A 143,878-nucleotide genomic window follows, 5' to 3' on the forward strand; every position below is an offset into this window, starting at 1 on the left:
AAAAGTGTCAATACGTGTTTTTCAGCAGAAATAAATATGTTTCTGCAACTTTGGTCAACCCCATGTAACTTATGGGTCAGGAACAGCACATTTTTCAAAACGTGTTTTTCAGCCCGAAATAAACACGTTTTTTCAGACTGTTGAATCCCTATGTATCTGGCTGGCTCAGAAGAGCCCACTGAGTCAGCCTTTTACCCCAGTGTGCAAAAAGTGTCAAAACGTGTTTTTCAGCAGAAATAAACATGTTTCTGCAACTTTGGTAAACCCCATGTAACTTATAGGTCAGGAGCAGCACACTTTTCAAAACGTGTTTTTCAGCCCGAAATAAACGTCTTTTTTCAGACTGTTGAATCCCTATGTAACTGGCTGGCTCAGAAGAGCCCACTGAGTCAGCCTTTTATCCCAGTGTGCAAAAAGTGTCAAAACGTGTTTTTCAGCAGAAATAAACATGTTTCTGCAACTTTGGTCAACCCCATGTAACTTATATGTCAGGAACAGCACACTTTTCAAAACGTGTTTTTCAGCCCGAAATAAACGTCCTTTTTCAGACTGTTGAATCCCTATGTAACTGGCTGGCTCAGAAGAGCCCACTGAGTCAGCCTTTTACCCCAGTGTGCAAAAAGTGTCAAAACGTGTTTTTCAGCAGAAATAAACATGTTTCTGCAACTTTGGTCAACCCCATGTAACTTATAGGTCAGGAACAGCACACTTTTCAAAACGTGTTTTTCAGCCCGAAATAAACGTCTTTTTTCAGACTGTTGAATCCCTATGTAACTGGCTGGCTCAGAAGAGCCCACTGAGTCAGCCTTTTATCCCAGTGTGCAAAAAGTGTCAAAACGTGTTTTTCAGCAGAAATAAACATGTTTCTGCAACTTTGGTCAACCCCATGTAACTTATAGGTCAGGAACAGCACACTTTTCAAAACGTGTTTTTCAGCCCGAAATAAACGTCTTTTTTCAGACTGTTGAATCCCTATGTAACTGGCTGGCTCAGAAGAGCCCACTGAGTCAGCCTTTTACCCCAGTGTGCAAAAAGTGTCAAAACGTGTTTTTCAGCAGAAATAAATATGTTTCTGCAACTTTGGTCAACCCCATGTAACTTATGGGTCAGGAACAGCACATTTTTCAAAACGTGTTTTTCAGCCCGAAATAAACACGTTTTTTCAGACTGTGTGAATCCCTATGTAACTGGCTGGCTCAGAAGAGCCCACTGAGTCAGCCTTTTACCCCAGTGTGCAAAAAGTGTCAAAACGTGTTTTTCAGCAGAAATAAACATGTTTCTGCAACTTTGGTCAACCCCATGTAACTTATAGGTCAGGAACAGCACACTTTTCAAAACGTGTTTTTCAGCCCGAAATAAACGTCATTTTTCAGACTGTTGAATCCCTATGTAACTGGCTGGCTCAGAAGAGCCCACTGAGTCAGCCTTTTATCCCAGTGTGCAAAAAGTGTCAAAATGTGTTTTTCAGCAGAAATAAACATGTTTCTGCAACTTTGGTCAACCCCATGTAACTTATAGGTCAGGAACAGCACACTTTTCAAAACGTGTTTTTCAGCCCGAAATAAACGTCTTTTTTCAGACTGTTGAATCCCTATGTAACTGGCTGGCTCAGAAGAGCCCACTGAGTCAGCCTTTTACCCCAGTGTGCAAAAAGTGTCAGAACGTGTTTTTCAGCAGAAATAAACATGTTTCTGCAACTTTGGTCAACCCCATGTAACTTATAGGTCAGGAACAGCACACTTTTCAAAACGTGTTTTTCAGCCCGAAATAAACGTCCTTTTTCAGACTGTTGAATCCCTATGTAACTGGCTGGCTCAGAAGAGCCCACTGAGTCAGCCTTTTACCCCAGTGTGCAAAAAGTGTCAAAACGTGTTTTTCAGCAGAAATAAACATGTTTCTGCAACTTTGGTCAACCCCATGTAACTTATAGGTCAGGAACAGCACACTTTTCAAAACGTGTTTTTCAGCCCGAAATAAACGTCTTTTTTCAGACTGTTGAATCCCTATGTAACTGGCTGGCTCAGAAGAGCCCACTGAATCAGCCTTTTATCCCAGTGTGCAAAAAGTGTCAAAACGTGTTTTTCAGCAGAAATAAACATGTTTCTGCAACTTTGGTCAACCCCATGTAACTTATAGGTCAGGAACAGCACACTTTTCAAAACGTGTTTTTCAGCCCGAAATAAACACGTTTTTTTCAGACTGTTGAATCCCTATGTAACTGGCTGGCTCAGAAGAGCCCACTGAGTCAGCCGTTTACCCCAGTGTGCAAAAAGTGTCAAAACGTGTTTTTCAGCAGAAATAAACATGTTTCTGCAGCTTTGGTCAACCCCATGTAACTTATGGGTCAGGAATAGCACACTTTTCAAAACGTGTTTTTCAGCCCGAAATAAACACGTTTTTTCAGACTGTTGAATCCCTATGTAACTGGCTGGCTCAGAAGAGCCCACTGAGTCAGCCTTTTACCCGTGTGCAAAAAGTGTCAAAACGTGTTTTTCAGCAGAAATAAACATGTTTCTGCAGCTTTGGTAAACCCCATGTAACTTATGGGTCAGGAATAGCACACTTTTCAAAACATGTTTTTCAGCCCGAAATAAACACGTTTTTTCAGACTGTTGAATCCCTATGTAACTGGCTGGCTCAGAAGAGCCCACTGAGTCAGCCTTTTATCCCAGTGTGCAAAAAGTGTCAAAACGTGTTTTTCAGCAGAAATAAACATGTTTCTGCAACTTTGGTCAACCCCATGTAACTTATAGGTCAGGAACAGCACACTTTTCAAAACGTGTTTTTCAGCCCGAAATAAACGTCTTTTTTCAGACTGTTGAATCCCAATGTAACTGGCTGTCTCAGAAGAGCCCACTGAGTCAGCCTTTTACCCCAGTGTGCAAAAAGTGTCAAAACGTGTTTTTCAGCAGAAATAAACATGTTTCTGCAACTTTGGTCAACCCCATGTAACTTATAGGTCAGGAACAGCTCATTTTTCAAAACGTGTTTTTCAGCCCGAAATAAACGTCTTTTTTCAGACTGTTGAATCCCTATGTAACTGGCTGGCTCAGAAGAGCCCACTGAGTCAGCCTTTTACCCCAGTGTGCAAAAAGTGTCAAAACGTGTTTTTCAGCAGAAATAAACATGTTTCTGCAACTTTGGTAAACCCCATGTAACTTATAGGTCAGGAGCAGCACACTTTTCAAAACGTGTTTTTCAGCCCGAAATAAACGTCTTTTTTCAGACTGTTGAATCCCTATGTAACTGGCTGGCTCAGAAGAGCCCACTGAGTCAGCCTTTTACCCCAGTGTGCAAAAAGTGTCAAAACGTGTTTTTCAGCAGAAATAAACATGTTTCTGCAACTTTGGTAAACCCCATGTAACTTATAGGTCAGGAGCAGCACACTTTTCAAAACGTGTTTTTCAGCCCGAAATAAACGTCTTTTTTCAGACTGTTGAATCCCTATGTAACTGGCTGGCTCAGAAGAGCCCACTGAGTCAGCCTTTTATCCCAGTGTGCAAAAAGTGTCAAAACGTGTTTTTCAGCAGAAATAAACATGTTTCTGCAACTTTGGTAAACCCCATGTAACTTATAGGTCAGGAGCAGCACACTTTTCAAAACGTGTTTTTCAGCCCGAAATAAACACGTTTTTTCAGACTGTTGAATCCCTATGTAACTGGCTGGCTCAGAAGAGCCCACTGAGTCAGCCTTTTACCCCAGTGTGCAAAAAGTGTCAAAACGTGTTTTTCAGCAGAAATAAACATGTTTCTGCAGCTTTGGTCAACCCCATGTAACTTATGGGTCAGGAATAGCACACTTTTCAAAACGTGTTTTTCAGCCTGAAATAAATACGTTTTTTCAGACTGTTGAATCCCTATGTAACTGGCTGGCTCAGAAGAGCCCACTGAGTCAGCCTTTTACCCCAGTGTGCAAAAAGTGTCAAAACGTGTTTTTCAGCAGAAATAAACATGTTTCTGCAGCTTTGGTCAACCCCATGTAACTTATGGGTCAGGAATAGCACACTTTTCAAAACGTGTTTTTCAGCCCGAAATAAACGTGTTTTTTCAGACTGTTGAATCCCTATGTAACTGGCTTGCTCAGAAGAGCCCACTGAGTCAGCCTTTTACCCCAGTGTGCAAAAAGTGTCAAAACGTGTTTTTCAGCAGAAATAAACATGTTTCTGCAACTTTGGTCAACCCCATGTAACTTATAGGTCAGGAGCAGCACACTTTTCAAAACGTGTTTTTCAGCCCGAAATAAACGTCTTTTTTCAGACTGTTGAATCCCTATGTAACTGGCTGGCTCAGAAGAGCCCACTGAGTCAGCCTTTTATCCCAGTGTGCAAAAAGTGTCAAAACGTGTTTTTCAGCAGAAATAAACATGTTTCTGCAACTTTGGTCAACCCCATGTAACTTATAGGTCAGGAACAGCACACTTTTCAAAACGTGTTTTTCAGCAGGAAATAAACACGTTTTTTTCAGACTGTTGAATCCCTATGTAACTGGCTGGCTCAGAAGAGCCCACTGAGTCAGCCTTTTACCCGTGTGCAAAAAGTGTCAAAACGTGTTTTTCAGCAGAAATAAACATGTTTCTGCAGCTTTGGTAAACCCCATGTAACTTATGGGTCAGGAATAGCACACTTTTCAAAACGTGTTTTTCAGCCCGAAATAAACGTCTTTTTTTCAGACTGTTGAATCCCTTTGTAACTGGCTGGCTCAGAAGAGCCCACTGAGTCAGCCTTTTACCCCAGTGTGCAAAAAGTGTCAAAACGTGTTTTTCAGCAGAAATAAACGTTTCTGCAACTTTGGTAAACCCCATGTAACTTATAGGTCAGGAGCAGCTCACTTTTCAAAACGTGTTTTTCAGCCCGAAATAAACGTCTTTTTTCAGACTGTTGAATCAATATGTAACTGGCTGGCTCAGAAGAGCCCACTGAGTCAGCCTTTTACCCCAGTGTGCAAGAAGTGTCAAAACGTGTTTTTCAGCAGAAATAAACGTTTCTGCAACTTTGGTCAACCCCATGTAACTTATACGTCAGGAACAGCACACTTTTCAAAACGTGTTTTTCAGCCCGAAATAAACGTCTTTTTTCAGACTGTTGAATCCCTATGTAACTGGCTGGCTCAGAAGAGCCCACTGAGTCAGCCTTTTATCCCAGTGTGCAAAAAGTGTCAAAACGTGTTTTTCAGCAGAAATAAACATGTTTCTGCAACTTTGGTCAACCCCATGTAACTTATACGTCAGGAACAGCACACTTTTCAAAACGTGTTTTTCAGCCCGAAATAAACGTCTTTTTTCAGACTGTTGAATCCCTATGTAACTGGCTGGCTCAGAAGAGCCCACTGAGTCAGCCTTTTACCCCAGTGTGCAAAAAGTGTCAAAACGTGTTTTTCAGCAGAAATAAACATGTTTCTGCAACTTTGGTCAACCCCATGTAACTTATAGGTCAGGAGCAGCACACTTTTCAAAACGTGTTTTTCAGCCCGAAATAAACGTCTTTTTTCAGACTGTTGAATCCCTATGTAACTGGCTGGCTCAGAAGAGCCCACTGAGTCAGCCTTTTATCCCAGTGTGCAAAAAGTGTCAAAACGTGTTTTTCAGCAGAAATAAACATGTTTCTGCAACTTTGGTCAACCCCATGTAACTTATAGGTCAGGAACAGCACACTTTTCAAAACGTGTTTTTCAGCAGGAAATAAACACGTTTTTTTCAGACTGTTGAATCCCTATGTAACTGGCTGGCTCTGAAGAGCCCACTGAGTCAGCCTTTTACCCGTGTGCAAAAAGTGTCAAAACGTGTTTTTCAGCAGAAATAAACATGTTTCTGCAGCTTTGGTAAACCCCATGTAACTTATGGGTCAGGAATAGCACACTTTTCAAAACGTGTTTTTCAGCCCGAAATAAACGTCTTTTTTTCAGACTGTTGAATCCCTATGTAACTGGCTGGCTCAGAAGAGCCCACTGAGTCAGCCTTTTACCCCAGTGTGCAAAAAGTGTCAAAACGTGTTTTTCAGCAGAAATAAACGTTTCTGCAACTTTGGTAAACCCCATGTAACTTATAGGTCAGGAGCAGCTCACTTTTCAAAACGTGTTTTTCAGCCCGAAATAAACGTCTTTTTTCAGACTGTTGAATCAATATGTAACTGGCTGGCTCAGAAGAGCCCACTGAGTCAGCCTTTTACCCCAGTGTGCAAGAAGTGTCAAAACGTGTTTTTCAGCAGAAATAAACGTTTCTGCAACTTTGGTCAACCCCATGTAACTTATACGTCAGGAACAGCACACTTTTCAAAACGTGTTTTTCAGCCCGAAATAAACGTATTTTTTCAGACTGTTGAATCCCTATGTAACTGGCTGGCTCAGAAGAGCCCACTGAGTCAGCCTTTTATCCCAGTGTGCAAAAAGTGTCAAAACGTGTTTTTCAGCAGAAATAAACATGTTTCTGCAACTTTGGTCAACCCCATGTAACTTATACGTCAGGAACAGCACACTTTTCAAAACGTGTTTTTCAGCCCGAAATAAACGTCTTTTTTCAGACTGTTGAATCCCTATGTAACTGGCTGGCTCAGAAGAGCCCACTGAGTCAGCCTTTTACCCCAGTGTGCAAAAAGTGTCAATACGTGTTTTTCAGCAGAAATAAATATGTTTCTGCAACTTTGGTCAACCCCATGTAACTTATGGGTCAGGAACAGCACATTTTTCAAAACGTGTTTTTCAGCCCGAAATAAACACGTTTTTTCAGACTGTTGAATCCCTATGTATCTGGCTGGCTCAGAAGAGCCCACTGAGTCAGCCTTTTACCCCAGTGTGCAAAAAGTGTCAAAACGTGTTTTTCAGCAGAAATAAACATGTTTCTGCAACTTTGGTAAACCCCATGTAACTTATAGGTCAGGAGCAGCACACTTTTCAAAACGTGTTTTTCAGCCCGAAATAAACGTCTTTTTTCAGACTGTTGAATCCCTATGTAACTGGCTGGCTCAGAAGAGCCCACTGAGTCAGCCTTTTATCCCAGTGTGCAAAAAGTGTCAAAACGTGTTTTTCAGCAGAAATAAACATGTTTCTGCAACTTTGGTCAACCCCATGTAACTTATATGTCAGGAACAGCACACTTTTCAAAACGTGTTTTTCAGCCCGAAATAAACGTCCTTTTTCAGACTGTTGAATCCCTATGTAACTGGCTGGCTCAGAAGAGCCCACTGAGTCAGCCTTTTACCCCAGTGTGCAAAAAGTGTCAAAACGTGTTTTTCAGCAGAAATAAACATGTTTCTGCAACTTTGGTCAACCCCATGTAACTTATAGGTCAGGAACAGCACACTTTTCAAAACGTGTTTTTCAGCCCGAAATAAACGTCTTTTTTCAGACTGTTGAATCCCTATGTAACTGGCTGGCTCAGAAGAGCCCACTGAGTCAGCCTTTTATCCCAGTGTGCAAAAAGTGTCAAAACGTGTTTTTCAGCAGAAATAAACATGTTTCTGCAACTTTGGTCAACCCCATGTAACTTATAGGTCAGGAACAGCACACTTTTCAAAACGTGTTTTTCAGCCCGAAATAAACGTCTTTTTTCAGACTGTTGAATCCCTATGTAACTGGCTGGCTCAGAAGAGCCCACTGAGTCAGCCTTTTACCCCAGTGTGCAAAAAGTGTCAAAACGTGTTTTTCAGCAGAAATAAATATGTTTCTGCAACTTTGGTCAACCCCATGTAACTTATGGGTCAGGAACAGCACATTTTTCAAAACGTGTTTTTCAGCCCGAAATAAACACGTTTTTTCAGACTGTGTGAATCCCTATGTAACTGGCTGGCTCAGAAGAGCCCACTGAGTCAGCCTTTTACCCCAGTGTGCAAAAAGTGTCAAAACGTGTTTTTCAGCAGAAATAAACATGTTTCTGCAACTTTGGTCAACCCCATGTAACTTATAGGTCAGGAACAGCACACTTTTCAAAACGTGTTTTTCAGCCCGAAATAAACGTCATTTTTCAGACTGTTGAATCCCTATGTAACTGGCTGGCTCAGAAGAGCCCACTGAGTCAGCCTTTTATCCCAGTGTGCAAAAAGTGTCAAAATGTGTTTTTCAGCAGAAATAAACATGTTTCTGCAACTTTGGTCAACCCCATGTAACTTATAGGTCAGGAACAGCACACTTTTCAAAACGTGTTTTTCAGCCCGAAATAAACGTCTTTTTTCAGACTGTTGAATCCCTATGTAACTGGCTGGCTCAGAAGAGCCCACTGAGTCAGCCTTTTACCCCAGTGTGCAAAAAGTGTCAGAACGTGTTTTTCAGCAGAAATAAACATGTTTCTGCAACTTTGGTCAACCCCATGTAACTTATAGGTCAGGAACAGCACACTTTTCAAAACGTGTTTTTCAGCCCGAAATAAACGTCCTTTTTCAGACTGTTGAATCCCTATGTAACTGGCTGGCTCAGAAGAGCCCACTGAGTCAGCCTTTTACCCCAGTGTGCAAAAAGTGTCAAAACGTGTTTTTCAGCAGAAATAAACATGTTTCTGCAACTTTGGTCAACCCCATGTAACTTATAGGTCAGGAACAGCACACTTTTCAAAACGTGTTTTTCAGCCCGAAATAAACGTCTTTTTTCAGACTGTTGAATCCCTATGTAACTGGCTGGCTCAGAAGAGCCCACTGAATCAGCCTTTTATCCCAGTGTGCAAAAAGTGTCAAAACGTGTTTTTCAGCAGAAATAAACATGTTTCTGCAACTTTGGTCAACCCCATGTAACTTATAGGTCAGGAACAGCACACTTTTCAAAACGTGTTTTTCAGCCCGAAATAAACACGTTTTTTTCAGACTGTTGAATCCCTATGTAACTGGCTGGCTCAGAAGAGCCCACTGAGTCAGCCGTTTACCCCAGTGTGCAAAAAGTGTCAAAACGTGTTTTTCAGCAGAAATAAACATGTTTCTGCAGCTTTGGTCAACCCCATGTAACTTATGGGTCAGGAATAGCACACTTTTCAAAACGTGTTTTTCAGCCCGAAATAAACACGTTTTTTCAGACTGTTGAATCCCTATGTAACTGGCTGGCTCAGAAGAGCCCACTGAGTCAGCCTTTTACCCGTGTGCAAAAAGTGTCAAAACGTGTTTTTCAGCAGAAATAAACATGTTTCTGCAGCTTTGGTAAACCCCATGTAACTTATGGGTCAGGAACAGCACACTTTTCAAAACGTGTTTTTCAGCCCGAAATAAACGTATTTTTTCAGACTGTTGAATCCCTATGTAACTGGCTGGCTCAGAAGAGCCCACTGAGTCAGCCTTTTATCCCAGTGTGCAAAAAGTGTCAAAACGTGTTTTTCAGCAGAAATAAAGATGTTTCTGCAACTTTGGTCAACCCCATGTAACTTATACGTCAGGAACAGCACACTTTTCAAAACGTGTTTTTCAGCCCGAAATAAACGTCTTTTTTCAGACTGTTGAATCCCTATGTAACTGGCTGGCTCAGAAGAGCCCACTGAGTCAGCCTTTTACCCCAGTGTGCAAAAAGTGTCAATACGTGTTTTTCAGCAGAAATAAATATGTTTCTGCAACTTTGGTCAACCCCATGTAACTTATGGGTCAGGAACAGCACATTTTTCAAAACGTGTTTTTCAGCCCGAAATAAACACGTTTTTTCAGACTGTTGAATCCCTATGTATCTGGCTGGCTCAGAAGAGCCCACTGAGTCAGCCTTTTACCCCAGTGTGCAAAAAGTGTCAAAACGTGTTTTTCAGCAGAAATAAACATGTTTCTGCAACTTTGGTAAACCCCATGTAACTTATAGGTCAGGAGCAGCACACTTTTCAAAACGTGTTTTTCAGCCCGAAATAAACGTCTTTTTTCAGACTGTTGAATCCCTATGTAACTGGCTGGCTCAGAAGAGCCCACTGAGTCAGCCTTTTATCCCAGTGTGCAAAAAGTGTCAAAACGTGTTTTTCAGCAGAAATAAACATGTTTCTGCAACTTTGGTCAACCCCATGTAACTTATATGTCAGGAACAGCACACTTTTCAAAACGTGTTTTTCAGCCCGAAATAAACGTCCTTTTTCAGACTGTTGAATCCCTATGTAACTGGCTGGCTCAGAAGAGCCCACTGAGTCAGCCTTTTACCCCAGTGTGCAAAAAGTGTCAAAACGTGTTTTTCAGCAGAAATAAACATGTTTCTGCAACTTTGGTCAACCCCATGTAACTTATAGGTCAGGAACAGCACACTTTTCAAAACGTGTTTTTCAGCCCGAAATAAACGTCTTTTTTTAGACTGTTGAATCCCTATGTAACTGGCTGGCTCAGAAGAGCCCACTGAGTCAGCCTTTTATCCCAGTGTGCAAAAAGTGTCAAAACGTGTTTTTCAGCAGAAATAAACATGTTTCTGCAACTTTGGTCAACCCCATGTAACTTATAGGTCAGGAACAGCACACTTTTCAAAACGTGTTTTTCAGCCCGAAATAAACGTCTTTTTTCAGACTGTTGAATCCCTATGTAACTGGCTGGCTCAGAAGAGCCCACTGAGTCAGCCTTTTACCCCAGTGTGCAAAAAGTGTCAAAACGTGTTTTTCAGCAGAAATAAATATGTTTCTGCAACTTTGGTCAACCCCATGTAACTTATGGGTCAGGAACAGCACATTTTTCAAAACGTGTTTTTCAGCCCGAAATAAACACGTTTTTTCAGACTGTGTGAATCCCTATGTAACTGGCTGGCTCAGAAGAGCCCACTGAGTCAGCCTTTTACCCCAGTGTGCAAAAAGTGTCAAAACGTGTTTTTCAGCAGAAATAAACATGTTTCTGCAACTTTGGTCAACCCCATGTAACTTATAGGTCAGGAACAGCACACTTTTCAAAACGTGTTTTTCAGCCCGAAATAAACGTCATTTTTCAGACTGTTGAATCCCTATGTAACTGGCTGGCTCAGAAGAGCCCACTGAGTCAGCCTTTTATCCCAGTGTGCAAAAAGTGTCAAAATGTGTTTTTCAGCAGAAATAAACATGTTTCTGCAACTTTGGTCAACCCCATGTAACTTATAGGTCAGGAACAGCACACTTTTCAAAACGTGTTTTTCAGCCCGAAATAAACGTCTTTTTTCAGACTGTTGAATCCCTATGTAACTGGCTGGCTCAGAAGAGCCCACTGAGTCAGCCTTTTACCCCAGTGTGCAAAAAGTGTCAGAACGTGTTTTTCAGCAGAAATAAACATGTTTCTGCAACTTTGGTCAACCCCATGTAACTTATAGGTCAGGAACAGCACACTTTTCAAAACGTGTTTTTCAGCCCGAAATAAACGTCCTTTTTCAGACTGTTGAATCCCTATGTAACTGGCTGGCTCAGAAGAGCCCACTGAGTCAGCCTTTTACCCCAGTGTGCAAAAAGTGTCAAAACGTGTTTTTCAGCAGAAATAAACATGTTTCTGCAACTTTGGTCAACCCCATGTAACTTATAGGTCAGGAACAGCACACTTTTCAAAACGTGTTTTTCAGCCCGAAATAAACGTCTTTTTTCAGACTGTTGAATCCCTATGTAACTGGCTGGCTCAGAAGAGCCCACTGAATCAGCCTTTTATCCCAGTGTGCAAAAAGTGTCAAAACGTGTTTTTCAGCAGAAATAAACATGTTTCTGCAACTTTGGTCAACCCCATGTAACTTATAGGTCAGGAACAGCACACTTTTCAAAACGTGTTTTTCAGCCCGAAATAAACACGTTTTTTTCAGACTGTTGAATCCCTATGTAACTGGCTGGCTCAGAAGAGCCCACTGAGTCAGCCGTTTACCCCAGTGTGCAAAAAGTGTCAAAACGTGTTTTTCAGCAGAAATAAACATGTTTCTGCAGCTTTGGTCAACCCCATGTAACTTATGGGTCAGGAATAGCACACTTTTCAAAACGTGTTTTTCAGCCCGAAATAAACACGTTTTTTCAGACTGTTGAATCCCTATGTAACTGGCTGGCTCAGAAGAGCCCACTGAGTCAGCCTTTTACCCGTGTGCAAAAAGTGTCAAAACGTGTTTTTCAGCAGAAATAAACATGTTTCTGCAGCTTTGGTAAACCCCATGTAACTTATGGGTCAGGAATAGCACACTTTTCAAAACATGTTTTTCAGCCCGAAATAAACACGTTTTTTCAGACTGTTGAATCCCTATGTAACTGGCTGGCTCAGAAGAGCCCACTGAGTCAGCCTTTTATCCCACTGTGCAAAAAGTGTCAAAACGTGTTTTTCAGCAGAAATAAACATGTTTCTGCAACTTTGGTCAACCCCATGTAACTTATAGGTCAGGAACAGCACACTTTTCAAAACGTGTTTTTCAGCCCGAAATAAACGTCTTTTTTCAGACTGTTGAATCCCAATGTAACTGGCTGTCTCAGAAGAGCCCACTGAGTCAGCCTTTTACCCCAGTGTGCAAAAAGTGTCAAAACGTGTTTTTCAGCAGAAATAAACATGTTTCTGCAACTTTGGTCAACCCCATGTAACTTATAGGTCAGGAACAGCTCATTTTTCAAAACGTGTTTTTCAGCCCGAAATAAACGTCTTTTTTCAGACTGTTGAATCCCTATGTAACTGGCTGGCTCAGAAGAGCCCACTGAGTCAGCCTTTTACCCCAGTGTGCAAAAAGTGTCAAAACGTGTTTTTCAGCAGAAATAAATATGTTTCTGCAACTTTGGTCAACCCCATGTAACTTATGGGTCAGGAACAGCACATTTTTCAAAACGTGTTTTTCAGCCCGAAATAAACACGTTTTTTCAGACTGTGTGAATCCCTATGTAACTGGCTGGCTCAGAAGAGCCCACTGAGTCAGCCTTTTACCCCAGTGTGCAAAAAGTGTCAAAACGTGTTTTTCAGCAGAAATAAACATGTTTCTGCAACTTTGGTCAACCCCATGTAACTTATAGGTCAGGAACAGCACACTTTTCAAAACGTGTTTTTCAGCCCGAAATAAACGTCCTTTTTCAGACTGTTGAATCCCTATGTAACTGGCTGGCTCAGAAGAGCCCACTGAGTCAGCCTTTTATCCCAGTGTGCAAAAAGTGTCAAAACGTGTTTTTCAGCAGAAATAAACATGTTTCTGCAACTTTGGTCAACCCCATGTAACTTATAGGTCAGGAACAGCACACTTTTCAAAACGTGTTTTTCAGCCCGAAATAAACGTCTTTTTTCAGACTGTTGAATCCCTATGTAACTGGCTGGCTCAGAAGAGCCCACTGAGTCAGCCTTTTATCCCAGTGTGCAAAAAGTGTCAAAACGTGTTTTTCAGCAGAAATAAACATGTTTCTGCAACTTTGGTCAACCCCATGTAACTTATAGGTCAGGAACAGCACACTTTTCAAAACGTGTTTTTCAGCCCGAAATAAACGTCTTTTTTCAGACTGTTGAATCCCTATGTAACTGGCTGGCTCAGAAGAGCCCACTGAGTCAGCCTTTTACCCCAGTGTGCAAAAAGTGTCAAAACGTGTTTTTCAGCAGAAATAAATATGTTTCTGCAACTTTGGTCAACCCCATGTAACTTATGGGTCAGGAACAGCACATTTTTCAAAACGTGTTTTTCAGCCCGAAATAAACACGTTTTTTCAGACTGTGTGAATCCCTATGTAACTGGCTGGCTCAGAAGAGCCCACTGAGTCAGCCTTTTACCCCAGTGTGCAAAAAGTGTCAAAACGTGTTTTTCAGCAGAAATAAACATGTTTCTGCAACTTTGGTCAACCCCATGTAACTTATAGGTCAGGAACAGCACACTTTTCAAAACGTGTTTTTCAGCCCGAAATAAACGTCATTTTTCAGACTGTTGAATCCCTATGTAACTGGCTGGCTCAGAAGAGCCCACTGAGTCAGCCTTTTATCCCAGTGTGCAAAAAGTGTCAAAATGTGTTTTTCAGCAGAAATAAACATGTTTCTGCAACTTTGGTCAACCCCATGTAACTTATAGGTCAGGAACAGCACACTTTTCAAAACGTGTTTTTCAGCCCGAAATAAACGTCTTTTTTCAGACTGTTGAATCCCTATGTAACTGGCTGGCTCAGAAGAGCCCACTGAGTCAGCCTTTTACCCCAGTGTGCAAAAAGTGTCAGAACGTGTTTTTCAGCAGAAATAAACATGTTTCTGCAACTTTGGTCAACCCCATGTAACTTATAGGTCAGGAACAGCACACTTTTCAAAACGTGTTTTTCAGCCCGAAATAAACGTCCTTTTTCAGACTGTTGAATCCCTATGTAACTGGCTGGCTCAGAAGAGCCCACTGAGTCAGCCTTTTATCCCAGTGTGCAAAAAGTGTCAAAACGTGTTTTTCAGCAGAAATAAACATGTTTCTGCAACTTTGGTCAACCCCATGTAACTTATAGGTCAGGAACAGCACACTTTTCAAAACGTGTTTTTCAGCCCGAAATAAACGTCTTTTTTCAGACTGTTGAATCCCTATGTAACTGGCTGGCTCAGAAGAGCCCACTGAGTCAGCCTTTTATCCCAGTGTGCAAAAAGTGTCAAAACGTGTTTTTCAGCAGAAATAAACATGTTTCTGCAACTTTGGTCAACCCCATGTAACTTATAGGTCAGGAACAGCACACTTTTCAAAACGTGTTTTTCAGCCCGAAATAAACGTCTTTTTTCAGACTGTTGAATCCCTATGTAACTGGCTGGCTCAGAAGAGCCCACTGAGTCAGCCTTTTACCCCAGTGTGCAAAAAGTGTCAAAACGTGTTTTTCAGCAGAAATAAATATGTTTCTGCAACTTTGGTCAACCCCATGTAACTTATGGGTCAGGAACAGCACATTTTTCAAAACGTGTTTTTCAGCCCGAAATAAACACGTTTTTTCAGACTGTGTGAATCCCTATGTAACTGGCTGGCTCAGAAGAGCCCACTGAGTCAGCCTTTTACCCCAGTGTGCAAAAAGTGTCAAAACGTGTTTTTCAGCAGAAATAAACATGTTTCTGCAACTTTGGTCAACCCCATGTAACTTATAGGTCAGGAACAGCACACTTTTCAAAACGTGTTTTTCAGCCCGAAATAAACGTCATTTTTCAGACTGTTGAATCCCTATGTAACTGGCTGGCTCAGAAGAGCCCACTGAGTCAGCCTTTTATCCCAGTGTGCAAAAAGTGTCAAAATGTGTTTTTCAGCAGAAATAAACATGTTTCTGCAACTTTGGTCAACCCCATGTAACTTATAGGTCAGGAACAGCACACTTTTCAAAACGTGTTTTTCAGCCCGAAATAAACGTCCTTTTTCAGACTGTTGAATCCCTATGTAACTGGCTGGCTCAGAAGAGCCCACTGAGTCAGCCTTTTACCCCACTGTGCAAAAAGTGTCAGAACGTGTTTTTCAGCAGAAATAAACATGTTTCTGCAACTTTGGTCAACCCCATGTAACTTATAGGTCAGGAACAGCACACTTTTCAAAACGTGTTTTTCAGCCCGAAATAAACGTCCTTTTTCAGACTGTTGAATCCCTATGTAACTGGCTGGCTCAGAAGAGCCCACTGAGTCAGCCTTTTACCCCAGTGTGCAAAAAGTGTCAAAACGTGTTTTTCAGCAGAAATAAACATGTTTCTGCAACTTTGGTCAACCCCATGTAACTTATAGGTCAGGAACAGCACACTTTTCAAAACGTGTTTTTCAGCCCGAAATAAACGTCTTTTTTCAGACTGTTGAATCCCTATGTAACTGGCTGGCTCAGAAGAGCCCACTGAATCAGCCTTTTATCCCAGTGTGCAAAAAGTGTCAAAACGTGTTTTTCAGCAGAAATAAACATGTTTCTGCAACTTTGGTCAACCCCATGTAACTTATAGGTCAGGAACAGCACACTTTTCAAAACGTGTTTTTCAGCCCGAAATAAACACGTTTTTTTCAGACTGTTGAATCCCTATGTAACTGGCTGGCTCAGAAGAGCCCACTGAGTCAGCCGTTTACCCCAGTGTGCAAAAAGTGTCAAAACGTGTTTTTCAGCAGAAATAAACATGTTTCTGCAGCTTTGGTCAACCCCATGTAACTTATGGGTCAGGAATAGCACACTTTTCAAAACGTGTTTTTCAGCCCGAAATAAACACGTTTTTTCAGACTGTTGAATCCCTATGTAACTGGCTGGCTCAGAAGAGCCCACTGAGTCAGCCTTTTACCCGTGTGCAAAAAGTGTCAAAACGTGTTTTTCAGCAGAAATAAACATGTTTCTGCAGCTTTGGTAAACCCCATGTAACTTATGGGTCAGGAATAGCACACTTTTCAAAACATGTTTTTCAGCCCGAAATAAACACGTTTTTTCAGACTGTTGAATCCCTATGTAACTGGCTGGCTCAGAAGAGCCCACTGAGTCAGCCTTTTATCCCAGTGTGCAAAAAGTGTCAAAACGTGTTTTTCAGCAGAAATAAACATGTTTCTGCAACTTTGGTCAACCCCATGTAACTTATAGGTCAGGAACAGCACACTTTTCAAAACGTGTTTTTCAGCCCGAAATAAACGTCTTTTTTCAGACTGTTGAATCCCAATGTAACTGGCTGTCTCAGAAGAGCCCACTGAGTCAGCCTTTTACCCCAGTGTGCAAAAAGTGTCAAAACGTGTTTTTCAGCAGAAATAAACATGTTTCTGCAGCTTTGGTCAACCCCATGTAACTTATGGGTCAGGAATAGTACACTTTTCAAAACGTGTTTTTCAGCCTGAAATAAATACGTTTTTTCAGACTGTTGAATCCCTCTGTAACTGGCTGGCTCAGAAGAGCCCACTGAGTCAGCCTTTTACCCCAGTGTGCAAAAAGTGTCAAAACGTGTTTTTCAGCAGAAATAAACATGTTTCTGCAGCTTTGGTCAACCCCATGTAACTTATAGGTCAGGAACAGCACACTTTTCAAAACGTGTTTTTCAGCCCGAAATAAACGTCTTTTTTCAGACTGTTGAATCCCTATGTAACTGGCTGGCTCAGAAGAGCCCACTGAGTCAGCCTTTTACCCCAGTGTGCAAAAAGTGTCAGAACGTGTTTTTCAGCAGAAATAAACATGTTTCTGCAACTTTGGTCAACCCCATGTAACTTATAGGTCAGGAACAGCACACTTTTCAAAACGTGTTTTTCAGCCCGAAATAAACGTCCTTTTTCAGACTGTTGAATCCCTATGTAACTGGCTGGCTCAGAAGAGCCCACTGAGTCAGCCTTTTACCCCAGTGTGCAAAAAGTGTCAAAACGTGTTTTTCAGCAGAAATAAACATGTTTCTGCAACTTTGGTCAACCCCATGTAACTTATAGGTCAGGAACAGCACACTTTTCAAAACGTGTTTTTCAGCCCGAAATAAACGTCTTTTTTCAGACTGTTGAATCCCTATGTAACTGGCTGGCTCAGAAGAGCCCACTGAATCAGCCTTTTATCCCAGTGTGCAAAAAGTGTCAAAACGTGTTTTTCAGCAGAAATAAACATGTTTCTGCAACTTTGGTCAACCCCATGTAACTTATAGGTCAGGAACAGCACACTTTTCAAAACGTGTTTTTCAGCCCGAAATAAACACGTTTTTTTCAGACTGTTGAATCCCTATGTAACTGGCTGGCTCAGAAGAGCCCACTGAGTCAGCCGTTTACCCCAGTGTGCAAAAAGTGTCAAAACGTGTTTTTCAGCAGAAATAAACATGTTTCTGCAGCTTTGGTCAACCCCATGTAACTTATGGGTCAGGAATAGCACACTTTTCAAAACGTGTTTTTCAGCCCGAAATAAACACGTTTTTTCAGACTGTTGAATCCCTATGTAACTGGCTGGCTCAGAAGAGCCCACTGAGTCAGCCTTTTACCCGTGTGCAAAAAGTGTCAAAACGTGTTTTTCAGCAGAAATAAACATGTTTCTGCAGCTTTGGTAAACCCCATGTAACTTATGGGTCAGGAATAGCACACTTTTCAAAACATGTTTTTCAGCCCGAAATAAACACGTTTTTTCAGACTGTTGAATCCCTATGTAACTGGCTGGCTCAGAAGAGCCCACTGAGTCAGCCTTTTATCCCAGTGTGCAAAAAGTGTCAAAACGTGTTTTTCAGCAGAAATAAACATGTTTCTGCAACTTTGGTCAACCCCATGTAACTTATAGGTCAGGAACAGCACACTTTTCAAAACGTGTTTTTCAGCCCGAAATAAACGTCTTTTTTCAGACTGTTGAATCCCAATGTAACTGGCTGTCTCAGAAGAGCCCACTGAGTCAGCCTTTTACCCCAGTGTGCAAAAAGTGTCAAAACGTGTTTTTCAGCAGAAATAAACATGTTTCTGCAACTTTGGTCAACCCCATGTAACTTATAGGTCAGGAACAGCTCATTTTTCAAAACGTGTTTTTCAGCCCGAAATAAACGTCTTTTTTCAGACTGTTGAATCCCTATGTAACTGGCTGGCTCAGAAGAGCCCACTGAGTCAGCCTTTTACCCCAGTGTGCAAAAAGTGTCAAAACGTGTTTTTCAGCAGAAATAAACATGTTTCTGCAACTTTGGTAAACCCCATGTAACTTATAGGTCAGGAGCAGCACACTTTTCAAAACGTGTTTTTCAGCCCGAAATAAACGTCTTTTTTCAGACTGTTGAATCCCTATGTAACTGGCTGGCTCAGAAGAGCCCACTGAGTCAGCCTTTTACCCCAGTGTGCAAAAAGTGTCAAAACGTGTTTTTCAGCAGAAATAAACATGTTTCTGCAACTTTGGTAAACCCCATGTAACTTATAGGTCAGGAGCAGCACACTTTTCAAAACGTGTTTTTCAGCCCGAAATAAACGTCTTTTTTCAGACTGTTGAATCCCTATGTAACTGGCTGGCTCAGAAGAGCCCACTGAGTCAGCCTTTTATCCCAGTGTGCAAAAAGTGTCAAAACGTGTTTTTCAGCAGAAATAAACATGTTTCTGCAACTTTGGTAAACCCCATGTAACTTATAGGTCAGGAGCAGCACACTTTTCAAAACGTGTTTTTCAGCCCGAAATAAACACGTTTTTTCAGACTGTTGAATCCCTATGTAACTGGCTGGCTCAGAAGAGCCCACTGAGTCAGCCTTTTACCCCAGTGTGCAAAAAGTGTCAAAACGTGTTTTTCAGCAGAAATAAACATGTTTCTGCAGCTTTGGTCAACCCCATGTAACTTATGGGTCAGGAATAGCACACTTTTCAAAACGTGTTTTTCAGCCTGAAATAAATACGTTTTTTCAGACTGTTGAATCCCTATGTAACTGGCTGGCTCAGAAGAGCCCACTGAGTCAGCCTTTTACCCCAGTGTGCAAAAAGTGTCAAAACGTGTTTTTCAGCAGAAATAAACATGTTTCTGCAGCTTTGGTCAACCCCATGTAACTTATGGGTCAGGAATAGCACACTTTTCAAAACGTGTTTTTCAGCCCGAAATAAACGTGTTTTTTCAGACTGTTGAATCCCTATGTAACTGGCTTGCTCAGAAGAGCCCACTGAGTCAGCCTTTTACCCCAGTGTGCAAAAAGTGTCAAAACGTGTTTTTCAGCAGAAATAAACATGTTTCTGCAACTTTGGTCAACCCCATGTAACTTATAGGTCAGGAGCAGCACACTTTTCAAAACGTGTTTTTCAGCCCGAAATAAACGTCTTTTTTCAGACTGTTGAATCCCTATGTAACTGGCTGGCTCAGAAGAGCCCACTGAGTCAGCCTTTTATCCCAGTGTGCAATAAGTGTCAAAACGTGTTTTTCAGCAGAAATAAACATGTTTCTGCAACTTTGGTCAACCCCATGTAACTTATAGGTCAGGAACAGCACACTTTTCAAAACGTGTTTTTCAGCAGGAAATAAACACGTTTTTTTCAGACTGTTGAATCCCTATGTAACTGGCTGGCTCAGAAGAGCCCACTGAGTCAGCCTTTTACCCGTGTGCAAAAAGTGTCAAAACGTGTTTTTCAGCAGAAATAAACATGTTTCTGCAGCTTTGGTAAACCCCATGTAACTTATGGGTCAGGAATAGCACACTTTTCAAAACGTGTTTTTCAGCCCGAAATAAACGTCTTTTTTTCAGACTGTTGAATCCCTTTGTAACTGGCTGGCTCAGAAGAGCCCACTGAGTCAGCCTTTTACCCCAGTGTGCAAAAAGTGTCAAAACGTGTTTTTCAGCAGAAATAAACGTTTCTGCAACTTTGGTAAACCCCATGTAACTTATAGGTCAGGAGCAGCTCACTTTTCAAAACGTGTTTTTCAGCCCGAAATAAACGTCTTTTTTCAGACTGTTGAATCAATATGTAACTGGCTGGCTCAGAAGAGCCCACTGAGTCAGCCTTTTACCCCAGTGTGCAAGAAGTGTCAAAACGTGTTTTTCAGCAGAAATAAACGTTTCTGCAACTTTGGTCAACCCCATGTAACTTATACGTCAGGAACAGCACACTTTTCAAAACGTGTTTTTCAGCCCGAAATAAACGTCTTTTTTCAGACTGTTGAATCCCTATGTAACTGGCTGGCTCAGAAGAGCCCACTGAGTCAGCCTTTTATCCCAGTGTGCAAAAAGTGTCAAAACGTGTTTTTCAGCAGAAATAAACATGTTTCTGCAACTTTGGTCAACCCCATGTAACTTATACGTCAGGAACAGCACACTTTTCAAAACGTGTTTTTCAGCCCGAAATAAACGTCTTTTTTCAGACTGTTGAATCCCTATGTAACTGGCTGGCTCAGAAGAGCCCACTGAGTCAGCCTTTTACCCCAGTGTGCAAAAAGTGTCAAAACGTGTTTTTCAGCAGAAATAAACATGTTTCTGCAACTTTGGTCAACCCCATGTAACTTATAGGTCAGGAGCAGCACACTTTTCAAAACGTGTTTTTCAGCCCGAAATAAACGTCTTTTTTCAGACTGTTGAATCCCTATGTAACTGGCTGGCTCAGAAGAGCCCACTGAGTCAGCCTTTTATCCCAGTGTGCAAAAAGTGTCAAAACGTGTTTTTCAGCAGAAATAAACATGTTTCTGCAACTTTGGTCAACCCCATGTAACTTATAGGTCAGGAACAGCACACTTTTCAAAACGTGTTTTTCAGCAGGAAATAAACACGTTTTTTTCAGACTGTTGAATCCCTATGTAACTGGCTGGCTCTGAAGAGCCCACTGAGTCAGCCTTTTACCCGTGTGCAAAAAGTGTCAAAACGTGTTTTTCAGCAGAAATAAACATGTTTCTGCAGCTTTGGTAAACCCCATGTAACTTATGGGTCAGGAATAGCACACTTTTCAAAACGTGTTTTTCAGCCCGAAATAAACGTCTTTTTTTCAGACTGTTGAATCCCTATGTAACTGGCTGGCTCAGAAGAGCCCACTGAGTCAGCCTTTTACCCCAGTGTGCAAAAAGTGTCAAAACGTGTTTTTCAGCAGAAATAAACGTTTCTGCAACTTTGGTAAACCCCATGTAACTTATAGGTCAGGAGCAGCTCACTTTTCAAAACGTGTTTTTCAGCCCGAAATAAACGTCTTTTTTCAGACTGTTGAATCAATATGTAACTGGCTGGCTCAGAAGAGCCCACTGAGTCAGCCTTTTACCCCAGTGTGCAAGAAGTGTCAAAACGTGTTTTTCAGCAGAAATAAACGTTTCTGCAACTTTGGTCAACCCCATGTAACTTATACGTCAGGAACAGCACACTTTTCAAAACGTGTTTTTCAGCCCGAAATAAACGTATTTTTTCAGACTGTTGAATCCCTATGTAACTGGCTGGCTCAGAAGAGCCCACTGAGTCAGCCTTTTATCCCAGTGTGCAAAAAGTGTCAAAACGTGTTTTTCAGCAGAAATAAACATGTTTCTGCAACTTTGGTCAACCCCATGTAACTTATACGTCAGGAACAGCACACTTTTCAAAACGTGTTTTTCAGCCCGAAATAAACGTCTTTTTTCAGACTGTTGAATCCCTATGTAACTGGCTGGCTCAGAAGAGCCCACTGAGTCAGCCTTTTACCCCAGTGTGCAAAAAGTGTCAATACGTGTTTTTCAGCAGAAATAAATATGTTTCTGCAACTTTGGTCAACCCCATGTAACTTATGGGTCAGGAACAGCACATTTTTCAAAACGTGTTTTTCAGCCCGAAATAAACACGTTTTTTCAGACTGTTGAATCCCTATGTATCTGGCTGGCTCAGAAGAGCCCACTGAGTCAGCCTTTTACCCCAGTGTGCAAAAAGTGTCAAAACGTGTTTTTCAGCAGAAATAAACATGTTTCTGCAACTTTGGTAAACCCCATGTAACTTATAGGTCAGGAGCAGCACACTTTTCAAAACGTGTTTTTCAGCCCGAAATAAACGTCTTTTTTCAGACTGTTGAATCCCTATGTAACTGGCTGGCTCAGAAGAGCCCACTGAGTCAGCCTTTTATCCCAGTGTGCAAAAAGTGTCAAAACGTGTTTTTCAGCAGAAATAAACATGTTTCTGCAACTTTGGTCAACCCCATGTAACTTATAGGTCAGGAACAGCACACTTTTCAAAACGTGTTTTTCAGCCCGAAATAAACGTCCTTTTTCAGACTGTTGAATCCCTATGTAACTGGCTGGCTCAGAAGAGCCCACTGAGTCAGCCTTTTACCCCAGTGTGCAAAAAGTGTCAAAACGTGTTTTTCAGCAGAAATAAACATGTTTCTGCAACTTTGGTCAACCCCATGTAACTTATAGGTCAGGAACAGCACACTTTTCAAAACGTGTTTTTCAGCCCGAAATAAACGTCTTTTTTCAGACTGTTGAATCCCTATGTAACTGGCTGGCTCAGAAGAGCACACTGAGTCAGCCTTTTACCCCAGTGTGCAAAAAGTGTCAAAACGTGTTTTTCAGCAGAAATAAACATGTTTCTGCAACTTTGGTCAACCCCATGTAACTTATAGGTCAGGAACAGCACACTTTTCAAAACGTGTTTTTCAGCCCGAAATAAACGTCCTTTTTCAGACTGTTGAATCCCTATGTAACTGGCTGGCTCAGAAGAGCCCACTGAGTCAGCCTTTTACCCCAGTGTGCAAAAAGTGTCAAAACGTGTTTTTCAGCAGAAATAAACATGTTTCTGCAACTTTGGTCAACCCCATGTAACTTATAGGTCAGGAACAGCAAACTTTTCAAAACGTGTTTTTCAGCCCGAAATAAACGTCTTTTTTCAGACTGTTGAATCCCTATGTAACTGGCTGGCTCAGAAGAGCCCACTGAGTCAGCCTTTTATCCCAGTGTGCAAAAAGTGTCAAAACGTGTTTTTCAGCAGAAATAAACATGTTTCTGCAACTTTGGTAAACCCCATGTAACTTATAGGTCAGGAGCAGCTCACTTTTCAAAACGTGTTTTTCAGCCCGAAATAAACGTCTTTTTTCAGACTGTTGAATCAATATGTAACTGGCTGGCTCAGAAGAGCCCACTGAGTCAGCCTTTTACCCCAGTGTGCAAAAAGTGTCAAAACGTGTTTTTCAGCAGAAATAAACATGTTTCTGCAACTTTGGTAAACCCCATGTAACTTATAGGTCAGGAGCAGCTCACTTTTCAAAACGTGTTTTTCAGCCCGAAATAAACGTCTTTTTTCAGACTGTTGAATCAATATGTAACTGGCTGGCTCAGAAGAGCCCACTGAGTCAGCCTTTTACCCCAGTGTGCAAAAAGTGTCAAAACGTGTTTTTCAGCAGAAATAAACATGTTTCTGCAGCTTTGGTCAACCCCATGTAACTTATGGGTCAGGAATAGTACACTTTTCAAAACGTGTTTTTCAGCCTGAAATAAATACGTTTTTTCAGACTGTTGAATCCCTCTGTAACTGGCTGGCTCAGAAGAGCCCACTGAGTCAGCCTTTTACCCCAGTGTGCAAAAAGTGTCAAAACGTGTTTTTCAGCAGAAATAAACATGTTTCTGCAGCTTTGGTCAACCCCATGTAACTTATGGGTCAGGAATAGCACACTTTTCAACACGTGTTTTTCAGCCCGAAATAAACGTGTTTTTTCAGACTGTTGAATCCCTATGTAACTGGCTTGCTCAGAAGAGCCCACTGAGTCAGCCTTTTACCCCAGTGTGCAAAAAGTGTCAAAACGTGTTTTTCAGCAGTAATAAACATGTTTCTGCAACTTTGGTAAACCCCATGTAAGTTACAGGACAGAAGCAACACACTTTTCAAAACGTGTTTTTCAGCCCGAAATAAACGTCTTTTTTCAGACTGTTGAATCCCTATGTAACTGGCTGGCTCAGAAGAGCCCACTGAGTCAGCCTTTTACCCCAGTGTGCAAAAAGTGTCAAAACGTGTTTTTCAGCAGAAATAAACATGTTTCTGCAACTTTGGTCAACCCCATGTAACTTATGGGTCAGGAATAGCACACTTTTCAAAACGTGTTTTTCAGCCCGAAATTAACACGTTTTTTCAGACTGTTGAATCCCTATGTAACTGGCTGGCTCAGAAGAGCCCACTGAGTCAGCCTTTTACCCCAGTGTGCAAAAAGTGTCAAAACGTGTTTTTCAGCAGAAATAAACATGTTTCTGCAACTTTGGTCAACCCCATGTAACTTATAGGTCAGGAACAGCACACTTTTCAAAACGTGTTTTTCAGCCCGACATAAACGTCTTTTTTCAGACTGTTGAATCCCTATGTAACTGGCTGGCTCAGAAGAGCCCACTGAGTCAGCCTTTTACCCCAGTGTGCAAAAAGTGTCAAAACGTGTTTTTCAGCAGAAATAAACATGTTTCTGCAACTTTGGTCAACCCCATGTAACTTATAGGTCAGGAACAGCACACTTTTCAAAACGTGTTTTTCAGCCCGAAATAAACGTCTTTTTTCAGACTGTTGAATCCCTATGTAACTGGCTGGCTCAGAAGAGCACACTGAGTCAGCCTTTTACCCCAGTGTGCAAAAAGTGTCAAAACGTGTTTTTCAGCAGAAATAAACATGTTTCTGCAACTTTGGTAAACCCCATGTAACTTATAGGTCAGGAGCAGCTCACTTTTCAAAACGTGTTTTTCAGCCCGAAAGAAACGTCTTTTTTCAGACTGTTGAATCAATATGTAACTGGCTGGCTCAGAAGAGCCCACTGAGTCAGCCTTTTACCCCAGTGTGCAAAAAGTGTCAAAACGTGTTTTTCAGCAGAAATAAATATGTTTCTGCAACTTTGGTCAACCCCATGTAACTTATGGGTCAGGAACAGCACATTTTTCAAAACGTGTTTTTCAGCCCGAAATAAACACGTTTTTTCAGACTGTTGAATCCCTATGTATCTGGCTGGCTCAGAAGAGCCCACTGAGTCAGCCTTTTACCCCAGTGTGCAAAAAGTGTCAAAACGTGTTTTTCAGCAGAAATAAACATGTTTCTGCAACTTTGGTCAACCCCATGTAACTTATAGGTCAGGAACAGCACACTTTTCAAAACGTGTTTTTCAGCAGGAAATAAACACGTTTTTTTCAGACTGTTGAATCCCTATGTAACTGGCTGGCTCAGAAGAGCCCACTGAGTCAGCCTTTTACCCGTGTGCAAAAAGTGTCAAAACGTGTTTTTCAGCAGAAATAAACATGTTTCTGCAGCTTTGGTAAACCCCATGTAACTTATGGGTCAGGAATAGCACACTTTTCAAAACGTGTTTTTCAGCCCGAAATAAACGTCTTTTTTTCAGACTGTTGAATCCCTATGTAACTGGCTGGCTCAGAAGAGCCCACTGAGTCAGCCTTTTACCCCAGTGTGCAAAAAGTGTCAAAACGTGTTTTTCAGCAGAAATAAACGTTTCTGCAACTTTGGTAAACCCCATGTAACTTATAGGTCAGGAGCAGCTCACTTTTCAAAACGTGTTTTTCAGCCCGAAATAAACGTCTTTTTTCAGACTGTTGAATCAATATGTAACTGGCTGGCTCAGAAGAGCCCACTGAGTCAGCCTTTTACCCCAGTGTGCAAGAAGTGTCAAAACGTGTTTTTCAGCAGAAATAAACGTTTCTGCAACTTTGGTCAACCCCATGTAACTTATACGTCAGGAACAGCACACTTTTCAAAACGTGTTTTTCAGCCCGAAATAAACGTCTTTTTTCAGACTGTTGAATCCCTATGTAACTGGCTGGCTCAGAAGAGCCCACTGAGTCAGCCTTTTATCCCAGTGTGCAAAAAGTGTCAAAACGTGTTTTTCAGCAGAAATAAACATGTTTCTGCAACTTTGGTCAACCCCATGTAACTTATACGTCAGGAACAGCACACTTTTCAAAACGTGTTTTTCAGCCCGAAATAAACGTCTTTTTTCAGACTGTTGAATCCCTATGTAACTGGCTGGCTCAGAAGAGCCCACTGAGTCAGCCTTTTACCCCAGTGTGCAAAAAGTGTCAAAACGTGTTTTTCAGCAGAAATAAACATGTTTCTGCAACTTTGGTCAACCCCATGTAACTTATAGGTCAGGAGCAGCACACTTTTCAAAACGTGTTTTTCAGCCCGAAATAAACGTCTTTTTTCAGACTGTTGAATCCCTATGTAACTGGCTGGCTCAGAAGAGCCCACTGAGTCAGCCTTTTATCCCAGTGTGCAAAAAGTGTCAAAACGTGTTTTTCAGCAGAAATAAACATGTTTCTGCAACTTTGGTCAACCCCATGTAACTTATAGGTCAGGAACAGCACACTTTTCAAAACGTGTTTTTCAGCAGGAAATAAACACGTTTTTTTCAGACTGTTGAATCCCTATGTAACTGGCTGGCTCAGAAGAGCCCACTGAGTCAGCCTTTTACCCGTGTGCAAAAAGTGTCAAAACGTGTTTTTCAGCAGAAATAAACATGTTTCTGCAGCTTTGGTAAACCCCATGTAACTTATGGGTCAGGAATAGCACACTTTTCAAAACGTGTTTTTCAGCCCGAAATAAACGTCTTTTTTTCAGACTGTTGAATCCCTATGTAACTGGCTGGCTCAGAAGAGCCCACTGAGTCAGCCTTTTACCCCAGTGTGCAAAAAGTGTCAAAACGTGTTTTTCAGCAGAAATAAACGTTTCTGCAACTTTGGTAAACCCCATGTAACTTATAGGTCAGGAGCAGCTCACTTTTCAAAACGTGTTTTTCAGCCCGAAATAAACGTCTTTTTTCAGACTGTTGAATCAATATGTAACTGGCTGGCTCAGAAGAGCCCACTGAGTCAGCCTTTTACCCCAGTGTGCAAGAAGTGTCAAAACGTGTTTTTCAGCAGAAATAAACGTTTCTGCAACTTTGGTCAACCCCATGTAACTTATACGTCAGGAACAGCACACTTTTCAAAACGTGTTTTTCAGCCCGAAATAAACGTATTTTTTCAGACTGTTGAATCCCTATGTAACTGGCTGGCTCAGAAGAGCCCACTGAGTCAGCCTTTTATCCCAGTGTGCAAAAAGTGTCAAAACGTGTTTTTCAGCAGAAATAAACATGTTTCTGCAACTTTGGTCAACCCCATGTAACTTATACGTCAGGAACAGCACACTTTTCAAAACGTGTTTTTCAGCCCGAAATAAACGTCTTTTTTCAGACTGTTGAATCCCTATGTAACTGGCTGGCTCAGAAGAGCCCACTGAGTCAGCCTTTTACCCCAGTGTGCAAAAAGTGTCAATACGTGTTTTTCAGCAGAAATAAATATGTTTCTGCAACTTTGGTCAACCCCATGTAACTTATGGGTCAGGAACAGCACATTTTTCAAAACGTGTTTTTCAGCCCGAAATAAACACGTTTTTTCAGACTGTTGAATCCCTATGTATCTGGCTGGCTCAGAAGAGCCCACTGAGTCAGCCTTTTACCCCAGTGTGCAAAAAGTGTCAAAACGTGTTTTTCAGCAGAAATAAACATGTTTCTGCAACTTTGGTAAACCCCATGTAACTTATAGGTCAGGAGCAGCACACTTTTCAAAACGTGTTTTTCAGCCCGAAATAAACGTCTTTTTTCAGACTGTTGAATCCCTATGTAACTGGCTGGCTCAGAAGAGCCCACTGAGTCAGCCTTTTATCCCAGTGTGCAAAAAGTGTCAAAACGTGTTTTTCAGCAGAAATAAACATGTTTCTGCAACTTTGGTCAACCCCATGTAACTTATAGGTCAGGAACAGCACACTTTTCAAAACGTGTTTTTCAGCCCGAAATAAACGTCCTTTTTCAGACTGTTGAATCCCTATGTAACTGGCTGGCTCAGAAGAGCCCACTGAGTCAGCCTTTTACCCCAGTGTGCAAAAAGTGTCAAAACGTGTTTTTCAGCAGAAATAAACATGTTTCTGCAACTTTGGTCAACCCCATGTAACTTATAGGTCAGGAACAGCACACTTTTCAAAACGTGTTTTTCAGCCCGAAATAAACGTCTTTTTTCAGACTGTTGAATCCCTATGTAACTGGCTGGCTCAGAAGAGCACACTGAGTCAGCCTTTTACCCCAGTGTGCAAAAAGTGTCAAAACGTGTTTTTCAGCAGAAATAAACATGTTTCTGCAACTTTGGTCAACCCCATGTAACTTATAGGTCAGGAACAGCACACTTTTCAAAACGTGTTTTTCAGCCCGAAATAAACGTCCTTTTTCAGACTGTTGAATCCCTATGTAACTGGCTGGCTCAGAAGAGCCCACTGAGTCAGCCTTTTACCCCAGTGTGCAAAAAGTGTCAAAACGTGTTTTTCAGCAGAAATAAACATGTTTCTGCAACTTTGGTCAACCCCATGTAACTTATAGGTCAGGAACAGCAAACTTTTCAAAACGTGTTTTTCAGCCCGAAATAAACGTCTTTTTTCAGACTGTTGAATCCCTATGTAACTGGCTGGCTCAGAAGAGCCCACTGAGTCAGCCTTTTATCCCAGTGTGCAAAAAGTGTCAAAACGTGTTTTTCAGCAGAAATAAACATGTTTCTGCAACTTTGGTAAACCCCATGTAACTTATAGGTCAGGAGTAGCTCACTTTTCAAAACGTGTTTTTCAGCCCGAAATAAACGTCTTTTTTCAGACTGTTGAATCAATATGTAACTGGCTGGCTCAGAAGAGCCCACTGAGTCAGCCTTTTACCCCAGTGTGCAAAAAGTGTCAAAACGTGTTTTTCAGCAGAAATAAACATGTTTCTGCAACTTTGGTAAACCCCATGTAACTTATAGGTCAGGAGCAGCTCACTTTTCAAAACGTGTTTTTCAGCCCGAAATAAACGTCTTTTTTCAGACTGTTGAATCAATATGTAACTGGCTGGCTCAGAAGAGCCCACTGAGTCAGCCTTTTACCCCAGTGTGCAAAAAGTGTCAAAACGTGTTTTTCAGCAGAAATAAACATGTTTCTGCAGCTTTGGTCAACCCCATGTAACTTATGGGTCAGGAATAGTACACTTTTCAAAACGTGTTTTTCAGCCTGAAATAAATACGTTTTTTCAGACTGTTGAATCCCTCTGTAACTGGCTGGCTCAGAAGAGCCCACTGAGTCAGCCTTTTACCCCAGTGTGCAAAAAGTGTCAAAACGTGTTTTTCAGCAGAAATAAACATGTTTCTGCAGCTTTGGTCAACCCCATGTAACTTATGGGTCAGGAATAGCACAATTTTTAAAACGTGTTTTTCAGCCCGAAATAAACGTGTTTTTTCAGACTGTTGAATCCCTATGTAACTGGCTTGCTCAGAAGAGCCCACTGAGTCAGCCTTTTACCCCAGTGTGCAAAAAGTGTCAAAACGTGTTTTTCAGCAGTAATAAACATGTTTCTGCAACTTTGGTAAACCCCATGTAAGTTACAGGACAGAAGCAACACACTTTTCAAAACGTGTTTTTCAGCCCGAAATAAACGTCTTTTTTCAGACTGTTGAATCCCTATGTAACTGGCTGGCTCAGAAGAGCCCACTGAGTCAGCCTTTTACCCCAGTGTGCAAAAAGTGTCAAAACGTGTTTTTCAGCAGAAATAAACATGTTTCTGCAACTTTGGTCAACCCCATGTAACTTATGGGTCAGGAATAGCACACTTTTCAAAACGTGTTTTTCAGCCCGAAATAAACACGTTTTTTCAGACTGTTGAATCCCTATGTAACTGGCTGGCTCAGAAGAGCCCACTGAGTCAGCCTTTTACCCCAGTGTGCAAAAAGTGTCAAAACGTGTTTTTCAGCAGAAATAAACATGTTTCTGCAACTTTGGTCAACCCCATGTAACTTATAGGTCAGGAACAGCACACTTTTCAAAACGTGTTTTTCAGCCCGACATAAACGTCTTTTTTCAGACTGTTGAATCCCTATGTAACTGGCTGGCTCAGAAGAGCCCACTGAGTCAGCCTTTTACCCCAGTGTGCAAAAAGTGTCAAAACGTGTTTTTCAGCAGAAATAAACATGTTTCTGCAACTTTGGTCAACCCCATGTAACTTATAGGTCAGGAACAGCACACTTTTCAAAACGTGTTTTTCAGCCCGAAATAAACGTCTTTTTTCAGACTGTTGAATCCCTATGTAACTGGCTGGCTCAGAAGAGCACACTGAGTCAGCCTTTTACCCCAGTGTGCAAAAAGTGTCAAAACGTGTTTTTCAGCAGAAATAAACATGTTTCTGCAACTTTGGTCAACCCCATGTAACTTATAGGTCAGGAACAGCACACTTTTCAAAACGTGTTTTTCAGCCCGAAATAAACGTCCTTTTTCAGACTGTTGAATCCCTATGTAACTGGCTGGCTCAGAAGAGCCCACTGAGTCAGCCTTTTACCCCAGTGTGCAAAAAGTGTCAAAACGTGTTTTTCAGCAGAAATAAACATGTTTCTGCAACTTTGGTAAACCCCATGTAACTTATAGGTCAGGAGCAGCTCACTTTTCAAAACGTGTTTTTCAGCCCGAAAGAAACGTCTTTTTTCAGACTGTTGAATCAATATGTAACTGGCTGGCTCAGAAGAGCCCACTGAGTCAGCCTTTTACCCCAGTGTGCAAAAAGTGTCAAAACGTGTTTTTCAGCAGAAATAAACATGTTTCTGCAACTTTGGTCAACCCCATGTAACTTATAGGTCAGGAACAGCACATTTTTCAAAACGTGTTTTTCAGCCCGAAATAAACGTCTTTTTTCAGACTGTTGAATCCCTATGTAACTGGCTGGCTCAGAAGAGCCCACTGAGTCAGCCTTTTACCCCAGTGTGCAAAAAGTGTCAAAACGTGTTTTTCAGCAGAAATAAACATGTTTCTGCAACTTTGGTAAACCCCATGTAACTTATAGGTCAGGAGCAGCACACTTTTCAAAACGTGTTTTTCAGCCCGAAATAAACGTCTTTTTTCAGACTGTTGAATCCCTATGTAACTGGATGGCTCAGAAGAGCCCACTGAGTCAGCCTTTTACCCCAGTGTGCAAAAAGTGTCAAAACGTGTTTTTCAGCAGAAATAAACATGTTTCTGCAACTTTGGTCAACCCCATGTAACTTATGGGTCAGGAATAGCACACTTTTCAAAATGTGTTTTTCAGCCCGAAATAAACGTCTTTTTTCAGACTGTTGAATCCCTATGTAACTGGCTGGCTCAGAAGAGCCCACTGAGTCAGCCTTTTACCCCAGTGTGCAAAAAGTGTCAAAACGTGTTTTTCAGCAGAAATAAACATGTTTCTGCAACTTTGGTAAACCCCATGTAACTTATAGGTCAGGAGCAGCTCAATTTTCAAAACGTGTTTTTCAGCAGAAATAAACATGTTTCTGCAACTTTGGTAAACCCCATGTAACTTATAGGTCAGGAGCAGCTCAATTTTCAAAACGTGTTTTTCAGCCCGAAATAAACGTCTTTTTTCAGACTGTTGAATCAATATGTAACTGGCTGGCTCAGAAGAGCCCACTGAGTCAGCCTTTTACCCCAGTGTGCAAAAAGTGTCAAAACGTGTTTTTCAGCAGAAATAAACATGTTTCTGCAACTTTGGTAAACCCCATGTAACTTATAGGTCAGGAACAGCTCACTTTTCAAAACGTGTTTTTCAGCCCGAAATAAACGTCTTTTTTCAGACTGTTGAATCCCTATGTAACTGGCTGGCTCAGAAGAGCCCACTGAGTCAGCCTTTTATCCCAGTGTGCAAAAAGTGTCAAAACGTGTTTTTCAGCAGAAATAAACATGTTTCTGCAACTTTGGTCAACCCCATGTAACTTATAGGTCAGGAGCAGCACACTTTTCAAAACGTGTTTTTCAGCCCGAAATAAACGTCTTTTTTCAGACTGTTGAATCCCTATGTAACTGGCTGGCTCAGAAGAGCCCACTGAGTCAGCCTTTTATCCCAGTGTGCAAAAAGTGTCAAAACGTGTTTTTCAGCAGAAATAAACATGTTTCTGCAACTTTGGTCAACCCCATGTAACTTATAGGTCAGGAACAGCACACTTTTCAAAACGTGTTTTTCAGCCCGAAATACACGTCCTTTTTCAGACTGTTGAATCCCTATGTAACTGGCTGGCTCAGAAGAGCCCACTGAGTCAGCCTTTTACCCCAGTGTGCAAAAAGTGTCAAAACGTGTTTTTCAGCAGAAATAAACATGTTTCTGCAACTTTGGTCAACCCCATGTAACTTATGGGTCAGGAATAGCACACTTTTCAAAACGTGTTTTTCAGCCCGAAATAAACGTCTTTTTTCAGACTGTTGAATCCCTATGTAACTGGCTGGCTCAGAAGAGCCCACTGAGTCAGCCTTTTACCCCAGTGTGCAAAAAGTGTCAAAACGTGTTTTTCAGCAGAAATAAACATGTTTCTGCAACTTTGGTAAACCCCATGTAAGTTATAGGACAGGAGCAACACACTTTTCAAAACGTGTTTTTCAGCCCGAAATAAACGTCTTTTTTCAGACTGTTGAATCCCTATGTAACTGGCTGGCTCAGAAGAGCCCACTGAGTCAGCCTTTTACCCCAGTGTGCAAAAAGTGTCAAAACGTGTTTTTCAGCAGAAATAAACATAAACGCAACACACTTTTCAAAACGTGTTTTTCAGCCCGAAATAAACGTCTTTTTTCAGACTGTTGAATCCCTATGTAACTGGCTGGCTCAGAAGAGCCCACTGAGTCAGCCTTTTACCCCAGTGTGCAAAAAGTGTCAAAACGTGTTTTTCAGCAGAAATAAACATGTTTCTGCAACTTTGGTCAACCCCATGTAACTTATAGGTCAGGAACAACACACTTTTCAAAACGTGTTTTTCAGCCCGAAATACACGTCCTTTTTCAGACTGTTGAATCCCTATGTAACTGGCTGGCTCAGAAGAGCCCACTGAGTCAGCCTTTTACCCCAGTGTGCAAAAAGTGTCAAAACGTGTTTTTCAGCAGAAATAAACATGTTTCTGCAACTTTGGTCAACCCCATGTAACTTATGGGTCAGGAATAGCACACTTTTCAAAACGTGTTTTTCAGCCCGAAATAAACGTCTTTTTTCAGACTGTTGAATCCCTATGTAACTGGCTGGCTCAGAAGAGCCCACTGAGTCAGCCTTTTACCCCAGTGTGCAAAAAGTGTCAAAACGTGTTTTTCAGCAGAAATAAACATGTTTCTGCAACTTTGGTAAACCCCATGTAACTTATAGGTCAGGAGCAGCTCAATTTTCAAAACGTGTTTTTCAGCAGAAATAAACATGTTTCTGCAACTTTGGTAAACCCCATGTAACTTATAGGTCAGGAGCAGCTCAATTTTCAAAACGTGTTTTTCAGCCCGAAATAAACGTCTTTTTTCAGACTGTTGAATCAATATGTAACTGGCTGGCTCAGAAGAGCCCACTGAGTCAGCCTTTTATCCCAGTGTGCAAAAAGTGTCAAAACGTGTTTTTCAGCAGAAATGAACATGTTTCTGCAACTTTGGTCAACCCCATGTAACTTATAGGTCAGGAACAGCACACTTTTCAAAACGTGTTTTTCAGCCCGAAATAAACGTCTATTTTCAGACTGTTGAATCCCAATGTAACTGGCTGTCTCAGAAGAGCCCACTGAGTCAGCCTTTTACCCCAGTGTGCAAAAAGTGTCAAAACGTGTTTTTCAGCAGAAATAAACATGTTTCTGCAACTTTGGTCAACCCCATGTAACTTATAGGTCAGGAACAGCTCATTTTTCAAAACGTGTTTTTCAGCCCGAAATAAACGTCTTTTTTCAGACTGTTGAATCCCTATGTAACTGGCTGGCTCAGAAGAGCCCACTGAGTCAGCCTTTTACCCCAGTGTGCAAAAAGTGTCAAAACGTGTTTTTCAGCAGAAATAAACATGTTTCTGCAACTTTGGTAAACCCCATGTAACTTATAGGTCAGGAGCAGCACACTTTTCAAAACGTGTTTTTCAGCCCGAAATAAACGTCTTTTTTCAGACTGTTGAATCCCTATGTAACTGGCTGGCTCAAAAGAGCCCACTGAGTCAGCCTTTTACCCCAGTGTGCAAAAAGTGTCAAAACGTGTTTTTCAGCAGAAATAAACATGTTTCTGCAACTTTGGTAAACCCCATGTAACTTATAGGTCAGGAGCAGCACACTTTTCAAAACGTGTTTTTCAGCCCGAAATAAACACGTTTTTTCAGACTGTTGAATCCCTATGTAACTGGCTGGCTCAGAAGAGCCCACTGAGTCAGCCTTTTACCCCAGTGTGCAAAAAGTGTCAAAACGTGTTTTTCAGCAGAAATAAACATGTTTCTGCAGCTTTGGTCAACCCCATGTAACTTATGGGTCAGGAATAGCACACTTTTCAAAACGTGTTTTTCAGCCTGAAATAAATACGTTTTTTCAGACTGTTGAATCCCTATGTAACTGGCTGGCTCAGAAGAGCCCACTGAGTCAGCCTTTTACCCCAGTGTGCAAAAAGTGTCAAAACGTGTTTTTCAGCAGAAATAAACATGTTTCTGCAGCTTTGGTCAACCCCATGTAACTTATGGGTCAGGAATAGCACACTTTTCAAAACGTGTTTTTCAGCCCGAAATAAACGTGTTTTTTCAGACTGTTGAATCCCTATGTAACTGGCTTGCTCAGAAGAGCCCACTGAGTCAGCCTTTTACCCCAGTGTGCAAAAAGTGTCAAAACGTGTTTTTCAGCAGAAATAAACATGTTTCTGCAACTTTGGTCAACCCCATGTAACTTATAGGTCAGGAGCAGCACACTTTTCAAAACGTGTTTTTCAGCCCGAAATAAACGTCTTTTTTCAGACTGTTGAATCCCTATGTAACTGGCTGGCTCAGAAGAGCCCACTGAGTCAGCCTTTTATCCCAGTGTGCAAAAAGTGTCAAAACGTGTTTTTCAGCAGAAATAAACATGTTTCTGCAACTTTGGTCAACCCCATGTAACTTATAGGTCAGGAACAGCACACTTTTCAAAACGTGTTTTTCAGCAGGAAATAAACACGTTTTTTTCAGACTGTTGAATCCCTATGTAACTGGCTGGCTCAGAAGAGCCCACTGAGTCAGCCTTTTACCCGTGTGCAAAAAGTGTCAAAACGTGTTTTTCAGCAGAAATAAACATGTTTCTGCAGCTTTGGTAAACCCCATGTAACTTATGGGTCAGGAATAGCACACTTTTCAAAACGTGTTTTTCAGCCCGAAATAAACACGTTTTTTCAGACTGTTGAATCCCTATGTAACTGGCTGGCTCAGAAGAGCCCACTGAGTCAGCCTTTTACCCCAGTGTGCAAAAAGTGTCAAAACGTGTTTTTCAGCAGAAATAAACGTTTCTGCAACTTTGGTAAACCCCATGTAACTTATAGGTCAGGAGCAGCTCACTTTTCAAAACGTGTTTTTCAGCCCGAAATAAACGTCTTTTTTCAGACTGTTGAATCAATATGTAACTGGCTGGCTCAGAAGAGCCCACTGAGTCAGCCTTTTACCCCAGTGTGCAAGAAGTGTCAAAACGTGTTTTTCAGCAGAAATAAACGTTTCTGCAACTTTGGTCAACCCCATGTAACTTATAGGTCAGGAGCAGCTCACTTTTCAAAACGTGTTTTTCAGCCCGAAATAAACGTCCTTTTTCAGACTGTTGAATCCCTATGTAACTGGCTGGCTCAAAAGAGCCCACTGAGTCAGCCTTTTACCCCAGTGTGCAAAAAGTGTCAAAACGTGTTTTTCAGCAGAAATAAACATGTTTCTGCAACTTTGGTCAACCCCATGTAACTTATACGTCAGGAACAGCACACTTTTCAAAACGTGTTTTTCAGCCCGAAATAAACGTATTTTTTCAGACTGTTGAATCCCTATGTAACTGGCTGGCTCAGAAGAGCCCACTCAGTCAGCCTTTTATCCCAGTGTGCAAAAAGTGTCAAAACGTGTTTTTCAGCAGAAATAAACATGTTTCTGCAACTTTGGTCAACCCCATGTAACTTATACGTCAGGAACAGCACACTTTTCAAAACGTGTTTTTCAGCCCGAAATAAACGTCTTTTTTCAGACTGTTGAATCCCTATGTAACTGGCTGGCTCAGAAGAGCCCACTGAGTCAGCCTTTTACCCCAGTGTGTAAAAAGTGTCAATACGTGTTTTTCAGCAGAAATAAATATGTTTCTGCAACTTTGGTCAACCCCATGTAACTTATGGGTCAGGAACAGCACATTTTTCAAAACGTGTTTTTCAGCCCGAAATAAACACGTTTTTTCAGACTGTTGAATCCCTATGTATCTGGCTGGCTCAGAAGAGCCCACTGAGTCAGCCTTTTACCCCAGTGTGCAAAAAGTGTCAAAACGTGTTTTTCAGCAGAAATAAACATGTTTCTGCAACTTTGGTAAACCCCATGTAACTTATAGGTCAGGAGCAGCACACTTTTCAAAACGTGTTTTTCAGCCCGAAATAAACGTCTTTTTTCAGACTGTTGAATCCCTATGTAACTGGCTGGCTCAGAAGAGCCCACTGAGTCAGCCTTTTACCCCAGTGTGCAAAAAGTGTCAAAACGTGTTTTTCAGCAGAAATAAACATGTTTCTGCAGCTTTGGTCAACCCCATGTAACTTATGGGTCAGGAATAGCACACTTTTCAAAACGTGTTTTTCAGCCCGAAATAAACGTGTTTTTTCAGACTGTTGAATCCCTATGTAACTGGCTTGCTCAGAAGAGCCCACTGAGTCAGCCTTTTACCCCAGTGTGCAAAAAGTGTCAAAACGTGTTTTTCAGCAGAAATAAACATGTTTCTGCAACTTTGGTCAACCCCATGTAACTTATAGGTCAGGAGCAGCACACTTTTCAAAACGTGTTTTTCAGCCCGAAATAAACGTCTTTTTTCAGACTGTTGAATCCCTATGTAACTGGCTGGCTCAGAAGAGCCCACTGAGTCAGCCTTTTATCCCAGTGTGCAAAAAGTGTCAAAACGTGTTTTTCAGCAGAAATAAACATGTTTCTGCAACTTTGGTCAACCCCATGTAACTTATAGGTCAGGAACAGCACACTTTTCAAAACGTGTTTTTCAGCAGGAAATAAACACGTTTTTTTCAGACTGTTGAATCCCTATGTAACTGGCTGGCTCAGAAGAGCCCACTGAGTCAGCCTTTTACCCGTGTGCAAAAAGTGTCAAAACGTGTTTTTCAGCAGAAATAAACATGTTTCTGCAGCTTTGGTAAACCCCATGTAACTTATGGGTCAGGAATAGCACACTTTTCAAAACGTGTTTTTCAGCCCGAAATAAACGTCTTTTTTTCAGACTGTTGAATCCCTATGTAACTGGCTAGCTCAGAAGAGCCCACTGAGTCAGCCTTTTACCCCAGTGTGCAAAAAGTGTCAAAACGTGTTTTTCAGCAGAAATAAACGTTTCTGCAACTTTGGTAAACCCCATGTAACTTATAGGTCAGGAGCAGCTCACTTTTCAAAACGTGTTTTTCAGCCCGAAATAAACGTCTTTTTTCAGACTGTTGAATCAATATGTAACTGGCTGGCTCAGAAGAGCCCACTGAGTCAGCCTTTTACCCCAGTGTGCAAGAAGTGTCAAAACGTGTTTTTCAGCAGAAATAAACGTTTCTGCAACTTTGGTCAACCCCATGTAACTTATAGGTCAGGAGCAGCTCACTTTTCAAAACGTGTTTTTCAGCCCGAAATAAACGTCCTTTTTCAGACTGTTGAATCCCTGTGTAACTGGCTGGCTCAAAAGAGCCCACTGAGTCAGCCTTTTACCCCAGTGTGCAAAAAGTGTCAAAACGTGTTTTTCAGCAGAAATAAACATGTTTCTGCAACTTTGGTCAACCCCATGTAACTTATACGTCAGGAACAGCACACTTTTCAAAACGTGTTTTTCAGCCCGAAATAAACGTATTTTTTCAGACTGTTGAATCCCTATGTAACTGGCTGGCTCAGAAGAGCCCACTGAGTCAGCCTTTTATCCCAGTGTGCAAAAAGTGTCAAAACGTGTTTTTCAGCAGAAATAAACATGTTTCTGCAACTTTGGTCAACCCCATGTAACTTATACGTCAGGAACAGCACACTTTTCAAAACGTGTTTTTCAGCCCGAAATAAACGTCTTTTTTCAGACTGTTGAATCCCTATGTAACTGGCTTGCTCAGAAGAGCCCACTGAGTCAGCCTTTTACCCCAGTGTGCAAAAAGTGTCAAAACGTGTTTTTCAGCAGAAATAAACATGTTTCTGCAACTTTGGTCAACCCCATGTAACTTATAGGTCAGGAGCAGCACACTTTTCAAAACGTGTTTTTCAGCCCGAAATAAACGTCTTTTTTCAGACTGTTGAATCCCTATGTAACTGGCTGGCTCAGAAGAGCCCACTGAGTCAGCCTTTTATCCCAGTGTGCAAAAAGTGTCAAAACGTGTTTTTCAGCAGAAATAAACATGTTTCTGCAACTTTGGTCAACCCCATGTAACTTATAGGTCAGGAACAGCACACTTTTCAAAACGTGTTTTTCAGCAGGAAATAAACACGTTTTTTTCAGACTGTTGAATCCCTATGTAACTGGCTGGCTCAGAAGAGCCCACTGAGTCAGCCTTTTACCCGTGTGCAAAAAGTGTCAAAACGTGTTTTTCAGCAGAAATAAACATGTTTCTGCAGCTTTGGTAAACCCCATGTAACTTATGGGTCAGGAATAGCACACTTTTCAAAACGTGTTTTTCAGCCCGAAATAAACGTCTTTTTTTCAGACTGTTGAATCCCTATGTAACTGGCTAGCTCAGAAGAGCCCACTGAGTCAGCCTTTTACCCCAGTGTGCAAAAAGTGTCAAAACGTGTTTTTCAGCAGAAATAAACGTTTCTGCAACTTTGGTAAACCCCATGTAACTTATAGGTCAGGAGCAGCTCACTTTTCAAAACGTGTTTTTCAGCCCGAAATAAACGTCTTTTTTCAGACTGTTGAATCAATATGTAACTGGCTGGCTCAGAAGAGCCCACTGAGTCAGCCTTTTACCCCAGTGTGCAAGAAGTGTCAAAACGTGTTTTTCAGCAGAAATAAACGTTTCTGCAACTTTGGTCAACCCCATGTAACTTATAGGTCAGGAGCAGCTCACTTTTCAAAACGTGTTTTTCAGCCCGAAATAAACGTCCTTTTTCAGACTGTTGAATCCCTGTGTAACTGGCTGGCTCAAAAGAGCCCACTGAGTCAGCCTTTTACCCCAGTGTGCAAAAAGTGTCAAAACGTGTTTTTCAGCAGAAATAAACATGTTTCTGCAACTTTGGTCAACCCCATGTAACTTATACGTCAGGAACAGCACACTTTTCAAAACGTGTTTTTCAGCCCGAAATAAACGTATTTTTTCAGACTGTTGAATCCCTATGTAACTGGCTGGCTCAGAAGAGCCCACTGAGTCAGCCTTTTATCCCAGTGTGCAAAAAGTGTCAAAACGTGTTTTTCAGCAGAAATAAACATGTTTCTGCAACTTTGGTCAACCCCATGTAACTTATACGTCAGGAACAGCACACTTTTCAAAACGTGTTTTTCAGCCCGAAATAAACGTCTTTTTTCAGACTGTTGAATCCCTATGTAACTGGCTGGCTCAGAAGAGCCCACTGAGTCAGCCTTTTACCCCAGTGTGTAAAAAGTGTCAATACGTGTTTTTCAGCAGAAATAAATATGTTTCTGCAACTTTGGTCAACCCCATGTAACTTATGGGTCAGGAACAGCACATTTTTCAAAACGTGTTTTTCAGCCCGAAATAAACACGTTTTTTCAGACTGTTGAATCCCTATGTATCTGGCTGGCTCAGAAGAGCCCACTGAGTCAGCCTTTTACCCCAGTGTGCAAAAAGTGTCAAAACGTGTTTTTCAGCAGAAATAAACATGTTTCTGCAACTTTGGTAAACCCCATGTAACTTATAGGTCAGGAGCAGCACACTTTTCAAAACGTGTTTTTCAGCCCGAAATAAACGTCTTTTTTCAGACTGTTGAATCCCTATGTAACTGGCTGGCTCAGAAGAGCCCACTGAGTCAGCCTTTTATCCCAGTGTGCAAAAAGTGTCAAAACGTGTTTTTCAGCAGAAATAAACATGTTTCTGCAACTTTGGTCAACCCCATGTAACTTATAGGTCAGGAACAGCACACTTTTCAAAACGTGTTTTTCAGCCCGAAATAAACGTCCTTTTTCAGACTGTTGAATCCCTATGTAACTGGCTGGCTCAGAAGAGCCCACTGAGTCAGCCTTTTACCCCAGTGTGCAAAAAGTGTCAAAACGTGTTTTTCAGCAGAAATAAACATGTTTCTGCAACTTTGGTCAACCCCATGTAACTTATAGGTCAGGAACAGCACACTTTTCAAAACGTGTTTTTCAGCCCGAAATAAACGTCTTTTTTCAGACTGTTGAATCCCTATGTAACTGGCTGGCTCAGAAGAGCACACTGAGTCAGCCTTTTACCCCAGTGTGCAAAAAGTGTCAAAACGTGTTTTTCAGCAGAAATAAACATGTTTCTGCAACTTTGGTCAACCCCATGTAACTTATAGGTCAGGAACAGCACACTTTTCAAAACGTGTTTTTCAGCCCGAAATAAACGTCCTTTTTCAGACTGTTGAATCCCTATGTAACTGGCTGGCTCAGAAGAGCCCACTGAGTCAGCCTTTTACCCCAGTGTGCAAAAAGTGTCAAAACGTGTTTTTCACAGGAATAAACATGTTTCTGCAACTTTGGTCAACCCCATGTAACTTATAGGTCAGGAACAGCAAACTTTTCAAAACGTGTTTTTCAGCCCGAAATAAACGTCTTTTTTCAGACTGTTGAATCCCTATGTAACTGGCTGGCTCAGAAGAGCCCACTGAGTCAGCCTTTTATCCCAGTGTGCAAAAAGTGTCAAAACGTGTTTTTCAGCAGAAATAAACATGTTTCTGCAACTTTGGTAAACCCCATGTAACTTATAGGTCAGGAGCAGCTCACTTTTCAAAACGTGTTTTTCAGCCCGAAATAAACGTCTTTTTTCAGACTGTTGAATCAATATGTAACTGGCTGGCTCAGAAGAGCCCACTGAGTCAGCCTTTTACCCCAGTGTGCAAAAAGTGTCAAAACGTGTTTTTCAGCAGAAATAAACATGTTTCTGCAAGTTTGGTAAACCCCATGTAACTTATAGGTCAGGAGCAGCACACTTTTCAAAACGTGTTTTTCAGCCCGAAATAAACACGTTTTTTCAGACTGTTGAATCCCTATGTAACTGGCTGGCTCAGAAGAGCCCACTGAGTCAGCCTTTTACCCCAGTGTGCAAAAAGTGTCAAAACGTGTTTTTCAGCAGAAATAAACATGTTTCTGCAGCTTTGGTCAACCCCATGTAACTTATGGGTCAGGAATAGCACACTTTTCAAAACGTGTTTTTCAGCCTGAAATAAATACGTTTTTTCAGACTGTTGAATCCCTATGTAACTGGCTGGCTCAGAAGAGCCCACTGAGTCAGCCTTTTACCCCAGTGTGCAAAAAGTGTCAAAACGTGTTTTTCAGCAGAAATAAACATGTTTCTGCAGCTTTGGTCAACCCCATGTAACTTATGGGTCAGGAATAGCACACTTTTCAAAACGTGTTTTTCAGCCCGAAATAAACGTGTTTTTTCAGACTGTTGAATCCCTATGTAACTGGCTGGCTCAGAAGAGCCCACTGAGTCAGCCTTTTACCCCAGTGTGCAAAAAGTGTCAAAACGTGTTTTTCAGCAGAAATAAACATGTTTCTGCAGCTTTGGTCAACCCCATGTAACTTATGGGTCAGGAATAGCACACTTTTCAAAACGTGTTTTTCAGCCCGAAATAAACGTGTTTTTTCAGACTGTTGAATCCCTATGTAACTGGCTTGCTCAGAAGAGCCCACTGAGTCAGCCTTTTACCCCAGTGTGCAAAAAGTGTCAAAACGTGTTTTTCAGCAGTAATAAACATGTTTCTGCAACTTTGGTAAACCCCATGTAAGTTACAGGACAGAAGCAACACACTTTTCAAAACGTGTTTTTCAGCCCGAAATAAACGTCTTTTTTCAGACTGTTGAATCCCTATGTAACTGGCTGGCTCAGAAGAGCCCACTGAGTCAGCCTTTTACCCCAGTGTGCAAAAAGTGTCAAAACGTGTTTTTCAGCAGAAATAAACATGTTTCTGCAACTTTGGTCAACCCCATGTAACTTATGGGTCAGGAATAGCACACTTTTCAAAACGTGTTTTTCAGCCCGAAATAAACACGTTTTTTCAGACTGTTGAATCCCTATGTAACTGGCTGGCTCAGAAGAGCCCACTGAGTCAGCCTTTTACCCCAGTGTGCAAAAAGTGTCAAAACGTGTTTTTCAGCAGAAATAAACATGTTTCTGCAACTTTGGTCAACCCCATGTAACTTATAGGTCAGGAACAGCACACTTTTCAAAACGTGTTTTTCAGCCCGAAATAAACGTCTTTTTTCAGACTGTTGAATCCCTATGTAACTGGCTGGCTCAGAAGAGCCCACTGAGTCAGCCTTTTATCCCAGTGTGCAAAAAGTGTCAAAACGTGTTTTTCAGCAGAAATAAACATGTTTCTGCAACTTTGGTCAACCCCATGTAACTTATAGGTCAGGAACAGCACACTTTTCAAAACGTGTTTTTCAGCCCGAAATAAACGTCCTTTTTCAGACTGTTGAATCCCTATGTAACTGGCTGGCTCAGAAGAGCACACTGAGTCAGCCTTTTACCCCAGTGTGCAAAAAGTGTCAAAACGTGTTTTTCAGCAGAAATAAACATGTTTCTGCAACTTTGGTAAACCCCATGTAACTTATAGGTCAGGAGCAGCACACTTTTCAAAACGTGTTTTTCAGCCCGAAATAAACGTCTTTTTTCAGACTGTTGAATCCCTATGTAACTGGATGGCTCAGAAGAGCCCACTGAGTCAGCCTTTTACCCCAGTGTGCAAAAAGTGTCAAAACGTGTTTTTCAGCAGAAATAAACATGTTTCTGCAACTTTGGTCAACCCCATGTAACTTATGGGTCAGGAATAGCACACTTTTCAAAACGTGTTTTTCAGCCCGAAATAAACGTCTTTTTTCAGACTGTTGAATCCCTATGTAACTGGATGGCTCAGAAGAGCCCACTGAGTCAGCCTTTTACCCCAGTGTGCAAAAAGTGTCAAAACGTGTTTTTCAGCAGAAATAAACATGTTTCTGCAACTTTGGTCAACCCCATGTAACTTATGGGTCAGGAATAGCACACTTTTCAAAACGTGTTTTTCAGCCCGAAATAAACGTCTTTTTTCAGACTGTTGAATCCCTATGTAACTGGCTGGCTCAGAAGAGCCCACTGAGTCAGCCTTTTACCCCAGTGTGCAAAAAGTGTCAAAACGTGTTTTTCAGCAGAAATAAACATGTTTCTGCAACTTTGGTAAACCCCATGTAACTTATAGGTCAGGAGCAGCTCAATTTTCAAAACGTGTTTTTCAGCAGAAATAAACATGTTTCTGCAACTTTGGTAAACCCCATGTAACTTATAGGTCAGGAGCAGCTCAATTTTCAAAACGTGTTTTTCAGCCCGAAATAAACGTCTTTTTTCAGACTGTTGAATCAATATGTAACTGGCTGGCTCAGAAGAGCCCACTGAGTCAGCCTTTTATCCCAGTGTGCAAAAAGTGTCAAAACGTGTTTTTCAGCAGAAATAAACGTTTCTGCAACTTTGGTCAACCCCATGTAACTTATAGGTCAGGAACAGCACACTTTTCAAAACGTGTTTTTCAGCCCGAAATAAACGTCTTTTTTCAGACTGTTGAATCCCTATGTAACTGGCTGGCTCAGAAGAGCCCACTGAGTCAGCCTTTTACCCCAGTGTGCAAAAAGTGTCAAAACGTGTTTTTCAGCAGAAATAAACATGTTTCTGCAACTTTGGTCAACCCCATGTAACTTATAGGTCAGGAACAGCTCATTTTTCAAAACGTGTTTTTCAGCCCGAAATAAACGTCTTTTTTCAGACTGTTGAATCCCTATGTAACTGGCTGGCTCAGAAGAGCCCACTGAGTCAGCCTTTTACCCCAGTGTGCAAAAAGTGTCAAAACGTGTTTTTCAGCAGAAATAAACATGTTTCTGCAACTTTGGTAAACCCCATGTAACTTATAGGTCAGGAGCAGCACACTTTTCAAAACGTGTTTTTCAGCCCGAAATAAACGTCTTTTTTCAGACTGTTGAATCCCTATGTAACTGGCTGGCTCAGAAGAGCCCACTGAGTCAGCCTTTTACCCCAGTGTGCAAAAAGTGTCAAAACGTGTTTTTCAGCAGAAATAAACATGTTTCTGCAACTTTGGTAAACCCCATGTAACTTATAGGTCAGGAGCAGCACACTTTTCAAAACGTGTTTTTCAGCCCGAAATAAACACGTTTTTTCAGACTGTTGAATCCCTATGTAACTGGCTGGCTCAGAAGAGCCCACTGAGTCAGCCTTTTACCCCAGTGTGCAAAAAGTGTCAAAACGTGTTTTTCAGCAGAAATAAACGTTTCTGCAGCTTTGGTCAACCCCATGTAACTTATGGGTCAGGAATAGCACACTTTTCAAAACGTGTTTTTCAGCCTGAAATAAATACGTTTTTTCAGACTGTTGAATCCCTATGTAACTGGCTGGCTCAGAAGAGCCCACTGAGTCAGCCTTTTACCCCAGTGTGCAAAAAGTGTCAAAACGTGTTTTTCAGCAGAAATAAACATGTTTCTGCAGCTTTGGTCAACCCCATGTAACTTATGGGTCAGGAATAGCACACTTTTCAAAACGTGTTTTTCAGCCCGAAATAAACGTGTTTTTTCAGACTGTTGAATCCCTATGTAACTGGCTTGCTCAGAAGAGCCCACTGAGTCAGCCTTTTACCCCAGTGTGCAAAAAGTGTCAAAACGTGTTTTTCAGCAGAAATAAACACGTTTCTGCAACTTTGGTCAACCCCATGTAACTTATAGGTCAGGAGCAGCACACTTTTCAAAACGTGTTTTTCAGCCCGAAATAAACGTCTTTTTTCAGACTGTTGAATCCCTATGTAACTGGCTGGCTCAGAAGAGCCCACTGAGTCAGCCTTTTATCCCAGTGTGCAAAAAGTGTCAAAACGTGTTTTTCAGCAGAAATAAACATGTTTCTGCAACTTTGGTCAACCCCATGTAACTTATAGGTCAGGAACAGCACACTTTTCAAAACGTGTTTTTCAGCCCGAAATAAACGTCTTTTTTCAGACTGTTGAATCCCTATGTAACTGGCTGGCTCAGAAGAGCCCACTGAGTCAGCCTTTTACCCCAGTGTGCAAAAAGTGTCAAAACGTGTTTTTCAGCAGAAATAAATATGTTTCTGCAACTTTGGTCAACCCCATGTAACTTATGGGTCAGGAACAGCACATTTTTCAAAACGTGTTTTTCAGCCCGAAATAAACACGTTTTTTCAGACTGTTGAATCCCTATGTAACTGGCTGGCTCAGAAGAGCCCACTGAGTCAGCCTTTTACCCCAGTGTGCAAAAAGTGTCAAAACGTGTTTTTCAGCAGAAATAAACATGTTTCTGCAACTTTGGTCAACCCCATGTAACTTATAGGTCAGGAACAGCACACTTTTCAAAACGTGTTTTTCAGCCCGAAATAAACGTCATTTTTCAGACTGTTGAATCCCTATGTAACTGGCTGGCTCAGAAGAGCCCACTGAGTCAGCCTTTTATCCCAGAGTGCAAAAAGTGTCAAAATGTGTTTTTCAGCAGAAATAAACATGTTTCTGCAACTTTGGTCAACCCCATGTAACTTATAGGTCAGGAACAGCACACTTTTCAAAACGTGTTTTTCAGCCCGAAATAAACACGTTTTTTTCAGACTGTTGAATCCCTATGTAACTGGCTGGCTCAGAAGAGCCCACTGAGTCAGCCTTTTACCCCAGTGTGCAAAAAGTGTCAAAACGTGTTTTTCAGCAGAAATAAACATGTTTCTGCATCTTTGGTCAACCCCATGTAACTTATAGGTCAGGAGCAGCTCACTTTTCAAAACGTGTTTTTCAGCCCGAAATAAACGTCTTTTTTCAGACTGTTGAATCAATATGTAACTGGCTGGCTCAGAAGAGCCCACTGAGTCAGCCTTTTACCCCAGTGTGCAAGAAGTGTCAAAACGTGTTTTTCAGCAGTAATAAACATGTTTCTGCAACTTTGGTAAACCCCATGTAAGTTACAGGACAGAAGCAACACACTTTTCAAAACGTGTTTTTCAGCCCGAAATAAACGTCTTTTTTCAGACTGTTGAATCCCTATGTAACTGGCTGGCTCAGAAGAGCCCACTGAGTCAGCCTTTTACCCCAGTGTGCAAAAAGTGTCAAAACGTGTTTTTCAGCAGAAATAAACATGTTTCTGCAACTTTGGTCAACCCCATGTAACTTATAGGTCAGGAGCAGCACACTTTTCAAAACGTGTTTTTCAGCCCGAAATAAACACGTTTTTTTCAGACTGTTGAATCCCTATGTAACTGGCTGGCTCAGAAGAGCCCACTGAGTCAGCCTTTTATCCCAGTGTGCAAAAAGTGTCAAAACGTGTTTTTCAGCAGAAATAAACATGTTTCTGCAACTTTGGTCAACCCCATGTAACTTATAGGTCAGGAACAGCACACTTTTCAAAACGTGTTTTTCAGCAGGAAATAAACACGTTTTTTTCAGACTGTTGAATCCCTATGTAACTGGCTGGCTCAGAAGAGCCCACTGAGTCAGTCTTTTACCCGTGTGCAAAAAGTGTCAAAACGTGTTTTTCAGCAGAAATAAACATGTTTCTGCAGCTTTGGTAAACTCCATGTAACTTATGGGTCAGGAATAGCACACTTTTCAAAACGTGTTTTTCAGCCCGAAATAAACGTCTTTTTTTCAGACTGTTGAATCCCTATGTAACTGGCTGGCTCAGAAGAGCCCACTGAGTCAGCCTTTTACCCCAGTGTGCAAAAAGTGTCAAAACGTGTTTTTCAGCAGAAATAAACATGTTTCTGCAACTTTGGTCAACCCCATGTAACTTATAGGTCAGGAACAGCACACTTTTCAAAACGTGTTTTTCAGCCCGAAATAAACGTCTTTTTTCAGACTGTTGAATCCCTATGTAACTGGCTGGCTCAGAAGAGCCCACTGAGTCAGCCTTTTACCCCAGTGTGCAAAAAGTGTCAAAACGTGTTTTTCAGCAGAAATAAACATGTTTCTGCAACTTTGGTCAACCCCATGTAACTTATGGGTCAGGAGCAGCTCACTTTTCAAAACCTGTTTTTCAGCCCGAAATAAACGTCTTTTTTCAGACTGTTGAATCAATATGTAACTGGCTGGCTCAGAAGAGCCCACTGAGTCAGCCTTTTACCCCAGTGTGCAAAAAGTGTCAAAACGTGTTTTTCAGCAGAAATAAACATGTTTCTGCAACTTTGGTAAACCCCATGTAACTTATAGGTCAGGAACAGCACACTTTTCAAAACGTGTTTTTCAGCCCGAAATAAACGTCTTTTTTCAGACTGTTGAATCCCTATGTAACTGGCTGGCTCAGAAGAGCCCACTGAGTCAGCCTTTTATCCCAGTTTGCAAAAAGTGTCAAAACGTGTTTTTCAGCAGAAATAAACATGTTTCTGCAACTTTGGTCAACCCCATGTAACTTATAGGTCAGGAACAGCACACTTTTCAAAACGTGTTTTTCAGCCCGAAATAAACGTCTTTTTTCAGACTGTTGAATCCCTATGTAACTGGCTGGCTCAGAAGAGCCCACTGAGTCAGCCTTTTACCCCAGTGTGCAAAAAGTGTCAAAACGTGTTTTTCAGCAGAAATAAATATGTTTCTGCAACTTTGGTCAACCCCATGTAACTTATGGGTCAGGAACAGCACATTTTTCAAAACGTGTTTTTCAGCCCGAAATAAACACGTTTTTTCAGACTGTTGAATCCCTATGTAACTGGCTGGCTCAGAAGAGCCCACTGAGTCAGCCTTTTACCCCAGTGTGCAAAAAGTGTCAAAACGTGTTTTTCAGCAGAAATAAACATGTTTCTGCAACTTTGGTCAACCCCATGTAACTTATAGGTCAGGAACAGCACACTTTTCAAAACGTGTTTTTCAGCCCGAAATAAACGTCATTTTTCAGACTGTTGAATCCCTATGTAACTGGCTGGCTCAGAAGAGCCCACTGAGTCAGCCTTTTATCCCAGTGTGCAAAAAGTGTCAAAATGTGTTTTTCAGCAGAAATAAACATGTTTCTGCAACTTTGGTCAACCCCATGTAACTTATAGGTCAGGAACAGCACACTTTTCAAAACGTGTTTTTCAGCCCGAAATAAACGTCTTTTTTCAGACTGTTGAATCCCTATGTAACTGGCTGGCTCAGAAGAGCCCACTGAGTCAGCCTTTTACCCCAGTGTGCAAAAAGTGTCAAAACGTGTTTTTTAGCAGAAATAAACATGTTTCTGCAACTTTGGTCAACCCCATGTAACTTATAGGTCAGGAACAGCACACTTTTCAAAACGTGTTTTTCAGCCCGAAATAAACGTCCTTTTTCAGACTGTTGAATCCCTATGTAACTGGCTGGCTCAGAAGAGCCCACTGAGTCAGCCTTTTACCCCAGTGTGCAAAAAGTGTCAAAACGTGTTTTTCAGCAGAAATAAACATGTTTCTGCAACTTTGGTCAACCCCATGTAACTTATAGGTCAGGAACAGCACACTTTTCAAAACGTGTTTTTCAGCCCGAAATAAACGTCTTTTTTCAGACTGTTGAATCCCTATGTAACTGGCTGGCTCAGAAGAGCCCACTGAGTCAGCCTTTTATCCCAGTGTGCAAAAAGTGTCAAAACGTGTTTTTCAGCAGAAATAAACATGTTTCTGCAACTTTGGTCAACCCCATGTAACTTATAGGTCAGGAACAGCACACTTTTCAAAACGTGTTTTTCAGCCCGAAATAAACACGTTTTTTTCAGACTGTTGAATCCCTATGTAACTGGCTGGCTCAGAAGAGCCCACTGAGTCAGCCTTTTACCCCAGTGTGCAAAAAGTGTCAAAACGTGTTTTTCAGCAGAAATAAACATGTTTCTGCAGCTTTGGTCAACCCCATGTAACTTATGGGTCAGGAATAGCACACTTTTCAAAACGTGTTTTTCAGCCCGAAATAAACACGTTTTTTCAGACTGTTGAATCCCTATGTAACTGGCTGGCTCAGAAGAGCCCACTGAGTCAGCCTTTTACCCCAGTGTGCAAAAAGTGTCAAAACGTGTTTTTCAGCAGAAATAAACATGTTTCTGCAACTTTGGTCAACCCCATGTAACTTATAGGTCAGGAACAGCTCATTTTTCAAAACGTGTTTTTCAGCCCGAAATAAACGTCTTTTTTCAGACTGTTGAATCAATATGTAACTGGCTGGCTCAGAAGAGCCCACTGAGTCAGCCTTTTACCCCAGTGTGCAAGAAGTGTCAAAACGTGTTTTTCAGCAGAAATAAATATGTTTCTGCAACTTTGGTCAACCCCATGTAACTTATGGGTCAGGAACAGCACATTTTTCAAAACGTGTTTTTCAGCCCGAAATAAACACGTTTTTTCAGACTGTTGAATCCCTATGTAACTGGCTGGCTCAGAAGAGCCCACTGAGTCAGCCTTTTACCCCAGTGTGCAAAAAGTGTCAAAACGTGTTTTTCAGCAGAAATAAACATGTTTCTGCAACTTTGGTCAACCCCATGTAACTTATAGGTCAGGAACAGCACACTTTTCAAAACGTGTTTTTCAGCCCGAAATAAACGTCATTTTTCAGACTGTTGAATCCCTATGTAACTGGCTGGCTCAGAAGAGCCCACTGAGTCAGCCTTTTATCCCAGTGTGCAAAAAGTGTCAAAATGTGTTTTTCAGCAGAAATAAACATGTTTCTGCAACTTTGGTCAACCCCATGTAACTTATAGGTCAGGAACAGCACACTTTTCAAAACGTGTTTTTCAGCCCGAAATAAACGTCTTTTTTCAGACTGTTGAATCCCTATGTAACTGGCTGGCTCAGAAGAGCCCACTGAGTCAGCCTTTTACCCCAGTGTGCAAAAAGTGTCAAAACGTGTTTTTTAGCAGAAATAAACATGTTTCTGCAACTTTGGTCAACCCCATGTAACTTATAGGTCAGGAACAGCACACTTTTCAAAACGTGTTTTTCAGCCCGAAATAAACGTCTTTTTTCAGACTGTTGAATCCCTATGTAACTGGCTGGCTCAGAAGAGCCCACTGAGTCAGCCTTTTACCCCAGTGTGCAAAAAGTGTCAAAACGTGTTTTTCAGCAGAAATAAACATGTTTCTGCAACTTTGGTCAACCCCATGTAACTTATGGGTCAGGAGCAGCTCACTTTTCAAAACCTGTTTTTCAGCCCGAAATAAACGTCTTTTTTCAGACTGTTGAATCAATATGTAACTGGCTGGCTCAGAAGAGCCCACTGAGTCAGCCTTTTACCCCAGTGTGCAAAAAGTGTCAAAACGTGTTTTTCAGCAGAAATAAACATGTTTCTGCAACTTTGGTAAACCCCATGTAACTTATAGGTCAGGAACAGCACACTTTTCAAAACGTGTTTTTCAGCCCGAAATAAACGTCTTTTTTCAGACTGTTGAATCCCTATGTAACTGGCTGGCTCAGAAGAGCCCACTGAGTCAGCCTTTTATCCCAGTTTGCAAAAAGTGTCAAAACGTGTTTTTCAGCAGAAATAAACATGTTTCTGCAACTTTGGTCAACCCCATGTAACTTATAGGTCAGGAACAGCACACTTTTCAAAACGTGTTTTTCAGCCCGAAATAAACGTCTTTTTTCAGACTGTTGAATCCCTATGTAACTGGCTGGCTCAGAAGAGCCCACTGAGTCAGCCTTTTACCCCAGTGTGCAAAAAGTGTCAAAACGTGTTTTTTAGCAGAAATAAACATGTTTCTGCAACTTTGGTCAACCCCATGTAACTTATAGGTCAGGAACAGCACACTTTTCAAAACGTGTTTTTCAGCCCGAAATAAACGTCCTTTTTCAGACTGTTGAATCCCTATGTAACTGGCTGGCTCAGAAGAGCCCACTGAGTCAGCCTTTTACCCCAGTGTGCAAAAAGTGTCAAAACGTGTTTTTCAGCAGAAATAAACATGTTTCTGCAACTTTGGTCAACCCCATGTAACTTATAGGTCAGGAACAGCACACTTTTCAAAACGTGTTTTTCAGCCCGAAATAAACGTCTTTTTTCAGACTGTTGAATCCCTATGTAACTGGCTGGCTCAGAAGAGCCCACTGAGTCAGCCTTTTATCCCAGTGTGCAAAAAGTGTCAAAACGTGTTTTTCAGCAGAAATAAACATGTTTCTGCAACTTTGGTCAACCCCATGTAACTTATAGGTCAGGAACAGCACACTTTTCAAAACGTGTTTTTCAGCCCGAAATAAACACGTTTTTTTCAGACTGTTGAATCCCTATGTAACTGGCTGGCTCAGAAGAGCCCACTGAGTCAGCCTTTTACCCCAGTGTGCAAAAAGTGTCAAAACGTGTTTTTCAGCAGAAATAAACATGTTTCTGCAGCTTTGGTCAACCCCATGTAACTTATGGGTCAGGAATAGCACACTTTTCAAAACGTGTTTTTCAGCCCGAAATAAACACGTTTTTTCAGACTGTTGAATCCCTATGTAACTGGCTGGCTCAGAAGAGCCCACTGAGTCAGCCTTTTACCCCAGTGTGCAAAAAGTGTCAAAACGTGTTTTTCAGCAGAAATAAACATGTTTCTGCAACTTTGGTCAACCCCATGTAACTTATAGGTCAGGAACAGCTCATTTTTCAAAACGTGTTTTTCAGCCCGAAATAAACGTCTTTTTTCAGACTGTTGAATCCCTATGTAACTGGCTGGCTCAGAAGAGCCCACTGAGTCAGCCTTTTACCCCAGTGTGCAAAAAGTGTCAAAACGTGTTTTTCAGCAGAAATAAACATGTTTCTGCAACTTTGGTAAACCCCATGTAACTTATAGGTCAGCAGCAGCACACTTTTCAAAACGTGTTTTTCAGCCCGAAATAAACGTCTTTTTTCAGACTGTTGAATCCCTATGTAACTGGCTGGCTCAGAAGAGCCCACTAAGTCAGCCTTTTACCCGAGTGCAAAAAGTGTCAAAACGTGTTTTTCAGCAGAAATAAACATGTTTCTGCAGCTTTGGTAAACCCCATGTAACTTATGGGTCAGGAATAGCACACTTTTCAAAACGTGTTTTTCAGCCCGAAATAAACACGTTTTTTCAGTCTGTTGAATCCCTATGTAACTGGCTGGCTCAGAAGAGCCCACTGAGTCAGCCTTTTATCCCAGTGTGCAAAAAGTGTCAAAACGTGTTTTTCAGCAGAAATAAACATGTTTCTGCAACTTTGGTAAACCCCATGTAACTTATAGGTCAGGAGCAGCACACTTTTCAAAACGTGTTTTTCAGCCCGAAATAAACACGTTTTTTCAGACTGTTGAATCCCTATGTAACTGGCTGGCTCAGAAGAGCCCACTGAGTCAGCCTTTTACCCCAGTGTGCAAAAAGTGTCAAAACGTGTTTTTCAGCAGAAATAAACATGTTTCTGCAACTTTGGTCAACCCCATGTAACATAGGTCAGGAACAGCTCATTTTTCAAAACGTGTTTTTCAGCCCGAAATAAACGTCTTTTTTCAGACTGTTGAATCCCTATGTAACTGGCTGGCTCAGAAGAGCCCACTGAGTCAGCCTTTTACCCCAGTGTGCAAAAAGTGTCAAAACGTGTTTTTCAGCAGAAATAAACATGTTTCTGCAACTTTGGTAAACCCCATGTAACTTATAGGTCAGCAGCAGCACACTTTTCAAAACGTGTTTTTCAGCCCGAAATAAACGTCTTTTTTCAGACTGTTGAATCCCTATGTAACTGGCTGGCTCAGAAGAGCCCACTGAGTCAGCCTTTTACCCCAGTGTGCAAAAAGTGTCAAAACGTGTTTTTCAGCAGAAATAAACATGTTTCTGCAACTTTGGTAAACCCCATGTAACTTATAGGTCAGGAGCAGCACACTTTTCAAAACGTGTTTTTCAGCCCGAAATAAACACGTTTTTTCAGACTGTTGAATCCCTATGTAACTGGCTGGCTCAGAAGAGCCCACTGAGTCAGCCTTTTACCCCAGTGTGCAAAAAGTGTCAAAACGTGTTTTTCAGCAGAAATAAACATGTTTCTGCAGCTTTGGTCAACCCCATGTAACTTATGGGTCAGGAATAGCACACTTTTCAAAACGTGTTTTTCAGCCTGAAATAAATACGTTTTTTCAGACTGTTGAATCCCTATGTAACTGGCTGGCTCAGAAGAGCCCACTGAGTCAGCCTTTTACCCCAGTGTGCAAAAAGTGTCAAAACGTGTTTTTCAGCAGAAATAAACATGTTTCTGCAGCTTTGGTCAACCCCATGTAACTTATGGGTCAGGAATAGCACACTTTTCAAAACGTGTTTTTCAGCCCGAAATAAACGTCTTTTTTCAGACTGTTGAATCCCTATGTAACTGGCTTGCTCAGAAGAGCCCACTGAGTCAGCCTTTTACCCCAGTGTGCAAAAAGTGTCAAAACGTGTTTTTCAGCAGTAATAAACATGTTTCTGCAACTTTGGTAAACCCCATGTAAGTTACAGGACAGAAGCAACACACTTTTCAAAACGTGTTTTTCAGCCCGAAATAAACGTCTTTTTTCAGACTGTTGAATCCCTATGTAACTGGCTGGCTCAGAAGAGCCCACTGAGTCAGCCTTTTACCCCAGTGTGCAAAAAGTGTCAAAACGTGTTTTTCAGCAGAAATAAACATGTTTCTGCAACTTTGGTAAACCCCATGTAACTTATAGGTCAGGAGCAGCACACTTTTCAAAACGTGTTTTTCAGCCCGAAATAAACGTCTTTTTTCAGACTGTTGAATCCCTATGTAACTGGCTGGCTCAGAAGAGCCCACTGAGTCAGCCTTTTACCCCAGTGTGCAAAAAGTGTCAAAACGTGTTTTTCAGCAGAAATAAACATGTTTCTGCAACTTTGGTAAACCCCATGTAACTTATAGGTCAGGAGCAGCACACTTTTCAAAACGTGTTTTTCAGCCCGAAATAAACGTCTTTTTTCAGACTGTTGAATCCCTATGTAACTGGCTGGCTCAGAAGAGCCCACTGAGTCAGCCTTTTATCCCAGTGTGCAAAAAGTGTCAAAACGTGTTTTTCAGCAGAAATAAACATGTTTCTGCAACTTTGGTAAACCCCATGTAACTTATAGGTCAGGAGCAGCACACTTTTCAAAACGTGTTTTTCAGCCCGAAATAAACACGTTTTTTCAGACTGTTGAATCCCTATGTAACTGGCTGGCTCAGAAGAGCCCACTGAGTCAGCCTTTTACCCCAGTGTGCAAAAAGTGTCAAAACGTGTTTTTCAGCAGAAATAAACATGTTTCTGCAGCTTTGGTCAACCCCATGTAACTTATGGGTCAGGAATAGCACACTTTTCAAAACGTGTTTTTCAGCCTGAAATAAATACGTTTTTTCAGACTGTTGAATCCCTATGTAACTGGCTGGCTCAGAAGAGCCCACTGAGTCAGCCTTTTACCCCAGTGTGCAAAAAGTGTCAAAACGTGTTTTTCAGCAGAAATAAACATGTTTCTGCAGCTTTGGTCAACCCCATGTAACTTATGGGTCAGGAATAGCACACTTTTCAAAACGTGTTTTTCAGCCCGAAATAAACGTGTTTTTTCAGACTGTTGAATCCCTATGTAACTGGCTTGCTCAGAAGAGCCCACTGAGTCAGCCTTTTACCCCAGTGTGCAAAAAGTGTCAAAACGTGTTTTTCAGCAGAAATAAACATGTTTCTGCAACTTTGGTCAACCCCATGTAACTTATAGGTCAGGAGCAGCACACTTTTCAAAACGTGTTTTTCAGCCCGAAATAAACGTCTTTTTTCAGACTGTTGAATCCCTATGTAACTGGCTGGCTCAGAAGAGCCCACTGAGTCAGCCTTTTATCCCAGTGTGCAAAAAGTGTCAAAACGTGTTTTTCAGCAGAAATAAACATGTTTCTGCAACTTTGGTCAACCCCATGTAACTTATAGGTCAGGAACAGCACACTTTTCAAAACGTGTTTTTCAGCAGGAAATAAACACGTTTTTTTCAGACTGTTGAATCCCTATGTAACTGGCTGGCTCAGAAGAGCCCACTGAGTCAGCCTTTTACCCGTGTGCAAAAAGTGTCAAAACGTGTTTTTCAGCAGAAATAAACATGTTTCTGCAGCTTTGGTAAACCCCATGTAACTTATGGGTCAGGAATAGCACACTTTTCAAAACGTGTTTTTCAGCCCGAAATAAACGTCTTTTTTTCAGACTGTTGAATCCCTTTGTAACTGGCTGGCTCAGAAGAGCCCACTGAGTCAGCCTTTTACCCCAGTGTGCAAAAAGTGTCAAAACGTGTTTTTCAGCAGAAATAAACGTTTCTGCAACTTTGGTAAACCCCATGTAACTTATAGGTCAGGAGCAGCTCACTTTTCAAAACGTGTTTTTCAGCCCGAAATAAACGTCTTTTTTCAGACTGTTGAATCAATATGTAACTGGCTGGCTCAGAAGAGCCCACTGAGTCAGCCTTTTACCCCAGTGTGCAAGAAGTGTCAAAACGTGTTTTTCAGCAGAAATAAACGTTTCTGCAACTTTGGTCAACCCCATGTAACTTATACGTCAGGAACAGCACACTTTTCAAAACGTGTTTTTCAGCCCGAAATAAACGTCTTTTTTCAGACTGTTGAATCCCTATGTAACTGGCTGGCTCAGAAGAGCCCACTGAGTCAGCCTTTTATCCCAGTGTGCAAAAAGTGTCAAAACGTGTTTTTCAGCAGAAATAAACATGTTTCTGCAACTTTGGTCAACCCCATGTAACTTATACGTCAGGAACAGCACACTTTTCAAAACGTGTTTTTCAGCCCGAAATAAACGTCTTTTTTCAGACTGTTGAATCCCTATGTAACTGGCTGGCTCAGAAGAGCCCACTGAGTCAGCCTTTTACCCCAGTGTGCAAAAAGTGTCAAAACGTGTTTTTCAGCAGAAATAAACATGTTTCTGCAACTTTGGTCAACCCCATGTAACTTATAGGTCAGGAGCAGCACACTTTTCAAAACGTGTTTTTCAGCCCGAAATAAACGTCTTTTTTCAGACTGTTGAATCCCTATGTAACTGGCTGGCTCAGAAGAGCCCACTGAGTCAGCCTTTTATCCCAGTGTGCAAAAAGTGTCAAAACGTGTTTTTCAGCAGAAATAAACATGTTTCTGCAACTTTGGTCAACCCCATGTAACTTATAGGTCAGGAACAGCACACTTTTCAAAACGTGTTTTTCAGCAGGAAATAAACACGTTTTTTTCAGACTGTTGAATCCCTATGTAACTGGCTGGCTCTGAAGAGCCCACTGAGTCAGCCTTTTACCCGTGTGCAAAAAGTGTCAAAACGTGTTTTTCAGCAGAAATAAACATGTTTCTGCAGCTTTGGTAAACCCCATGTAACTTATGGGTCAGGAATAGCACACTTTTCAAAACGTGTTTTTCAGCCCGAAATAAACGTCTTTTTTTCAGACTGTTGAATCCCTATGTAACTGGCTGGCTCAGAAGAGCCCACTGAGTCAGCCTTTTACCCCAGTGTGCAAAAAGTGTCAAAACGTGTTTTTCAGCAGAAATAAACGTTTCTGCAACTTTGGTAAACCCCATGTAACTTATAGGTCAGGAGCAGCTCACTTTTCAAAACGTGTTTTTCAGCCCGAAATAAACGTCTTTTTTCAGACTGTTGAATCAATATGTAACTGGCTGGCTCAGAAGAGCCCACTGAGTCAGCCTTTTACCCCAGTGTGCAAGAAGTGTCAAAACGTGTTTTTCAGCAGAAATAAACGTTTCTGCAACTTTGGTCAACCCCATGTAACTTATACGTCAGGAACAGCACACTTTTCAAAACGTGTTTTTCAGCCCGAAATAAACGTATTTTTTCAGACTGTTGAATCCCTATGTAACTGGCTGGCTCAGAAGAGCCCACTGAGTCAGCCTTTTATCCCAGTGTGCAAAAAGTGTCAAAACGTGTTTTTCAGCAGAAATAAACATGTTTCTGCAACTTTGGTCAACCCCATGTAACTTATACGTCAGGAACAGCACACTTTTCAAAACGTGTTTTTCAGCCCGAAATAAACGTCTTTTTTCAGACTGTTGAATCCCTATGTAACTGGCTGGCTCAGAAGAGCCCACTGAGTCAGCCTTTTACCCCAGTGTGCAAAAAGTGTCAATACGTGTTTTTCAGCAGAAATAAATATGTTTCTGCAACTTTGGTCAACCCCATGTAACTTATGGGTCAGGAACAGCACATTTTTCAAAACGTGTTTTTCAGCCCGAAATAAACACGTTTTTTCAGACTGTTGAATCCCTATGTATCTGGCTGGCTCAGAAGAGCCCACTGAGTCAGCCTTTTACCCCAGTGTGCAAAAAGTGTCAAAACGTGTTTTTCAGCAGAAATAAACATGTTTCTGCAACTTTGGTAAACCCCATGTAACTTATAGGTCAGGAGCAGCACACTTTTCAAAACGTGTTTTTCAGCCCGAAATAAACGTCTTTTTTCAGACTGTTGAATCCCTATGTAACTGGCTGGCTCAGAAGAGCCCACTGAGTCAGCCTTTTATCCCAGTGTGCAAAAAGTGTCAAAACGTGTTTTTCAGCAGAAATAAACATGTTTCTGCAACTTTGGTCAACCCCATGTAACTTATATGTCAGGAACAGCACACTTTTCAAAACGTGTTTTTCAGCCCGAAATAAACGTCCTTTTTCAGACTGTTGAATCCCTATGTAACTGGCTGGCTCAGAAGAGCCCACTGAGTCAGCCTTTTACCCCAGTGTGCAAAAAGTGTCAAAACGTGTTTTTCAGCAGAAATAAACATGTTTCTGCAACTTTGGTCAACCCCATGTAACTTATAGGTCAGGAACAGCACACTTTTCAAAACGTGTTTTTCAGCCCGAAATAAACGTCTTTTTTCAGACTGTTGAATCCCTATGTAACTGGCTGGCTCAGAAGAGCCCACTGAGTCAGCCTTTTATCCCAGTGTGCAAAAAGTGTCAAAACGTGTTTTTCAGCAGAAATAAACATGTTTCTGCAACTTTGGTCAACCCCATGTAACTTATAGGTCAGGAACAGCACACTTTTCAAAACGTGTTTTTCAGCCCGAAATAAACGTCTTTTTTCAGACTGTTGAATCCCTATGTAACTGGCTGGCTCAGAAGAGCCCACTGAGTCAGCCTTTTACCCCAGTGTGCAAAAAGTGTCAAAACGTGTTTTTCAGCAGAAATAAATATGTTTCTGCAACTTTGGTCAACCCCATGTAACTTATGGGTCAGGAACAGCACATTTTTCAAAACGTGTTTTTCAGCCCGAAATAAACACGTTTTTTCAGACTGTGTGAATCCCTATGTAACTGGCTGGCTCAGAAGAGCCCACTGAGTCAGCCTTTTACCCCAGTGTGCAAAAAGTGTCAAAACGTGTTTTTCAGCAGAAATAAACATGTTTCTGCAACTTTGGTCAACCCCATGTAACTTATAGGTCAGGAACAGCACACTTTTCAAAACGTGTTTTTCAGCCCGAAATAAACGTCATTTTTCAGACTGTTGAATCCCTATGTAACTGGCTGGCTCAGAAGAGCCCACTGAGTCAGCCTTTTATCCCAGTGTGCAAAAAGTGTCAAAATGTGTTTTTCAGCAGAAATAAACATGTTTCTGCAACTTTGGTCAACCCCATGTAACTTATAGGTCAGGAACAGCACACTTTTCAAAACGTGTTTTTCAGCCCGAAATAAACGTCTTTTTTCAGACTGTTGAATCCCTATGTAACTGGCTGGCTCAGAAGAGCCCACTGAGTCAGCCTTTTACCCCAGTGTGCAAAAAGTGTCAGAACGTGTTTTTCAGCAGAAATAAACATGTTTCTGCAACTTTGGTCAACCCCATGTAACTTATAGGTCAGGAACAGCACACTTTTCAAAACGTGTTTTTCAGCCCGAAATAAACGTCCTTTTTCAGACTGTTGAATCCCTATGTAACTGGCTGGCTCAGAAGAGCCCACTGAGTCAGCCTTTTACCCCAGTGTGCAAAAAGTGTCAAAACGTGTTTTTCAGCAGAAATAAACATGTTTCTGCAACTTTGGTCAACCCCATGTAACTTATAGGTCAGGAACAGCACACTTTTCAAAACGTGTTTTTCAGCCCGAAATAAACGTCTTTTTTCAGACTGTTGAATCCCTATGTAACTGGCTGGCTCAGAAGAGCCCACTGAATCAGCCTTTTATCCCAGTGTGCAAAAAGTGTCAAAACGTGTTTTTCAGCAGAAATAAACATGTTTCTGCAACTTTGGTCAACCCCATGTAACTTATAGGTCAGGAACAGCACACTTTTCAAAACGTGTTTTTCAGCCCGAAATAAACACGTTTTTTTCAGACTGTTGAATCCCTATGTAACTGGCTGGCTCAGAAGAGCCCACTGAGTCAGCCGTTTACCCCAGTGTGCAAAAAGTGTCAAAACGTGTTTTTCAGCAGAAATAAACATGTTTCTGCAGCTTTGGTCAACCCCATGTAACTTATGGGTCAGGAATAGCACACTTTTCAAAACGTGTTTTTCAGCCCGAAATAAACACGTTTTTTCAGACTGTTGAATCCCTATGTAACTGGCTGGCTCAGAAGAGCCCACTGAGTCAGCCTTTTACCCGTGTGCAAAAAGTGTCAAAACGTGTTTTTCAGCAGAAATAAACATGTTTCTGCAGCTTTGGTAAACCCCATGTAACTTATGGGTCAGGAACAGCACACTTTTCAAAACGTGTTTTTCAGCCCGAAATAAACGTATTTTTTCAGACTGTTGAATCCCTATGTAACTGGCTGGCTCAGAAGAGCCCACTGAGTCAGCCTTTTATCCCAGTGTGCAAAAAGTGTCAAAACGTGTTTTTCAGCAGAAATAAAGATGTTTCTGCAACTTTGGTCAACCCCATGTAACTTATACGTCAGGAACAGCACACTTTTCAAAACGTGTTTTTCAGCCCGAAATAAACGTCTTTTTTCAGACTGTTGAATCCCTATGTAACTGGCTGGCTCAGAAGAGCCCACTGAGTCAGCCTTTTACCCCAGTGTGCAAAAAGTGTCAATACGTGTTTTTCAGCAGAAATAAATATGTTTCTGCAACTTTGGTCAACCCCATGTAACTTATGGGTCAGGAACAGCACATTTTTCAAAACGTGTTTTTCAGCCCGAAATAAACACGTTTTTTCAGACTGTTGAATCCCTATGTATCTGGCTGGCTCAGAAGAGCCCACTGAGTCAGCCTTTTACCCCAGTGTGCAAAAAGTGTCAAAACGTGTTTTTCAGCAGAAATAAACATGTTTCTGCAACTTTGGTAAACCCCATGTAACTTATAGGTCAGGAGCAGCACACTTTTCAAAACGTGTTTTTCAGCCCGAAATAAACGTCTTTTTTCAGACTGTTGAATCCCTATGTAACTGGCTGGCTCAGAAGAGCCCACTGAGTCAGCCTTTTATCCCAGTGTGCAAAAAGTGTCAAAACGTGTTTTTCAGCAGAAATAAACATGTTTCTGCAACTTTGGTCAACCCCATGTAACTTATATGTCAGGAACAGCACACTTTTCAAAACGTGTTTTTCAGCCCGAAATAAACGTCCTTTTTCAGACTGTTGAATCCCTATGTAACTGGCTGGCTCAGAAGAGCCCACTGAGTCAGCCTTTTACCCCAGTGTGCAAAAAGTGTCAAAACGTGTTTTTCAGCAGAAATAAACATGTTTCTGCAACTTTGGTCAACCCCATGTAACTTATAGGTCAGGAACAGCACACTTTTCAAAACGTGTTTTTCAGCCCGAAATAAACGTCTTTTTTCAGACTGTTGAATCCCTATGTAACTGGCTGGCTCAGAAGAGCCCACTGAGTCAGCCTTTTATCCCAGTGTGCAAAAAGTGTCAAAACGTGTTTTTCAGCAGAAATAAACATGTTTCTGCAACTTTGGTCAACCCCATGTAACTTATAGGTCAGGAACAGCACACTTTTCAAAACGTGTTTTTCAGCCCGAAATAAACGTCTTTTTTCAGACTGTTGAATCCCTATGTAACTGGCTGGCTCAGAAGAGCCCACTGAGTCAGCCTTTTACCCCAGTGTGCAAAAAGTGTCAAAACGTGTTTTTCAGCAGAAATAAATATGTTTCTGCAACTTTGGTCAACCCCATGTAACTTATGGGTCAGGAACAGCACATTTTTCAAAACGTGTTTTTCAGCCCGAAATAAACACGTTTTTTCAGACTGTGTGAATCCCTATGTAACTGGCTGGCTCAGAAGAGCCCACTGAGTCAGCCTTTTACCCCAGTGTGCAAAAAGTGTCAAAACGTGTTTTTCAGCAGAAATAAACATGTTTCTGCAACTTTGGTCAACCCCATGTAACTTATAGGTCAGGAACAGCACACTTTTCAAAACGTGTTTTTCAGCCCGAAATAAACGTCATTTTTCAGACTGTTGAATCCCTATGTAACTGGCTGGCTCAGAAGAGCCCACTGAGTCAGCCTTTTATCCCAGTGTGCAAAAAGTGTCAAAATGTGTTTTTCAGCAGAAATAAACATGTTTCTGCAACTTTGGTCAACCCCATGTAACTTATAGGTCAGGAACAGCACACTTTTCAAAACGTGTTTTTCAGCCCGAAATAAACGTCTTTTTTCAGACTGTTGAATCCCTATGTAACTGGCTGGCTCAGAAGAGCCCACTGAGTCAGCCTTTTACCCCAGTGTGCAAAAAGTGTCAGAACGTGTTTTTCAGCAGAAATAAACATGTTTCTGCAACTTTGGTCAACCCCATGTAACTTATAGGTCAGGAACAGCACACTTTTCAAAACGTGTTTTTCAGCCCGAAATAAACGTCCTTTTTCAGACTGTTGAATCCCTATGTAACTGGCTGGCTCAGAAGAGCCCACTGAGTCAGCCTTTTACCCCAGTGTGCAAAAAGTGTCAAAACGTGTTTTTCAGCAGAAATAAACATGTTTCTGCAACTTTGGTCAACCCCATGTAACTTATAGGTCAGGAACAGCACACTTTTCAAAACGTGTTTTTCAGCCCGAAATAAACGTCTTTTTTCAGACTGTTGAATCCCTATGTAACTGGCTGGCTCAGAAGAGCCCACTGAATCAGCCTTTTATCCCAGTGTGCAAAAAGTGTCAAAACGTGTTTTTCAGCAGAAATAAACATGTTTCTGCAACTTTGGTCAACCCCATGTAACTTATAGGTCAGGAACAGCACACTTTTCAAAACGTGTTTTTCAGCCCGAAATAAACACGTTTTTTTCAGACTGTTGAATCCCTATGTAACTGGCTGGCTCAGAAGAGCCCACTGAGTCAGCCGTTTACCCCAGTGTGCAAAAAGTGTCAAAACGTGTTTTTCAGCAGAAATAAACATGTTTCTGCAGCTTTGGTCAACCCCATGTAACTTATGGGTCAGGAATAGCACACTTTTCAAAACGTGTTTTTCAGCCCGAAATAAACACGTTTTTTCAGACTGTTGAATCCCTATGTAACTGGCTGGCTCAGAAGAGCCCACTGAGTCAGCCTTTTACCCGTGTGCAAAAAGTGTCAAAACGTGTTTTTCAGCAGAAATAAACATGTTTCTGCAGCTTTGGTAAACCCCATGTAACTTATGGGTCAGGAATAGCACACTTTTCAAAACATGTTTTTCAGCCCGAAATAAACACGTTTTTTCAGACTGTTGAATCCCTATGTAACTGGCTGGCTCAGAAGAGCCCACTGAGTCAGCCTTTTATCCCAGTGTGCAAAAAGTGTCAAAACGTGTTTTTCAGCAGAAATAAACATGTTTCTGCAACTTTGGTCAACCCCATGTAACTTATAGGTCAGGAACAGCACACTTTTCAAAACGTGTTTTTCAGCCCGAAATAAACGTCTTTTTTCAGACTGTTGAATCCCAATGTAACTGGCTGTCTCAGAAGAGCCCACTGAGTCAGCCTTTTACCCCAGTGTGCAAAAAGTGTCAAAACGTGTTTTTCAGCAGAAATAAACATGTTTCTGCAACTTTGGTCAACCCCATGTAACTTATAGGTCAGGAACAGCTCATTTTTCAAAACGTGTTTTTCAGCCCGAAATAAACGTCTTTTTTCAGACTGTTGAATCCCTATGTAACTGGCTGGCTCAGAAGAGCCCACTGAGTCAGCCTTTTACCCCAGTGTGCAAAAAGTGTCAAAACGTGTTTTTCAGCAGAAATAAATATGTTTCTGCAACTTTGGTCAACCCCATGTAACTTATGGGTCAGGAACAGCACATTTTTCAAAACGTGTTTTTCAGCCCGAAATAAACACGTTTTTTCAGACTGTGTGAATCCCTATGTAACTGGCTGGCTCAGAAGAGCCCACTGAGTCAGCCTTTTACCCCAGTGTGCAAAAAGTGTCAAAACGTGTTTTTCAGCAGAAATAAACATGTTTCTGCAACTTTGGTCAACCCCATGTAACTTATAGGTCAGGAACAGCACACTTTTCAAAACGTGTTTTTCAGCCCGAAATAAACGTCCTTTTTCAGACTGTTGAATCCCTATGTAACTGGCTGGCTCAGAAGAGCCCACTGAGTCAGCCTTTTATCCCAGTGTGCAAAAAGTGTCAAAACGTGTTTTTCAGCAGAAATAAACATGTTTCTGCAACTTTGGTCAACCCCATGTAACTTATAGGTCAGGAACAGCACACTTTTCAAAACGTGTTTTTCAGCCCGAAATAAACGTCTTTTTTCAGACTGTTGAATCCCTATGTAACTGGCTGGCTCAGAAGAGCCCACTGAGTCAGCCTTTTATCCCAGTGTGCAAAAAGTGTCAAAACGTGTTTTTCAGCAGAAATAAACATGTTTCTGCAACTTTGGTCAACCCCATGTAACTTATAGGTCAGGAACAGCACACTTTTCAAAACGTGTTTTTCAGCCCGAAATAAACGTCTTTTTTCAGACTGTTGAATCCCTATGTAACTGGCTGGCTCAGAAGAGCCCACTGAGTCAGCCTTTTACCCCAGTGTGCAAAAAGTGTCAAAACGTGTTTTTCAGCAGAAATAAATATGTTTCTGCAACTTTGGTCAACCCCATGTAACTTATGGGTCAGGAACAGCACATTTTTCAAAACGTGTTTTTCAGCCCGAAATAAACACGTTTTTTCAGACTGTGTGAATCCCTATGTAACTGGCTGGCTCAGAAGAGCCCACTGAGTCAGCCTTTTACCCCAGTGTGCAAAAAGTGTCAAAACGTGTTTTTCAGCAGAAATAAACATGTTTCTGCAACTTTGGTCAACCCCATGTAACTTATAGGTCAGGAACAGCACACTTTTCAAAACGTGTTTTTCAGCCCGAAATAAACGTCATTTTTCAGACTGTTGAATCCCTATGTAACTGGCTGGCTCAGAAGAGCCCACTGAGTCAGCCTTTTATCCCAGTGTGCAAAAAGTGTCAAAATGTGTTTTTCAGCAGAAATAAACATGTTTCTGCAACTTTGGTCAACCCCATGTAACTTATAGGTCAGGAACAGCACACTTTTCAAAACGTGTTTTTCAGCCCGAAATAAACGTCTTTTTTCAGACTGTTGAATCCCTATGTAACTGGCTGGCTCAGAAGAGCCCACTGAGTCAGCCTTTTACCCCAGTGTGCAAAAAGTGTCAGAACGTGTTTTTCAGCAGAAATAAACATGTTTCTGCAACTTTGGTCAACCCCATGTAACTTATAGGTCAGGAACAGCACACTTTTCAAAACGTGTTTTTCAGCCCGAAATAAACGTCCTTTTTCAGACTGTTGAATCCCTATGTAACTGGCTGGCTCAGAAGAGCCCACTGAGTCAGCCTTTTATCCCAGTGTGCAAAAAGTGTCAAAACGTGTTTTTCAGCAGAAATAAACATGTTTCTGCAACTTTGGTCAACCCCATGTAACTTATAGGTCAGGAACAGCACACTTTTCAAAACGTGTTTTTCAGCCCGAAATAAACGTCTTTTTTCAGACTGTTGAATCCCTATGTAACTGGCTGGCTCAGAAGAGCCCACTGAGTCAGCCTTTTATCCCAGTGTGCAAAAAGTGTCAAAACGTGTTTTTCAGCAGAAATAAACATGTTTCTGCAACTTTGGTCAACCCCATGTAACTTATAGGTCAGGAACAGCACACTTTTCAAAACGTGTTTTTCAGCCCGAAATAAACGTCTTTTTTCAGACTGTTGAATCCCTATGTAACTGGCTGGCTCAGAAGAGCCCACTGAGTCAGCCTTTTACCCCAGTGTGCAAAAAGTGTCAAAACGTGTTTTTCAGCAGAAATAAATATGTTTCTGCAACTTTGGTCAACCCCATGTAACTTATGGGTCAGGAACAGCACATTTTTCAAAACGTGTTTTTCAGCCCGAAATAAACACGTTTTTTCAGACTGTGTGAATCCCTATGTAACTGGCTGGCTCAGAAGAGCCCACTGAGTCAGCCTTTTACCCCAGTGTGCAAAAAGTGTCAAAACGTGTTTTTCAGCAGAAATAAACATGTTTCTGCAACTTTGGTCAACCCCATGTAACTTATAGGTCAGGAACAGCACACTTTTCAAAACGTGTTTTTCAGCCCGAAATAAACGTCATTTTTCAGACTGTTGAATCCCTATGTAACTGGCTGGCTCAGAAGAGCCCACTGAGTCAGCCTTTTATCCCAGTGTGCAAAAAGTGTCAAAATGTGTTTTTCAGCAGAAATAAACATGTTTCTGCAACTTTGGTCAACCCCATGTAACTTATAGGTCAGGAACAGCACACTTTTCAAAACGTGTTTTTCAGCCCGAAATAAACGTCCTTTTTCAGACTGTTGAATCCCTATGTAACTGGCTGGCTCAGAAGAGCCCACTGAGTCAGCCTTTTACCCCACTGTGCAAAAAGTGTCAGAACGTGTTTTTCAGCAGAAATAAACATGTTTCTGCAACTTTGGTCAACCCCATGTAACTTATAGGTCAGGAACAGCACACTTTTCAAAACGTGTTTTTCAGCCCGAAATAAACGTCCTTTTTCAGACTGTTGAATCCCTATGTAACTGGCTGGCTCAGAAGAGCCCACTGAGTCAGCCTTTTACCCCAGTGTGCAAAAAGTGTCAAAACGTGTTTTTCAGCAGAAATAAACATGTTTCTGCAACTTTGGTCAACCCCATGTAACTTATAGGTCAGGAACAGCACACTTTTCAAAACGTGTTTTTCAGCCCGAAATAAACGTCTTTTTTCAGACTGTTGAATCCCTATGTAACTGGCTGGCTCAGAAGAGCCCACTGAATCAGCCTTTTATCCCAGTGTGCAAAAAGTGTCAAAACGTGTTTTTCAGCAGAAATAAACATGTTTCTGCAACTTTGGTCAACCCCATGTAACTTATAGGTCAGGAACAGCACACTTTTCAAAACGTGTTTTTCAGCCCGAAATAAACACGTTTTTTTCAGACTGTTGAATCCCTATGTAACTGGCTGGCTCAGAAGAGCCCACTGAGTCAGCCGTTTACCCCAGTGTGCAAAAAGTGTCAAAACGTGTTTTTCAGCAGAAATAAACATGTTTCTGCAGCTTTGGTCAACCCCATGTAACTTATGGGTCAGGAATAGCACACTTTTCAAAACGTGTTTTTCAGCCCGAAATAAACACGTTTTTTCAGACTGTTGAATCCCTATGTAACTGGCTGGCTCAGAAGAGCCCACTGAGTCAGCCTTTTACCCGTGTGCAAAAAGTGTCAAAACGTGTTTTTCAGCAGAAATAAACATGTTTCTGCAGCTTTGGTAAACCCCATGTAACTTATGGGTCAGGAATAGCACACTTTTCAAAACATGTTTTTCAGCCCGAAATAAACACGTTTTTTCAGACTGTTGAATCCCTATGTAACTGGCTGGCTCAGAAGAGCCCACTGAGTCAGCCTTTTATCCCAGTGTGCAAAAAGTGTCAAAACGTGTTTTTCAGCAGAAATAAACATGTTTCTGCAACTTTGGTCAACCCCATGTAACTTATAGGTCAGGAACAGCACACTTTTCAAAACGTGTTTTTCAGCCCGAAATAAACGTCTTTTTTCAGACTGTTGAATCCCAATGTAACTGGCTGTCTCAGAAGAGCCCACTGAGTCAGCCTTTTACCCCAGTGTGCAAAAAGTGTCAAAACGTGTTTTTCAGCAGAAATAAACATGTTTCTGCAGCTTTGGTCAACCCCATGTAACTTATGGGTCAGGAATAGTACACTTTTCAAAACGTGTTTTTCAGCCTGAAATAAATACGTTTTTTCAGACTGTTGAATCCCTCTGTAACTGGCTGGCTCAGAAGAGCCCACTGAGTCAGCCTTTTACCCCAGTGTGCAAAAAGTGTCAAAACGTGTTTTTCAGCAGAAATAAACATGTTTCTGCAGCTTTGGTCAACCCCATGTAACTTATAGGTCAGGAACAGCACACTTTTCAAAACGTGTTTTTCAGCCCGAAATAAACGTCTTTTTTCAGACTGTTGAATCCCTATGTAACTGGCTGGCTCAGAAGAGCCCACTGAGTCAGCCTTTTACCCCAGTGTGCAAAAAGTGTCAGAACGTGTTTTTCAGCAGAAATAAACATGTTTCTGCAACTTTGGTCAACCCCATGTAACTTATAGGTCAGGAACAGCACACTTTTCAAAACGTGTTTTTCAGCCCGAAATAAACGTCCTTTTTCAGACTGTTGAATCCCTATGTAACTGGCTGGCTCAGAAGAGCCCACTGAGTCAGCCTTTTACCCCAGTGTGCAAAAAGTGTCAAAACGTGTTTTTCAGCAGAAATAAACATGTTTCTGCAACTTTGGTCAACCCCATGTAACTTATAGGTCAGGAACAGCACACTTTTCAAAACGTGTTTTTCAGCCCGAAATAAACGTCTTTTTTCAGACTGTTGAATCCCTATGTAACTGGCTGGCTCAGAAGAGCCCACTGAATCAGCCTTTTATCCCAGTGTGCAAAAAGTGTCAAAACGTGTTTTTCAGCAGAAATAAACATGTTTCTGCAACTTTGGTCAACCCCATGTAACTTATAGGTCAGGAACAGCACACTTTTCAAAACGTGTTTTTCAGCCCGAAATAAACACGTTTTTTTCAGACTGTTGAATCCCTATGTAACTGGCTGGCTCAGAAGAGCCCACTGAGTCAGCCGTTTACCCCAGTGTGCAAAAAGTGTCAAAACGTGTTTTTCAGCAGAAATAAACATGTTTCTGCAGCTTTGGTCAACCCCATGTAACTTATGGGTCAGGAATAGCACACTTTTCAAAACGTGTTTTTCAGCCCGAAATAAACACGTTTTTTCAGACTGTTGAATCCCTATGTAACTGGCTGGCTCAGAAGAGCCCACTGAGTCAGCCTTTTACCCGTGTGCAAAAAGTGTCAAAACGTGTTTTTCAGCAGAAATAAACATGTTTCTGCAGCTTTGGTAAACCCCATGTAACTTATGGGTCAGGAATAGCACACTTTTCAAAACATGTTTTTCAGCCCGAAATAAACACGTTTTTTCAGACTGTTGAATCCCTATGTAACTGGCTGGCTCAGAAGAGCCCACTGAGTCAGCCTTTTATCCCAGTGTGCAAAAAGTGTCAAAACGTGTTTTTCAGCAGAAATAAACATGTTTCTGCAACTTTGGTCAACCCCATGTAACTTATAGGTCAGGAACAGCACACTTTTCAAAACGTGTTTTTCAGCCCGAAATAAACGTCTTTTTTCAGACTGTTGAATCCCAATGTAACTGGCTGTCTCAGAAGAGCCCACTGAGTCAGCCTTTTACCCCAGTGTGCAAAAAGTGTCAAAACGTGTTTTTCAGCAGAAATAAACATGTTTCTGCAACTTTGGTCAACCCCATGTAACTTATAGGTCAGGAACAGCTCATTTTTCAAAACGTGTTTTTCAGCCCGAAATAAACGTCTTTTTTCAGACTGTTGAATCCCTATGTAACTGGCTGGCTCAGAAGAGCCCACTGAGTCAGCCTTTTACCCCAGTGTGCAAAAAGTGTCAAAACGTGTTTTTCAGCAGAAATAAACATGTTTCTGCAACTTTGGTAAACCCCATGTAACTTATAGGTCAGGAGCAGCACACTTTTCAAAACGTGTTTTTCAGCCCGAAATAAACGTCTTTTTTCAGACTGTTGAATCCCTATGTAACTGGCTGGCTCAGAAGAGCCCACTGAGTCAGCCTTTTACCCCAGTGTGCAAAAAGTGTCAAAACGTGTTTTTCAGCAGAAATAAACATGTTTCTGCAACTTTGGTAAACCCCATGTAACTTATAGGTCAGGAGCAGCACACTTTTCAAAACGTGTTTTTCAGCCCGAAATAAACGTCTTTTTTCAGACTGTTGAATCCCTATGTAACTGGCTGGCTCAGAAGAGCCCACTGAGTCAGCCTTTTATCCCAGTGTGCAAAAAGTGTCAAAACGTGTTTTTCAGCAGAAATAAACATGTTTCTGCAACTTTGGTAAACCCCATGTAACTTATAGGTCAGGAGCAGCACACTTTTCAAAACGTGTTTTTCAGCCCGAAATAAACACGTTTTTTCAGACTGTTGAATCCCTATGTAACTGGCTGGCTCAGAAGAGCCCACTGAGTCAGCCTTTTACCCCAGTGTGCAAAAAGTGTCAAAACGTGTTTTTCAGCAGAAATAAACATGTTTCTGCAGCTTTGGTCAACCCCATGTAACTTATGGGTCAGGAATAGCACACTTTTCAAAACGTGTTTTTCAGCCTGAAATAAATACGTTTTTTCAGACTGTTGAATCCCTATGTAACTGGCTGGCTCAGAAGAGCCCACTGAGTCAGCCTTTTACCCCAGTGTGCAAAAAGTGTCAAAACGTGTTTTTCAGCAGAAATAAACATGTTTCTGCAGCTTTGGTCAACCCCATGTAACTTATGGGTCAGGAATAGCACACTTTTCAAAACGTGTTTTTCAGCCCGAAATAAACGTGTTTTTTCAGACTGTTGAATCCCTATGTAACTGGCTTGCTCAGAAGAGCCCACTGAGTCAGCCTTTTACCCCAGTGTGCAAAAAGTGTCAAAACGTGTTTTTCAGCAGAAATAAACATGTTTCTGCAACTTTGGTCAACCCCATGTAACTTATAGGTCAGGAGCAGCACACTTTTCAAAACGTGTTTTTCAGCCCGAAATAAACGTCTTTTTTCAGACTGTTGAATCCCTATGTAACTGGCTGGCTCAGAAGAGCCCACTGAGTCAGCCTTTTATCCCAGTGTGCAATAAGTGTCAAAACGTGTTTTTCAGCAGAAATAAACATGTTTCTGCAACTTTGGTCAACCCCATGTAACTTATAGGTCAGGAACAGCACACTTTTCAAAACGTGTTTTTCAGCAGGAAATAAACACGTTTTTTTCAGACTGTTGAATCCCTATGTAACTGGCTGGCTCAGAAGAGCCCACTGAGTCAGCCTTTTACCCGTGTGCAAAAAGTGTCAAAACGTGTTTTTCAGCAGAAATAAACATGTTTCTGCAGCTTTGGTAAACCCCATGTAACTTATGGGTCAGGAATAGCACACTTTTCAAAACGTGTTTTTCAGCCCGAAATAAACGTCTTTTTTTCAGACTGTTGAATCCCTTTGTAACTGGCTGGCTCAGAAGAGCCCACTGAGTCAGCCTTTTACCCCAGTGTGCAAAAAGTGTCAAAACGTGTTTTTCAGCAGAAATAAACGTTTCTGCAACTTTGGTAAACCCCATGTAACTTATAGGTCAGGAGCAGCTCACTTTTCAAAACGTGTTTTTCAGCCCGAAATAAACGTCTTTTTTCAGACTGTTGAATCAATATGTAACTGGCTGGCTCAGAAGAGCCCACTGAGTCAGCCTTTTACCCCAGTGTGCAAGAAGTGTCAAAACGTGTTTTTCAGCAGAAATAAACGTTTCTGCAACTTTGGTCAACCCCATGTAACTTATACGTCAGGAACAGCACACTTTTCAAAACGTGTTTTTCAGCCCGAAATAAACGTCTTTTTTCAGACTGTTGAATCCCTATGTAACTGGCTGGCTCAGAAGAGCCCACTGAGTCAGCCTTTTATCCCAGTGTGCAAAAAGTGTCAAAACGTGTTTTTCAGCAGAAATAAACATGTTTCTGCAACTTTGGTCAACCCCATGTAACTTATACGTCAGGAACAGCACACTTTTCAAAACGTGTTTTTCAGCCCGAAATAAACGTCTTTTTTCAGACTGTTGAATCCCTATGTAACTGGCTGGCTCAGAAGAGCCCACTGAGTCAGCCTTTTACCCCAGTGTGCAAAAAGTGTCAAAACGTGTTTTTCAGCAGAAATAAACATGTTTCTGCAACTTTGGTCAACCCCATGTAACTTATAGGTCAGGAGCAGCACACTTTTCAAAACGTGTTTTTCAGCCCGAAATAAACGTCTTTTTTCAGACTGTTGAATCCCTATGTAACTGGCTGGCTCAGAAGAGCCCACTGAGTCAGCCTTTTATCCCAGTGTGCAAAAAGTGTCAAAACGTGTTTTTCAGCAGAAATAAACATGTTTCTGCAACTTTGGTCAACCCCATGTAACTTATAGGTCAGGAACAGCACACTTTTCAAAACGTGTTTTTCAGCAGGAAATAAACACGTTTTTTTCAGACTGTTGAATCCCTATGTAACTGGCTGGCTCTGAAGAGCCCACTGAGTCAGCCTTTTACCCGTGTGCAAAAAGTGTCAAAACGTGTTTTTCAGCAGAAATAAACATGTTTCTGCAGCTTTGGTAAACCCCATGTAACTTATGGGTCAGGAATAGCACACTTTTCAAAACGTGTTTTTCAGCCCGAAATAAACGTCTTTTTTTCAGACTGTTGAATCCCTATGTAACTGGCTGGCTCAGAAGAGCCCACTGAGTCAGCCTTTTACCCCAGTGTGCAAAAAGTGTCAAAACGTGTTTTTCAGCAGAAATAAACGTTTCTGCAACTTTGGTAAACCCCATGTAACTTATAGGTCAGGAGCAGCTCACTTTTCAAAACGTGTTTTTCAGCCCGAAATAAACGTCTTTTTTCAGACTGTTGAATCAATATGTAACTGGCTGGCTCAGAAGAGCCCACTGAGTCAGCCTTTTACCCCAGTGTGCAAGAAGTGTCAAAACGTGTTTTTCAGCAGAAATAAACGTTTCTGCAACTTTGGTCAACCCCATGTAACTTATACGTCAGGAACAGCACACTTTTCAAAACGTGTTTTTCAGCCCGAAATAAACGTATTTTTTCAGACTGTTGAATCCCTATGTAACTGGCTGGCTCAGAAGAGCCCACTGAGTCAGCCTTTTATCCCAGTGTGCAAAAAGTGTCAAAACGTGTTTTTCAGCAGAAATAAACATGTTTCTGCAACTTTGGTCAACCCCATGTAACTTATACGTCAGGAACAGCACACTTTTCAAAACGTGTTTTTCAGCCCGAAATAAACGTCTTTTTTCAGACTGTTGAATCCCTATGTAACTGGCTGGCTCAGAAGAGCCCACTGAGTCAGCCTTTTACCCCAGTGTGCAAAAAGTGTCAATACGTGTTTTTCAGCAGAAATAAATATGTTTCTGCAACTTTGGTCAACCCCATGTAACTTATGGGTCAGGAACAGCACATTTTTCAAAACGTGTTTTTCAGCCCGAAATAAACACGTTTTTTCAGACTGTTGAATCCCTATGTATCTGGCTGGCTCAGAAGAGCCCACTGAGTCAGCCTTTTACCCCAGTGTGCAAAAAGTGTCAAAACGTGTTTTTCAGCAGAAATAAACATGTTTCTGCAACTTTGGTAAACCCCATGTAACTTATAGGTCAGGAGCAGCACACTTTTCAAAACGTGTTTTTCAGCCCGAAATAAACGTCTTTTTTCAGACTGTTGAATCCCTATGTAACTGGCTGGCTCAGAAGAGCCCACTGAGTCAGCCTTTTATCCCAGTGTGCAAAAAGTGTCAAAACGTGTTTTTCAGCAGAAATAAACATGTTTCTGCAACTTTGGTCAACCCCATGTAACTTATAGGTCAGGAACAGCACACTTTTCAAAACGTGTTTTTCAGCCCGAAATAAACGTCCTTTTTCAGACTGTTGAATCCCTATGTAACTGGCTGGCTCAGAAGAGCCCACTGAGTCAGCCTTTTACCCCAGTGTGCAAAAAGTGTCAAAACGTGTTTTTCAGCAGAAATAAACATGTTTCTGCAACTTTGGTCAACCCCATGTAACTTATAGGTCAGGAACAGCACACTTTTCAAAACGTGTTTTTCAGCCCGAAATAAACGTCTTTTTTCAGACTGTTGAATCCCTATGTAACTGGCTGGCTCAGAAGAGCACACTGAGTCAGCCTTTTACCCCAGTGTGCAAAAAGTGTCAAAACGTGTTTTTCAGCAGAAATAAACATGTTTCTGCAACTTTGGTCAACCCCATGTAACTTATAGGTCAGGAACAGCACACTTTTCAAAACGTGTTTTTCAGCCCGAAATAAACGTCCTTTTTCAGACTGTTGAATCCCTATGTAACTGGCTGGCTCAGAAGAGCCCACTGAGTCAGCCTTTTACCCCAGTGTGCAAAAAGTGTCAAAACGTGTTTTTCAGCAGAAATAAACATGTTTCTGCAACTTTGGTCAACCCCATGTAACTTATAGGTCAGGAACAGCAAACTTTTCAAAACGTGTTTTTCAGCCCGAAATAAACGTCTTTTTTCAGACTGTTGAATCCCTATGTAACTGGCTGGCTCAGAAGAGCCCACTGAGTCAGCCTTTTATCCCAGTGTGCAAAAAGTGTCAAAACGTGTTTTTCAGCAGAAATAAACATGTTTCTGCAACTTTGGTAAACCCCATGTAACTTATAGGTCAGGAGCAGCTCACTTTTCAAAACGTGTTTTTCAGCCCGAAATAAACGTCTTTTTTCAGACTGTTGAATCAATATGTAACTGGCTGGCTCAGAAGAGCCCACTGAGTCAGCCTTTTACCCCAGTGTGCAAAAAGTGTCAAAACGTGTTTTTCAGCAGAAATAAACATGTTTCTGCAACTTTGGTAAACCCCATGTAACTTATAGGTCAGGAGCAGCTCACTTTTCAAAACGTGTTTTTCAGCCCGAAATAAACGTCTTTTTTCAGACTGTTGAATCAATATGTAACTGGCTGGCTCAGAAGAGCCCACTGAGTCAGCCTTTTACCCCAGTGTGCAAAAAGTGTCAAAACGTGTTTTTCAGCAGAAATAAACATGTTTCTGCAGCTTTGGTCAACCCCATGTAACTTATGGGTCAGGAATAGTACACTTTTCAAAACGTGTTTTTCAGCCTGAAATAAATACGTTTTTTCAGACTGTTGAATCCCTCTGTAACTGGCTGGCTCAGAAGAGCCCACTGAGTCAGCCTTTTACCCCAGTGTGCAAAAAGTGTCAAAACGTGTTTTTCAGCAGAAATAAACATGTTTCTGCAGCTTTGGTCAACCCCATGTAACTTATGGGTCAGGAATAGCACACTTTTCAACACGTGTTTTTCAGCCCGAAATAAACGTGTTTTTTCAGACTGTTGAATCCCTATGTAACTGGCTTGCTCAGAAGAGCCCACTGAGTCAGCCTTTTACCCCAGTGTGCAAAAAGTGTCAAAACGTGTTTTTCAGCAGTAATAAACATGTTTCTGCAACTTTGGTAAACCCCATGTAAGTTACAGGACAGAAGCAACACACTTTTCAAAACGTGTTTTTCAGCCCGAAATAAACGTCTTTTTTCAGACTGTTGAATCCCTATGTAACTGGCTGGCTCAGAAGAGCCCACTGAGTCAGCCTTTTACCCCAGTGTGCAAAAAGTGTCAAAACGTGTTTTTCAGCAGAAATAAACATGTTTCTGCAACTTTGGTCAACCCCATGTAACTTATGGGTCAGGAATAGCACACTTTTCAAAACGTGTTTTTCAGCCCGAAATTAACACGTTTTTTCAGACTGTTGAATCCCTATGTAACTGGCTGGCTCAGAAGAGCCCACTGAGTCAGCCTTTTACCCCAGTGTGCAAAAAGTGTCAAAACGTGTTTTTCAGCAGAAATAAACATGTTTCTGCAACTTTGGTCAACCCCATGTAACTTATAGGTCAGGAACAGCACACTTTTCAAAACGTGTTTTTCAGCCCGACATAAACGTCTTTTTTCAGACTGTTGAATCCCTATGTAACTGGCTGGCTCAGAAGAGCCCACTGAGTCAGCCTTTTACCCCAGTGTGCAAAAAGTGTCAAAACGTGTTTTTCAGCAGAAATAAACATGTTTCTGCAACTTTGGTCAACCCCATGTAACTTATAGGTCAGGAACAGCACACTTTTCAAAACGTGTTTTTCAGCCCGAAATAAACGTCTTTTTTCAGACTGTTGAATCCCTATGTAACTGGCTGGCTCAGAAGAGCACACTGAGTCAGCCTTTTACCCCAGTGTGCAAAAAGTGTCAAAACGTGTTTTTCAGCAGAAATAAACATGTTTCTGCAACTTTGGTAAACCCCATGTAACTTATAGGTCAGGAGCAGCTCACTTTTCAAAACGTGTTTTTCAGCCCGAAAGAAACGTCTTTTTTCAGACTGTTGAATCAATATGTAACTGGCTGGCTCAGAAGAGCCCACTGAGTCAGCCTTTTACCCCAGTGTGCAAAAAGTGTCAAAACGTGTTTTTCAGCAGAAATAAATATGTTTCTGCAACTTTGGTCAACCCCATGTAACTTATGGGTCAGGAACAGCACATTTTTCAAAACGTGTTTTTCAGCCCGAAATAAACACGTTTTTTCAGACTGTTGAATCCCTATGTATCTGGCTGGCTCAGAAGAGCCCACTGAGTCAGCCTTTTACCCCAGTGTGCAAAAAGTGTCAAAACGTGTTTTTCAGCAGAAATAAACATGTTTCTGCAACTTTGGTCAACCCCATGTAACTTATAGGTCAGGAACAGCACACTTTTCAAAACGTGTTTTTCAGCAGGAAATAAACACGTTTTTTTCAGACTGTTGAATCCCTATGTAACTGGCTGGCTCAGAAGAGCCCACTGAGTCAGCCTTTTACCCGTGTGCAAAAAGTGTCAAAACGTGTTTTTCAGCAGAAATAAACATGTTTCTGCAGCTTTGGTAAACCCCATGTAACTTATGGGTCAGGAATAGCACACTTTTCAAAACGTGTTTTTCAGCCCGAAATAAACGTCTTTTTTTCAGACTGTTGAATCCCTATGTAACTGGCTGGCTCAGAAGAGCCCACTGAGTCAGCCTTTTACCCCAGTGTGCAAAAAGTGTCAAAACGTGTTTTTCAGCAGAAATAAACGTTTCTGCAACTTTGGTAAACCCCATGTAACTTATAGGTCAGGAGCAGCTCACTTTTCAAAACGTGTTTTTCAGCCCGAAATAAACGTCTTTTTTCAGACTGTTGAATCAATATGTAACTGGCTGGCTCAGAAGAGCCCACTGAGTCAGCCTTTTACCCCAGTGTGCAAGAAGTGTCAAAACGTGTTTTTCAGCAGAAATAAACGTTTCTGCAACTTTGGTCAACCCCATGTAACTTATACGTCAGGAACAGCACACTTTTCAAAACGTGTTTTTCAGCCCGAAATAAACGTCTTTTTTCAGACTGTTGAATCCCTATGTAACTGGCTGGCTCAGAAGAGCCCACTGAGTCAGCCTTTTATCCCAGTGTGCAAAAAGTGTCAAAACGTGTTTTTCAGCAGAAATAAACATGTTTCTGCAACTTTGGTCAACCCCATGTAACTTATACGTCAGGAACAGCACACTTTTCAAAACGTGTTTTTCAGCCCGAAATAAACGTCTTTTTTCAGACTGTTGAATCCCTATGTAACTGGCTGGCTCAGAAGAGCCCACTGAGTCAGCCTTTTACCCCAGTGTGCAAAAAGTGTCAAAACGTGTTTTTCAGCAGAAATAAACATGTTTCTGCAACTTTGGTCAACCCCATGTAACTTATAGGTCAGGAGCAGCACACTTTTCAAAACGTGTTTTTCAGCCCGAAATAAACGTCTTTTTTCAGACTGTTGAATCCCTATGTAACTGGCTGGCTCAGAAGAGCCCACTGAGTCAGCCTTTTATCCCAGTGTGCAAAAAGTGTCAAAACGTGTTTTTCAGCAGAAATAAACATGTTTCTGCAACTTTGGTCAACCCCATGTAACTTATAGGTCAGGAACAGCACACTTTTCAAAACGTGTTTTTCAGCAGGAAATAAACACGTTTTTTTCAGACTGTTGAATCCCTATGTAACTGGCTGGCTCAGAAGAGCCCACTGAGTCAGCCTTTTACCCGTGTGCAAAAAGTGTCAAAACGTGTTTTTCAGCAGAAATAAACATGTTTCTGCAGCTTTGGTAAACCCCATGTAACTTATGGGTCAGGAATAGCACACTTTTCAAAACGTGTTTTTCAGCCCGAAATAAACGTCTTTTTTTCAGACTGTTGAATCCCTATGTAACTGGCTGGCTCAGAAGAGCCCACTGAGTCAGCCTTTTACCCCAGTGTGCAAAAAGTGTCAAAACGTGTTTTTCAGCAGAAATAAACGTTTCTGCAACTTTGGTAAACCCCATGTAACTTATAGGTCAGGAGCAGCTCACTTTTCAAAACGTGTTTTTCAGCCCGAAATAAACGTCTTTTTTCAGACTGTTGAATCAATATGTAACTGGCTGGCTCAGAAGAGCCCACTGAGTCAGCCTTTTACCCCAGTGTGCAAGAAGTGTCAAAACGTGTTTTTCAGCAGAAATAAACGTTTCTGCAACTTTGGTCAACCCCATGTAACTTATACGTCAGGAACAGCACACTTTTCAAAACGTGTTTTTCAGCCCGAAATAAACGTATTTTTTCAGACTGTTGAATCCCTATGTAACTGGCTGGCTCAGAAGAGCCCACTGAGTCAGCCTTTTATCCCAGTGTGCAAAAAGTGTCAAAACGTGTTTTTCAGCAGAAATAAACATGTTTCTGCAACTTTGGTCAACCCCATGTAACTTATACGTCAGGAACAGCACACTTTTCAAAACGTGTTTTTCAGCCCGAAATAAACGTCTTTTTTCAGACTGTTGAATCCCTATGTAACTGGCTGGCTCAGAAGAGCCCACTGAGTCAGCCTTTTACCCCAGTGTGCAAAAAGTGTCAATACGTGTTTTTCAGCAGAAATAAATATGTTTCTGCAACTTTGGTCAACCCCATGTAACTTATGGGTCAGGAACAGCACATTTTTCAAAACGTGTTTTTCAGCCCGAAATAAACACGTTTTTTCAGACTGTTGAATCCCTATGTATCTGGCTGGCTCAGAAGAGCCCACTGAGTCAGCCTTTTACCCCAGTGTGCAAAAAGTGTCAAAACGTGTTTTTCAGCAGAAATAAACATGTTTCTGCAACTTTGGTAAACCCCATGTAACTTATAGGTCAGGAGCAGCACACTTTTCAAAACGTGTTTTTCAGCCCGAAATAAACGTCTTTTTTCAGACTGTTGAATCCCTATGTAACTGGCTGGCTCAGAAGAGCCCACTGAGTCAGCCTTTTATCCCAGTGTGCAAAAAGTGTCAAAACGTGTTTTTCAGCAGAAATAAACATGTTTCTGCAACTTTGGTCAACCCCATGTAACTTATAGGTCAGGAACAGCACACTTTTCAAAACGTGTTTTTCAGCCCGAAATAAACGTCCTTTTTCAGACTGTTGAATCCCTATGTAACTGGCTGGCTCAGAAGAGCCCACTGAGTCAGCCTTTTACCCCAGTGTGCAAAAAGTGTCAAAACGTGTTTTTCAGCAGAAATAAACATGTTTCTGCAACTTTGGTCAACCCCATGTAACTTATAGGTCAGGAACAGCACACTTTTCAAAACGTGTTTTTCAGCCCGAAATAAACGTCTTTTTTCAGACTGTTGAATCCCTATGTAACTGGCTGGCTCAGAAGAGCACACTGAGTCAGCCTTTTACCCCAGTGTGCAAAAAGTGTCAAAACGTGTTTTTCAGCAGAAATAAACATGTTTCTGCAACTTTGGTCAACCCCATGTAACTTATAGGTCAGGAACAGCACACTTTTCAAAACGTGTTTTTCAGCCCGAAATAAACGTCCTTTTTCAGACTGTTGAATCCCTATGTAACTGGCTGGCTCAGAAGAGCCCACTGAGTCAGCCTTTTACCCCAGTGTGCAAAAAGTGTCAAAACGTGTTTTTCAGCAGAAATAAACATGTTTCTGCAACTTTGGTCAACCCCATGTAACTTATAGGTCAGGAACAGCAAACTTTTCAAAACGTGTTTTTCAGCCCGAAATAAACGTCTTTTTTCAGACTGTTGAATCCCTATGTAACTGGCTGGCTCAGAAGAGCCCACTGAGTCAGCCTTTTATCCCAGTGTGCAAAAAGTGTCAAAACGTGTTTTTCAGCAGAAATAAACATGTTTCTGCAACTTTGGTAAACCCCATGTAACTTATAGGTCAGGAGTAGCTCACTTTTCAAAACGTGTTTTTCAGCCCGAAATAAACGTCTTTTTTCAGACTGTTGAATCAATATGTAACTGGCTGGCTCAGAAGAGCCCACTGAGTCAGCCTTTTACCCCAGTGTGCAAAAAGTGTCAAAACGTGTTTTTCAGCAGAAATAAACATGTTTCTGCAACTTTGGTAAACCCCATGTAACTTATAGGTCAGGAGCAGCTCACTTTTCAAAACGTGTTTTTCAGCCCGAAATAAACGTCTTTTTTCAGACTGTTGAATCAATATGTAACTGGCTGGCTCAGAAGAGCCCACTGAGTCAGCCTTTTACCCCAGTGTGCAAAAAGTGTCAAAACGTGTTTTTCAGCAGAAATAAACATGTTTCTGCAGCTTTGGTCAACCCCATGTAACTTATGGGTCAGGAATAGTACACTTTTCAAAACGTGTTTTTCAGCCTGAAATAAATACGTTTTTTCAGACTGTTGAATCCCTCTGTAACTGGCTGGCTCAGAAGAGCCCACTGAGTCAGCCTTTTACCCCAGTGTGCAAAAAGTGTCAAAACGTGTTTTTCAGCAGAAATAAACATGTTTCTGCAGCTTTGGTCAACCCCATGTAACTTATGGGTCAGGAATAGCACAATTTTTAAAACGTGTTTTTCAGCCCGAAATAAACGTGTTTTTTCAGACTGTTGAATCCCTATGTAACTGGCTTGCTCAGAAGAGCCCACTGAGTCAGCCTTTTACCCCAGTGTGCAAAAAGTGTCAAAACGTGTTTTTCAGCAGTAATAAACATGTTTCTGCAACTTTGGTAAACCCCATGTAAGTTACAGGACAGAAGCAACACACTTTTCAAAACGTGTTTTTCAGCCCGAAATAAACGTCTTTTTTCAGACTGTTGAATCCCTATGTAACTGGCTGGCTCAGAAGAGCCCACTGAGTCAGCCTTTTACCCCAGTGTGCAAAAAGTGTCAAAACGTGTTTTTCAGCAGAAATAAACATGTTTCTGCAACTTTGGTCAACCCCATGTAACTTATGGGTCAGGAATAGCACACTTTTCAAAACGTGTTTTTCAGCCCGAAATAAACACGTTTTTTCAGACTGTTGAATCCCTATGTAACTGGCTGGCTCAGAAGAGCCCACTGAGTCAGCCTTTTACCCCAGTGTGCAAAAAGTGTCAAAACGTGTTTTTCAGCAGAAATAAACATGTTTCTGCAACTTTGGTCAACCCCATGTAACTTATAGGTCAGGAACAGCACACTTTTCAAAACGTGTTTTTCAGCCCGACATAAACGTCTTTTTTCAGACTGTTGAATCCCTATGTAACTGGCTGGCTCAGAAGAGCCCACTGAGTCAGCCTTTTACCCCAGTGTGCAAAAAGTGTCAAAACGTGTTTTTCAGCAGAAATAAACATGTTTCTGCAACTTTGGTCAACCCCATGTAACTTATAGGTCAGGAACAGCACACTTTTCAAAACGTGTTTTTCAGCCCGAAATAAACGTCTTTTTTCAGACTGTTGAATCCCTATGTAACTGGCTGGCTCAGAAGAGCACACTGAGTCAGCCTTTTACCCCAGTGTGCAAAAAGTGTCAAAACGTGTTTTTCAGCAGAAATAAACATGTTTCTGCAACTTTGGTCAACCCCATGTAACTTATAGGTCAGGAACAGCACACTTTTCAAAACGTGTTTTTCAGCCCGAAATAAACGTCCTTTTTCAGACTGTTGAATCCCTATGTAACTGGCTGGCTCAGAAGAGCCCACTGAGTCAGCCTTTTACCCCAGTGTGCAAAAAGTGTCAAAACGTGTTTTTCAGCAGAAATAAACATGTTTCTGCAACTTTGGTAAACCCCATGTAACTTATAGGTCAGGAGCAGCTCACTTTTCAAAACGTGTTTTTCAGCCCGAAAGAAACGTCTTTTTTCAGACTGTTGAATCAATATGTAACTGGCTGGCTCAGAAGAGCCCACTGAGTCAGCCTTTTACCCCAGTGTGCAAAAAGTGTCAAAACGTGTTTTTCAGCAGAAATAAACATGTTTCTGCAACTTTGGTCAACCCCATGTAACTTATAGGTCAGGAACAGCACATTTTTCAAAACGTGTTTTTCAGCCCGAAATAAACGTCTTTTTTCAGACTGTTGAATCCCTATGTAACTGGCTGGCTCAGAAGAGCCCACTGAGTCAGCCTTTTACCCCAGTGTGCAAAAAGTGTCAAAACGTGTTTTTCAGCAGAAATAAACATGTTTCTGCAACTTTGGTAAACCCCATGTAACTTATAGGTCAGGAGCAGCACACTTTTCAAAACGTGTTTTTCAGCCCGAAATAAACGTCTTTTTTCAGACTGTTGAATCCCTATGTAACTGGATGGCTCAGAAGAGCCCACTGAGTCAGCCTTTTACCCCAGTGTGCAAAAAGTGTCAAAACGTGTTTTTCAGCAGAAATAAACATGTTTCTGCAACTTTGGTCAACCCCATGTAACTTATGGGTCAGGAATAGCACACTTTTCAAAATGTGTTTTTCAGCCCGAAATAAACGTCTTTTTTCAGACTGTTGAATCCCTATGTAACTGGCTGGCTCAGAAGAGCCCACTGAGTCAGCCTTTTACCCCAGTGTGCAAAAAGTGTCAAAACGTGTTTTTCAGCAGAAATAAACATGTTTCTGCAACTTTGGTAAACCCCATGTAACTTATAGGTCAGGAGCAGCTCAATTTTCAAAACGTGTTTTTCAGCAGAAATAAACATGTTTCTGCAACTTTGGTAAACCCCATGTAACTTATAGGTCAGGAGCAGCTCAATTTTCAAAACGTGTTTTTCAGCCCGAAATAAACGTCTTTTTTCAGACTGTTGAATCAATATGTAACTGGCTGGCTCAGAAGAGCCCACTGAGTCAGCCTTTTACCCCAGTGTGCAAAAAGTGTCAAAACGTGTTTTTCAGCAGAAATAAACATGTTTCTGCAACTTTGGTAAACCCCATGTAACTTATAGGTCAGGAACAGCTCACTTTTCAAAACGTGTTTTTCAGCCCGAAATAAACGTCTTTTTTCAGACTGTTGAATCCCTATGTAACTGGCTGGCTCAGAAGAGCCCACTGAGTCAGCCTTTTATCCCAGTGTGCAAAAAGTGTCAAAACGTGTTTTTCAGCAGAAATAAACATGTTTCTGCAACTTTGGTCAACCCCATGTAACTTATAGGTCAGGAGCAGCACACTTTTCAAAACGTGTTTTTCAGCCCGAAATAAACGTCTTTTTTCAGACTGTTGAATCCCTATGTAACTGGCTGGCTCAGAAGAGCCCACTGAGTCAGCCTTTTATCCCAGTGTGCAAAAAGTGTCAAAACGTGTTTTTCAGCAGAAATAAACATGTTTCTGCAACTTTGGTCAACCCCATGTAACTTATAGGTCAGGAACAGCACACTTTTCAAAACGTGTTTTTCAGCCCGAAATACACGTCCTTTTTCAGACTGTTGAATCCCTATGTAACTGGCTGGCTCAGAAGAGCCCACTGAGTCAGCCTTTTACCCCAGTGTGCAAAAAGTGTCAAAACGTGTTTTTCAGCAGAAATAAACATGTTTCTGCAACTTTGGTCAACCCCATGTAACTTATGGGTCAGGAATAGCACACTTTTCAAAACGTGTTTTTCAGCCCGAAATAAACGTCTTTTTTCAGACTGTTGAATCCCTATGTAACTGGCTGGCTCAGAAGAGCCCACTGAGTCAGCCTTTTACCCCAGTGTGCAAAAAGTGTCAAAACGTGTTTTTCAGCAGAAATAAACATGTTTCTGCAACTTTGGTAAACCCCATGTAAGTTATAGGACAGGAGCAACACACTTTTCAAAACGTGTTTTTCAGCCCGAAATAAACGTCTTTTTTCAGACTGTTGAATCCCTATGTAACTGGCTGGCTCAGAAGAGCCCACTGAGTCAGCCTTTTACCCCAGTGTGCAAAAAGTGTCAAAACGTGTTTTTCAGCAGAAATAAACATAAACGCAACACACTTTTCAAAACGTGTTTTTCAGCCCGAAATAAACGTCTTTTTTCAGACTGTTGAATCCCTATGTAACTGGCTGGCTCAGAAGAGCCCACTGAGTCAGCCTTTTACCCCAGTGTGCAAAAAGTGTCAAAACGTGTTTTTCAGCAGAAATAAACATGTTTCTGCAACTTTGGTCAACCCCATGTAACTTATAGGTCAGGAACAACACACTTTTCAAAACGTGTTTTTCAGCCCGAAATACACGTCCTTTTTCAGACTGTTGAATCCCTATGTAACTGGCTGGCTCAGAAGAGCCCACTGAGTCAGCCTTTTACCCCAGTGTGCAAAAAGTGTCAAAACGTGTTTTTCAGCAGAAATAAACATGTTTCTGCAACTTTGGTCAACCCCATGTAACTTATGGGTCAGGAATAGCACACTTTTCAAAACGTGTTTTTCAGCCCGAAATAAACGTCTTTTTTCAGACTGTTGAATCCCTATGTAACTGGCTGGCTCAGAAGAGCCCACTGAGTCAGCCTTTTACCCCAGTGTGCAAAAAGTGTCAAAACGTGTTTTTCAGCAGAAATAAACATGTTTCTGCAACTTTGGTAAACCCCATGTAACTTATAGGTCAGGAGCAGCTCAATTTTCAAAACGTGTTTTTCAGCAGAAATAAACATGTTTCTGCAACTTTGGTAAACCCCATGTAACTTATAGGTCAGGAGCAGCTCAATTTTCAAAACGTGTTTTTCAGCCCGAAATAAACGTCTTTTTTCAGACTGTTGAATCAATATGTAACTGGCTGGCTCAGAAGAGCCCACTGAGTCAGCCTTTTATCCCAGTGTGCAAAAAGTGTCAAAACGTGTTTTTCAGCAGAAATGAACATGTTTCTGCAACTTTGGTCAACCCCATGTAACTTATAGGTCAGGAACAGCACACTTTTCAAAACGTGTTTTTCAGCCCGAAATAAACGTCTATTTTCAGACTGTTGAATCCCAATGTAACTGGCTGTCTCAGAAGAGCCCACTGAGTCAGCCTTTTACCCCAGTGTGCAAAAAGTGTCAAAACGTGTTTTTCAGCAGAAATAAACATGTTTCTGCAACTTTGGTCAACCCCATGTAACTTATAGGTCAGGAACAGCTCATTTTTCAAAACGTGTTTTTCAGCCCGAAATAAACGTCTTTTTTCAGACTGTTGAATCCCTATGTAACTGGCTGGCTCAGAAGAGCCCACTGAGTCAGCCTTTTACCCCAGTGTGCAAAAAGTGTCAAAACGTGTTTTTCAGCAGAAATAAACATGTTTCTGCAACTTTGGTAAACCCCATGTAACTTATAGGTCAGGAGCAGCACACTTTTCAAAACGTGTTTTTCAGCCCGAAATAAACGTCTTTTTTCAGACTGTTGAATCCCTATGTAACTGGCTGGCTCAAAAGAGCCCACTGAGTCAGCCTTTTACCCCAGTGTGCAAAAAGTGTCAAAACGTGTTTTTCAGCAGAAATAAACATGTTTCTGCAACTTTGGTAAACCCCATGTAACTTATAGGTCAGGAGCAGCACACTTTTCAAAACGTGTTTTTCAGCCCGAAATAAACACGTTTTTTCAGACTGTTGAATCCCTATGTAACTGGCTGGCTCAGAAGAGCCCACTGAGTCAGCCTTTTACCCCAGTGTGCAAAAAGTGTCAAAACGTGTTTTTCAGCAGAAATAAACATGTTTCTGCAGCTTTGGTCAACCCCATGTAACTTATGGGTCAGGAATAGCACACTTTTCAAAACGTGTTTTTCAGCCTGAAATAAATACGTTTTTTCAGACTGTTGAATCCCTATGTAACTGGCTGGCTCAGAAGAGCCCACTGAGTCAGCCTTTTACCCCAGTGTGCAAAAAGTGTCAAAACGTGTTTTTCAGCAGAAATAAACATGTTTCTGCAGCTTTGGTCAACCCCATGTAACTTATGGGTCAGGAATAGCACACTTTTCAAAACGTGTTTTTCAGCCCGAAATAAACGTGTTTTTTCAGACTGTTGAATCCCTATGTAACTGGCTTGCTCAGAAGAGCCCACTGAGTCAGCCTTTTACCCCAGTGTGCAAAAAGTGTCAAAACGTGTTTTTCAGCAGAAATAAACATGTTTCTGCAACTTTGGTCAACCCCATGTAACTTATAGGTCAGGAGCAGCACACTTTTCAAAACGTGTTTTTCAGCCCGAAATAAACGTCTTTTTTCAGACTGTTGAATCCCTATGTAACTGGCTGGCTCAGAAGAGCCCACTGAGTCAGCCTTTTATCCCAGTGTGCAAAAAGTGTCAAAACGTGTTTTTCAGCAGAAATAAACATGTTTCTGCAACTTTGGTCAACCCCATGTAACTTATAGGTCAGGAACAGCACACTTTTCAAAACGTGTTTTTCAGCAGGAAATAAACACGTTTTTTTCAGACTGTTGAATCCCTATGTAACTGGCTGGCTCAGAAGAGCCCACTGAGTCAGCCTTTTACCCGTGTGCAAAAAGTGTCAAAACGTGTTTTTCAGCAGAAATAAACATGTTTCTGCAGCTTTGGTAAACCCCATGTAACTTATGGGTCAGGAATAGCACACTTTTCAAAACGTGTTTTTCAGCCCGAAATAAACACGTTTTTTCAGACTGTTGAATCCCTATGTAACTGGCTGGCTCAGAAGAGCCCACTGAGTCAGCCTTTTACCCCAGTGTGCAAAAAGTGTCAAAACGTGTTTTTCAGCAGAAATAAACGTTTCTGCAACTTTGGTAAACCCCATGTAACTTATAGGTCAGGAGCAGCTCACTTTTCAAAACGTGTTTTTCAGCCCGAAATAAACGTCTTTTTTCAGACTGTTGAATCAATATGTAACTGGCTGGCTCAGAAGAGCCCACTGAGTCAGCCTTTTACCCCAGTGTGCAAGAAGTGTCAAAACGTGTTTTTCAGCAGAAATAAACGTTTCTGCAACTTTGGTCAACCCCATGTAACTTATAGGTCAGGAGCAGCTCACTTTTCAAAACGTGTTTTTCAGCCCGAAATAAACGTCCTTTTTCAGACTGTTGAATCCCTATGTAACTGGCTGGCTCAAAAGAGCCCACTGAGTCAGCCTTTTACCCCAGTGTGCAAAAAGTGTCAAAACGTGTTTTTCAGCAGAAATAAACATGTTTCTGCAACTTTGGTCAACCCCATGTAACTTATACGTCAGGAACAGCACACTTTTCAAAACGTGTTTTTCAGCCCGAAATAAACGTATTTTTTCAGACTGTTGAATCCCTATGTAACTGGCTGGCTCAGAAGAGCCCACTCAGTCAGCCTTTTATCCCAGTGTGCAAAAAGTGTCAAAACGTGTTTTTCAGCAGAAATAAACATGTTTCTGCAACTTTGGTCAACCCCATGTAACTTATACGTCAGGAACAGCACACTTTTCAAAACGTGTTTTTCAGCCCGAAATAAACGTCTTTTTTCAGACTGTTGAATCCCTATGTAACTGGCTGGCTCAGAAGAGCCCACTGAGTCAGCCTTTTACCCCAGTGTGTAAAAAGTGTCAATACGTGTTTTTCAGCAGAAATAAATATGTTTCTGCAACTTTGGTCAACCCCATGTAACTTATGGGTCAGGAACAGCACATTTTTCAAAACGTGTTTTTCAGCCCGAAATAAACACGTTTTTTCAGACTGTTGAATCCCTATGTATCTGGCTGGCTCAGAAGAGCCCACTGAGTCAGCCTTTTACCCCAGTGTGCAAAAAGTGTCAAAACGTGTTTTTCAGCAGAAATAAACATGTTTCTGCAACTTTGGTAAACCCCATGTAACTTATAGGTCAGGAGCAGCACACTTTTCAAAACGTGTTTTTCAGCCCGAAATAAACGTCTTTTTTCAGACTGTTGAATCCCTATGTAACTGGCTGGCTCAGAAGAGCCCACTGAGTCAGCCTTTTACCCCAGTGTGCAAAAAGTGTCAAAACGTGTTTTTCAGCAGAAATAAACATGTTTCTGCAGCTTTGGTCAACCCCATGTAACTTATGGGTCAGGAATAGCACACTTTTCAAAACGTGTTTTTCAGCCCGAAATAAACGTGTTTTTTCAGACTGTTGAATCCCTATGTAACTGGCTTGCTCAGAAGAGCCCACTGAGTCAGCCTTTTACCCCAGTGTGCAAAAAGTGTCAAAACGTGTTTTTCAGCAGAAATAAACATGTTTCTGCAACTTTGGTCAACCCCATGTAACTTATAGGTCAGGAGCAGCACACTTTTCAAAACGTGTTTTTCAGCCCGAAATAAACGTCTTTTTTCAGACTGTTGAATCCCTATGTAACTGGCTGGCTCAGAAGAGCCCACTGAGTCAGCCTTTTATCCCAGTGTGCAAAAAGTGTCAAAACGTGTTTTTCAGCAGAAATAAACATGTTTCTGCAACTTTGGTCAACCCCATGTAACTTATAGGTCAGGAACAGCACACTTTTCAAAACGTGTTTTTCAGCAGGAAATAAACACGTTTTTTTCAGACTGTTGAATCCCTATGTAACTGGCTGGCTCAGAAGAGCCCACTGAGTCAGCCTTTTACCCGTGTGCAAAAAGTGTCAAAACGTGTTTTTCAGCAGAAATAAACATGTTTCTGCAGCTTTGGTAAACCCCATGTAACTTATGGGTCAGGAATAGCACACTTTTCAAAACGTGTTTTTCAGCCCGAAATAAACGTCTTTTTTTCAGACTGTTGAATCCCTATGTAACTGGCTAGCTCAGAAGAGCCCACTGAGTCAGCCTTTTACCCCAGTGTGCAAAAAGTGTCAAAACGTGTTTTTCAGCAGAAATAAACGTTTCTGCAACTTTGGTAAACCCCATGTAACTTATAGGTCAGGAGCAGCTCACTTTTCAAAACGTGTTTTTCAGCCCGAAATAAACGTCTTTTTTCAGACTGTTGAATCAATATGTAACTGGCTGGCTCAGAAGAGCCCACTGAGTCAGCCTTTTACCCCAGTGTGCAAGAAGTGTCAAAACGTGTTTTTCAGCAGAAATAAACGTTTCTGCAACTTTGGTCAACCCCATGTAACTTATAGGTCAGGAGCAGCTCACTTTTCAAAACGTGTTTTTCAGCCCGAAATAAACGTCCTTTTTCAGACTGTTGAATCCCTGTGTAACTGGCTGGCTCAAAAGAGCCCACTGAGTCAGCCTTTTACCCCAGTGTGCAAAAAGTGTCAAAACGTGTTTTTCAGCAGAAATAAACATGTTTCTGCAACTTTGGTCAACCCCATGTAACTTATACGTCAGGAACAGCACACTTTTCAAAACGTGTTTTTCAGCCCGAAATAAACGTATTTTTTCAGACTGTTGAATCCCTATGTAACTGGCTGGCTCAGAAGAGCCCACTGAGTCAGCCTTTTATCCCAGTGTGCAAAAAGTGTCAAAACGTGTTTTTCAGCAGAAATAAACATGTTTCTGCAACTTTGGTCAACCCCATGTAACTTATACGTCAGGAACAGCACACTTTTCAAAACGTGTTTTTCAGCCCGAAATAAACGTCTTTTTTCAGACTGTTGAATCCCTATGTAACTGGCTTGCTCAGAAGAGCCCACTGAGTCAGCCTTTTACCCCAGTGTGCAAAAAGTGTCAAAACGTGTTTTTCAGCAGAAATAAACATGTTTCTGCAACTTTGGTCAACCCCATGTAACTTATAGGTCAGGAGCAGCACACTTTTCAAAACGTGTTTTTCAGCCCGAAATAAACGTCTTTTTTCAGACTGTTGAATCCCTATGTAACTGGCTGGCTCAGAAGAGCCCACTGAGTCAGCCTTTTATCCCAGTGTGCAAAAAGTGTCAAAACGTGTTTTTCAGCAGAAATAAACATGTTTCTGCAACTTTGGTCAACCCCATGTAACTTATAGGTCAGGAACAGCACACTTTTCAAAACGTGTTTTTCAGCAGGAAATAAACACGTTTTTTTCAGACTGTTGAATCCCTATGTAACTGGCTGGCTCAGAAGAGCCCACTGAGTCAGCCTTTTACCCGTGTGCAAAAAGTGTCAAAACGTGTTTTTCAGCAGAAATAAACATGTTTCTGCAGCTTTGGTAAACCCCATGTAACTTATGGGTCAGGAATAGCACACTTTTCAAAACGTGTTTTTCAGCCCGAAATAAACGTCTTTTTTTCAGACTGTTGAATCCCTATGTAACTGGCTAGCTCAGAAGAGCCCACTGAGTCAGCCTTTTACCCCAGTGTGCAAAAAGTGTCAAAACGTGTTTTTCAGCAGAAATAAACGTTTCTGCAACTTTGGTAAACCCCATGTAACTTATAGGTCAGGAGCAGCTCACTTTTCAAAACGTGTTTTTCAGCCCGAAATAAACGTCTTTTTTCAGACTGTTGAATCAATATGTAACTGGCTGGCTCAGAAGAGCCCACTGAGTCAGCCTTTTACCCCAGTGTGCAAGAAGTGTCAAAACGTGTTTTTCAGCAGAAATAAACGTTTCTGCAACTTTGGTCAACCCCATGTAACTTATAGGTCAGGAGCAGCTCACTTTTCAAAACGTGTTTTTCAGCCCGAAATAAACGTCCTTTTTCAGACTGTTGAATCCCTGTGTAACTGGCTGGCTCAAAAGAGCCCACTGAGTCAGCCTTTTACCCCAGTGTGCAAAAAGTGTCAAAACGTGTTTTTCAGCAGAAATAAACATGTTTCTGCAACTTTGGTCAACCCCATGTAACTTATACGTCAGGAACAGCACACTTTTCAAAACGTGTTTTTCAGCCCGAAATAAACGTATTTTTTCAGACTGTTGAATCCCTATGTAACTGGCTGGCTCAGAAGAGCCCACTGAGTCAGCCTTTTATCCCAGTGTGCAAAAAGTGTCAAAACGTGTTTTTCAGCAGAAATAAACATGTTTCTGCAACTTTGGTCAACCCCATGTAACTTATACGTCAGGAACAGCACACTTTTCAAAACGTGTTTTTCAGCCCGAAATAAACGTCTTTTTTCAGACTGTTGAATCCCTATGTAACTGGCTGGCTCAGAAGAGCCCACTGAGTCAGCCTTTTACCCCAGTGTGTAAAAAGTGTCAATACGTGTTTTTCAGCAGAAATAAATATGTTTCTGCAACTTTGGTCAACCCCATGTAACTTATGGGTCAGGAACAGCACATTTTTCAAAACGTGTTTTTCAGCCCGAAATAAACACGTTTTTTCAGACTGTTGAATCCCTATGTATCTGGCTGGCTCAGAAGAGCCCACTGAGTCAGCCTTTTACCCCAGTGTGCAAAAAGTGTCAAAACGTGTTTTTCAGCAGAAATAAACATGTTTCTGCAACTTTGGTAAACCCCATGTAACTTATAGGTCAGGAGCAGCACACTTTTCAAAACGTGTTTTTCAGCCCGAAATAAACGTCTTTTTTCAGACTGTTGAATCCCTATGTAACTGGCTGGCTCAGAAGAGCCCACTGAGTCAGCCTTTTATCCCAGTGTGCAAAAAGTGTCAAAACGTGTTTTTCAGCAGAAATAAACATGTTTCTGCAACTTTGGTCAACCCCATGTAACTTATAGGTCAGGAACAGCACACTTTTCAAAACGTGTTTTTCAGCCCGAAATAAACGTCCTTTTTCAGACTGTTGAATCCCTATGTAACTGGCTGGCTCAGAAGAGCCCACTGAGTCAGCCTTTTACCCCAGTGTGCAAAAAGTGTCAAAACGTGTTTTTCAGCAGAAATAAACATGTTTCTGCAACTTTGGTCAACCCCATGTAACTTATAGGTCAGGAACAGCACACTTTTCAAAACGTGTTTTTCAGCCCGAAATAAACGTCTTTTTTCAGACTGTTGAATCCCTATGTAACTGGCTGGCTCAGAAGAGCACACTGAGTCAGCCTTTTACCCCAGTGTGCAAAAAGTGTCAAAACGTGTTTTTCAGCAGAAATAAACATGTTTCTGCAACTTTGGTCAACCCCATGTAACTTATAGGTCAGGAACAGCACACTTTTCAAAACGTGTTTTTCAGCCCGAAATAAACGTCCTTTTTCAGACTGTTGAATCCCTATGTAACTGGCTGGCTCAGAAGAGCCCACTGAGTCAGCCTTTTACCCCAGTGTGCAAAAAGTGTCAAAACGTGTTTTTCACAGGAATAAACATGTTTCTGCAACTTTGGTCAACCCCATGTAACTTATAGGTCAGGAACAGCAAACTTTTCAAAACGTGTTTTTCAGCCCGAAATAAACGTCTTTTTTCAGACTGTTGAATCCCTATGTAACTGGCTGGCTCAGAAGAGCCCACTGAGTCAGCCTTTTATCCCAGTGTGCAAAAAGTGTCAAAACGTGTTTTTCAGCAGAAATAAACATGTTTCTGCAACTTTGGTAAACCCCATGTAACTTATAGGTCAGGAGCAGCTCACTTTTCAAAACGTGTTTTTCAGCCCGAAATAAACGTCTTTTTTCAGACTGTTGAATCAATATGTAACTGGCTGGCTCAGAAGAGCCCACTGAGTCAGCCTTTTACCCCAGTGTGCAAAAAGTGTCAAAACGTGTTTTTCAGCAGAAATAAACATGTTTCTGCAAGTTTGGTAAACCCCATGTAACTTATAGGTCAGGAGCAGCACACTTTTCAAAACGTGTTTTTCAGCCCGAAATAAACACGTTTTTTCAGACTGTTGAATCCCTATGTAACTGGCTGGCTCAGAAGAGCCCACTGAGTCAGCCTTTTACCCCAGTGTGCAAAAAGTGTCAAAACGTGTTTTTCAGCAGAAATAAACATGTTTCTGCAGCTTTGGTCAACCCCATGTAACTTATGGGTCAGGAATAGCACACTTTTCAAAACGTGTTTTTCAGCCTGAAATAAATACGTTTTTTCAGACTGTTGAATCCCTATGTAACTGGCTGGCTCAGAAGAGCCCACTGAGTCAGCCTTTTACCCCAGTGTGCAAAAAGTGTCAAAACGTGTTTTTCAGCAGAAATAAACATGTTTCTGCAGCTTTGGTCAACCCCATGTAACTTATGGGTCAGGAATAGCACACTTTTCAAAACGTGTTTTTCAGCCCGAAATAAACGTGTTTTTTCAGACTGTTGAATCCCTATGTAACTGGCTGGCTCAGAAGAGCCCACTGAGTCAGCCTTTTACCCCAGTGTGCAAAAAGTGTCAAAACGTGTTTTTCAGCAGAAATAAACATGTTTCTGCAGCTTTGGTCAACCCCATGTAACTTATGGGTCAGGAATAGCACACTTTTCAAAACGTGTTTTTCAGCCCGAAATAAACGTGTTTTTTCAGACTGTTGAATCCCTATGTAACTGGCTTGCTCAGAAGAGCCCACTGAGTCAGCCTTTTACCCCAGTGTGCAAAAAGTGTCAAAACGTGTTTTTCAGCAGTAATAAACATGTTTCTGCAACTTTGGTAAACCCCATGTAAGTTACAGGACAGAAGCAACACACTTTTCAAAACGTGTTTTTCAGCCCGAAATAAACGTCTTTTTTCAGACTGTTGAATCCCTATGTAACTGGCTGGCTCAGAAGAGCCCACTGAGTCAGCCTTTTACCCCAGTGTGCAAAAAGTGTCAAAACGTGTTTTTCAGCAGAAATAAACATGTTTCTGCAACTTTGGTCAACCCCATGTAACTTATGGGTCAGGAATAGCACACTTTTCAAAACGTGTTTTTCAGCCCGAAATAAACACGTTTTTTCAGACTGTTGAATCCCTATGTAACTGGCTGGCTCAGAAGAGCCCACTGAGTCAGCCTTTTACCCCAGTGTGCAAAAAGTGTCAAAACGTGTTTTTCAGCAGAAATAAACATGTTTCTGCAACTTTGGTCAACCCCATGTAACTTATAGGTCAGGAACAGCACACTTTTCAAAACGTGTTTTTCAGCCCGAAATAAACGTCTTTTTTCAGACTGTTGAATCCCTATGTAACTGGCTGGCTCAGAAGAGCCCACTGAGTCAGCCTTTTATCCCAGTGTGCAAAAAGTGTCAAAACGTGTTTTTCAGCAGAAATAAACATGTTTCTGCAACTTTGGTCAACCCCATGTAACTTATAGGTCAGGAACAGCACACTTTTCAAAACGTGTTTTTCAGCCCGAAATAAACGTCCTTTTTCAGACTGTTGAATCCCTATGTAACTGGCTGGCTCAGAAGAGCACACTGAGTCAGCCTTTTACCCCAGTGTGCAAAAAGTGTCAAAACGTGTTTTTCAGCAGAAATAAACATGTTTCTGCAACTTTGGTAAACCCCATGTAACTTATAGGTCAGGAGCAGCACACTTTTCAAAACGTGTTTTTCAGCCCGAAATAAACGTCTTTTTTCAGACTGTTGAATCCCTATGTAACTGGATGGCTCAGAAGAGCCCACTGAGTCAGCCTTTTACCCCAGTGTGCAAAAAGTGTCAAAACGTGTTTTTCAGCAGAAATAAACATGTTTCTGCAACTTTGGTCAACCCCATGTAACTTATGGGTCAGGAATAGCACACTTTTCAAAACGTGTTTTTCAGCCCGAAATAAACGTCTTTTTTCAGACTGTTGAATCCCTATGTAACTGGATGGCTCAGAAGAGCCCACTGAGTCAGCCTTTTACCCCAGTGTGCAAAAAGTGTCAAAACGTGTTTTTCAGCAGAAATAAACATGTTTCTGCAACTTTGGTCAACCCCATGTAACTTATGGGTCAGGAATAGCACACTTTTCAAAACGTGTTTTTCAGCCCGAAATAAACGTCTTTTTTCAGACTGTTGAATCCCTATGTAACTGGCTGGCTCAGAAGAGCCCACTGAGTCAGCCTTTTACCCCAGTGTGCAAAAAGTGTCAAAACGTGTTTTTCAGCAGAAATAAACATGTTTCTGCAACTTTGGTAAACCCCATGTAACTTATAGGTCAGGAGCAGCTCAATTTTCAAAACGTGTTTTTCAGCAGAAATAAACATGTTTCTGCAACTTTGGTAAACCCCATGTAACTTATAGGTCAGGAGCAGCTCAATTTTCAAAACGTGTTTTTCAGCCCGAAATAAACGTCTTTTTTCAGACTGTTGAATCAATATGTAACTGGCTGGCTCAGAAGAGCCCACTGAGTCAGCCTTTTATCCCAGTGTGCAAAAAGTGTCAAAACGTGTTTTTCAGCAGAAATAAACGTTTCTGCAACTTTGGTCAACCCCATGTAACTTATAGGTCAGGAACAGCACACTTTTCAAAACGTGTTTTTCAGCCCGAAATAAACGTCTTTTTTCAGACTGTTGAATCCCTATGTAACTGGCTGGCTCAGAAGAGCCCACTGAGTCAGCCTTTTACCCCAGTGTGCAAAAAGTGTCAAAACGTGTTTTTCAGCAGAAATAAACATGTTTCTGCAACTTTGGTCAACCCCATGTAACTTATAGGTCAGGAACAGCTCATTTTTCAAAACGTGTTTTTCAGCCCGAAATAAACGTCTTTTTTCAGACTGTTGAATCCCTATGTAACTGGCTGGCTCAGAAGAGCCCACTGAGTCAGCCTTTTACCCCAGTGTGCAAAAAGTGTCAAAACGTGTTTTTCAGCAGAAATAAACATGTTTCTGCAACTTTGGTAAACCCCATGTAACTTATAGGTCAGGAGCAGCACACTTTTCAAAACGTGTTTTTCAGCCCGAAATAAACGTCTTTTTTCAGACTGTTGAATCCCTATGTAACTGGCTGGCTCAGAAGAGCCCACTGAGTCAGCCTTTTACCCCAGTGTGCAAAAAGTGTCAAAACGTGTTTTTCAGCAGAAATAAACATGTTTCTGCAACTTTGGTAAACCCCATGTAACTTATAGGTCAGGAGCAGCACACTTTTCAAAACGTGTTTTTCAGCCCGAAATAAACACGTTTTTTCAGACTGTTGAATCCCTATGTAACTGGCTGGCTCAGAAGAGCCCACTGAGTCAGCCTTTTACCCCAGTGTGCAAAAAGTGTCAAAACGTGTTTTTCAGCAGAAATAAACGTTTCTGCAGCTTTGGTCAACCCCATGTAACTTATGGGTCAGGAATAGCACACTTTTCAAAACGTGTTTTTCAGCCTGAAATAAATACGTTTTTTCAGACTGTTGAATCCCTATGTAACTGGCTGGCTCAGAAGAGCCCACTGAGTCAGCCTTTTACCCCAGTGTGCAAAAAGTGTCAAAACGTGTTTTTCAGCAGAAATAAACATGTTTCTGCAGCTTTGGTCAACCCCATGTAACTTATGGGTCAGGAATAGCACACTTTTCAAAACGTGTTTTTCAGCCCGAAATAAACGTGTTTTTTCAGACTGTTGAATCCCTATGTAACTGGCTTGCTCAGAAGAGCCCACTGAGTCAGCCTTTTACCCCAGTGTGCAAAAAGTGTCAAAACGTGTTTTTCAGCAGAAATAAACACGTTTCTGCAACTTTGGTCAACCCCATGTAACTTATAGGTCAGGAGCAGCACACTTTTCAAAACGTGTTTTTCAGCCCGAAATAAACGTCTTTTTTCAGACTGTTGAATCCCTATGTAACTGGCTGGCTCAGAAGAGCCCACTGAGTCAGCCTTTTATCCCAGTGTGCAAAAAGTGTCAAAACGTGTTTTTCAGCAGAAATAAACATGTTTCTGCAACTTTGGTCAACCCCATGTAACTTATAGGTCAGGAACAGCACACTTTTCAAAACGTGTTTTTCAGCCCGAAATAAACGTCTTTTTTCAGACTGTTGAATCCCTATGTAACTGGCTGGCTCAGAAGAGCCCACTGAGTCAGCCTTTTACCCCAGTGTGCAAAAAGTGTCAAAACGTGTTTTTCAGCAGAAATAAATATGTTTCTGCAACTTTGGTCAACCCCATGTAACTTATGGGTCAGGAACAGCACATTTTTCAAAACGTGTTTTTCAGCCCGAAATAAACACGTTTTTTCAGACTGTTGAATCCCTATGTAACTGGCTGGCTCAGAAGAGCCCACTGAGTCAGCCTTTTACCCCAGTGTGCAAAAAGTGTCAAAACGTGTTTTTCAGCAGAAATAAACATGTTTCTGCAACTTTGGTCAACCCCATGTAACTTATAGGTCAGGAACAGCACACTTTTCAAAACGTGTTTTTCAGCCCGAAATAAACGTCATTTTTCAGACTGTTGAATCCCTATGTAACTGGCTGGCTCAGAAGAGCCCACTGAGTCAGCCTTTTATCCCAGAGTGCAAAAAGTGTCAAAATGTGTTTTTCAGCAGAAATAAACATGTTTCTGCAACTTTGGTCAACCCCATGTAACTTATAGGTCAGGAACAGCACACTTTTCAAAACGTGTTTTTCAGCCCGAAATAAACACGTTTTTTTCAGACTGTTGAATCCCTATGTAACTGGCTGGCTCAGAAGAGCCCACTGAGTCAGCCTTTTACCCCAGTGTGCAAAAAGTGTCAAAACGTGTTTTTCAGCAGAAATAAACATGTTTCTGCATCTTTGGTCAACCCCATGTAACTTATAGGTCAGGAGCAGCTCACTTTTCAAAACGTGTTTTTCAGCCCGAAATAAACGTCTTTTTTCAGACTGTTGAATCAATATGTAACTGGCTGGCTCAGAAGAGCCCACTGAGTCAGCCTTTTACCCCAGTGTGCAAGAAGTGTCAAAACGTGTTTTTCAGCAGTAATAAACATGTTTCTGCAACTTTGGTAAACCCCATGTAAGTTACAGGACAGAAGCAACACACTTTTCAAAACGTGTTTTTCAGCCCGAAATAAACGTCTTTTTTCAGACTGTTGAATCCCTATGTAACTGGCTGGCTCAGAAGAGCCCACTGAGTCAGCCTTTTACCCCAGTGTGCAAAAAGTGTCAAAACGTGTTTTTCAGCAGAAATAAACATGTTTCTGCAACTTTGGTCAACCCCATGTAACTTATAGGTCAGGAGCAGCACACTTTTCAAAACGTGTTTTTCAGCCCGAAATAAACACGTTTTTTTCAGACTGTTGAATCCCTATGTAACTGGCTGGCTCAGAAGAGCCCACTGAGTCAGCCTTTTATCCCAGTGTGCAAAAAGTGTCAAAACGTGTTTTTCAGCAGAAATAAACATGTTTCTGCAACTTTGGTCAACCCCATGTAACTTATAGGTCAGGAACAGCACACTTTTCAAAACGTGTTTTTCAGCAGGAAATAAACACGTTTTTTTCAGACTGTTGAATCCCTATGTAACTGGCTGGCTCAGAAGAGCCCACTGAGTCAGTCTTTTACCCGTGTGCAAAAAGTGTCAAAACGTGTTTTTCAGCAGAAATAAACATGTTTCTGCAGCTTTGGTAAACTCCATGTAACTTATGGGTCAGGAATAGCACACTTTTCAAAACGTGTTTTTCAGCCCGAAATAAACGTCTTTTTTTCAGACTGTTGAATCCCTATGTAACTGGCTGGCTCAGAAGAGCCCACTGAGTCAGCCTTTTACCCCAGTGTGCAAAAAGTGTCAAAACGTGTTTTTCAGCAGAAATAAACATGTTTCTGCAACTTTGGTCAACCCCATGTAACTTATAGGTCAGGAACAGCACACTTTTCAAAACGTGTTTTTCAGCCCGAAATAAACGTCTTTTTTCAGACTGTTGAATCCCTATGTAACTGGCTGGCTCAGAAGAGCCCACTGAGTCAGCCTTTTACCCCAGTGTGCAAAAAGTGTCAAAACGTGTTTTTCAGCAGAAATAAACATGTTTCTGCAACTTTGGTCAACCCCATGTAACTTATGGGTCAGGAGCAGCTCACTTTTCAAAACCTGTTTTTCAGCCCGAAATAAACGTCTTTTTTCAGACTGTTGAATCAATATGTAACTGGCTGGCTCAGAAGAGCCCACTGAGTCAGCCTTTTACCCCAGTGTGCAAAAAGTGTCAAAACGTGTTTTTCAGCAGAAATAAACATGTTTCTGCAACTTTGGTAAACCCCATGTAACTTATAGGTCAGGAACAGCACACTTTTCAAAACGTGTTTTTCAGCCCGAAATAAACGTCTTTTTTCAGACTGTTGAATCCCTATGTAACTGGCTGGCTCAGAAGAGCCCACTGAGTCAGCCTTTTATCCCAGTTTGCAAAAAGTGTCAAAACGTGTTTTTCAGCAGAAATAAACATGTTTCTGCAACTTTGGTCAACCCCATGTAACTTATAGGTCAGGAACAGCACACTTTTCAAAACGTGTTTTTCAGCCCGAAATAAACGTCTTTTTTCAGACTGTTGAATCCCTATGTAACTGGCTGGCTCAGAAGAGCCCACTGAGTCAGCCTTTTACCCCAGTGTGCAAAAAGTGTCAAAACGTGTTTTTCAGCAGAAATAAATATGTTTCTGCAACTTTGGTCAACCCCATGTAACTTATGGGTCAGGAACAGCACATTTTTCAAAACGTGTTTTTCAGCCCGAAATAAACACGTTTTTTCAGACTGTTGAATCCCTATGTAACTGGCTGGCTCAGAAGAGCCCACTGAGTCAGCCTTTTACCCCAGTGTGCAAAAAGTGTCAAAACGTGTTTTTCAGCAGAAATAAACATGTTTCTGCAACTTTGGTCAACCCCATGTAACTTATAGGTCAGGAACAGCACACTTTTCAAAACGTGTTTTTCAGCCCGAAATAAACGTCATTTTTCAGACTGTTGAATCCCTATGTAACTGGCTGGCTCAGAAGAGCCCACTGAGTCAGCCTTTTATCCCAGTGTGCAAAAAGTGTCAAAATGTGTTTTTCAGCAGAAATAAACATGTTTCTGCAACTTTGGTCAACCCCATGTAACTTATAGGTCAGGAACAGCACACTTTTCAAAACGTGTTTTTCAGCCCGAAATAAACGTCTTTTTTCAGACTGTTGAATCCCTATGTAACTGGCTGGCTCAGAAGAGCCCACTGAGTCAGCCTTTTACCCCAGTGTGCAAAAAGTGTCAAAACGTGTTTTTTAGCAGAAATAAACATGTTTCTGCAACTTTGGTCAACCCCATGTAACTTATAGGTCAGGAACAGCACACTTTTCAAAACGTGTTTTTCAGCCCGAAATAAACGTCCTTTTTCAGACTGTTGAATCCCTATGTAACTGGCTGGCTCAGAAGAGCCCACTGAGTCAGCCTTTTACCCCAGTGTGCAAAAAGTGTCAAAACGTGTTTTTCAGCAGAAATAAACATGTTTCTGCAACTTTGGTCAACCCCATGTAACTTATAGGTCAGGAACAGCACACTTTTCAAAACGTGTTTTTCAGCCCGAAATAAACGTCTTTTTTCAGACTGTTGAATCCCTATGTAACTGGCTGGCTCAGAAGAGCCCACTGAGTCAGCCTTTTATCCCAGTGTGCAAAAAGTGTCAAAACGTGTTTTTCAGCAGAAATAAACATGTTTCTGCAACTTTGGTCAACCCCATGTAACTTATAGGTCAGGAACAGCACACTTTTCAAAACGTGTTTTTCAGCCCGAAATAAACACGTTTTTTTCAGACTGTTGAATCCCTATGTAACTGGCTGGCTCAGAAGAGCCCACTGAGTCAGCCTTTTACCCCAGTGTGCAAAAAGTGTCAAAACGTGTTTTTCAGCAGAAATAAACATGTTTCTGCAGCTTTGGTCAACCCCATGTAACTTATGGGTCAGGAATAGCACACTTTTCAAAACGTGTTTTTCAGCCCGAAATAAACACGTTTTTTCAGACTGTTGAATCCCTATGTAACTGGCTGGCTCAGAAGAGCCCACTGAGTCAGCCTTTTACCCCAGTGTGCAAAAAGTGTCAAAACGTGTTTTTCAGCAGAAATAAACATGTTTCTGCAACTTTGGTCAACCCCATGTAACTTATAGGTCAGGAACAGCTCATTTTTCAAAACGTGTTTTTCAGCCCGAAATAAACGTCTTTTTTCAGACTGTTGAATCAATATGTAACTGGCTGGCTCAGAAGAGCCCACTGAGTCAGCCTTTTACCCCAGTGTGCAAGAAGTGTCAAAACGTGTTTTTCAGCAGAAATAAATATGTTTCTGCAACTTTGGTCAACCCCATGTAACTTATGGGTCAGGAACAGCACATTTTTCAAAACGTGTTTTTCAGCCCGAAATAAACACGTTTTTTCAGACTGTTGAATCCCTATGTAACTGGCTGGCTCAGAAGAGCCCACTGAGTCAGCCTTTTACCCCAGTGTGCAAAAAGTGTCAAAACGTGTTTTTCAGCAGAAATAAACATGTTTCTGCAACTTTGGTCAACCCCATGTAACTTATAGGTCAGGAACAGCACACTTTTCAAAACGTGTTTTTCAGCCCGAAATAAACGTCATTTTTCAGACTGTTGAATCCCTATGTAACTGGCTGGCTCAGAAGAGCCCACTGAGTCAGCCTTTTATCCCAGTGTGCAAAAAGTGTCAAAATGTGTTTTTCAGCAGAAATAAACATGTTTCTGCAACTTTGGTCAACCCCATGTAACTTATAGGTCAGGAACAGCACACTTTTCAAAACGTGTTTTTCAGCCCGAAATAAACGTCTTTTTTCAGACTGTTGAATCCCTATGTAACTGGCTGGCTCAGAAGAGCCCACTGAGTCAGCCTTTTACCCCAGTGTGCAAAAAGTGTCAAAACGTGTTTTTCAGCAGAAATAAACATGTTTCTGCAACTTTGGTCAACCCCATGTAACTTATGGGTCAGGAGCAGCTCACTTTTCAAAACCTGTTTTTCAGCCCGAAATAAACGTCTTTTTTCAGACTGTTGAATCAATATGTAACTGGCTGGCTCAGAAGAGCCCACTGAGTCAGCCTTTTACCCCAGTGTGCAAAAAGTGTCAAAACGTGTTTTTCAGCAGAAATAAACATGTTTCTGCAACTTTGGTAAACCCCATGTAACTTATAGGTCAGGAACAGCACACTTTTCAAAACGTGTTTTTCAGCCCGAAATAAACGTCTTTTTTCAGACTGTTGAATCCCTATGTAACTGGCTGGCTCAGAAGAGCCCACTGAGTCAGCCTTTTATCCCAGTTTGCAAAAAGTGTCAAAACGTGTTTTTCAGCAGAAATAAACATGTTTCTGCAACTTTGGTCAACCCCATGTAACTTATAGGTCAGGAACAGCACACTTTTCAAAACGTGTTTTTCAGCCCGAAATAAACGTCTTTTTTCAGACTGTTGAATCCCTATGTAACTGGCTGGCTCAGAAGAGCCCACTGAGTCAGCCTTTTACCCCAGTGTGCAAAAAGTGTCAAAACGTGTTTTTTAGCAGAAATAAACATGTTTCTGCAACTTTGGTCAACCCCATGTAACTTATAGGTCAGGAACAGCACACTTTTCAAAACGTGTTTTTCAGCCCGAAATAAACGTCCTTTTTCAGACTGTTGAATCCCTATGTAACTGGCTGGCTCAGAAGAGCCCACTGAGTCAGCCTTTTACCCCAGTGTGCAAAAAGTGTCAAAACGTGTTTTTCAGCAGAAATAAACATGTTTCTGCAACTTTGGTCAACCCCATGTAACTTATAGGTCAGGAACAGCACACTTTTCAAAACGTGTTTTTCAGCCCGAAATAAACGTCTTTTTTCAGACTGTTGAATCCCTATGTAACTGGCTGGCTCAGAAGAGCCCACTGAGTCAGCCTTTTATCCCAGTGTGCAAAAAGTGTCAAAACGTGTTTTTCAGCAGAAATAAACATGTTTCTGCAACTTTGGTCAACCCCATGTAACTTATAGGTCAGGAACAGCACACTTTTCAAAACGTGTTTTTCAGCCCGAAATAAACACGTTTTTTTCAGACTGTTGAATCCCTATGTAACTGGCTGGCTCAGAAGAGCCCACTGAGTCAGCCTTTTACCCCAGTGTGCAAAAAGTGTCAAAACGTGTTTTTCAGCAGAAATAAACATGTTTCTGCAGCTTTGGTCAACCCCATGTAACTTATGGGTCAGGAATAGCACACTTTTCAAAACGTGTTTTTCAGCCCGAAATAAACACGTTTTTTCAGACTGTTGAATCCCTATGTAACTGGCTGGCTCAGAAGAGCCCACTGAGTCAGCCTTTTACCCCAGTGTGCAAAAAGTGTCAAAACGTGTTTTTCAGCAGAAATAAACATGTTTCTGCAACTTTGGTCAACCCCATGTAACTTATAGGTCAGGAACAGCTCATTTTTCAAAACGTGTTTTTCAGCCCGAAATAAACGTCTTTTTTCAGACTGTTGAATCCCTATGTAACTGGCTGGCTCAGAAGAGCCCACTGAGTCAGCCTTTTACCCCAGTGTGCAAAAAGTGTCAAAACGTGTTTTTCAGCAGAAATAAACATGTTTCTGCAACTTTGGTAAACCCCATGTAACTTATAGGTCAGCAGCAGCACACTTTTCAAAACGTGTTTTTCAGCCCGAAATAAACGTCTTTTTTCAGACTGTTGAATCCCTATGTAACTGGCTGGCTCAGAAGAGCCCACTAAGTCAGCCTTTTACCCGAGTGCAAAAAGTGTCAAAACGTGTTTTTCAGCAGAAATAAACATGTTTCTGCAGCTTTGGTAAACCCCATGTAACTTATGGGTCAGGAATAGCACACTTTTCAAAACGTGTTTTTCAGCCCGAAATAAACACGTTTTTTCAGTCTGTTGAATCCCTATGTAACTGGCTGGCTCAGAAGAGCCCACTGAGTCAGCCTTTTATCCCAGTGTGCAAAAAGTGTCAAAACGTGTTTTTCAGCAGAAATAAACATGTTTCTGCAACTTTGGTAAACCCCATGTAACTTATAGGTCAGGAGCAGCACACTTTTCAAAACGTGTTTTTCAGCCCGAAATAAACACGTTTTTTCAGACTGTTGAATCCCTATGTAACTGGCTGGCTCAGAAGAGCCCACTGAGTCAGCCTTTTACCCCAGTGTGCAAAAAGTGTCAAAACGTGTTTTTCAGCAGAAATAAACATGTTTCTGCAACTTTGGTCAACCCCATGTAACATAGGTCAGGAACAGCTCATTTTTCAAAACGTGTTTTTCAGCCCGAAATAAACGTCTTTTTTCAGACTGTTGAATCCCTATGTAACTGGCTGGCTCAGAAGAGCCCACTGAGTCAGCCTTTTACCCCAGTGTGCAAAAAGTGTCAAAACGTGTTTTTCAGCAGAAATAAACATGTTTCTGCAACTTTGGTAAACCCCATGTAACTTATAGGTCAGCAGCAGCACACTTTTCAAAACGTGTTTTTCAGCCCGAAATAAACGTCTTTTTTCAGACTGTTGAATCCCTATGTAACTGGCTGGCTCAGAAGAGCCCACTGAGTCAGCCTTTTACCCCAGTGTGCAAAAAGTGTCAAAACGTGTTTTTCAGCAGAAATAAACATGTTTCTGCAACTTTGGTAAACCCCATGTAACTTATAGGTCAGGAGCAGCACACTTTTCAAAACGTGTTTTTCAGCCCGAAATAAACACGTTTTTTCAGACTGTTGAATCCCTATGTAACTGGCTGGCTCAGAAGAGCCCACTGAGTCAGCCTTTTACCCCAGTGTGCAAAAAGTGTCAAAACGTGTTTTTCAGCAGAAATAAACATGTTTCTGCAGCTTTGGTCAACCCCATGTAACTTATGGGTCAGGAATAGCACACTTTTCAAAACGTGTTTTTCAGCCTGAAATAAATACGTTTTTTCAGACTGTTGAATCCCTATGTAACTGGCTGGCTCAGAAGAGCCCACTGAGTCAGCCTTTTACCCCAGTGTGCAAAAAGTGTCAAAACGTGTTTTTCAGCAGAAATAAACATGTTTCTGCAGCTTTGGTCAACCCCATGTAACTTATGGGTCAGGAATAGCACACTTTTCAAAACGTGTTTTTCAGCCCGAAATAAACGTCTTTTTTCAGACTGTTGAATCCCTATGTAACTGGCTTGCTCAGAAGAGCCCACTGAGTCAGCCTTTTACCCCAGTGTGCAAAAAGTGTCAAAACGTGTTTTTCAGCAGTAATAAACATGTTTCTGCAACTTTGGTAAACCCCATGTAAGTTACAGGACAGAAGCAACACACTTTTCAAAACGTGTTTTTCAGCCCGAAATAAACGTCTTTTTTCAGACTGTTGAATCCCTATGTAACTGGCTGGCTCAGAAGAGCCCACTGAGTCAGCCTTTTACCCCAGTGTGCAAAAAGTGTCAAAACGTGTTTTTCAGCAGAAATAAACATGTTTCTGCAACTTTGGTCAACCCCATGTAACTTATAGGTCAGGAGCAGCACAGTTTTCAAAACGTGTTTTTCAGCCCGAAATAAACGCCTTTTTTCAGACTGTTGAATCCCTATGTAACTGGCTGGCTCAGAAGAGCCCACTGAGTCAGCCTTTTATCCCAGTGTGCAAAAAGTGTCAAAACGTGTTTTTCAGCAGAAATAAACATGTTTCTGCAACTTTGGTCAACCCCATGTAACTTATAGGTCAGGAACAGCACACTTTTCAAAACGTGTTTTTCAGCAGGAAATAAACACGTTTTTTTCAGACTGTTGAATCCCTATGTAACTGGCTGGCTCAGAAGAGCCCACTGAGTCAGTCTTTTACCCGTGTGCAAAAAGTGTCAAAACGTGTTTTTCAGCAGAAATAAACATGTTTCTGCAGCTTTGGTAAACTCCATGTAACTTATGGGTCAGGAATAGCACACTTTTCAAAACGTGTTTTTCAGCCCGAAATAAACGTCTTTTTTTCAGACTCTTGAATCCCTATGTAACTGGCTGGCTCAGAAGAGCCCACTGAGTCAGCCTTTTACCCCAGTGTGCAAAAAGTGTCAAAACGTGTTTTTCAGCAGAAATAAACATGTTTCTGCAACTTTGGTAAACCCCATGTAACTTATAGGTCAGGAGCAGCTCACTTTTCAAAACGTGTTTTTCAGCCCGAAATAAACGTCTTTTTTCAGACTGTTGAATCAATATGTAACTGGCTGGCTCAGAAGAGCCCACTGAGTCAGCCTTTTACCCCAGTGTGCAAAAAGTGTCAAAACGTGTTTTTCAGCAGAAATAAACATGTTTCTGCAACTTTGGTCAACCCCATGTAACTTATAGGTCAGGAACAGCACATTTTTCAAAACGTGTTTTTCAGCCCGAAATAAACGTCTTTTTTCAGACTGTTGAATCCCTATGTAACTGGCTGGCTCAGAAGAGCCCACTGAGTCAGCCTTTTACCCCAGTGTGCAAAAAGTGTCAAAACGTGTTTTTCAGCAGAAATAAACATGTTTCTGCAACTTTGGTAGACCCCATGTAACTTATAGGTCAGGAGCAGCACACTTTTCAAAACGTGTTTTTCAGCCCGAAATAAACGTCTTTTTTCAGAATGTTGAATCCCTATGTAACTGGCTGGCTCAGAAGAGCCCACTGAGTCAGCCTTTTACCCCAGTGTGCAAAAAGTGTCAAAACGTGTTTTTCAGCAGAAATAAACATGTTTCTGCAACTTTGGTCAACCCCATGTAACTTATGGGTCAGGAGCAGCTCACTTTTCAAAACGTGTTTTTCAGCCCGAAATAAACGTCTTTTTTCAGACTGTTGAATCAATATGTAACTGGCTGGCTCAGAAGAGCCCACTGAGTCAGCCTTTTACCCCAGTGTGCAAAAAGTGTCAAAACGTGTTTTTCAGCAGAAATAAACATGTTTCTGCAACTTTGGTAAACCCCATGTAACTTATAGGTCAGGAGCAGCACACTTTTCAAAACGTGTTTTTCAGCCCGAAATAAACGTCTTTTTTCAGACTGTTGAATCCCTATGTAACTGGCTGGCTCAGAAGAGCCCACTGAGTCAGCCTTTTATCCCAGTGTGCAAAAAGTGTCAAAACGTGTTTTTCAGCAGAAATAAACATGTTTCTGCAACTTTGGTCAACCCCATGTAACTTATAGGTCAGGAACAGCACACTTTTCAAAACGTGTTTTTCAGCCCGAAATAAACGTCCTTTTTCAGACTGTTGAATCCCTATGTAACTGGCTGGCTCAGAAGAGCCCACTGAGTCAGCCTTTTACCCCAGTGTGCAAAAAGTGTAAAAACGTGTTTTTCAGCAGAAATAAACATGTTTCTGCAACTTTGGTCAACCCCATGTAACTTATAGGTCAGGAACAGCACACTTTTCAAAACGTGTTTTTCAGCCCGAAATAAACGTCTTTTTTCAGACTGTTGAATCCCTATGTAACTGGCTGGCTCAGAAGAGCCCACTGAGTCAGCCTTTTATCCCAGTGTGCAAAAAGTGTCAAACCGTGTTTTTCAGCAGAAATAAACATGTTTCTGCAACTTTGGTCAACCCCATGTAACTTATAGGTCAGGAACAGCACACTTTTCAAAACGTGTTTTTCAGCCCGAAATAAACGTCTTTTTTCAGACTGTTGAATCCCTATGTAACTGGCTGGCTCAGAAGAGCCCACTGAGTCAGCCTTTTACCCCAGTGTGCAAAAAGTGTCAAAACGTGTTTTTCAGCAGAAATAAATATGTTTCTGCAACTTTGGTCAACCCCATGTAACTTATGGGTCAGGAACAGCACATTTTTCAAAACGTGTTTTTCAGCCCGAAATAAACACGTTTTTTCAGACTGTTGAATCCCTATGTATCTGGCTGGCTCAGAAGAGCCCACTGAGTCAGCCTTTTACCCCAGTGTGCAAAAAGTGTCAAAACGTGTTTTTCAGCAGAAATAAACATGTTTCTGCAACTTTGGTAAACCCCATGTAACTTATAGGTCAGGAGCAGCACACTTTTCAAAACGTGTTTTTCAGCCCGAAATAAACGTCTTTTTTCAGACTGTTGAATCCCTATGTAACTGGCTGGCTCAGAAGAGCCCACTGAGTCAGCCTTTTATCCCAGTGTGCAAAAAGTGTCAAAACGTGTTTTTCAGCAGAAATAAACATGTTTCTGCAACTTTGGTCAACCCCATGTAACTTATAGGTCAGGAACAGCACACTTTTCAAAACGTGTTTTTCAGCAGGAAATAAACACGTTTTTTTCAGACTGTTGAATCCCTATGTAACTGGCTGGCTCAGAAGAGCCCACTGAGTCAGTCTTTTACCCGTGTGCAAAAAGTGTCAAAACGTGTTTTTCAGCAGAAATAAACATGTTTCTGCAGCTTTGGTAAACTCCATGTAACTTATGGGTCAGGAATAGCACACTTTTCAAAACGTGTTTTTCAGCCCGAAATAAACGTCTTTTTTTCAGACTGTTGAATCCCTATGTAACTGGCTGGCTCAGAAGAGCCCACTGAGTCAGCCTTTTACCCCAGTGTGCAAAAAGTGTCAAAACGTGTTTTTCAGCAGAAATAAACATGTTTCTGCAACTTTGGTAAACCCCATGTAACTTATAGGTCAGGAGCAGCTCACTTTTCAAAACGTGTTTTTCAGCCCGAAATAAACGTCTTTTTTCAGACTGTTGAATCAATATGTAACTGGCTGGCTCAGAAGAGCCCACTGAGTCAGCCTTTTATCCCAGTGTGCAAAAAGTGTCAAAACGTGTTTTTCAGCAGAAATAAACATGTTTCTGCAACTTTGGTCAACCCCATGTAACTTATAGGTCAGGAACAGCACACTTTTCAAAACGTGTTTTTCAGCCCGAAATAAACGTCTTTTTTCAGACTGTTGAATCCCTATGTAACTGGCTGGCTCAGAAGAGCCCACTGAGTCAGCCTTTTACCCCAGTGTGCAAAAAGTGTCAAAACGTGTTTTTCAGCAGAAATAAATATGTTTCTGCAACTTTGGTCAACCCCATGTAACTTATGGGTCAGGAACAGCACATTTTTCAAAACGTGTTTTTCAGCCCGAAATAAACACGTTTTTTCAGACTGTTGAATCCCTATGTAACTGGCTGGCTCAGAAGAGCCCACTGAGTCAGCCTTTTACCCCAGTGTGCAAAAAGTGTCAAAACGTGTTTTTCAGCAGAAATAAACATGTTTCTGCAACTTTGGTCAACCCCATGTAACTTATAGGTCAGGAACAGCACACTTTTCAAAACTTTTTTTTCAGCCCGAAATAAACGTCATTTTTCAGACTGTTGAATCCCTATGTAACTGGCTGGCTCAGAAGAGCCCACTGAGTCAGCCTTTTATCCCAGTGTGCAAAAAGTGTCAAAATGTGTTTTTCAGCAGAAATAAACATGTTTCTGCAACTTTGGTCAACCCCATGTAACTTATAGGTCAGGAACAGCACACTTTTCAAAACGTGTTTTTCAGCCCGAAATAAACGTCTTTTTTCAGACTGTTGAATCCCTATGTAACTGGCTGGCTCAGAAGAGCCCACTGAGTCAGCCTTTTACCCCAGTGTGCAAAATGTGTCAAAACGTGTTTTTTTAGCAGAAATAAACATGTTTCTGCAACTTTGGTCAACCCCATGTAACTTATAGGTCAGGAACAGCACACTTTTCAAAACGTGTTTTTCAGCCCGAAATAAACGTCCTTTTTCAGACTGTTGAATCCCTATGTAACTGGCTGGCTCAGAAGAGCCCACTGAGTCAGCCTTTTACCCCAGTGTGCAAAAAGTGTCAAAACGTGTTTTTCAGCAGAAATAAACATGTTTCTGCAACTTTGGTCAACCCCATGTAACTTATAGGTCAGGAACAGCACACTTTTCAAAACTTTTTTTTCAGCCCGAAATAAACGTCATTTTTCAGACTGTTGAATCCCTATGTAACTGGCTGGCTCAGAAGAGCCCACTGAGTCAGCCTTTTATCCCAGTGTGCAAAAAGTGTCAAAATGTGTTTTTCAGCAGAAATAAACATGTTTCTGCAACTTTGGTCAACCCCATGTAACTTATAGGTCAGGAACAGCACACTTTTCAAAACGTGTTTTTCAGCCCGAAATAAACGTCTTTTTTCAGACTGTTGAATCCCTATGTAACTGGCTGGCTCAGAAGAGCCCACTGAGTCAGCCTTTTACCCCAGTGTGCAAAATGTGTCAAAACGTGTTTTTTTAGCAGAAATAAACATGTTTCTGCAACTTTGGTCAACCCCATGTAACTTATAGGTCAGGAACAGCACACTTTTCAAAACGTGTTTTTCAGCCCGAAATAAACGTCCTTTTTCAGACTGTTGAATCCCTATGTAACTGGCTGGCTCAGAAGAGCCCACTGAGTCAGCCTTTTACCCCAGTGTGCAAAAAGTGTCAAAACGTGTTTTTCAGCAGAAATAAACATGTTTCTGCAGCTTTGGTCAACCCCATGTAAGTTATGGGTCAGGAATAGCACACTTTTCAAAACGTGTTTTTCAGCCCGAAATAAACACGTTTTTTCAGACTGTTGAATCCCTATGTAACTGGCTGGCTCAGAAGAGCCCACTGAGTCAGCCTTTTACCCCAGTGTGCAAAAAGTGTCAAAACGTGTTTTTCAGCAGAAATAAACATGTTTCTGCAGCTTTGGTCAACCCCATGTAACTTATGGGTCAGGAATAGCACACTTTTCAAAACGTGTTTTTCAGCCCGAAATAAACACGTTTTTTCAGACTGTTGAATCCCTATGTAACTGGCTGGCTCAGAAGAGCCCACTGAGTCAGCCTTTTACCCCAGTGTGCAAAAAGTGTCAAAACGTGTTTTTCAGCAGAAATAAACATGTTTCTGCAGCTTTGGTCAACCCCATGTAACTTATGGGTCAGGAATAGCACACTTTTCAAAACGTGTTTTTCAGCCCGAAATAAACACGTTTTTTCAGACTGTTGAATCCCTATGTAACTGGCTGGCTCAGAAGAGCCCACTGAGTCAGCCTTTTACCCCAGTGTGCAAAAAGTGTCAAAACGTGTTTTTCAGCAGAAATAAACATGTTTCTGCAACTTTGGTCAACCCCATGTAACTTATAGGTCAGCAGCAGCACACTTTTCAAAACGTGTTTTTCAGCCCGAAATAAACGTCTTTTTTCAGACTGTTGAATCCCTATGTAACTGGCTGGCTCAGAAGAGCCCACTAAGTCAGCCTTTTACCCGAGTGCAAAAAGTGTCAAAACGTGTTTTTCAGCAGAAATAAACATGTTTCTGCAGCTTTGGTAAACCCCATGTAACTTATGGGTCAGGAATAGCACACTTTTCAAAACGTGTTTTTCAGCCCGAAATAAACACGTTTTTTCAGACTGTTGAATCCCTATGTAACTGGCTGGCTCAGAAGAGCCCACTGAGTCAGCCTTTTATCCCAGTGTGCAAAAAGTGTCAAAACGTGTTTTTCAGCAGAAATAAACATGTTTCTGCAACTTTGGTAAACCCCATGTAACTTATAGGTCAGGAGCAGCACACTTTTCAAAACGTGTTTTTCAGCCCGAAATAAACACGTTTTTTCAGACTGTTGAATCCCTATGTAACTGGCTGGCTCAGAAGAGCCCACTGAGTCAGCCTTTTACCCCAGTGTGCAAAAAGTGTCAAAACGTGTTTTTCAGCAGAAATAAACATGTTTCTGCAACTTTGGTCAACCCCATGTAACATAGGTCAGGAACAGCTCATTTTTCAAAACGTGTTTTTCAGCCCGAAATAAACGTCTTTTTTCAGACTGTTGAATCCCTATGTAACTGGCTGGCTCAGAAGAGCCCACTGAGTCAGCCTTTTACCCCAGTGTGCAAAAAGTGTCAAAACGTGTTTTTCAGCAGAAATAAACATGTTTCTGCAACTTTGGTAAACCCCATGTAACTTATAGGTCAGCAGCAGCACACTTTTCAAAACGTGTTTTTCAGCCCGAAATAAACGTCTTTTTTCAGACTGTTGAATCCCTATGTAACTGGCTGGCTCAGAAGAGCCCACTGAGTCAGCCTTTTACCCCAGTGTGCAAAAAGTGTCAAAACGTGTTTTTCAGCAGAAATAAACATGTTTCTGCAACTTTGGTAAACCCCATGTAACTTATAGGTCAGGAGCAGCACACTTTTCAAAACGTGTTTTTCAGCCCGAAATAAACACGTTTTTTCAGACTGTTGAATCCCTATGTAACTGGCTGGCTCAGAAGAGCCCACTGAGTCAGCCTTTTACCCCAGTGTGCAAAAAGTGTCAAAACGTGTTTTTCAGCAGAAATAAACATGTTTCTGCAGCTTTGGTCAACCCCATGTAACTTATGGGTCAGGAATAGCACACTTTTCAAAACGTGTTTTTCAGCCTGAAATAAATACGTTTTTTCAGACTGTTGAATCCCTATGTAACTGGCTGGCTCAGAAGAGCCCACTGAGTAAGCCTTTTACCCCAGTGTGCAAAAAGTGTCAAAACGTGTTTTTCAGCAGAAATAAACATGTTTCTGCAGCTTTGGTCAACCCCATGTAACTTATGGGTCAGGAATAGCACACTTTTCAAAACGTGTTTTTCAGCCCGAAATAAACGTGTTTTTTCAGACTGTTGAATCCCTATGTAACTGGCTTGCTCAGAAGAGCCCACTGAGTCAGCCTTTTACCCCAGTGTGCAAAAAGTGTCAAAACGTGTTTTTCAGCAGTAATAAACATGTTTCTGCAACTTTGGTAAACCCCATGTAAGTTACAGGACAGAAGCAACACACTTTTCAAAACGTGTTTTTCAGCCCGAAATAAACGTCTTTTTTCAGACTGTTGAATCCCTATGTAACTGGCTGGCTCAGAAGAGCCCACTGAGTCAGCCTTTTACCCCAGTGTGCAAAAAGTGTCAAAACGTGTTTTTCAGCAGAAATAAACATGTTTCTGCAACTTTGGTCAACCCCATGTAACTTATAGGTCAGGAGCAGCACAGTTTTCAAAACGTGTTTTTCAGCCCGAAATAAACGCCTTTTTTCAGACTGTTGAATCCCTATGTAACTGGCTGGCTCAGAAGAGCCCACTGAGTCAGCCTTTTATCCCAGTGTGCAAAAAGTGTCAAAACGTGTTTTTCAGCAGAAATAAACATGTTTCTGCAACTTTGGTCAACCCCATGTAACTTATAGGTCAGGAACAGCACACTTTTCAAAACGTGTTTTTCAGCAGGAAATAAACACGTTTTTTTCAGACTGTTGAATCCCTATGTAACTGGCTGGCTCAGAAGAGCCCACTGAGTCAGTCTTTTACCCGTGTGCAAAAAGTGTCAAAACGTGTTTTTCAGCAGAAATAAACATGTTTCTGCAACTTTGGTAAACCCCATGTAACTTATAGGTCAGGAGCAGCTCACTTTTCAAAACGTGTTTTTCAGCCCGAAATAAACGTCTTTTTTCAGACTGTTGAATCAATATGTAACTGGCTGGCTCAGAAGAGCCCACTGAGTCAGCCTTTTACCCCAGTGTGCAAAAAGTGTCAAAACGTGTTTTTCAGCAGAAATAAACATGTTTCTGCAACTTTGGTCAACCCCATGTAACTTATAGGTCAGGAACAGCACATTTTTCAAAACGTGTTTTTCAGCCCGAAATAAACGTCTTTTTTCAGACTGTTAAATCCCTATGTAACTGGCTGGCTCAGAAGAGCCCACTGAGTCAGCCTTTTACCCCAGTGTGCAAAAAGTGTCAAAACGTGTTTTTCAGCAGAAATAAACATGTTTCTGCAACTTTGGTAGACCCCATGTAACTTATAGGTCAGGAGCAGCACACTTTTCAAAACGTGTTTTTCAGCCCGAAATAAACGTCTTTTTTCAGAATGTTGAATCCCTATGTAACTGGCTGGCTCAGAAGAGCCCACTGAGTCAGCCTTTTACCCCAGTGTGCAAAAAGTGTCAAAACGTGTTTTTCAGCAGAAATAAACATGTTTCTGCAACTTTGGTCAACCCCATGTAACTTATGGGTCAGGAGCAGCTCACTTTTCAAAACGTGTTTTTCAGCCCGAAATAAACGTCTTTTTTCAGACAGTTGAATCAATATGTAACTGGCTGGCTCAGAAGAGCCCACTGAGTCAGCCTTTTACCCCAGTGTGCAAAAAGTGTCAAAACGTGTTTTTCAGCAGAAATAAACATGTTTCTGCAACTTTGGTAAACCCCATGTAACTTATAGGTCAGGAGCAGCACACTTTTCAAAACGTGTTTTTCAGCCCGAAATAAACGTCTTTTTTCAGACTGTTGAATCCCTATGTAACTGGCTGGCTCAGAAGAGCCCACTGAGTCAGCCTTTTATCCCAGTGTGCAAAAAGTGTCAAAACGTGTTTTTCAGCAGAAATAAACATGTTTCTGCAACTTTGGTCAACCCCATGTAACTTATAGGTCAGGAACAGCACACTTTTCAAAACGTGTTTTTCAGCCCGAAATAAACGTCCTTTTTCAGACTGTTGAATCCCTATGTAACTGGCTGGCTCAGAAGAGCCCACTGAGTCAGCCTTTTACCCCAGTGTGCAAAAAGTGTAAAAACGTGTTTTTCAGCAGAAATAAACATGTTTCTGCAACTTTGGTCAACCCCATGTAACTTATAGGTCAGGAACAGCACACTTTTCAAAACGTGTTTTTCAGCCCGAAATAAACGTCTTTTTTCAGACTGTTGAATCCCTATGTAACTGGCTGGCTCAGAAGAGCCCACTGAGTCAGCCTTTTACCCCAGTGTGCAAAAAGTGTCAAAACGTGTTTTTCAGCAGAAATAAACATGTTTCTGCAACTTTGGTCAACCCCATGTAACTTATAGGTCAGGAGCAGCACAGTTTTCAAAACGTGTTTTTCAGCCCGAAATAAACGCCTTTTTTCAGACTGTTGAATCCCTATGTAACTGGCTGGCTCAGAAGAGCCCACTGAGTCAGCCTTTTATCCCAGTGTGCAAAAAGTGTCAAAACGTGTTTTTCAGCAGAAATAAACATGTTTCTGCAACTTTGGTCAACCCCATGTAACTTATAGGTCAGGAACAGCACACTTTTCAAAACGTGTTTTTCAGCAGGAAATAAACACGTTTTTTTCAGACTGTTGAATCCCTATGTAACTGGCTGGCTCAGAAGAGCCCACTGAGTCAGTCTTTTACCCGTGTGCAAAAAGTGTCAAAACGTGTTTTTCAGCAGAAATAAACATGTTTCTGCAGCTTTGGTAAACTCCATGTAACTTATGGGTCAGGAATAGCACACTTTTCAAAACGTGTTTTTCAGCCCGAAATAAACGTCTTTTTTTCAGACTGTTGAATCCCTATGTAACTGGCTGGCTCAGAAGAGCCCACTGAGTCAGCCTTTTACCCCAGTGTGCAAAAAGTGTCAAAACGTGTTTTTCAGCAGAAATAAACATGTTTCTGCAACTTTGGTAAACCCCATGTAACTTATAGGTCAGGAGCAGCTCACTTTTCAAAACGTGTTTTTCAGCCCGAAATAAACGTCTTTTTTCAGACTGTTGAATCAATATGTAACTGGCTGGCTCAGAAGAGCCCACTGAGTCAGCCTTTTACCCCAGTGTGCAAAAAGTGTCAAAACGTGTTTTTCAGCAGAAATAAACATGTTTCTGCAACTTTGGTCAACCCCATGTAACTTATAGGTCAGGAACAGCACATTTTTCAAAACGTGTTTTTCAGCCCGAAATAAACGTCTTTTTTCAGACTGTTAAATCCCTATGTAACTGGCTGGCTCAGAAGAGCCCACTGAGTCAGCCTTTTACCCCAGTGTGCAAAAAGTGTCAAAACGTGTTTTTCAGCAGAAATAAACATGTTTCTGCAACTTTGGTAGACCCCATGTAACTTATAGGTCAGGAGCAGCACACTTTTCAAAACGTGTTTTTCAGCCCGAAATAAACGTCTTTTTTCAGAATGTTGAATCCCTATGTAACTGGCTGGCTCAGAAGAGCCCACTGAGTCAGCCTTTTACCCCAGTGTGCAAAAAGTGTCAAAACGTGTTTTTCAGCAGAAATAAACATGTTTCTGCAACTTTGGTCAACCCCATGTAACTTATGGGTCAGGAGCAGCTCACTTTTCAAAACGTGTTTTTCAGCCCGAAATAAACGTCTTTTTTCAGACTGTTGAATCAATATGTAACTGGCTGGCTCAGAAGAGCCCACTGAGTCAGCCTTTTACCCCAGTGTGCAAAAAGTGTCAAAACGTGTTTTTCAGCAGAAATAAACATGTTTCTGCAACTTTGGTAAACCCCATGTAACTTATAGGTCAGGAGCAGCACACTTTTCAAAACGTGTTTTTCAGCCCGAAATAAACGTCTTTTTTCAGACTGTTGAATCCCTATGTAACTGGCTGGCTCAGAAGAGCCCACTGAGTCAGCCTTTTATCCCAGTGTGCAAAAAGTGTCAAAACGTGTTTTTCAGCAGAAATAAACATGTTTCTGCAACTTTGGTCAACCCCATGTAACTTATGGGTCAGGAATAGCACACTTTTCAAAACGTGTTTTTCAGCCTGAAATAAATACGTTTTTTCAGACTGTTGAATCCCTATGTAACTGGCTGGCTCAGAAGAGCCCACTGAGTAAGCCTTTTACCCCAGTGTGCAAAAAGTGTAAAAACGTGTTTTTCAGCAGAAATAAACATGTTTCTGCAGCTTTGGTCAACCCCATGTAACTTATGGGTCAGGAATAGCACACTTTTCAAAACGTGTTTTTCAGCCCGAAATAAACGTGTTTTTTCAGACTGTTGAATCCCTATGTAACTGGCTTGCTCAGAAGAGCCCACTGAGTCAGCCTTTTACCCCAGTGTGCAAAAAGTGTCAAAACGTGTTTTTCAGCAGTAATAAACATGTTTCTGCAACTTTGGTAAACCCCATGTAAGTTACAGGACAGAAGCAACACACTTTTCAAAACGTGTTTTTCAGCCCGAAATAAACGTCTTTTTTCAGACTGTTGAATCCCTATGTAACTGGCTGGCTCAGAAGAGCCCACTGAGTCAGCCTTTTACCCCAGTGTGCAAAAAGTGTCAAAACGTGTTTTTCAGCAGAAATAAACATGTTTCTGCAACTTTGGTCAACCCCATGTAACTTATAGGTCAGGAGCAGCACAGTTTTCAAAACGTGTTTTTCAGCCCGAAATAAACGCCTTTTTTCAGACTGTTGAATCCCTATGTAACTGGCTGGCTCAGAAGAGCCCACTGAGTCAGCCTTTTATCCCAGTGTGCAAAAAGTGTCAAAACGTGTTTTTCAGCAGAAATAAACATGTTTCTGCAACTTTGGTCAACCCCATGTAACTTATAGGTCAGGAACAGCACACTTTTCAAAACGTGTTTTTCAGCAGGAAATAAACACGTTTTTTTCAGACTGTTGAATCCCTATGTAACTGGCTGGCTCAGAAGAGCCCACTGAGTCAGTCTTTTACCCGTGTGCAAAAAGTGTCAAAACGTGTTTTTCAGCAGAAATAAACATGTTTCTGCAGCTTTGGTAAACTCCATGTAACTTATGGGTCAGGAATAGCACACTTTTCAAAACGTGTTTTTCAGCCCGAAATAAACGTCTTTTTTTCAGACTGTTGAATCCCTATGTAACTGGCTGGCTCAGAAGAGCCCACTGAGTCAGCCTTTTACCCCAGTGTGCAAAAAGTGTCAAAACGTGTTTTTCAGCAGAAATAAACATGTTTCTGCAACTTTGGTAAACCCCATGTAACTTATAGGTCAGGAGCAGCTCACTTTTCAAAACGTGTTTTTCAGCCCGAAATAAACGTCTTTTTTCAGACTGTTGAATCAATATGTAACTGGCTGGCTCAGAAGAGCCCACTGAGTCAGCCTTTTACCCCAGTGTGCAAAAAGTGTCAAAACGTGTTTTTCAGCAGAAATAAACATGTTTCTGCAACTTTGGTCAACCCCATGTAACTTATAGGTCAGGAACAGCACATTTTTCAAAACGTGTTTTTCAGCCCGAAATAAACGTCTTTTTTCAGACTGTTGAATCCCTATGTAACTGGCTGGCTCAGAAGAGCCCACTGAGTCAGCCTTTTACCCCAGTGTGCAAAAAGTGTCAAAACGTGTTTTTCAGCAGAAATAAACATGTTTCTGCAACTTTGGTAGACCCCATGTAACTTATAGGTCAGAAGCAGCACACTTTTCAAAACGTGTTTTTCAGCCCGAAATAAACGTCTTTTTTCAGAATGTTGAATCCCTATGTAACTGGCTGGCTCAGAAGAGCCCACTGAGTCAGCCTTTTACCCCAGTGTGCAAAAAGTGTCAAAACGTGTTTTTCAGCAGAAATAAACATGTTTCTGCAACTTTGGTCAACCCCATGTAACTTATGGGTCAGGAGCAGCTCACTTTTCAAAACGTGTTTTTCAGCCCGAAATAAACGTCTTTTTTCAGACTGTTGAATCAATATGTAACTGGCTGGCTCAGAAGAGCCCACTGAGTCAGCCTTTTACCCCAGTGTGCAAAAAGTGTCAAAACGTGTTTTTCAGCAGAAATAAACATGTTTCTGCAACTTTGGTAAACCCCATGTAACTTATAGGTCAGGAGCAGCACACTTTTCAAAACGTGTTTTTCAGCCCGAAATAAACGTCTTTTTTCAGACTGTTGAATCCCTATGTAACTGGCTGGCTCAGAAGAGCCCACTGAGTCAGCCTTTTATCCCAGTGTGCAAAAAGTGTCAAAACGTGTTTTTCAGCAGAAATAAACATGTTTCTGCAACTTTGGTCAACCCCATGTAACTTATAGGTCAGGAACAGCACACTTTTCAAAACGTGTTTTTCAGCCCGAAATAAACGTCCTTTTTCAGACTGTTGAATCCCTATGTAACTGGCTGGCTCAGAAGAGCCCACTGAGTCAGCCTTTTACCCCAGTGTGCAAAAAGTGTAAAAACGTGTTTTTCAGCAGAAATAAACATGTTTCTGCAACTTTGGTCAACCCCATGTAACTTATAGGTCAGGAACAGCACACTTTTCAAAACGTGTTTTTCAGCCCGAAATAAACGTCTTTTTTCAGACTGTTGAATCCCTATGTAACTGGCTGGCTCAGAAGAGCCCACTGAGTCAGCCTTTTACCCCAGTGTGCAAAAAGTGTCAAAACGTGTTTTTCAGCAGAAATAAACATGTTTCTGCAACTTTGGTCAACCCCATGTAACTTATAGGTCAGGAGCAGCACAGTTTTCAAAACGTGTTTTTCAGCCCGAAATAAACGCCTTTTTTCAGACTGTTGAATCCCTATGTAACTGGCTGGCTCAGAAGAGCCCACTGAGTCAGCCTTTTATCCCAGTGTGCAAAAAGTGTCAAAACGTGTTTTTCAGCAGAAATAAACATGTTTCTGCAACTTTGGTCAACCCCATGTAACTTATAGGTCAGGAACAGCACACTTTTCAAAACGTGTTTTTCAGCAGGAAATAAACACGTTTTTTTCAGACTGTTGAATCCCTATGTAACTGGCTGGCTCAGAAGAGCCCACTGAGTCAGTCTTTTACCCGTGTGCAAAAAGTGTCAAAACGTGTTTTTCAGCAGAAATAAACATGTTTCTGCAGCTTTGGTAAACTCCATGTAACTTATGGGTCAGGAATAGCACACTTTTCAAAACGTGTTTTTCAGCCCGAAATAAACGTCTTTTTTTCAGACTGTTGAATCCCTATGTAACTGGCTGGCTCAGAAGAGCCCACTGAGTCAGCCTTTTACCCCAGTGTGCAAAAAGTGTCAAAACGTGTTTTTCAGCAGAAATAAACATGTTTCTGCAACTTTGGTAAACCCCATGTAACTTATAGGTCAGGAGCAGCTCACTTTTCAAAACGTGTTTTTCAGCCCGAAATAAACGTCTTTTTTCAGACTGTTGAATCAATATGTAACTGGCTGGCTCAGAAGAGCCCACTGAGTCAGCCTTTTACCCCAGTGTGCAAAAAGTGTCAAAACGTGTTTTTCAGCAGAAATAAACATGTTTCTGCAACTTTGGTCAACCCCATGTAACTTATAGGTCAGGAACAGCACATTTTTCAAAACGTGTTTTTCAGCCCGAAATAAACGTCTTTTTTCAGACTGTTAAATCCCTATGTAACTGGCTGGCTCAGAAGAGCCCACTGAGTCAGCCTTTTACCCCAGTGTGCAAAAAGTGTCAAAACGTGTTTTTCAGCAGAAATAAACATGTTTCTGCAACTTTGGTAGACCCCATGTAACTTATAGGTCAGGAGCAGCACACTTTTCAAAACGTGTTTTTCAGCCCGAAATAAACGTCTTTTTTCAGAATGTTGAATCCCTATGTAACTGGCTGGCTCAGAAGAGCCCACTGAGTCAGCCTTTTACCCCAGTGTGCAAAAAGTGTCAAAACGTGTTTTTCAGCAGAAATAAACATGTTTCTGCAACTTTGGTCAACCCCATGTAACTTATGGGTCAGGAGCAGCTCACTTTTCAAAACGTGTTTTTCAGCCCGAAATAAACGTCTTTTTTCAGACTGTTGAATCAATATGTAACTGGCTGGCTCAGAAGAGCCCACTGAGTCAGCCTTTTACCCCAGTGTGCAAAAAGTGTCAAAACGTGTTTTTCAGCAGAAATAAACATGTTTCTGCAACTTTGGTAAACCCCATGTAACTTATAGGTCAGGAGCAGCACACTTTTCAAAACGTGTTTTTCAGCCCGAAATAAACGTCTTTTTTCAGACTGTTGAATCCCTATGTAACTGGCTGGCTCAGAAGAGCCCACTGAGTCAGCCTTTTATCCCAGTGTGCAAAAAGTGTCAAAACGTGTTTTTCAGCAGAAATAAACATGTTTCTGCAACTTTGGTCAACCCCATGTAACTTATAGGTCAGGAACAGCACACTTTTCAAAACGTGTTTTTCAGCCCGAAATAAACGTCCTTTTTCAGACTGTTGAATCCCTATGTAACTGGCTGGCTCAGAAGAGCCCACTGAGTCAGCCTTTTACCCCAGTGTGCAAAAAGTGTAAAAACGTGTTTTTCAGCAGAAATAAACATGTTTCTGCAACTTTGGTCAACCCCATGTAACTTATAGGTCAGGAACAGCACACTTTTCAAAACGTGTTTTTCAGCCCGAAATAAACGTCTTTTTTCAGACTGTTGAATCCCTATGTAACTGGCTGGCTCAGAAGAGCCCACTGAGTCAGCCTTTTATCCCAGTGTGCAAAAAGTGTCAAACCGTGTTTTTCAGCAGAAATAAACATGTTTCTGCAACTTTGGTCAACCCCATGTAACTTATAGGTCAGGAACAGCACACTTTTCAAAACGTGTTTTTCAGCCCGAAATAAACGTCTTTTTTCAGACTGTTGAATCCCTATGTAACTGGCTGGCTCAGAAGAGCCCACTGAGTCAGCCTTTTACCCCAGTGTGCAAAAAGTGTCAAAACGTGTTTTTCAGTAGAAATAAATATGTTTCTGCAACTTTGGTCAACCCCATGTAACTTATGGGTCAGGAACAGCACATTTTTCAAAACGTGTTTTTCAGCCCGAAATAAACACGTTTTTTCAGACTGTTGAATCCCTATGTATCTGGCTGGCTCAGAAGAGCCCACTAAGTCAGCCTTTTACCCCAGTGTGCAAAAAGTGTCAAAACGTGTTTTTCAGCAGAAATAAACATGTTTCTGCAACTTTGGTCAACCCCATGTAACTTATAGGTCAGGAACAGCACACTTTTCAAAACGTGTTTTTCATCCCGAAATAAACGTCCTTTTTCAGACTGTTGAATCCCTATGTAACTGGCTGGCTCAGAAGAGCCCACTGAGTCAGCCTTTTACCCCAGTGTGCAAAAAGTGTCAAAACGTGTTTTTCAGCAGAAATAAACATGTTTCTGCAACTTTGGTCAACCCCATGTAACTTATAGGTCAGGAACAGCACACTTTTCAAAACGTGTTTTTCAGCCCGAAATAAACGTCTTTTTTCAGACTGTTGAATCCCTATGTAACTGGCTGGCTCAGAAGAGCACACTGAGTCAGCCTTTTACCCCAGTGTGCAAAAAGTGTCAAAACGTGTTTTTCAGCAGAAATAAACATGTTTCTGCAACTTTGGTCAACCCCATGTAACTTATAGGTCAGGAACAGCACACTTTTCAAAACGTGTTTTTCAGCCCGAAATAAACGTCCTTTTTCAGACTGTTGAATCCCTATGTAACTGGCTGGCTCAGAAGAGCCCACTGAGTCAGCCTTTTACCCCAGTGTGCAAAAAGTGTCAAAACGTGTTTTTCAGCAGAAATAAACATGTTTCTGCAACTTTGGTCAACCCCATGTAACTTATAGGTCAGGAGCAGCACACTTTTCAAAACGTGTTTTTCAGCCCGAAATAAACGTCTTTTTTCAGACTGTTGAATCCCTATGTAACTGGCTGGCTCAGAAGAGCCCACTGAGTCAGCCTTTTATCCCAGTGTGCAAAAAGTGTCAAAACGTGTTTTTCAGCAGAAATAAACATGTTTCTGCAACTTTGGTCAACCCCATGTAACTTATAGGTCAGGAACAGCACACTTTTCAAAACGTGTTTTTCATCCCGAAATAAACGTCCTTTTTCAGACTGTTGAATCCCTATGTAACTGGCTGGCTCAGAAGAGCCCACTGAGTCAGCCTTTTACCCCAGTGTGCAAAAAGTGTCAAAACGTGTTTTTCAGCAGAAATAAACATGTTTCTGCAACTTTGGTCAACCCCATGTAACTTATAGGTCAGGAACAGCACACTTTTCAAAACGTGTTTTTCAGCCCGAAATAAACGTCTTTTTTCAGACTGTTGAATCCCTATGTAACTGGCTGGCTCAGAAGAGCACACTGAGTCAGCCTTTTATCCCAGTGTGCAAAAAGTGTCAAAACGTGTTTTTCAGCAGAAATAAACATGTTTCTGCAACTTTGGTCAACCCCATGTAACTTATAGGTCAGGAACAGCACACTTTTCAAAACGTGTTTTTCAGCCCGAAATAAACGTCCTTTTTCAGACTGTTGAATCCCTATGTAACTGGCTGGCTCAGAAGAGCCCACTGAGTCAGCCTTTTACCCCAGTGTGCAAAAAGTGTAAAAACGTGTTTTTCAGCAGAAATAAACATGTTTCTGCAACTTTGGTCAACCCCATGTAACTTATAGGTCAGGAACAGCACACTTTTCAAAACGTGTTTTTCAGCCCGAAATAAACGTCTTTTTTCAGACTGTTGAATCCCTATGTAACTGGCTGGCTCAGAAGAGCCCACTGAGTCAGCCTTTTATCCCAGTGTGCAAAAAGTGTCAAACCGTGTTTTTCAGCAGAAATAAACATGTTTCTGCAACTTTGGTCAACCCCATGTAACTTATAGGTCAGGAACAGCACACTTTTCAAAACGTGTTTTTCATCCCGAAATAAACGTCCTTTTTCAGACTGTTGAATCCCTATGTAACTGGCTGGCTCAGAAGAGCCCACTGAGTCAGCCTTTTACCCCAGTGTGCAAAAAGTGTCAAAACGTGTTTTTCAGCAGAAATAAACATGTTTCTGCAACTTTGGTCAACCCCATGTAACTTATAGGTCAGGAGCAGCACACTTTTCAAAACGTGTTTTTCAGCCCGAAATAAACGTCTTTTTTCAGACTGTTGAATCCCTATGTAACTGGCTGGCTCAGAAGAGCCCACTGAGTCAGCCTTTTACCCCAGTGTGCAAAAAGTGTCAAAACGTGTTTTTCAGTAGAAATAAATATGTTTCTGCAACTTTGGTCAACCCCATGTAACTTATGGGTCAGGAACAGCACATTTTTCAAAACGTGTTTTTCAGCCCGAAATAAACACGTTTTTTCAGACTGTTGAATCCCTATGTATCTGGCTGGCTCAGAAGAGCCCACTAAGTCAGCCTTTTACCCCAGTGTGCAAAAAGTGTCAAAACGTGTTTTTCAGCAGAAATAAACATGTTTCTGCAACTTTGGTCAACCCCATGTAACTTATAGGTCAGGAACAGCACACTTTTCAAAACGTGTTTTTCATCCCGAAATAAACGTCCTTTTTCAGACTGTTGAATCCCTATGTAACTGGCTGGCTCAGAAGAGCCCACTGAGTCAGCCTTTTACCCCAGTGTGCAAAAAGTGTCAAAACGTGTTTTTCAGCAGAAATAAACATGTTTCTGCAACTTTGGTCAACCCCATGTAACTTATAGGTCAGGAGCAGCTCACTTTTCAAAACGTGTTTTTCAGCCCGAAATAAACGTCTTTTTTCAGACTGTTGAATCAATATGTAACTGGCTGGCTCAGAAGAGCCCACTGAGTCAGCCTTTTACCCCAGTGTGCAAAAAGTGTCAAAACGTGTTTTTCAGCAGAAATAAACATGTTTCTGCAACTTTGGTCAACCCCATGTAACTTATAGGTCAGGAACAGCACATTTTTCAAAACGTGTTTTTCAGCCCGAAATAAACGTCTTTTTTCAGACTGTTAAATCCCTATGTAACTGGCTGGCTCAGAAGAGCCCACTGAGTCAGCCTTTTACCCCAGTGTGCAAAAAGTGTCAAAACGTGTTTTTCAGCAGAAATAAACATGTTTCTGCAACTTTGGTAGACCCCATGTAACTTATAGGTCAGAAGCAGCACACTTTTCAAAACGTGTTTTTCAGCCCGAAATAAACGTCTTTTTTCAGAATGTTGAATCCCTATGTAACTGGCTGGCTCAGAAGAGCCCACTGAGTCAGCCTTTTACCCCAGTGTGCAAAAAGTGTCAAAACGTGTTTTTCAGCAGAAATAAACATGTTTCTGCAACTTTGGTAAACCCCATGTAACTTATAGGTCAGGAGCAGCACACTTTTCAAAACGTGTTTTTCAGCCCGAAATAAACGTCTTTTTTCAGACTGTTGAATCCCTATGTAACTGGCTGGCTCAGAAGAGCCCACTGAGTCAGCCTTTTATCCCAGTGTGCAAAAAGTGTCAAAACGTGTTTTTCAGCAGAAATAAACATGTTTCTGCAACTTTGGTCAACCCCATGTAACTTATAGGTCAGGAACAGCACACTTTTCAAAACGTGTTTTTCAGCCCGAAATAAACGTCCTTTTTCAGACTGTTGAATCCCTATGTAACTGGCTGGCTCAGAAGAGCCCACTGAGTCAGCCTTTTACCCCAGTGTGCAAAAAGTGTAAAAACGTGTTTTTCAGCAGAAATAAACATGTTTCTGCAACTTTGGTCAACCCCATGTAACTTATAGGTCAGGAACAGCACACTTTTCAAAACGTGTTTTTCAGCCCGAAATAAACGTCTTTTTTCAGACTGTTGAATCCCTATGTAACTGGCTGGCTCAGAAGAGCCCACTGAGTCAGCCTTTTACCCCAGTGTGCAAAAAGTGTCAAAACGTGTTTTTCAGCAGAAATAAACATGTTTCTGCAACTTTGGTCAACCCCATGTAACTTATAGGTCAGGAGCAGCACAGTTTTCAAAACGTGTTTTTCAGCCCGAAATAAACGCCTTTTTTCAGACTGTTGAATCCCTATGTAACTGGCTGGCTCAGAAGAGCCCACTGAGTCAGCCTTTTATCCCAGTGTGCAAAAAGTGTCAAAACGTGTTTTTCAGCAGAAATAAACATGTTTCTGCAACTTTGGTCAACCCCATGTAACTTATAGGTCAGGAACAGCACACTTTTCAAAACGTGTTTTTCAGCAGGAAATAAACACGTTTTTTTCAGACTGTTGAATCCCTATGTAACTGGCTGGCTCAGAAGAGCCCACTGAGTCAGTCTTTTACCCGTGTGCAAAAAGTGTCAAAACGTGTTTTTCAGCAGAAATAAACATGTTTCTGCAGCTTTGGTAAACTCCATGTAACTTATGGGTCAGGAATAGCACACTTTTCAAAACGTGTTTTTCAGCCCGAAATAAACGTCTTTTTTTCAGACTGTTGAATCCCTATGTAACTGGCTGGCTCAGAAGAGCCCACTGAGTCAGCCTTTTACCTCAGTGTGCAAAAAGTGTCAAAACGTGTTTTTCAGCAGAAATAAACATGTTTCTGCAACTTTGGTAAACCCCATGTAACTTATAGGTCAGGAGCAGCTCACTTTTCAAAACGTGTTTTTCAGCCCGAAATAAACGTCTTTTTTCAGACTGTTGAATCAATATGTAACTGGCTGGCTCAGAAGAGCCCACTGAGTCAGCCTTTTACCCCAGTGTGCAAAAAGTGTCAAAACGTGTTTTTCAGCAGAAATAAACATGTTTCTGCAACTTTGGTCAACCCCATGTAACTTATAGGTCAGGAACAGCACATTTTTCAAAACGTGTTTTTCAGCCCGAAATAAACGTCTTTTTTCAGACTGTTAAATCCCTATGTAACTGGCTGGCTCAGAAGAGCCCACTGAGTCAGCCTTTTACCCCAGTGTGCAAAAAGTGTCAAAACGTGTTTTTCAGCAGAAATAAACATGTTTCTGCAACTTTGGTAGACCCCATGTAACTTATAGGTCAGGAGCAGCACACTTTTCAAAACGTGTTTTTCAGCCCGAAATAAACGTCTTTTTTCAGAATGTTGAATCCCTATGTAACTGGCTGGCTCAGAAGAGCCCACTGAGTCAGCCTTTTACCCCAGTGTGCAAAAAGTGTCAAAACGTGTTTTTCAGCAGAAATAAACATGTTTCTGCAACTTTGGTCAACCCCATGTAACTTATGGGTCAGGAGCAGCTCACTTTTCAAAACGTGTTTTTCAGCCCGAAATAAACGTCTTTTTTCAGACAGTTGAATCAATATGTAACTGGCTGGCTCAGAAGAGCCCACTGAGTCAGCCTTTTACCCCAGTGTGCAAAAAGTGTCAAAACGTGTTTTTCAGCAGAAATAAACATGTTTCTGCAACTTTGGTAAACCCCATGTAACTTATAGGTCAGGAGCAGCACACTTTTCAAAACGTGTTTTTCAGCCCGAAATAAACGTCTTTTTTCAGACTGTTGAATCCCTATGTAACTGGCTGGCTCAGAAGAGCCCACTGAGTCAGCCTTTTATCCCAGTGTGCAAAAAGTGTCAAAACGTGTTTTTCAGCAGAAATAAACATGTTTCTGCAACTTTGGTCAACCCCATGTAACTTATAGGTCAGGAACAGCACACTTTTCAAAACGTGTTTTTCAGCCCGAAATAAACGTCCTTTTTCAGACTGTTGAATCCCTATGTAACTGGCTGGCTCAGAAGAGCCCACTGAGTAAGCCTTTTACCCCAGTGTGCAAAAAGTGTAAAAACGTGTTTTTCAGCAGAAATAAACATGTTTCTGCAACTTTGGTCAACCCCATGTAACTTATAGGTCAGGAACAGCACACTTTTCAAAACGTGTTTTTCAGCCCGAAATAAACGTCTTTTTTCAGACTGTTGAATCCCTATGTAACTGGCTGGCTCAGAAGAGCCCACTGAGTCAGCCTTTTATCCCAGTGTGCAAAAAGTGTCAAACCGTGTTTTTCAGCAGAAATAAACATGTTTCTGCAACTTTGGTCAACCCCATGTAACTTATAGGTCAGGAACAGCACACTTTTCAAAACGTGTTTTTCAGCCCGAAATAAACGTCTTTTTTCAGACTGTTGAATCCCTATGTAACTGGCTGGCTCAGAAGAGCCCACTGAGTCAGCCTTTTACCCCAGTGTGCAAAAAGTGTCAAAACGTGTTTTTCAGTAGAAATAAATATGTTTCTGCAACTTTGGTCAACCCCATGTAACTTATGGGTCAGGAACAGCACATTTTTCAAAACGTGTTTTTCAGCCCGAAATAAACACGTTTTTTCAGACTGTTGAATCCCTATGTATCTGGCTGGCTCAGAAGAGCCCACTAAGTCAGCCTTTTACCCCAGTGTGCAAAAAGTGTCAAAACGTGTTTTTCAGCAGAAATAAACATGTTTCTGCAACTTTGGTCAACCCCATGTAACTTATAGGTCAGGAACAGCACACTTTTCAAAACGTGTTTTTCATCCCGAAATAAACGTCCTTTTTCAGACTGTTGAATCCCTATGTAACTGGCTGGCTCAGAAGAGCCCACTGAGTCAGCCTTTTACCCCAGTGTGCAAAAAGTGTCAAAACGTGTTTTTCAGCAGAAATAAACATGTTTCTGCAACTTTGGTCAACCCCATGTAACTTATAGGTCAGGAACAGCACACTTTTCAAAACGTGTTTTTCAGCCCGAAATAAACGTCTTTTTTCAGACTGTTGAATCCCTATGTAACTGGCTGGCTCAGAAGAGCACACTGAGTCAGCCTTTTACCCCAGTGTGCAAAAAGTGTCAAAACGTGTTTTTCAGCAGAAATAAACATGTTTCTGCAACTTTGGTCAACCCCATGTAACTTATAGGTCAGGAACAGCACACTTTTCAAAACGTGTTTTTCAGCCCGAAATAAACGTCCTTTTTCAGACTGTTGAATCCCTATGTAACTGGCTGGCTCAGAAGAGCCCACTGAGTCAGCCTTTTACCCCAGTGTGCAAAAAGTGTCAAAACGTGTTTTTCAGCAGAAATAAACATGTTTCTGCAACTTTGGTCAACCCCATGTAACTTATAGGTCAGGAGCAGCACACTTTTCAAAACGTGTTTTTCAGCCCGAAATAAACGTCTTTTTTCAGACTGTTGAATCCCTATGTAACTGGCTGGCTCAGAAGAGCCCACTGAGTCAGCCTTTTATCCCAGTGTGCAAAAAGTGTCAAAACGTGTTTTTCAGCAGAAATAAACATGTTTCTGCAACTTTGGTCAACCCCATGTAACTTATAGGTCAGGAACAGCACACTTTTCAAAACGTGTTTTTCATCCCGAAATAAACGTCCTTTTTCAGACTGTTGAATCCCTATGTAACTGGCTGGCTCAGAAGAGCCCACTGAGTCAGCCTTTTACCCCAGTGTGCAAAAAGTGTCAAAACGTGTTTTTCAGCAGAAATAAACATGTTTCTGCAACTTTGGTCAACCCCATGTAACTTATAGGTCAGGAACAGCACACTTTTCAAAACGTGTTTTTCAGCCCGAAATAAACGTCTTTTTTCAGACTGTTGAATCCCTATGTAACTGGCTGGCTCAGAAGAGCCCACTGAGTCAGCCTTTTATCCCAGTGTGCAAAAAGTGTCAAACCGTGTTTTTCAGCAGAAATAAACATGTTTCTGCAACTTTGGTCAACCCCATGTAACTTATAGGTCAGGAACAGCACACTTTTCAAAACGTGTTTTTCAGCCCGAAATAAACGTCTTTTTTCAGACTGTTGAATCCCTATGTAACTGGCTGGCTCAGAAGAGCCCACTGAGTCAGCCTTTTACCCCAGTGTGCAAAAAGTGTCAAAACGTGTTTTTCAGTAGAAATAAATATGTTTCTGCAACTTTGGTCAACCCCATGTAACTTATGGGTCAGGAACAGCACATTTTTCAAAACGTGTATTTCAGCCCGAAATAAACACGTTTTTTCGGACTGTTGAATCCCTATGTATCTGGCTGGCTCAGAAGAGCCCACTAAGTCAGCCTTTTACCCCAGTGTGCAAAAAGTGTCAAAACGTGTTTTTCAGCAGAAATAAACATGTTTCTGCAACTTTGGTCAACCCCATGTAACTTATAGGTCAGGAACAGCACACTTTTCAAAACGTGTTTTTCATCCCGAAATAAACGTCCTTTTTCAGACTGTTGAATCCCTATGTAACTGGCTGGCTCAGAAGAGCCCACTGAGTCAGCCTTTTACCCCAGTGTGCAAAAAGTGTCAAAACGTGTTTTTCAGCAGAAATAAACATGTTTCTGCAACTTTGGTCAACCCCATGTAACTTATAGGTCAGGAACAGCACACTTTTCAAAACGTGTTTTTCAGCCCGAAATAAACGTCTTTTTTCAGACTGTTGAATCCCTATGTAACTGGCTGGCTCAGAAGAGCACACTGAGTCAGCCTTTTACCCCAGTGTGCAAAAAGTGTCAAAACGTGTTTTTCAGCAGAAATAAACATGTTTCTGCAACTTTGGTCAACCCCATGTAACTTATAGGTCAGGAACAGCACACTTTTCAAAACGTGTTTTTCAGCCCGAAATAAACGTCCTTTTTCAGACTGTTGAATCCCTATGTAACTGGCTGGCTCAGAAGAGCCCACTGAGTCAGCCTTTTACCCCAGTGTGCAAAAAGTGTCAAAACGTGTTTTTCAGCAGAAATAAACATGTTTCTGCAACTTTGGTAAACCCCATGTAACTTATAGGTCAGGAGCAGCACACTTTTCAAAACGTGTTTTTCAGCCCGAAATAAACGTCTTTTTTCAGACTGTTTAATCCCTATGTAACTGGCTGGCTCAGAAGAGCCCACTGAGTCAGCCTTTTATCCCAGTGTGCAAAAAGTGTCAAAACGTGTTTTTCAGCAGAAATAAACATGTTTCTGCAACTTTGGTCAACCCCATGTAACTTATAGGTCAGGAACAGCACACTTTTCAAAACGTGTTTTTCATCCCGAAATAAACGTCCTTTTTCAGACTGTTGAATCCCTATGTAACTGGCTGGCTCAGAAGAGCCCACTGAGTCAGCCTTTTACCCCAGTGTGCAAAAAGTGTCAAAACGTGTTTTTCAGCAGAAATAAACATGTTTCTGCAACTTTGGTCAACCCCATGTAACTTATAGGTCAGGAACAGCACACTTTTCAAAACGTGTTTTTCAGCCCGAAATAAACGTCTTTTTTCAGACTGTTGAATCCCTATGTAACTGGCTGGCTCAGAAGAGCACACTGAGTCAGCCTTTTACCCCAGTGTGCAAAAAGTGTCAAAACGTGTTTTTCAGCAGAAATAAACATGTTTCTGCAACTTTGGTCAACCCCATGTAACTTATAGGTCAGGAACAGCACACTTTTCAAAACGTGTTTTTCAGCCCGAAATAAACGTCTTTTTTCAGACTGTTGAATCCCTATGTAACTGGCTGGCTCAGAAGAGCCCACTGAGTCAGCCTTTTACCCCAGTGTGCAAAAAGTGTCAAAACGTGTTTTTCAGCAGAAATAAATATGTTTCTGCAACTTTGGTCAACCCCATGTAACTTATGGGTCAGGAACAGCACATTTTTAAAACGTGTTTTTCAGCCCGAAATAAACACGTTTTTTCAGACTGTGTGAATCCCTATGTAACTGGCTGGCTCAGAAGAGCCCACTGAGTCAGCCTTTTACCCCAGTGTGCAAAAAGTGTCAAAACGTGTTTTTCAGCAGAAATAAACATGTTTCTGCAACTTTGGTCAACCCCATGTAACTTATAGGTCAGGAACAGCACACTTTTCAAAACGTGTTTTTCAGCCCGAAATAAACGTCATTTTTCAGACTGTTGAATCCCTATGTAACTGGCTGGCTCAGAAGAGCCCACTGAGTCAGCCTTTTATCCCAGTGTGCAAAAAGTGTCAAAATGTGTTTTTCAGCAGAAATAAACATGTTTCTGCAACTTTGGTCAACCCCATGTAACTTATAGGTCAGGAACAGCACACTTTTCAAAACGTGTTTTTCAGCCCGAAATAAACGTCTTTTTTCAGACTGTTGAATCCCTATGTAACTGGCTGGCTCAGAAGAGCCCACTGAGTCAGCCTTTTACCCCAGTGTGCAAAAAGTGTCAGAACGTGTTTTTCAGCAGAAATAAACATGTTTCTGCAACTTTGGTCAACCCCATGTAACTTATAGGTCAGGAACAGCACACTTTTCAAAACGTGTTTTTCAGCCCGAAATAAACGTCCTTTTTCAGACTGTTGAATCCCTATGTAACTGGCTGGCTCAGAAGAGCCCACTGAGTCAGCCTTTTACCCCAGTGTGCAAAAAGTGTCAAAACGTGTTTTTCAGCAGAAATAAACATGTTTCTGCAACTTTGGTCAACCCCATGTAACTTATAGGTCAGGAACAGCACACTTTTCAAAACGTGTTTTTCAGCCCGAAATAAACGTCTTTTTTCAGACTGTTGAATCCCTATGTAACTGGCTGGCTCAGAAGAGCCCACTGAATCAGCCTTTTATCCCAGTGTGCAAAAAGTGTCAAAACGTGTTTTTCAGCAGAAATAAACATGTTTCTGCAACTTTGGTCAACCCCATGTAACTTATAGGTCAGGAACAGCACACTTTTCAAAACGTGTTTTTCAGCCCGAAATAAACACGTTTTTTTCAGACTGTTGAATCCCTATGTAACTGGCTGGCTCAGAAGAGCCCACTGAGTCAGCCGTTTACCCCAGTGTGCAAAAAGTGTCAAAACGTGTTTTTCAGCAGAAATAAACATGTTTCTGCAGCTTTGGTCAACCCCATGTAACTTATGGGTCAGGAATAGCACACTTTTCAAAACGTGTTTTTCAGCCCGAAATAAACACGTTTTTTCAGACTGTTGAATCCCTATGTAACTGGCTGGCTCAGAAGAGCCCACTGAGTCAGCCTTTTACCCGTGTGCAAAAAGTGTCAAAACGTGTTTTTCAGCAGAAATAAACATGTTTCTGCAACTTTGGTCAACCCCATGTAACTTATAGGTCAGGAACAGCACACTTTTCAAAACGTGTTTTTCAGCCCGAAATAAACGTCTTTTTTTCAGACTGTTGAATCCCTATGTAACTGGCTGGCTCAGAAGAGCCCACTGAGTCAGCCTTTTACCCCAGTGTGCAAAAAGTGTCAAAATGTGTTTTTCAGCAGAATAAATATGTTTCTGCAACTTTGGTCAACCCCATGTAACTTATGGGTCAGGAACAGCACATTTTTCAAAACGTGTTTTTCAGCCCGAAATAAACACGTTTTTTCAGACTGTTGAATCCCTATGTATCTGGCTGGCTCAGAAGAGCCCACTGAGTCAGCCTTTTACCCCAGTGTGCAAAAAGTGTCAAAACGTGTTTTTCAGCAGAAATAAACATGTTTCTGCAACTTTGGTCAACCCCATGTAACTTATAGGTCAGGAACAGCACACTTTTCAAAACGTGTTTTTCAGCCCGAAATAAACGTCCTTTTTCAGACTGTTGAATCCCTATGTAACTGGCTGGCTCAGAAGAGCCCACTGAGTCAGCCTTTTACCCCAGTGTGCAAAAAGTGTCAAAACGTGTTTTTCAGCAGAAATAAACATGTTTCTGCAACTTTGGTCAACCCCATGTAACTTATAGGTCAGGAACAGCACACTTTTCAAAACGTGTTTTTCAGCCCGAAATAAACGTCCTTTTTCAGACTGTTGAATCCCTATGTAACTGGCTGGCTCAGAAGAGCCCACTGAGTCAGCCTTTTACCCCAGTGTGCAAAAATTGTCAAAACGTGTTTTTCAGCAGAAATAAACATGTTTCTGCAACTTTGGTCAACCCCATGTAACTTATAGGTCAGGAACAGCACACTTTTCAAAACGTGTTTTTCAGCCCGAAATAAACGTCTTTTTTCAGACTGTTGAATCCCTATGTAACTGGCTGGCTCAGAAGAGCCCACTGAGTCAGCCTTTTATCCCAGTGTGCAAAAAGTGTCAAAACGTGTTTTTCAGCAGAAATAAACATGTTTCTGCAACTTTGGTCAACCCCATGTAACTTATAGGTCAGGAACAGCACACTTTTCAAAACGTGTTTTTCAGCCCGAAATAAACGACTTTTTTCAGACTGTTGAATCCCTATGTAACTGGCTGGCTCAGAAGAGCCCACTGAGTCAGCCTTTTACCCCAGTGTGCAAAAAGTGTCAAAACGTGTTTTTCAGCAGAAATAAACATGTTTCTGCAACTTTGGTCAACCCCATGTAACTTATAGGTCAGGAACAGCACACTTTTCAAAACGTGTTTTTCAGCCCGAAATAAACGTCTTTTTTCAGACTGTTGAATCCCTATGTAACTGGCTGGCTCAGAAGAGCCCACTGAGTCAGCCTTTTATCCCAGTGTGCAAAAAGTGTCAAAACGTGTTATTCAGCAGAAATAAACATGTTTCTGCAACTTTGGTCAACCCCATGTAACTTATAGGTCAGGAACAGCACACTTTTCAAAACGTGTTTTTCAGCCCGAAATAAACGACTTTTTTCAGACTGTTGAATCCCTATGTAACTGGCTGGCTCAGAAGAGCCCACTGAGTCAGCCTTTTACCCCAGTGTGCAAAAAGTGTCAAAACGTGTTTTTCAGCAGAAATAAATATGTTTCTGCAACTTTGGTCAACCCCATGTAACTTATGGGTCAGGAACAGCACACTTTTCAAAACGTGTTTTTCAGCCCGAAATAAACGTCATTTTTCAGACTGTTGAATCCCTATGTAACTGGCTGGCTCAGAAGAGCCCACTGAGTCAGCCTTTTATCCCAGTGTGCAAAAAGTGTCAAAATGTGTTTTTCAGCAGAAATAAACATGTTTCTGCAACTTTGGTCAACCCCATGTAACTTATAGGTCAGGAACAGCACACTTTTCAAAACGTGTTTTTCAGCCCGAAATAAACGTCTTTTTTCAGACTGTTGAATCCCTATGTAACTGGCTGGCTCAGAAGAGCCCACTGAGTCAGCCTTTTACCCCAGTGTGCAAAAAGTGTCAAAACGTGTTTTTCAGCAGAAATAAATATGTTTCTGCAACTTTGGTCAACCCCATGTAACTTATGGGTCAGGAACAGCACATTTTTCAAAACGTGTTTTTCAGCCCGAAATAAACACGTTTTTTCAGACTGTTGAATCCCTATGTAACTGGCTGGCTCAGAAGAGCCCACTGAGTCAGCCTTTTACCCCAGTGTGCAAAAATTGTCAAAACGTGTTTTTCAACAGAAATAAACATGTTTCTGCAACTTTGGTCAACCCCATGTAACTTATAGGTCAGGAGCAGCACACTTTTCAAAACGTGTTTTTCAGCCCGAAATAAACGTCTTTTTTCAGACTGTTGAATCCCTATGTAACTGGCTTGCTCAGAAGAGCCCACTGAGTCAGCCTTTTACCCCAGTGTGCAAAAAGTGTCAAAACGTGTTTTTCAGCAGAAATAAACATGTTTCTGCAACTTTGGTAAACCCCATGTAACTTATAGGTCAGGAGCAGCTCACTTTTCAAAACGTGTTTTTCAGCCCGAAATAAACGTCTTTTTTCAGACTGTTGAATCAATATGTAACTGGCTGGCTCAGAAGAGCCCACTGAGTCAGCCTTTTACCCCAGTGTGCAAAAAGTGTCAAAACGTGTTTTTCAGCAGAAATAAACATGTTTCTGCAACTTTGGTAAACCCCATGTAACTTATAGGTCAGGAGCAGCACACTTTTCAAAACGTGTTTTTCAGCCCGAAATAAACGTCTTTTTTCAGACTGTTGAATCCCTATGTAACTGGCTGGCTCAGAAGAGCCCACTGAGTCAGCCTTTTATCCCAGTGTGCAAAAAGTGTCAAAACGTGTTTTTCAGCAGAAATAAACATGTTTCTGCAACTTTGGTCAACCCCATGTAACTTATAGGTCAGGAACAGCACACTTTTCAAAACGTGTTTTTCAGCCCGAAATAAACGTCCTTTTTCAGACTGTTGAATCCCTATGTAACTGGCTGGCTCAGAAGAGCCCACTGAGTCAGCCTTTTACCCCAGTGTGCAAAAAGTGTCAAAACGTGTTTTTCAGCAGAAATAAACATGTTTCTGCAACTTTGGTCAACCCCATGTAACTTATAGGTCAGGAACAGCACATTTTTCAAAACGTGTTTTTCAGCCCGAAATAAACGTCTTTTTTCAGACTGTTAAATCCCTATGTAACTGGCTGGCTCAGAAGAGCCCACTGAGTCAGCCTTTTACCCCAGTGTGCAAAAAGTGTCAAAACGTGTTTTTCAGCAGAAATAAACATGTTTCTGCAACTTTGGTAGACCCCATGTAACTTATAGGTCAGGAGCAGCACACTTTTCAAAACGTGTTTTTCAGCCCGAAATAAACGTCTTTTTTCAGAATGTTGAATCCCTATGTAACTGGCTGGCTCAGAAGAGCCCACTGAGTCAGCCTTTTACCCCAGTGTGCAAAAAGTGTCAAAACGTGTTTTTCAGCAGAAATAAACATGTTTCTGCAACTTTGGTCAACCCCATGTAACTTATGGGTCAGGAGCAGCTCACTTTTCAAAACGTGTTTTTCAGCCCGAAATAAACGTCTTTTTTCAGACTGTTGAATCAATATGTAACTGGCTGGCTCAGAAGAGCCCACTGAGTCAGCCTTTTACCCCAGTGTGCAAAAAGTGTCAAAACGTGTTTTTCAGCAGAAATAAACATGTTTCTGCAACTTTGGTAAACCCCATGTAACTTATAGGTCAGGAGCAGCACACTTTTCAAAACGTGTTTTTCAGCCCGAAATAAACGTCTTTTTTCAGACTGTTGAATCCCTATGTAACTGGCTGGCTCAGAAGAGCCCACTGAGTCAGCCTTTTATCCCAGTGTGCAAAAAGTGTCAAAACGTGTTTTTCAGCAGAAATAAACATGTTTCTGCAACTTTGGTCAACCCCATGTAACTTATAGGTCAGGAACAGCACACTTTTCAAAACGTGTTTTTCAGCCCGAAATAAACGTCCTTTTTCAGACTGTTGAATCCCTATGTAACTGGCTGGCTCAGAAGAGCCCACTGAGTCAGCCTTTTACCCCAGTGTGCAAAAAGTGTAAAAACGTGTTTTTCAGCAGAAATAAACATGTTTCTGCAACTTTGGTCAACCCCATGTAACTTATAGGTCAGGAACAGCACACTTTTCAAAACGTGTTTTTCAGCCCGAAATAAACGTCTTTTTTCAGACTGTTGAATCCCTATGTAACTGGCTGGCTCAGAAGAGCCCACTGAGTCAGCCTTTTATCCCAGTGTGCAAAAAGTGTCAAACCGTGTTTTTCAGCAGAAATAAACATGTTTCTGCAACTTTGGTCAACCCCATGTAACTTATAGGTCAGGAACAGCACACTTTTCAAAACGTGTTTTTCAGCCCGAAATAAACGTCTTTTTTCAGACTGTTGAATCCCTATGTAACTGGCTGGCTCAGAAGAGCCCACTGAGTCAGCCTTTTACCCCAGTGTGCAAAAAGTGTCAAAACGTGTTTTTCAGTAGAAATAAATATGTTTCTGCAACTTTGGTCAACCCCATGTAACTTATGGGTCAGGAACAGCACATTTTTCAAAACGTGTTTTTCAGCCCGAAATAAACACGTTTTTTCAGACTGTTGAATCCCTATGTATCTGGCTGGCTCAGAAGAGCCCACTAAGTCAGCCTTTTACCCCAGTGTGCAAAAAGTGTCAAAACGTGTTTTTCAGCAGAAATAAACATGTTTCTGCAACTTTGGTCAACCCCATGTAACTTATAGGTCAGGAACAGCACACTTTTCAAAACGTGTTTTTCATCCCGAAATAAACGTCCTTTTTCAGACTGTTGAATCCCTATGTAACTGGCTGGCTCAGAAGAGCCCACTGAGTCAGCCTTTTACCCCAGTGTGCAAAAAGTGTCAAAACGTGTTTTTCAGCAGAAATAAACATGTTTCTGCAACTTTGGTCAACCCCATGTAACTTATAGGTCAGGAACAGCACACTTTTCAAAACGTGTTTTTCAGCCCGAAATAAACGTCTTTTTTCAGACTGTTGAATCCCTATGTAACTGGCTGGCTCAGAAGAGCACACTGAGTCAGCCTTTTACCCCAGTGTGCAAAAAGTGTCAAAACGTGTTTTTCAGCAGAAATAAACATGTTTCTGCAACTTTGGTCAACCCCATGTAACTTATAGGTCAGGAACAGCACACTTTTCAAAACGTGTTTTTCAGCCCGAAATAAACGTCCTTTTTCAGACTGTTGAATCCCTATGTAACTGGCTGGCTCAGAAGAGCCCACTGAGTCAGCCTTTTACCCCAGTGTGCAAAAAGTGTCAAAACGTGTTTTTCAGCAGAAATAAACATGTTTCTGCAACTTTGGTCAACCCCATGTAACTTATAGGTCAGGAGCAGCACACTTTTCAAAACGTGTTTTTCAGCCCGAAATAAACGTCTTTTTTCAGACTGTTGAATCCCTATGTAACTGGCTGGCTCAGAAGAGCCCACTGAGTCAGCCTTTTATCCCAGTGTGCAAAAAGTGTCAAAACGTGTTTTTCAGCAGAAATAAACATGTTTCTGCAACTTTGGTCAACCCCATGTAACTTATAGGTCAGGAACAGCACACTTTTCAAAACGTGTTTTTCATCCCGAAATAAACGTCCTTTTTCAGACTGTTGAATCCCTATGTAACTGGCTGGCTCAGAAGAGCCCACTGAGTCAGCCTTTTACCCCAGTGTGCAAAAAGTGTCAAAACGTGTTTTTCAGCAGAAATAAACATGTTTCTGCAACTTTGGTCAACCCCATGTAACTTATAGGTCAGGAACAGCACACTTTTCAAAACGTGTTTTTCAGCCCGAAATAAACGTCTTTTTTCAGACTGTTGAATCCCTATGTAACTGGCTGGCTCAGAAGAGCACACTGAGTCAGCCTTTTATCCCAGTGTGCAAAAAGTGTCAAAACGTGTTTTTCAGCAGAAATAAACATGTTTCTGCAACTTTGGTCAACCCCATGTAACTTATAGGTCAGGAACAGCACACTTTTCAAAACGTGTTTTTCAGCCCGAAATAAACGTCCTTTTTCAGACTGTTGAATCCCTATGTAACTGGCTGGCTCAGAAGAGCCCACTGAGTCAGCCTTTTACCCCAGTGTGCAAAAAGTGTAAAAACGTGTTTTTCAGCAGAAATAAACATGTTTCTGCAACTTTGGTCAACCCCATGTAACTTATAGGTCAGGAACAGCACACTTTTCAAAACGTGTTTTTCAGCCCGAAATAAACGTCTTTTTTCAGACTGTTGAATCCCTATGTAACTGGCTGGCTCAGAAGAGCCCACTGAGTCAGCCTTTTATCCCAGTGTGCAAAAAGTGTCAAACCGTGTTTTTCAGCAGAAATAAACATGTTTCTGCAACTTTGGTCAACCCCATGTAACTTATAGGTCAGGAACAGCACACTTTTCAAAACGTGTTTTTCAGCCCGAAATAAACGTCTTTTTTCAGACTGTTGAATCCCTATGTAACTGGCTGGCTCAGAAGAGCCCACTGAGTCAGCCTTTTACCCCAGTGTGCAAAAAGTGTCAAAACGTGTTTTTCAGTAGAAATAAATATGTTTCTGCAACTTTGGTCAACCCCATGTAACTTATGGGTCAGGAACAGCACATTTTTCAAAACGTGTTTTTCAGCCCGAAATAAACACGTTTTTTCAGACTGTTGAATCCCTATGTATCTGGCTGGCTCAGAAGAGCCCACTAAGTCAGCCTTTTACCCCAGTGTGCAAAAAGTGTCAAAACGTGTTTTTCAGCAGAAATAAACATGTTTCTGCAACTTTGGTCAACCCCATGTAACTTATAGGTCAGGAACAGCACACTTTTCAAAACGTGTTTTTCATCCCGAAATAAACGTCCTTTTTCAGACTGTTGAATCCCTATGTAACTGGCTGGCTCAGAAGAGCCCACTGAGTCAGCCTTTTACCCCAGTGTGCAAAAAGTGTCAAAACGTGTTTTTCAGCAGAAATAAACATGTTTCTGCAACTTTGGTCAACCCCATGTAACTTATAGGTCAGGAACAGCACACTTTTCAAAACGTGTTTTTCAGCCCGAAATAAACGTCTTTTTTCAGACTGTTGAATCCCTATGTAACTGGCTAGCTCAGAAGAGCACACTGAGTCAGCCTTTTACCCCAGTGTGCAAAAAGTGTCAAAACGTGTTTTTCAGCAGAAATAAACATGTTTCTGCAACTTTGGTCAACCCCATGTAACTTATAGGTCAGGAACAGCACACTTTTCAAAACGTGTTTTTCAGCCCGAAATAAACGTCCTTTTTCAGACTGTTGAATCCCTATGTAACTGGCTGGCTCAGAAGAGCCCACTGAGTCAGCCTTTTACCCCAGTGTGCAAAAAGTGTCAAAACGTGTTTTTCAGCAGAAATAAACATGTTTCTGCAACTTTGGTAAACCCCATGTAACTTATAGGTCAGGAGCAGCACACTTTTCAAAACGTGTTTTTCAGCCCGAAATAAACGTCTTTTTTCAGACTGTTGAATCCCTATGTAACTGGCTGGCTCAGAAGAGCCCACTGAGTCAGCCTTTTATCCCAGTGTGCAAAAAGTGTCAAAACGTGTTTTTCAGCAGAAATAAACATGTTTCTGCAACTTTGGTCAACCCCATGTAACTTATAGGTCAGGAACAGCACACTTTTCAAAACGTGTTTTTCATCCCGAAATAAACGTCCTTTTTCAGACTGTTGAATCCCTATGTAACTGGCTGGCTCAGAAGAGCCCACTGAGTCAGCCTTTTACCCCAGTGTGCAAAAAGTGTCAAAACGTGTTTTTCAGCAGAAATAAACATGTTTCTGCAACTTTGGTCAACCCCATGTAACTTATAGGTCAGGAACAGCACACTTTTCAAAACGTGTTTTTCAGCCCGAAATAAACGTCTTTTTTCAGACTGTTGAATCCCTATGTAACTGGCTGGCTCAGAAGAGCCCACTGAGTCAGCCTTTTACCCCAGTGTGCAAAAAGTGTCAAAACGTGTTTTTCAGCAGAAATAAACATGTTTCTGCAACTTTGGTCAACCCCATGTAACTTATAGGTCAGGAACAGCACACTTTTCAAAACGTGTTTTTCAGCCCGACATAAACGTCCTTTTTCAGACTGTTGAATCCCTATGTAACTGGCTGGCTCAGAAGAGCCCACTGAGTCAGCCTTTTACCCCAGTGTGCAAAAAGTGTCAAAACGTGTTTTTCAGCAGAAATAAACATGTTTCTGCAACTTTGGTAAACCCCATGTAACTTATAGGTCAGGAGCAGCACACTTTTCAAAACGTGTTTTTCAGCCCGAAATAAACGTCTTTTTTCAGACTGTTGAATCCCTATGTAACTGGCTGGCTCAGAAGAGCCCACTGAGTCAGCCTTTTATCCCAGTGTGCAAAAAGTGTCAAAACGTGTTTTTCAGCAGAAATAAACATGTTTCTGCAACTTTGGTCAACCCCATGTAACTTATAGGTCAGGAACAGCACACTTTTCAAAACGTGTTTTTCATCCCGAAATAAACGTCCTTTTTCAGACTGTTGAATCCCTATGTAACTGGCTGGCTCAGAAGAGCCCACTGAGTCAGCCTTTTACCCCAGTGTGCAAAAAGTGTCAAAACGTGTTTTTCAGCAGAAATAAACATGTTTCTGCAACTTTGGTCAACCCCATGTAACTTATAGGTCAGGAACAGCACACTTTTCAAAACGTGTTTTTCAGCCCGAAATAAACGTCTTTTTTCAGACTGTTGAATCCCTATGTAACTGGCTGGCTCAGAAGAGCACACTGAGTCAGCCTTTTACCCCAGTGTGCAAAAAGTGTCAAAACGTGTTTTTCAGCAGAAATAAACATGTTTCTGCAACTTTGGTCAACCCCATGTAACTTATAGGTCAGGAACAGCACACTTTTCAAAACGTGTTTTTCAGCCCGAAATAAACGTCTTTTTTCAGACTGTTGAATCCCTATGTAACTGGCTGGCTCAGAAGAGCCCACTGAGTCAGCCTTTTACCCCAGTGTGCAAAAAGTGTCAAAACGTGTTTTTCAGCAGAAATAAATATGTTTCTGCAACTTTGGTCAACCCCATGTAACTTATGGGTCAGGAACAGCACATTTTTAAAACGTGTTTTTCAGCCCGAAATAAACACGTTTTTTCAGACTGTGTGAATCCCTATGTAACTGGCTGGCTCAGAAGAGCCCACTGAGTCAGCCTTTTACCCCAGTGTGCAAAAAGTGTCAAAACGTGTTTTTCAGCAGAAATAAACATGTTTCTGCAACTTTGGTCAACCCCATGTAACTTATAGGTCAGGAACAGCACACTTTTCAAAACGTGTTTTTCAGCCCGAAATAAACGTCATTTTTCAGACTGTTGAATCCCTATGTAACTGGCTGGCTCAGAAGAGCCCACTGAGTCAGCCTTTTATCCCAGTGTGCAAAAAGTGTCAAAATGTGTTTTTCAGCAGAAATAAACATGTTTCTGCAACTTTGGTCAACCCCATGTAACTTATAGGTCAGGAACAGCACACTTTTCAAAACGTGTTTTTCAGCCCGAAATAAACGTCTTTTTTCAGACTGTTGAATCCCTATGTAACTGGCTGGCTCAGAAGAGCCCACTGAGTCAGCCTTTTACCCCAGTGTGCAAAAAGTGTCAGAACGTGTTTTTCAGCAGAAATAAACATGTTTCTGCAACTTTGGTCAACCCCATGTAACTTATAGGTCAGGAACAGCACACTTTTCAAAACGTGTTTTTCAGCCCGAAATAAACGTCCTTTTTCAGACTGTTGAATCCCTATGTAACTGGCTGGCTCAGAAGAGCCCACTGAGTCAGCCTTTTACCCCAGTGTGCAAAAAGTGTCAAAACGTGTTTTTCAGCAGAAATAAACATGTTTCTGCAACTTTGGTCAACCCCATGTAACTTATAGGTCAGGAACAGCACACTTTTCAAAACGTGTTTTTCAGCCCGAAATAAACGTCTTTTTTCAGACTGTTGAATCCCTATGTAACTGGCTGGCTCAGAAGAGCCCACTGAATCAGCCTTTTATCCCAGTGTGCAAAAAGTGTCAAAACGTGTTTTTCAGCAGAAATAAACATGTTTCTGCAACTTTGGTCAACCCCATGTAACTTATAGGTCAGGAACAGCACACTTTTCAAAACGTGTTTTTCAGCCCGAAATAAACACGTTTTTTTCAGACTGTTGAATCCCTATGTAACTGGCTGGCTCAGAAGAGCCCACTGAGTCAGCCGTTTACCCCAGTGTGCAAAAAGTGTCAAAACGTGTTTTTCAGCAGAAATAAACATGTTTCTGCAGCTTTGGTCAACCCCATGTAACTTATGGGTCAGGAATAGCACACTTTTCAAAACGTGTTTTTCAGCCCGAAATAAACACGTTTTTTCAGACTGTTGAATCCCTATGTAACTGGCTGGCTCAGAAGAGCCCACTGAGTCAGCCTTTTACCCGTGTGCAAAAAGTGTCAAAACGTGTTTTTCAGCAGAAATAAACATGTTTCTGCAACTTTGGTCAACCCCATGTAACTTATAGGTCAGGAACAGCACACTTTTCAAAACGTGTTTTTCAGCCCGAAATAAACGTCTTTTTTTCAGACTGTTGAATCCCTATGTAACTGGCTGGCTCAGAAGAGCCCACTGAGTCAGCCTTTTACCCCAGTGTGCAAAAAGTGTCAAAATGTGTTTTTCAGCAGAATAAATATGTTTCTGCAACTTTGGTCAACCCCATGTAACTTATGGGTCAGGAACAGCACATTTTTCAAAACGTGTTTTTCAGCCCGAAATAAACACGTTTTTTCAGACTGTTGAATCCCTATGTATCTGGCTGGCTCAGAAGAGCCCACTGAGTCAGCCTTTTACCCCAGTGTGCAAAAAGTGTCAAAACGTGTTTTTCAGCAGAAATAAACATGTTTCTGCAACTTTGGTCAACCCCATGTAACTTATAGGTCAGGAGCAGCACACTTTTCAAAACGTGTTTTTCAGCCCGAAATAAACGTCTTTTTTCAGACTGTTGAATCCCTATGTAACTGGCTGGCTCAGAAGAGCCCACTGAGTCAGCCTTTTATCCCAGTGTGCAAAAAGTGTCAAAACGTGTTTTTCAGCAGAAATAAACATGTTTCTGCAACTTTGGTCAACCCCATGTAACTTATAGGTCAGGAACAGCACACTTTTCAAAACGTGTTTTTCAGCCCGAAATAAACGTCCTTTTTCAGACTGTTGAATTCCTATGTAACTGGCTGGCTCAGAAGAGCCCACTGAGTCAGCCTTTTACCCCAGTGTGCAAAAAGTGTCAAAACGTGTTTTTCAGCAGAAATAAACATGTTTCTGCAACTTTGGTCAACCCCATGTAACTTATAGGTCAGGAACAGCACACTTTTCAAAACGTGTTTTTCAGCCCGAAATAAACGTCCTTTTTCAGACTGTTGAATCCCTATGTAACTGGCTGGCTCAGAAGAGCCCACTGAGTCAGCCTTTTACCCCAGTGTGCAAAAAGTGTCAAAACGTGTTTTTCAGCAGAAATAAACATGTTTCTGCAACTTTGGTCAACCCCATGTAACTTATAGGTCAGGAACAGCACACTTTTCAAAACGTGTTTTTCAGCCCGAAATAAACGTCCTTTTTCAGACTGTTGAATCCCTATGTAACTGGCTGGCTCAGAAGAGCCCACTGAGTCAGCCTTTTACCCCAGTGTGCAAAAATTGTCAAAACGTGTTTTTCAGCAGAAATAAACATGTTTCTGCAACTTTGGTCAACCCCATGTAACTTATAGGTCAGGAACAGCACACTTTTCAAAACGTGTTTTTCAGCCCGAAATAAACGTCTTTTTTCAGACTGTTGAATCCCTATGTAACTGGCTGGCTCAGAAGAGCCCACTGAGTCAGCCTTTTATCCCAGTGTGCAAAAAGTGTCAAAACGTGTTTTTCAGCAGAAATAAACATGTTTCTGCAACTTTGGTCAACCCCATGTAACTTATAGGTCAGGAACAGCACACTTTTCAAAACGTGTTTTTCAGCCCGAAATAAACGACTTTTTTCAGACTGTTGAATCCCTATGTAACTGGCTGGCTCAGAAGAGCCCACTGAGTCAGCCTTTTACCCCAGTGTGCAAAAAGTGTCAAAACGTGTTTTTCAGCAGAAATAAATATGTTTCTGCAACTTTGGTCAACCCCATGTAACTTATGGGTCAGGAACAGCACATTTTTCAAAACGTGTTTTTCAGCCCGAAATAAACACGTTTTTTCAGACTGTTGAATCCCTATGTAACTGGCTGGCTCAGAAGAGCCCACTGAGTCAGCCTTTTACCCCAGTGTGCAAAAAGTGTCAAAACGTGTTTTTCAGCAGAAATAAACATGTTTCTGCAACTTTGGTCAACCCCATGTAACTTATAGGTCAGGAACAGCACACTTTTCAAAACGTGTTTTTCAGCCCGAAATAAACGTCATTTTTCAGACTGTTGAATCCCTATGTAACTGGCTGGCTCAGAAGAGCCCACTGAGTCAGCCTTTTATCCCAGTGTGCAAAAAGTGTCAAAATGTGTTTTTCAGCAGAAATAAACATGTTTCTGCAACTTTGGTCAACCCCATGTAACTTATAGGTCAGGAACAGCACACTTTTCAAAACGTGTTTTTCAGCCCGAAATAAACGTCTTTTTTCAGACTGTTGAATCCCTATGTAACTGGCTGGCTCAGAAGAGCCCACTGAGTCAGCCTTTTACCCCAGTGTGCAAAAAGTGTCAAAACGTGTTTTTCAGCAGAAATAAATATGTTTCTGCAACTTTGGTCAACCCCATGTAACTTATGGGTCAGGAACAGCACATTTTTCAAAACGTGTTTTTCAGCCCGAAATAAACACGTTTTTTCAGACTGTTGAATC

Source organism: Lepisosteus platostomus, chromosome 20 (genome assembly GCF_059453375.1).
Source record: "Lepisosteus platostomus isolate fLepPlt1 chromosome 20, fLepPlt1.hap1, whole genome shotgun sequence".
NCBI lineage: Eukaryota > Metazoa > Chordata > Actinopteri > Semionotiformes > Lepisosteidae > Lepisosteus > Lepisosteus platostomus.